General features: G+C 40.0%; 2 protein-coding genes across 4 annotated transcripts; both read left to right on the top strand.

Annotated features, from left to right (window-relative positions):
* Positions 1 to 40,718: 40,718 nt before the first annotated feature.
* On the top strand, positions 40,719 to 125,126 carry CD2AP (CD2 associated protein). 3 transcript variants are annotated; one of them, XM_067294376.1, is made up of 18 exons: positions 40,719 to 40,851; positions 64,327 to 64,487; positions 82,521 to 82,674; positions 86,636 to 86,736; positions 90,904 to 91,024; positions 93,658 to 93,845; positions 97,109 to 97,217; positions 101,148 to 101,239; positions 104,298 to 104,399; positions 106,922 to 106,958; positions 107,332 to 107,394; positions 110,428 to 110,587; positions 112,728 to 112,870; positions 118,985 to 119,100; positions 119,884 to 119,973; positions 120,600 to 120,784; positions 122,241 to 122,304; positions 123,275 to 125,126. In XM_067294376.1, exons 1-18 carry the CDS (start codon positions 40,848 to 40,850, stop codon positions 123,314 to 123,316), a joined length of 1,932 nt encoding a protein of 643 aa, XP_067150477.1. In that variant the 5' UTR covers positions 40,719 to 40,847; the 3' UTR covers positions 123,317 to 125,126. The 3 variants fall into 3 exon arrangements, with proteins under 3 accessions (XP_067150477.1, XP_013811081.1, XP_013811080.1); XM_013955627.2 differs by lacking the exon at positions 40,719 to 40,851 and adding an exon at positions 59,559 to 59,578; XM_013955626.2 differs by lacking the exon at positions 40,719 to 40,851 and adding an exon at positions 61,854 to 61,889.
* A 6,717-nt stretch (positions 125,127 to 131,843) lies between these two features.
* Positions 131,844 to 141,147, top strand: ADGRF4 (adhesion G protein-coupled receptor F4). Its single transcript, XM_067294614.1, has 7 exons — positions 131,844 to 131,921; positions 132,794 to 132,835; positions 133,687 to 133,971; positions 134,732 to 136,093; positions 136,784 to 136,825; positions 136,921 to 136,980; positions 139,945 to 141,147. The coding sequence occupies exons 1-7, from the start codon at positions 131,844 to 131,846 to the stop codon at positions 139,948 to 139,950; spliced, it is 1,875 nt and encodes a 624-aa protein (XP_067150715.1). The 3' UTR covers positions 139,951 to 141,147.
* Positions 141,148 to 144,179: the final 3,032 nt, after the last annotated feature.

The following is a 144,179-nucleotide window of genomic DNA, read 5'->3' as shown; positions in this document are numbered from 1 at the left end:
GATGAAATACTGTCCCCCACAGCCTAAGGGCTTGTGTTGCTCTCTATCACATTTCCAGTTGTGGGTAGTTACAGTTCTTCATTAAAACAACATCCTGCGCTTTGGCAGTTCTTGATAATTGGTCATAAAAAGCCTCTTCCACCTCCTCCTCCTCCTCCTCCTCTCAGGAGATAACTCGTGTCTCCTACCATGGCCTAGCTTGTAGGAGGCACATCCAGCACGCCTTCCCCTCGTCTCTTCCTCATCCTTGCAGCAAATCTTCGCATCTTGATGCACAAAGCAATATCACCATCCTTTCCTCTGTTCTTCCCGTATTACCTCTGGGAGGATGTAAGTTGTTTTGCACTTCTCCAGGTTTGTGATGCATAATGCCATAGTTGTGGCTGTGTCTTAAGAATCCACGTTCCTCTTACTTATTTCCTAGATTCTTGGGGGTTTTGCATAGACATGCTAGACTTTCACTGTGTTGCCCTTTTTCCTCTGTCAGGTTTCCCTTATCACAGCACTAGAATTTCTCATTTTTCTTCCAAAATAGCCTTTTGTTTGTATGCTTTTTTTTTTTAAACTGACCTTAAAATCTTATCCGAAGCTCTCTTTTTTTCCTGTCCCCCTACTAGACAGGCTTTACCTTCTTTCCAATATTTATTTACTGCTGTCCAGGGTTTTTTTGTCTCAGCTGTAGGATTCGGCCACCAAAATCTTCATTCCCTAACCAGAGCTCGTCATCATGCCTAGCATCTGCCTGAGGGCTTATCCCGATGACCGCGCAGGCTGACGGCTGAATGCCCCCCGCACCTTTTCTGCAATATCTCAGACTTCCTCTTGAAGGAGGCCGTGTATGTCCCAAATGGAGGGGTGAGGTTGGCAGCAGCTTTCCCCGGAGTGGATGCTGTGACTGCACATGCCATCGATGCAAACATCTGCACCAGCAGATGATACGTTCCCTGGCCTGAGGGCAGAGGACCCAGCGTGGCGGGGCAGCTCTTCTCCCCGCAGAGAGCAGCTGCATCCTGCTGCCCTGGGGGACAGTCCCTGTGCTGTGCCCTCGCCTGGCCTGGGCTTGGCCATGGCCCAGCCAGGAACAGGAGAACAGCATGCATGCCTGTTCCCTGCCCGACTGCGTTCATTAGGGTAACGGTAGCTGTATTTTCTTGGGGTGGTGACCACACACCTCCCAGCTTTGTAGATACACAGTTCATTCAGAGTTACAGCTCCTCTTCTTGAGTCCCAGGACATCAAGAGGCTCTTGAGCTCCCTGGACTGACAGCTGGAGGACAGGATGGCGCGGTGCCGCTGCATACAGTGGCCGGGAACACCCTTGTCCTTGGCCAGCATCTGCTTCTTCCTCATGAGGTGACACTGCCCTTCTCACCACTCTGCAGCTTTCCTCCAAAGGATGCACCTGCTGCAAAACCCTTTGGCTGCCATGAACTTTCCGGCCAAACCTCCTCCTGCAGCTCATCTGCTCCGTCCTGGAATGACTCCACCATGAGCCACTTCTTACCCTGTCTGGTCCATCTACCCACCCTCCTCGGGAAGGACACGGTGCCCAGATAGGACCTGGGTGCTCCAAGGGGACCCTGTGAGGGTCAGGAGCCCCAGCTGGGCTTGGCCTGAGAGCTGGGCAGAAGGACAGCTGGGACAGCATTGGCAGTTGGGGTTTTCTAGCTATTTTTCTTTTCCCTAGGATATCTGTTATAACACAGAAACGCCACCTCACCATGGGAGAACCCAACTCCCTCACTCCCCGCTTCCCCACATGCCTTGGTCTGTACCAGCACCAGGCTCTGTGCTTCAGGGATAGAATAAACCCTGAATATTTATAATAGTAATAATAATTCACCAAAAGGGTGTCTCACTTGCAGCCAAGCCTGAGGCACTGCATGACCCTCTGAGCCCTCTTTGTTCCCATTGCCATGCGTGGAGGATAGAGCCGGGCCAATCCCCATGGGCCTGGGCCTGGGCCTCACCGTCTCCTCCGGCACCAAAACCAGCAGACCAAGCAAACCAACACCTAAATCACGGAGAAGAGACCCACGGTGCAGGAGAGGGGCATTTGAAATGGAAATTGGGATTGGCTCTGCGCAGTTCCGGAAAACGCTGATTAGCTCTGAGATGCCGGTGCAAATATTGCTATCCGTAGCAAGAAAGGGATTCTAGCATCCTTTCTCTGGGCTTATTTGGCAATCCAAGAGTTTATTTACTGTACATTGCAAAATAGAGCCCTTCCCCCCTCCCCATTTGGTGTTGAACAAACAATGCTATGTCTCTCCTCCCGCTGAAGTATTAGGAAAAACTGGGTCATGCATATAATTCTGCAGCAGGAAACAAAAGGCCATTCTGCCCATGTTGGATCTCTTATTTATGGATGCTGTAGCACATTATGGTAATTCTCACTTGAATCCAGCATATAATTAATGCCTAGTAATTTGGTGGCAGCATTTTTACATGCAGATATTGGGAGAGATTCATGTCACAGTGGACAAAGGCAGTAAAATATGCTCACGCATAAAACTGCTTGCAGACTTTCCAAGGCACCAAATTCCCATCTCCACTTTGCATTCTGCCTTTTCACACACTCTCCCGTCTTTGAGGGTGTTGTTGATAACTAATTGTTTCATCGTTTTGTATTCTGCACAATTGCTTAAAAATCATGAACGTGTCTGCATACAAAACTGGATGGGCAATGATTTTAATGCAAGTATAATGTAGACATCTGTTCTGCAGTCACAGAGGGACAATTCCAGCAAGGTGGGAAATAGTGGAGATGCAGAAATATGCACACATATACTTTCATGTAGGCTGTACATGTCAGTTTTATATATACTCATGCATGAAGTAGAGATACTCTACATTGGCTTGGTGAACAGGGCGAAATTGCTAGTGAAAGCTGGTGTAAATCTACCTATTTCTGGCACATTTCAGTGTTTCTTTGTGCTCCCCTGTGTCTTTAGCCATCTATTATCTCTTGTCATGCTTAGTGACTCTTTGCAGAAGGAATGACCTTTTTTGTCCTTTTTTGTACAGCACCTGGCACAACATGGTCCTGCCCCGTGTCTGAAACAAGGTGCCACAATAATACCGGTAATAATCATGGTCAGGGAACAATTAATGCCACAGGGAGACTCTAATTTCTCATTGAGTGAGGAATAGGCTCAGGTATGCCCAGCAACAGGAGACAAAGTCTGCAGAGACTGATGAGAGATCCTGTCCGACAGCACATGGCAGGGGCTGGAATGGATATAGTCCGTTATAGTCCCTAATAGTCCTATTTTTCTTTGCCGCTCAGGAGCAGACGAGAAAATCCTCACGCACTACTAAAACACACTGCCATGCTTGAAAACAAATCAGTGGAAGATGTTCTGATTAAAAAGCACTGTAAAAATTGCTAAAGAGATGAAAAAAAAATTGGAAAAATGGCTCAAAATCACTGCCGTTATCACCCTTGGGTTATCAGGCATAACCCTGCAGGGTAAGACAAGATCACAGGGCCAAAACATTGTCTTCCAAGCATGTCCATTCTTGCACACTGCTGCATTACTCTAGCAAATCTAGGGCAACATGTGGTATAGGAAAGCAATGCTACATAGCTCCGCTGCAGCCTCCCCACACGCACACATGACTCTACATCACTGCATGTCACCTACACACTAAATATCTGCAGCACTGTTTTATTTGTTTGTTTGTTTTACACACAAACACCAACCAGCCAAGGCTGTGGGTCTGTAATTCCACATTACAGTATCTACTGGTGCTATATACAAATCTGCGTTAATCCTCAAAACAACCTTACGAAAGAAGGCCCTATATATTATTTCCTCTCACTCATATTCCAAATAAATTGTCGGACTGAAGGCACTGGTAGGACACGTGGAGCAAGGAAGAGCACCGGTATGTGAGCTGATATTACCTTCCAGTGTTGCATTCAGAGGGATTTTAACCAGCCCAAGCCCTGACACACACCTCTGTGGCATCACTGCCCCATTACCAGCTTGCTCTCTGCCCATTTTCTTCCTTGCTGGTTTTGCTCCTGCTTAGCTGTTCTGCTCTCGGATGCAAATTCAACGTACAGAGAAAATGCAAGTTGAAAAGAGAGGGGGGATGAGGCATATGCACATTTCATTTGTATGGGCCTTTCATTGTATTTCATTTGTATTTCATTTAATACAACAGTGATATTTGCATATTCCCCAAAATGCCACCTATGAAAGAAAACACATTAAGAAATAGCTTGACATGAAGAGTGAGGCGTCCTTCAACAGAGCTGACTGAGAACGTGCGAGGCAGCCAGCAGGCAAAGGTGTCCCTCTGTGCCGAACCGTCCCTGGGAACCTCTGGGCTGCAGTCAAGAGACATGCTGGCTCCGCACTGCAGATCAAAGTGGCTCCTGCTCTTAGGTTTTGTCTTATGTGAACCAGCTGTCACTTGAAAACAGAGAAGATGTCCGGAAAGTAAAAAACATTTTTGCATGGAGATGTTCCCCTGCTCTGTCATTCTCTGCTTATGCTGTGTACTATTCCTACAGCGCTTTAATGACTTGCCATTTCTAGGAACTGCAGGTAGGGCGCAAAGGAGACCATAATAATAATTATGCAGAAGGCAATTTGTTCTGGGCTACAGATGTTTCCTGGTTCTGGGAAGCTCTCTGGGCCAAGCATACCAACTAAACAGGAGCTCTGATGGGCTACTGAAGATATGGAGGCTTTAGGGCTAATAACACACACCCTTCACTGAGGAATAGCTGTTTATATCCTTAAACTGGATGACTGATGGCCTCTGTTGGGAACAAAAGATCTCTGCAACTGAAGCTTGCAAGTTTGGTATAGACAGACAGGACAACCCTCGCTCCACCCCTGTATTGTTTATGGCAGTTTGGGCACAAAACTCACGCTGTACAGATGATCAGCACAAAGCTGATGTGGCACTTGGTGCCCTCACCCTGATTTGAAGGTAAGGATGAGGGTAACACAGCATTTGTGTGTGCCCTTCCCAGGAGGAAGGGGGATGAGATGCTCCCGAAGTACATGGTTGACCTGAGTGCAGCCCTGGGGCTCTCCGGCTCCTGGGCTCAAGTCCAGCTCTGGAGCTGACCTGTTTCATAGTCTTGGGCAAATCCCTGCCGTGGGGATAATCATGCCTGACACCAATCTCCAAGGGAGTGCTGAGGCTTTATTAGCTGATGTTTAGCAAAGGCTTTGAGTAGGAAAAGTGTATTCAGCATTAAAAATGAATGAGCATCAGTAATGCCAGAAATGTCTGTGATAGACAGGGGGAGAGAGACAATATCAGAGGACAAAATGCTCAGGTAGCAAAAAGCTGGCCCAGAGAGGGCATAAGCTTTGCTGCTTTGCAGGCAGAGGGCACAGCCATAACCCTGGCCCTGGCAGAGCATCCTTCAGGGACCAGTGTGCCAACTGGCTGATTCCACCTTTTCTTGGCCCATACAGCAGTGGAAATGTCTCTTGGCATCCTTCTGGGGATTGGCAAGTGGGAGATCTGTCAGTGACACTGCCCTTCCATCACCTCCTCAGCCCAGTCCTGGAACTCATGGGGCTGGAGACACCTCCTTTCCCCCTGAGAAATGAGGGGATCCAGCAAACATCCTGTGCCTCTCTCCCCACCACTGTCCCGTTTGACATCTATGGGCTGTCCCTGCCCTTGCAGGGCTCCCATCCTTAGGCAAAGCCTCTGCTGTGCATGGGAGGATGCTGCCAGCTCTCCTACATGGAAGAGAGCAATTGGTCAGATTCAGATTGGGCTAGTGGAGATCATAGATGATGAGCCTGAAGGAGAAGGCCAGGTGACTTTTATGCCACCACCAACAGACCTGAGCTTGGCGCTGGGTCTGTAACAGCCCTGTCTACAGGTTATGTAGCCTTTGTAGTGCTGAGGTACCCAGAGTGACAGAAGCCCTTGCTGTCCTCTTTGGACAAGGCCCACAGAGGCAAAATAAAGTCAACAGTGGGGAGGCTGAACAGTAATGGAACAGACTAGAGGAACAGCTGAGGGAAACATCACAAAGAGACCCATGTTAGTGGATGGTCACAGCAGGTTGAACCTGGGCTTGGAGAGCACAGGAGCATGCATGTCCTTCTCCTGAGCATAACACTGCTTTCCCACACTCCCAGCCTCTGCAGTGTGTTCCTCTCTGGCTAAGGTCAGCACCCTCACTGTACCTGGCACTTCCTCACCATTTCCCTTAAAAACACCACTTTGAAGTGGTATGTGCAGCCTGTACTGCCCAGAAATAAGGGGGGTCTCAAGCCATGCTAAATCCCCATCCAAGGAGGCACAAGCAAGAGGACAGGCCTGCGGAGCCAGTGAGAAGGAGGGAACAGGACATGCCTGCCCCTCTCAGCGGCAGTCTGTTGAAGGCACATGCCAGCCGTGCAACTGCATCCAAGATCCAGCTCACCAAAAAGACATTAACCAGTGAACCTCATGGAAATCAGCTGGTGTTGAGCATCTGCGAAAATCACCGCAGTCATACAGGAAGTTTTAGCAAAGCAGGGTCTTCCCCCATGGGGATTAATAATGTGGCAGTTAGGCAGTCCTTCCAGTCTGAGAGCAAAAATGGGAATGAGTGAGTCCCCACTGAGGACTGAACATCAAACAACGGCACCATCTACCTTTAAATGGGAATACAAGCCTCTACTGGTCAGGTTCATCAGGCTGATGTGCTGATACAGAGACTGTAACAAGATCACCAAGTATTCAGCAGGTCACACACAGCCCTATGAAGCTTGTCCCATTCCTCCTCCGGGTTTTCATAAGGCTGAACATCTCCCTTGGTCTGCACGAGGGGATGCACCTTCCTTGGCTAGCAGGGCAGGTCAGCACAGAGATCTCGCCCATGTGGAGCCTGACACCCAGCCACAGCACTCTGGGCTTTTGTTACATTTGTAGTGACATTAGTTCAGGCTTCACCATGAAGATCTGGCTGCAGAAAGCCATGGAAAGGATGATGTTTCTTACAGCTGAGAGCCTGACTGCAGCCATGACCCTGAGGGTGAACCTGCTGGCTCACGCTGTTTCCTCGCTGCTCTTCAGGCTCAATCTCACACTGCAGGGACTCTGTTAGCAACCCAGTACAGAGCGCTCCTCCGAGGAGGTCCTCCTGTCCCCCCCAGCTAGCTCAGCTCTTGGCCATCTGGGACACAGAGGCTCTCTGTGCAATTCCAGCAGTTTTCCCAAAGGCTTAGATGGGAAATGACTTTCTGAACCTTCTCTTCCCAGCCCCCTAGCAGACCACACCTTTGATGTCTTGTCTATTACTATCATATCTCCCTGTGAAGTGGTTCTTTGAGAAGGAAGGAAGTTGCCCTTTGGTCCCAGTACCCAGGTGTAGGTACGGCTCTCATGTGCACATGCTGAAAGTACACTGTGCCTCATACTCCCAGGGAAATGAGGACATTTCCTTACTCTCTCCCTAAGGAGCACAGCTGAGCCGCTTGCAGTTGAAGTACTGCCAAGCTTTCCAGATGAGCCGCATGTCACTTCCCACGTCTCTGGAGGAGCAACTCTGACATCAGCTGTGGAAGTTAACAAGTGCTGTCAGAACGCCAGGAGTATTCACCCTTTTGGATATTATTCCAAACCAAACCCCAGCTCCGAGCCCCTTTGAATCAGTGGCCCTTCATTAGCATAGAGCAATGAGGTGGAGCAAATTATATGATACCCAAGGAAATTACAGGTACCAAGAGGACATTTGGAACAAGCCCTCTGACCCATGCTTCACATAGCAATGAGTGTCCGCTGCAGTGAGGCCTGCAGAAGATTGGTGCTGATAGGACTAAGCATGGGTGCCAGCAGGGCAAAAATGTTGTGCTGTAATCAGGATTATTTTCCATATACTCATTGTCCTCTGGTATATTAAACCTTCCTCATATAATAGAGGGCTTCATAGAATGAAGCTGGGTTGGTAGGGATTTTGGAGGTCATCTGCTCCACCCCCGTTCAAAGCAGGGACAGCATAGCATTGCTGGTTTGTCCAGTCAAGTTCTGCATATCTCCAAGGACGGAGATAGACACAGACAAGCACAGAAGTCAGCCTGTAGTCAGCTGTTCTCCATACAGATAAATTCCCATTACTTATGAATGATGGATCTTTATATTATGGCAGTACAGAGTCTACCCATTATACCACACAAAGTGGTATAATATTTGAAGGTGTAGAAAAAATTGCCTGAATTGCTCCTTAGTGATTCTTTAAGATACAGTCTGGAGAGACACTGTGCAACTTCCAGCTGGATGGAAAATACTTAGCTTTGCGTTAAGTAATACAGCTGTGCTAATAAACCAAATGGTACTGGGACCTGTTCTCTGGCTCTGCAACCAACTGGCACAGTCTGGCCACATCCATACTATTAAACACACCTGAACAGGGTGACTGCTCCCAAGTTGTTTATTTGGACTGGGATATTCCCAGACTGTACCCAGGAACTCTTTGGGAGAATGTTGTGCCAATAACTTTTCTAACAACTTTACGCTAGGGATAGTTCAGCTCCAGTGTGGGGGACATTCCTGGGCGCTGTTTAGTTTATCTTTAATTTCTGCCCAGCTTTCCCACTACCAGCACTTAGTGTAGCCTTACACAACTATAGCTTTCCCAGCCAGCCCACTCCTTATCAGAAGGGAAGGGAAGGGAAGGAAGGGAAAGGGAATGAAAACTGTTTGATATTTTTCATTCCCATACAAGGCAGAGAAATTCAGAGGATGGACAACGGCCATGGGACTTGAAAGACATGCCTTCAAGTTTCTTCTCTATGATAGACATCTTGTGTGACCTTTGGCAACTTAGAAACTGTCTCTTCTTGTTTTGCATTCTGTTTGACTATCAACTCGTTTGATTTCTTGTATGTCACAGAATTATAACATTTAACCAGCTTCTCCTGTTGAGTTCGACAGCTTGTGTTTGACTAAAGCACAAATTTCCCATCTGCTCTCCAGCCTCAGTCCTTTTTGCTGCAATGTCACGCTGCAAGCTGATACACAAATCTTTTTCTAGATACATTCCCCATCCTATAGGAACAGCCTGTGATCCTCAATCCCCAGTATATCCCATTGCACTGCGTGATATTCATCCTATGTTGCTGGAAAGGATCCCAGGCCATAGTATCATTGCTCTTTCATTGCAGTTACTGATCATCCCACCAACTTTCTGCAGTCCTCAGCTTTTACCACCAATGATATTTATTTTTGCTCTCAAACTGGTGATCATTCCCCGTTGACAACTACCTTCCAGCATCCATTTCCTGCTTACCTCAACGTATGTCCTTTGCTATCACACAGCGAGCATTCTCCCACATGATTTGTAGAAAAATGCCCTGCAAAAAATGTAAGGTCACAACCCATTGGTAGTCACCTTTATCAAGAAATTTGTCATCTTAAAGGATGACGTGAGGTTTCACGAAACCCCTGAAATCCCTTTTGACTGGCATCAATTATATTCCTATCATTCAAGGGAACTGGGCATTTATTTTGCCTGGGAGCAATATAAAAGAAGTATATGGAGAGTCCTGGACCGTGGTTTGGCGTAGGCCCTTGCTGGCTTCTACCACAGTGTTGCTGCTTGCCCTTTGCAATACTGGTACAGTGGTCCCTAAAACCGGCACAGCGGTCCCTAAAACCGGCACTGCAGTCCCTCCACGTCTCAGCAAGCAGAGACGAGCAGAGGGAAGGTAGGAGGGCTGACAGTGCTAGAGCAGACTGGGAAGCCTGATTTCCTTTATATTAGGCTGTTATTTGCAGAGTTATTTTCATCCTGAATTGGAACGAAACCTCAAACAACGTTAATGGAACTGAAATCCTGCACAGTTTTGTTTTGGAAACAGCAGTTTTTGAACAAAATCTGCCTTCCAAGACACCTGGCAGCATCTGGCTAAAAATAATGATTCTCGATGATGTCAGGGCTGCTCAGCAGAGGGGAAGCTGCCCTGACAAGCTGTTGTAGATGCCTCTGTTCAATATATAACTAACTGGAGACTGTTGCTGACTGCTTTTTTTTTTTTTTTTGGTTATTTTATAATAAAGAAAGGCAGGCTCAAGCCTCAGAATTTGCCTTCAGTTTCTGAAGGGTCCCAAATTCAGATTGTAGGTCACTGAGAGGGACAGTAGGAAAGGGAATAATTGATTTCAGGGGGGATTTAATTGGGCCCACCTCAAATATCATGAAGCCAGCAGAGCACATCGGTGTAGACAAAGGTGGGAACGAGACTGCTGAATGGACGAACAATTTTTTCTCTCAGACATGTGTTTTCCCGGTCATCCGATGAACTCATTGGCAGACAGTCTGTACTACCGTACAGTCAGGAACCTCACACACACGTTGGTGCCCTCATTGCTAAGGGTCCCTCCGAGACATGCCTTACCTGACTGTCCAACACGAGCGCAGCAGCTGCCCTGAGCACCCACCCAAAACCCAGCTCTGACTGCCTGCTCACACCCCTGCCTCAGCTCTTCCACCCAGCAGACCTTTCCCCAGTGTTGTTCTGCACATCTCGATGGGAATTTGAGACTGCCTGAGCTACCACCAGCAGTAAATGATGCTGTTTAAACAGGGACGGAGGTTTTACTGCTGAGAGGAGCGGCTCAAAAAGGCCACATGCTTCTGCGTATCAGAACTTTAAAAAATGTAGCCTTGAATAGCTACGCCAGTGGTGCTTCTCCTTGGAAATGGAGGAACTGTCATATTCCCTGCTGCCGTGTAGCAGCAGACTGTTGTGAAGGTGGTGTTTAGGGAGGGAGGCATCTCAAGGAAAGAGAAGACTCCACTGAGTTTTAAATTAGCTCTCAGGTGATAATGCAGTCAGGGTCCTGGGACAAATTACCATGTCAGGGTTTTGAGACACAGGCTATTTTCCTTCAGGGCAGCTTTGAAACACCTCTGGGGGGGCTAATCAAGACCATAAGTTTGCAATGGTGGGACCCACTGCATAGCAAGGAAAAGCAACCATGAAACATTAAAGCCTGGTCTTCAAACACACCATTCATTCAAAGATTCCCAAGAAGCTTTGCCATTTGCAAGTCATCAGGATCCCTACAGCTCTGGGCAACCCTGCAGCGGCAGGCTTGCGTGTGGCTTGGGAGGCCCTTTCAGAGCTGTGGGGTTCTTCATGAGGAAACTCCTGCACTTAAGGATGCTAGGGCTTTTTGCACATTGCTCGGTAAAACCCAGAAATCTGAGTAGCCATGAAGTCCCCTGGTGGTTGCTGACAGAGGTGACTGGCCGAAATCACATGTATGGCAGGGGTGGCTGGAGCTCCTGGGACGTATCCTGAGATCTGGGCTCCAACACACAAGCTCTGCTGAATCCAGCAGCGGTGGCTGAAGCTGCCGTTGTGCCAGCCCGCTGTGGCCATGCCTCCTGCAAAAACAGAGCAGGCAGGAGAGAATGAAAAGCACCACGTGCTCCTGCCTCTCTTGCTCTAGTTCACAGCCTCACATTTCCACCAAAATGGTCCATGAAGGCAGGACTGCAGTAAGACACTGCACTGCAGTGGGCTCAGCTGAGGCGTGGACGTGGGTTCTGCGCTGCCAGATCTGTTCGGGGAGCTGTAACCTCCACGGAGGAGGTGGGACCTGAGAAGAAAAGCAGGGCAGGAATGCTGTAGATTGATGCAGCTATTTTCTCAGCACACGGAAGCTGGAGCCCTTTACATTTCCCTTCGAAACTGTGCTACACGATGCCTGTGAAACATCCCCCGGGGGAGCTGGCTGTGCTGGATGCCATGCTGCTTTGGGCAGGTGGGAATAGGCAAGGCATGATTTATTCTGTGTGCTTGGAGGGCTGTGCCAGCTTCCCTGAGGAATCGCTTTCAGCTGGGAAAGCACTGTCTGTCTAAATGAGAACGCTCTCGCCTTGATTTGCCTGGAATTTATTAAGGGAGCCAAAACTCAGCATCGCTGAGACTGAACACTTTGATTTTCATTTTGAAACATCATCACTTTCAGTTTTATCTTATAAAGGATTTTTTTTTTTTTTTTAGTTGCCACCAGGCTGGTTGACTGCCCTGAAAAAATTATTTGGAAAATTGTTTGAGTGGGAATTGTCTGCTTGGCTAGTTCTGGGAAGCCAAGCCTGTGCTGGTTCTCTGACCCTGAGGTCTCCTGGTGTGATATGGTCACATCCATGCTATTAAATTTGTACCCCCTCAAGGAGTGGCTGCATCTGATCTGCCTGCTGGGGATGGTCCCTGTCTTGGGCTAAGTCCTGAATCCCCCCTGGAATTGCTTGGGCAGGAGCCAGGGCCGAGACCGTGCCCAGGACTGTCCTGGTGAGATGAGTGTGTGGACAGCCAAGTACTAGTGTTGGGCACAGCACTCATAGATATGTGGCTTTCATGTGTCCAAGCACACTCCCACCAAATAAGCATCTTCTCTGGCAGCGCTAGGGCAAGGATTTTTGTGTGTGCACATTCAGGTAGGAAAGTTTCTTGCTTCACTTCTCACCCACTTGCATCTTCATAAATGCAAGCACTCAGACATACGGAAAAGAAACAGAAAAGTGGAACTAGTGGGAGGAAAGAAACAGATGTTTTTAAAATCTCACCAAAATATTGATGACCATTTTGTAGCATCAGTGTAAGGTGAGGTCCCAGCTGTGGAAATGGTCTGTGCAGGCAGAACATACGTCTCTTGGGGAGTGAAGGGCTCTGAAGAGGTCTGGGGCGGGAAGGGGAATTTTTCAGCCCAGACCCGATTACATGCTGATGCTGTTAGTTCAGAGGCTGTGTAAAGGGTAAGCATCCTTCAAGTCAGTCCTACATGTTTCAACCCTCTGAGAAAAAAATGCTGAACAGACTTCAGAGACCACTGGACCTTTTTTTAATGATACCCTGAGTAGTAAGGGAGGGCACATAAAACAACGTTAAAGTGACAGATTTTTAGAGAACAAACCCATCTTTTAGACATCAGGAAAAGCTGCAAACCCTCATGTCCAGCCTGGATGTCACTGTATAGGTAATGAACAGTTTACATGGCTTATACTCCCCAGGCCCACCATCCATGACAAATTTTCCTGATATCTGCATAGTGATCTGCTGCAAAAGGCTATAGGTGGAAGGAGCGAATCTTCTCCATAGCGTCCTGATTGGTCCAAACCCGTGCCGTGCAGATTTCCATAACTGAGCTTTTTAAAGTGACTTGCATCCCTAAATGTATTATATATAAAATGTAATAGTGGGGTTTTTTTGACTGTAGCATGGTCACAAGAGAGAAATGTCAGTAAAAAGCTAGTTGCTAGATACGAAAAAAAGTCAAGCAGATTGGACCTCTAGAGGCTTCTAGCAGCAGCTGCAGAAAAGAGATGATAAAACGCTCTGTTCCGAGTTGTATTTTCTGCATTATGTGAGCTGACTGCTGCTGACTTAACCTGTTCAGTGCCTGATGGCACACAGCAGCGAACAGCTGTATCTCCCCTGCAGTCGGAGAGGCGATTGCAGCGTGTGTAAATGCATGTGAGACAGCTCGGGCTGCTGGCTGGGAAGCCAGGGCTCCAGCTCGAGCTGCCCAGCTCCACTCGCCGAGTTAATGGCATCGGGGTTTAGCTACAGACCTCTGAGGGCATTTGAGATGAGGTAGGGTTTTCTGATTTGTGCGAATCACAAGCTGGACCTCCCGAGAGGACAGGATGGCAAGGATGTCAGAAGAAAACAAGGGCTGGACGAACCCCGCTGCAGTTAGCAGGATTCGTCGCCCTCTGGTTTCCCCAAGCGGAAAGCGCTGAAACAGGCGCAAGGGCAGGCGAAGGCTTCCAGCCCTCCCGAGCCCCAGCTCCGTCCCTGGTTCAGCGCTAACCCGGGAACACCAGGCCTTGCAGAGCCATCTACTGACACAGCGATGCAGTACACTCAACTCTCATTTTTCCTAACGTGTAGCTTATTTCCAACCTTGTGCATGCAATTGAGATGTTTCTTGACATGCACCCGTGGACAGTACGGCTGGTACCTAGTCTGTCTTCTGCAGGCTACCGACCACACGAATTGCTTTACTCAGCCAGGCTGATATGTGCTCTTCTGAATAAATGTTCAGATCTTGCCGTCTTTTGATGTGGCTCTTTGGTGCAAGGTGAGGAGGGAAGAAATGAAAGTCACTGCGAAGTATTCTGGGAGACAGGCCCTTTCCTCCCCCAATTAGCAGCCCAGCATGAAAATCTTGGCATTGTAAAATAATACACAGCAGCTTCTTTTTATTTGTGTGCCAATGTGTGAGACTTGCGGCTGGATAGGATTCCCATTTTCAAAGGGCTCCACACACTTTGGGGTAGAAATGCACCTTTCTCTAAAAGTAAAAACAGATGGTGAGATTTTTAATTTCTCCTTACAATTGCAGGAGCTGCTGTTTCATGGAAAGCACCGTTTATAGTGATCTAGAGATAAATTCCTTCTATACCAAAATGCTTCACAGCATTTTTGGTAGGAAATGCCATTTTTTTCCAAAATACTTTACTTGTTTTTTTATTATAAAACAAGGCAACATCAAAATTAAGTACGTGATTTGCTCCTTAATGAAATTAATGAAAGCATTAAGATTCTCTTCCTGCAGGAACACTGGAGATTGTGAATAAGGCCAAATCTCAAGATCCACATGCCTTCCCAAAGTAGAGTTTCTGATCTCAGCCCTGTGTTGTCACCGGCTCTCCTGGTGAAGAGCTGCTTTTGCGGCGTGACACAGCCCACTCCCACAGCAGATGAGAGGGACGGATTTGATGGACAAGTGTCACCCTTGTTGGCGCTGATGTGCAGCAACACTTGTCATGTCACAGCGGAGCATCTGTGGGTTGCCCATGCCATCTCAGCTCCCCACCCTGGTCCACTCCGCGGGCTTCTGGCTGTCTTCTGATGCCAACACACTGTGCCTACCTTCATCTAAAAGCCTCTTTGCTGGCAGGGTCTGGGCTTGATTTTTCAGTCTGGTGGACCACTAGGGATTCAGCTTGTGATGCTTTGGTGGAGGCAAAATGATGTCAGAAATTAAGCTGAAAAAATAGTAACCAGGCTCAAAAAGTAAACGGTCGTGATAGCCATTCCCCAAGGAAAAAGGAGCAGCAGAAGAAAGCTTTTAAAAGGAAGGTGCCCAAGAGAGCTGGAGTTCTGTGCTATTTTTGACTTGCCCAAAGTGGTGCAGGGTGGAAGAGTGCTGCTTTCTTACTAGAACACGACGAAAGGTTGCAACGCAATCGTAGCCGCTCCTGACACAAAGGCTGTCCCCGTGGCACAGAGCAGACATCTGACCTCTTTTCCTGCACTTGCTTGGAACAAATCTGAGGTTAAGGGCAGGGGAAAAAAAAAAGAAAAAAAAAAAAAAAAGGAACCATTTAACTTGTTTAACTGGGGCAGCGCAGCTTCTTAGCATTTACCTTCGTTATCACAGGATTAGAGCATCTAAATACTTTCTAACCTAACATGCTGAGTAGACTATCTCTAGCTAGCAGTTACTCAGTTACCCTTCAGAGAAGGAGCGATGTTGTAATTAATCAAATGTGGCCTGCTTTGTAGTTTATAGAGATTGGCTTTAATCGTCGGGAATCTACACTTCCATGGACAGGTGCTGACACAGATAAAGCAAATAAGTATTTAAGTTCTGTGTTTGTACAGTGCAAATATGGGCACCTTGATAGGAATGGCCAAGTGTTATCTGTTACATAAATAATAAATGTACTAATTCTTTCCAAAAAACAACCATGTATGGAACACTGCATCCTCCAAAAAGAGCCTTAATTCTGCCCATCTTATTGAAATGCACCTTCTGTTTGCATTTTAAGAGCAAAGTGTGCAGAATGCCCTACACTGTGAGGGTTACTTAGCTGTAAGCTTTTGATTTTTTTGTTTGTTGTGGTCCCATAACAAGCTTGGGATAAAACATAAAACCTCCAGAACATTTTGGTTAAGGCAGCTGTAGCTAGGTTGGCCTGGCTAATGCAAGGGACACAGATCACAGAATCACAGAATCACAGAATGGTTGAGGTTGGAAGGGACCTCTGGAGATCATCTAGTCCGACCCCCCTGCTCACACTGTGGATAGAGGCTGTGGGACAGGCTGCGTGCAGAGCTCAAGGAGGAATCAGCTGTGGGGACACTCTGCTGCTCAGTTCACTGTATTGACAGGCCTGCAGGGAGTAGGAAAAAGACGAACGCTCCTTGTGACTTCCTCTCCTCCATGCTCAAGAGCTAGAATGAAAAATATGGGGCTTTGTGGAACTGAATCTTGTGATCTTAAACTAGGCCTTTTTTGGGATGTTTTTTGAAATTATGTTACATAATCTTGGACAGTGAGCAAACCAGGCTTTGTGGACCAGTGCTCCTGCTGGGTCTGATGGATGTGCAGAAATGGCTAAGCATCCTCATAATAAGGGCTGTGATCACAAGGAGGGAAATTTTGGCATAAGGTTAACTCAGTGCATCCAGTTTTGCTGGAAGAGTTTTCCCAATATTTATACATAGGAAAGGATATACAGAGAGAAGCAGGTCTCTCTAGAGAACCATGTTGGAAGGTGAATTATTCGTGCATTTCTTTAATAAAGCTGTTGTTTTCATAATTTACAGTACATCAGAGCAATTTCAACTCATTCCTAATAGAAATTTTTCATGAAAAACATCAGCATCTGTAAAAATGCTGTGGTTAATTATGGGTCTTGGATGTCAGTGCCAGTTAGTCTTTGTTGGATGATAGCTAAAAAGGTTTCATTTCAAAAGTGATTGCTCTTTGTGCACTTTAATCTTTGGTATGCTTTTATTAAATCATTCTGATATGGAAAATATTTTACCATTAAAAGAAAAAAAATTAATGTTTATGCTCTTTTGAGATTCACTGTCTTCCAGTTTTGCTTGACTGAATTTTACTAGAACATGTTAGAAAGACAATTTCAAAATTACATGAACTTGTAAAATTGGATTTCTAGAGGTGCAGTTGTACACACAAGCAATTATACTGAGAATATATTTGATGCAAACTTTATCATCAGCTGTCAGTATGGTCCAAATCCTTCTGCACCACCGGCACCAGTAGATGATATGAATAATAGATATTTGTTTTTCACATCATCTAATCTCTAAACCAGAGATTTTACAAGCATGTCATTCCTTACAACAGAAATATCAGATCCTACAGAACAATATAGAACAATCCATGCAGACTTTTTCCAACATATTACATGGATATTTTGTTAAAAATTTCAAATGATGAATTAATCTGGTGAAATTCTACTCTGGCATTTAGTCAAGGAAAAACACGACCAAGATTTCATACTATGTGTTTTTTGGAAATTATTTTCTCAACTTCTGCAGTTATGCAATAAACCCATGATTTCAGTCATGCTGCTGAAATAAATCTATATACACACCTGCCAGCATCGCCTGCCGAAACACAGGGAACTGAGATGAGAATAATTCAAAACTGGCTTAATCTGAATACAGATTAGCTTTTCCTCCCAGTGCACATGCAGAGTCCATTCCTCCCTTATTAGCTCTGCTCTCTTCAACACACCCTTCATTAGTTAGTCGTATAATTTCCCATGAATTAATCCTGCCCTGTACTACCTCATTAGCAGGAAGAATCATTTCCACCCCACCTTCCCCAGCTCAGTCAGATACCTCTCATGACCTGTTTCCCCCCTCCCCTAAACCCATCCAGCTCACAGACTTATCCGTCTTCAGGGTCTGAATGGAAAAAAGAGGTCTCTTCCTCCCTGTTCTTGTTCTTTTGGATCTGAGGAGCCTTGGTCCTGGGAGCCCCGGCCAGTGCTGCACCTCGTCGTGGCATGAGTGGCTGGAGCAGGCCAGCAGAGCATCCTGGAAGGGAGGAGACTGCAGGAGCTCCCTTCCGCTGCTGCTCCTAGCCGGGAGCCACAGCTCCACTGCCAGGCGGCCGTCAGAGGCTGTGCAGAGCCAGTAAGTGATTCCCACCCCCAAGAGAGACTGGGTGGCTCCTGGGTGACACAAGACTGGACAACGTCGATGTTTCCATGCTGGCACATGGTGAAATAAACTCACCCCTTGGTGAACATTTTGGTGAACATCCAGTACGGATGCTGTCGTTCCAGGAACATGGACTCTGCCATGGCTTTCCACGCTTCCAAATGTTACCTTTCCGTATCTGCCATCAGCTTTATTCTTTTCCTCCACCATCCATCCCATACAGACTATTCTTCTTGTTTGCTCACATGTCATTTTATTCTGAAAGAAATGTGCTCATTCATAAACTTTCCCTTAAGTAATAAGGAATGTGGATGAAAACTGATTTAATTTCAGAATAAGTTTGTATGCAGAGAACACCCAAGATTTGCTGAAAAGACTGTGTCCTGTGCTTCATTAATGTATTATATAGACATGCAGCACGTAGAAAAAGAGAGCACAATTGGCTTGCGTAATTTAGAAAATATTTTTTAACAGAAATGGTGATTGAATAGTTAAGCACTTGAAGAGTATCCAGATTAGAGCTCATGTTTCTGAGGGACTCAGCATTAGTCAGCTGAAGCTCAACAATACTGTAAGCTCCAATAGTTGTACATATTATATGCATATTATGCAGGAATATGTCTTCTAGCAGAAAGGATGAACAGTTCAATACCAACCTGTGAGTGTCAGTGATGACTCACACTGACAGCACCAAGTCACTGAACCTGAGCCAGAGAACTGGCAGAAGACAGAGAAATTTCTGATAAACAGATAAAAAGATAACTGAGAATTTATTGCTCCATTTGTTGTTGTTATCTGGATTGCAGATGGTGGTTGAATGAAAGATCCCCAGAGCTACAAATGGGGTTGTTATCTGAGCTGAAGGAACATTTCGAATACCTGTGCATCAGTAGGATGGTGCAAGTGGTGTGTTATGAGGGCTCAGGGAAGCATAGCAGAACTGCCCCAGCTGCCTATGCAAAGTGACCAGGCTGCCCATCACCTCTTGCAGCATTTCTCATTAATCACCATTCCCAAAAATCTGGAAAACAGAGGAGGGCAGCCCTAGGCACAAGGCCAGGGAAATGGTCCCCAACCTCCCAACGTTCATCTGCCTTGGTGAAAATACCAAATAGGAGATATGCAGTGGTTCGCAGTGTATTGCCTGCTCCCTCCCCATTATCCTTAGATTTATCTGTTTAGGTACTTTTACTTCATGTGGCTACAAGCAAAGCAGGAGGGTCTTGTAGCTAATAAGTCGGGAGCATTAGGACATGCAGCTGCCCACTCTGATGCATACCAAAGTTGGAAAATCAACAAGCAAAGGGGAAATTCTGTAGTACCGGTAGCTCTGAATCTTGCCCAGTTTGCTATGATCAGTATCCCTGAAGAGAAAATCAGTTTTTTCAAACCTGCTGAGCTCATGGCCTACCTTCTTTCTCACCTTCCCTCTCTCTCAACCCCATGGAAGTGTGTGGGCAAGTATCTGTGTGCATAAGACCAATTACTAAATCACTGAAAAATCCTTTTTCCTTGTAAATACAATTGTTAATGCCATTCTGTTAGCCATGTGACAGAAAACCAGCCACACTGCTGAGCGTCCCACCCCTCCACCCTGAGACTGCATCCAACCAGAGACATTGTTTTTGACATTCTGATCCAAACTAGGTAGCTCTAGCTAGAAAATAAAGCTCAGCTGCTCTCATTAGTGGTCCTGGAGCATGGGAGAAGAAAGACCTAGAGAACAGAGTAGGGGTAGGGGTGGTCCAAGATAGTCATTCTCCTGTGTGATGAGTTGGAGGATGGCCTGAGTAGTGGCAAGAGGTGGGAACTCATGAGGTCAACTTTTTCCATGATTAGTAACAATCAAGGCCTGTAAAGTGCTCGAATTTGAATGCTCTAGGTCATGCTTCAATTCCAAAATGCACATGGATTTATTTCCGTCAAATGAACGTCACTGTTTGAGGGTCTTGGAAGAGCTGAAGAAGGTACATCTGGCAGTTAATGTGCAAGGATGGACACTTCTAAGATATTTCATGTCAGAGCTGTGGAAAATGATTGCTGGCTAACAGTGGTTTCCATGACCAGAAAGGCAGGAATCAGTTTTTTTTGGCTCAAACCACGAGGAGGTGCTGCAGGCTCAGGAACAGAGCAGCTCACCCGCTTGCAGACACTCACCATGAGCACAGGCACCGTACTGCAAGTTATTACTCGCTACTTTTTAACAGGAGGTTTTTGTGAAACATTAAAACACTTTTAATTTCTTTATCTTTTCCCATAGCTATTTTGTACTGATGCATCCAAAAAGAAAAGGAAATATCAGCTGGTGTTCTTTAGTTCAAACAATACACTACTTGTAAAACTTTACAAGCAATTCATATCTGATTACAGTTGGGCAAAACATCTTTTTCCCTAACTTCAGATCTGCCTTTCTATTATGCGTCTCCTAAAGGAAAATATTTGTTGTGAACAATAAAAGGAAAGTCCCACTTTCCTGTGAATGGCTGCAATATCAAACCTCAACCTTTTGTATAATGGGTTCCTATTCTCTCCCTAGACTAAAGGGCAGCTGAAGTGAAACATTCCCAAGAAGAGATAGGAAAAAAAAACCCTAAAAACAATAAGAAAATTTCCCAAACAGCCAAACACTCAGCTTCTGTCTTGTGCCAAAGTGCTGTGCTTTGCTTTCCATCTGACTGTCTGCCAAGAAATGAAAAGATTATCCAAAACTAAGACATAGGATCCCTTCCCCTGAGCCAGAGCTTTCACAGAGACAGAAGAGGCCAAGCAGAAGAAAACAAAGATACAGTATAGTTTTGTAAAAAAGCAAGGAAAGAGAGATGCGTAATACAGATGAGAAAATGGCCAAGCGATGGGTGATATATTGAGTGAAAAGGGAGGGCTGTAGCAATTCCTACCACCATGTAAGGATTAATTAAGCAATGTTCTGAATAATGGGCACTGATGGCTGTTCCCTCTGTGACTCCTCAAGTCACTGTATCTCTTTGACTCAGTGTATTGTCTGTAAGACAGGAAGAAAGAAATCTACTTGTGTTGCTGAACTGTGAGAGAAAGTTAATGATTGAAGAGGGTTTTGAGGATGGGAAGTGTGCAGCATGAAAATTGGTGGTGGGTAAATACCAAGTGGCTCAGACTTTGCCCTTGGTTCGTACAAACAGTCAAGCATCTGGGCTTCTTACATTTTTGCTCATTAGTTAAAAATATTTTAGAACAGGCTCACTTTGTGTTTTGAATCATATTTACAGAAACAATTAAAAAAAAGACTTTCAAAACTCTCAATTCTGTTTTAACAGAAACATTTCAAACAGTAGAAATGAAAAATAATGGAGGAAAAACAGTATTAAGGAAATATTTTAGAACTTTCAAAAATATTTCTTTCTGGTTAGTGTGGGAAGCAGGCAAACATACAGAAAATACGGGGGGTTGGGTTTATGCAACTTTAATCAGAGCAGTGGTTTAATCATAATGTTAGGTTTGGGGTATTCAAATAGATTACAAATATGCTTTCAATGGTCAAAATGTTCCCCTGTCACATGCTTATTAACAATCTTGGAGCAAAGTACTATTTTTACCATTGGTGATTAACCTTAACTCTTGCTCCAGCCATCATGGCTATGGTGACAGGCGATTGGTCCAACCACTGGCACTGTGTTGTCTAGACTGTTAAACAATTTGCACAATCTCTAGTGGGATTTTGGGCTGTCCAGCTAAAGTTTTCCCTCTCAATCCTGGGGCATGTTTCTCCAGTTACTGCAGGCCCAAGACCTTTCCCAGCATACAATTTAGATGTAGCCACCACATTTTGGGTACAAGAGAATTGACCTGTTTGACCATGCCACCTGGCCTCTGAGCCAGATAATTGTCCCAGTCCTTTTTTATTTATTAATATGGACATGGCCAGGCAGTCTCTATAGACAGCGGCTGATGTGAAGTTGGGTCCCCTTAACCGGCTCTTCCAGACAGAACTGCCTGCAAAGGTACTCTGGCCTTTACCCCGACATGATCCCAAGGTCTTTAGGAGCCCTCCAGTGCTTGGTGAGGGGGTTCTGGGGTTTAAGTTCTGTCTGGTTTTCACAAGTGTGGGTCATAACGGGAAACTGGGAATCAGCCCTATCTCTGTTTAATTATGCAAGGTGGGCAATTATGTGACTTCCAGGGATTGAAAGGGCTTCCTAAACACCAAGAAGCAGCTCAGCTGATCTGATGTGATTCTGCACTGCTTGAGACTGTGAAGGTGAAAAGCTAAGTAGATGAGAATGATCATGAAATGGTAAAGTTCATGGTATTTAGGAAGGAGCGGAGAGATAACAACAAAATAAAAAAAAAGGGGGGGAGATGATAAACTCCAAAATTTTGGAGATAAGTTCTTAAGGCAAGCAAGTCTAAGAGAAAAAGCAATTCAGGAATATTGCTATATTTTAATGTCCTCCCCAATCAGCATCAAGGATATATGTACATAATATCCCAATCTAAAGTAAAGACAGGAAGGACAATAATACACTAAGGTGGTTTAATCACAAGGTCTTCAGCGGCCAGAAGATCATAAAAGATTCTGGCAAAATGTGGAACTGGTTGAGTTCTTACGATGAATATAAGCATTGAGGCAAAAAATGAAGCGCAGAATAAGATACAACTAGGAAACGGCATAAAGATTAAAATGAAAACATTCTTCAAAAATATGATATATGAAAGAGTTAGTCCAGTACATGATGAGAAGGGAGAGATAATAACTGGTGACTGATTTAAGGCCTTTTTGCTTCAGGATGCACTTAAGAAAAAGGAAGTTTATTTAAAATGCTTACATAGCTGGTGTAAGCAGGATAAGATGTTAGTGATTATCCTTGAGAAGGTGAGAAGGACAGATGAGGTTCGAGGGCACTCAAAAACAGCAAACACGGTGCATATTTTCAAGAAAGAAGGAAAGGAGGTGCCTAGGAATTGTGACTAATCAGTCTGACTATATTTCCTGGAAAAATATTGGAACAGATTGTATCAGCACATCGTTTGTAAGTATACAAAGATATCTAATTAATAACAGTAGATCTGTAAAGAATCAATTTGTCAAACCAATCTATGTATTACATGTGAGATGTGGAAATAATCTTTTCACTCTAGATAGCACTGCTAAGGCTAAGGATGGAATATTTGTGTTTGGTTTGGATAAAACACTTCAGAAGAGATGCAGACAATTCCACCACATCTAGAAAATTCTAGATAGTTCTGGAGAAGAGAAGACTAAGAGGGAAGAGGATAACAACCTTCATATACGGACAAAGATTTCTGTAAAGAGGAATAACACTTTTCTCCTTGTACACTGCAGAAGGGACATAAAATAATCAGCCTAAATTACAGAAATTACAGTTGCACAGGCATGTTGAAGTCCCAAGTGAGTGAACTGTTCCAGCTGGTATTCAGTGTATTAAACTCTGTCCTCTTTCTTATTGCAGATTAGTCAAAGACCTGTTCTACAATAACCGATTTGTTTACACTAAATGTTCTCCTTTGTGGGAAATTAATCTGGCAAAAATCAATATGTTATCCCTCAAACAGTGAGTCACTGAGCTTCCTCTTTAAGAGAACAAATGAAATCAGGGTCACAATAAACTACAGCTAATCCCAGCAGGTCATGAGTTCTGATTGTGAGAATTCCTTGCCAACAATCATTTAACAATTTCCTTCCTATGTACAGAAGCTCCTTCTTAACAAAAAGAGTGGTACAGAACAAGGGTAACCATCCTGCATTACTCCTGGCGAATATCTCCTTGTGAGCGCTCCAGCATCTGTGGAGAAGCTATTTTCAACAAATCTGTTTTATGAGAGTGCAGAAGATGGCAGAGTTAGGGGTAAGGTAGCAGACTGGGAATTGAAAAGTCTTGGCTTGCTTTCCACAGCAAGTTCCCAGGGCAGATCCAGAAAGCCACAAGGTAGCAACTGATGCTTTAGGAGCAGAATTCACAGTGTCCAAGCTCTCTGAACACTAAATGGGAAAGTGTCCAGTTCAACACTGGGGTTGTGACCACCAGCAGTCTGTCATAATGCGAATGAGTTTCCTGAAGGACTGTGGCCTTGCTCTTTAGCGAATGATAGCTCTATGGCGTCACATAAAAAGCCAGCAAGCGGACCGCTGAGACTCCCCAGTGGCAACTAAGGACCCCCCAACAGACAGCAGAAGTGTTATATATCTTCTTGCCTGCTGTCTTTCCAGATGCATGCACTGTTCACGGGAGCATAAGGGGCTTACCTCAACAGAGGTGGTGGAGGGAGTCATCTGTTGAGATGACCCAGTTAGTTAGAATAAGGCAAGGTGGGAGTTCAAAGCATTTTGGGATAAAGCTGAGCCTGGAATATGAAATCTTCTTTCTGGGCGAGAGGTCTCTGCAACGGGGCACTCTTACAAAAGGCAGGCATTGCCTCCGGCTGTGTCTTGAGGTGAACACAACATTGCCAGTTTATGTTACGCTGTCCTAGCAAGGCAGCTCTGTCAGGCATTGCCTAATTTCTCAATTCTAAGTAGCCCTTGGCAAAAATTAAGTGCATAGAGGTGTTATCGAGACAAGCGTCTACTGTAAAGTACATGAACAATCCTCAGATTCACTTGTAGCAGGTTGCCACTGAAAACATTAAAATCTGAGAAGCAGGCTGTGTATTTTGGATGTCTCCCTGAATCCCAGTGAGGTTGCTCTCTTTTTAAGCATCTTAATTTTAACTGAACTCGCTGTAGCATGGAGCTCTGGGTGGTTAATTTTAGACTGTGCCAGTGAGAACGTGAATGCTGTTCTGATGTGGTATTTGAGAAGTGTAGATTTGAGGCAATTTACTGCTGTGGCCTTTTGCCATGTCACAATATTATTATCCCTTGGGAGGGAAACAATGTAGATTTATGATTTGCTTGAGTTCTTTGTTTTGGTTATTTTTTTCCTGCCAGGTTATTTTTAGTGCAAAATTGTTCCAAATTATGTCGAGAACAGGAGAAGCTGAACTAAAACTGTGACCAGAAATGTTGCTGCGTATGAGCGACATTTTCTTAGACAGCAAGAGCCAATAATGTGTAGTGATGGTGTATTGCATAACCCTGAAGAAAGCTCTGGAAAGCAATGCGCTACTTGTGTCTCCAGATAGTCTCCAATGCTGGAGCCACCCTGGAGTAAAGAAGTAGCTCTGCTGGCTGTCAGTTTTAGCCGTGGCAGGATCAAATTCTTTGAAGTGAAACAGCTACTTTCAAGAAAGACCAAGTCTGTATGTAAGCACGTAAGCTAGCAGTCACTGTCCCTCCTCTTCAGCTACTCCTGAAGAATACACCATCTTCAAACCCTTGCACTGCCAACAGGCTTGTGTCCTCCCTTCGTACTTGGACCGCTTCCTATGTTGAGGAGAATGCAACAACCAAAGCTGGTCAGGAATCATCGATGTTCCCTACAGATATGTTCATCTCTTGTTAAAAGCCCATTTTCTGCTCAAAACTTTTCAAATAGACAAAGTGGGGAGCGCAAATGAGACCACCTCCTGGTTCCTGCACCATCCTCTGCTTGTGCATGACCCCAGGGGCCAGGCAGAGGACAGCCCTAATCCTGCTTCAGGTGGGCCAGGTCTTGAAAACCCCAGAAGCTCCTTAACTGCCTAAAGATTAATTGAGGGATTAAATAGTTGGGAGAGGAGATGTTTAAACCCTGGTAAGGAGCTTTTGAATCAGAAAAAAAAGCTGGTGTTTCTTTTGAAAGAGAATAGGAAAGCTTAAACTTTCCTCCCACAGAAGGGCAATCTGAGTCTTTCTTCTGCTCAGCTGTCGTACAAGCTGTCATTACATGCAAAGGAAAGTAGTATCTCTGAGACCTTTCCCTTCTGTCATATTTGAGAGTTATTGGCCAGGCTTTCCAAACTTACCAGGACATTGCTGAGAGGCAGACTAGCAGACAGACAGTATTTATACAAAACTTATTTCCCTGTGTTTTGAAACCAGATAGAAAAAAAAAATCAATATATTTTGCAACTCTAGGCCATTTGCTTTCAGAGACAGAACCATGGTGTTTCTCAGAAATTAATTAACAAAATTCACATCCTCTTTTGGATGGACTTTGGAAACAGCAGCATGGATGGATGCTCAGTTCATGTGGTTTTAATGTTGAGGTCTCAGAGGGGAAGCAGGTACCCGACAGCTCTTGAAGCCTAATTATGGAGCACAACTTTCTCTGTTGCTGTCTGCCTGCTTTAAAGAGACAGCTGTGTTTCCTTCCCTTTAATGAAACAATGCTGTAATAATAGCTTGCAAATATTTTATCTCTGGAAGCAATTATTAGTTTGTTTTAAAAGCTGAGCTAATGCTAGAGACATGTTATTCTCCAAGAAGACACCCTGTATTTGAGCTATCATGTTTCTTGTTACTATTTTAAAATCAATGTTTTACAGTTGTGAATGTAAGTTGCCTCATCTGCTACAGAAAACACCCTAATTTGTTAATGAATTAACACAAGAGGAGTTAAGCAGGAAGTTTGAAGAGTGAAATATTTATGTGGGGAAATCAGCTCGATTCCAAATTAAATTAGAAGTGTTTGATGTTGCTATAATGTTACTGACACTTACAGAAAGTCCTCAAGCCATAATGAGATGTTTTAGTGCCCCTGTCTCTTTGCTCCCCTGCCACCGAGCGCCCTGCACCTTCAGTCCTCATCCCTCTGTGCCTGCTGCCTCCTGCTCACCCTCCGTCCGGTGGCTTTCTGTCTCCTATGGGACAGTGATGGCAGCAGCCACCACCAGGCTGGGGCATGCTGGCCTCCTCTGGCCCGTTCTGATCCTTTAACTGCAAACCTTAATCAAAGAAGAGCTGTACAGATTAGGGCCAAATCTCACTTACTCTACTTCTGGCCTCAGCAGGATTTGGTCCTTGATTAATCCTCAGCCTCGGCTCTTACAACAGTGACTGCTCATTCAGTGGAGGCCAACACTGCAAAGTGCCTGCCGGCAGGAGTCTATGTCTGAGGCACAGTCAAATTTAAGGGAAATTGTTCTTTTCTGAATATGAGAAAATGCAGGAATGTCGCAAGCTGGACAAAGTAAGTTCTTTCCATTTTTTCCAGGCTGCAGTTAAAGCTATGTTTTTTTTCCCTTTCCTAGGGGAAGGAGCATCTCAAATTCCTTCTCTGGCAACTATAAGATGCAAGTAGTGTGTCACACGTCTTGCATTCATGGCTATCTGCACAAAAAGTAACACTGTACCTCTGTGAAGCAGTGGGATGCTGCCCCTATATTGTTTGAACCTTGTGAAGTGGTATCTCCTCCCTCCGCAAAAATATCACACTACTACTGTGCACTGTTAAATTTGTGGATCAGTGTGATTTTGATCCATGTGGAGTTTCTCTCTCTTGCTCTCTCTCCTCAACATCCCTCTGCAGCTGACCTGGTCTCCTAAAGGGGATGCAGGATCGGACCGTGTAGCCTGCAGGCTAGCAGAGTGCGGGAAGGGTTGGAGCCCTCTCCTCTCTGCCACCACCCTTATGTATTAACCCAATTCAATCCTCTCCTTTTCTTTTTCTCCCCCCTGCCCCTACCTTGGATCCCCACTGATCTCTTGAAACACTGATCCTCTTGTCCACTTTAGCATTTTGGTGAAATGAGAAAAGAGTGTATCAGGTAGAAAAGGGGAGTGCGGCTCCTCTGCAGTCCCCGTGCCTGCCTGGACCAGAGGGACAGGCAAATAACACGGTCCTGGTTCTGCTTTCTTCCTCCAGCGTGGGGTCTTGGGATCCTGTCACACAACCAAAGTACAAAATTGCTTCATTGCTCCAAAGAGCAAGGTAAGAACGTAATGCCAGTTCTGGCACGATCAAAGTCAAGGAGAGGTTTTCCCACTAATTTCAGTGGCAGCAGGGTCAAGTCTGTACGAATAAAATGGGAGCTACAACATCAAAGGCAGTCAAGGAAAGGGCACAGCATGAGCTTGTGGGATTGTTTACTATGTAACATGCTCTCCACATTTTTTGTACATTTTGCTTGGATCTTGTTTTCCTTTGAACTCCAGACTGTGCACACTTAGGCCTCAACCCATTCCCACTAAAATGAACGGACGTTCTCTTACTAACCACAATGCAGATTAGATCAATTCTTTAGTCTCCCTAGGTACAAAAGCCTCACATGTTTTTCTCTTGAGCACTATAATCAACCATTTTATAAATTCACCCAGGCAGATTAGCTTTTCTCAGAATGACATATTTTCTAAAACATCTAATTTTGCTGGCGAGGATCATGGGAATTCACCAGGGCGTTCTGGCTGCTTTGCTCCATCAGTAAAGGTGAGCGTAGTCCAGATCTAAATGGGAAAAGTGCACAGCCACTTCACCATGAAAATATTGAGTGAGGTGGGAGCATACACCCTTTTGACAGATACTAAAGAGAGGTTACAGTTGCATGCACTTCTCCACCTGTGCCAAATTTGCAGCACAACACAGGGTATGTGATGAATCTGGTTAAACATCTCCAGAAGACAAATCCGCTAAAGAAAACACTTTAGAAATCGGAAGAAAATACCACCAACAAAAACACCCTTGACAATGTGAAACACTCACAGTCACTATTTGCACTATTAGTTACTCCCTGCCTGTTGCTGTGTCAGTCTTCTCATATCAGAAATGTTTTCTTTCAGTATACGTATAACATATGGTAGCAGTCAGAGCTCTTCTAACTTGTAAAATAAAGGTCTCAAAAGAAATGGGAAGCTTGTGAATAGGGCCTCGTGATACTGAAACGGAGATAGACATATTATGTAATTTACAGGAAGTGCTTTTGGCAGCTTTGTTTCTATAAATATCTGTTGCGGAAAAAAACACAGGGGCACAAAAGAAGCTTTGTCAGTATAACCAAATAATATGCTGTCATAGGGGAATAATGTTACTAGACTTTGGAAGAAGATCTGCTCTCTGAGGCTGTTGTTTTATATTTTGAAGGAGGAATCTATAGGCTGCTTTGCTTGGACTGGGCTCCCACGTATGGACTACCTGAAATAGGCGGCACAAGTTACCACATGAAAACCGGGTGACTTACTAAGTATCCAATTAGGCAGCCAAAAACACAGGCAACCAAAATATATTTGTAACTGTTATAAGCTTTTCAAGGAAATGACTTGTGTGGGTTTTTAAGGCAACAAATAGTTTAAGGCAATAGCTAGGACTCCAAAAACAAATACTATCTTAAAGAGTTTTACAAAGGAGATTATCAGCATCCCATACAAACAGACAGGATCTGCAGAACAAGCCTGTGGATTAAATACCATCTCTCTTACCAACTGATCCCTTTGATTGGTTTTATAGAGTTAAATGAAGTGGTTACAAAAATAAATTGTGTTTGCAGAGGGGAGGAGGAGGAAGAGAAAAGTGCATGGGCGAAGGGAGGATGTGTTTTCAATAAAAAAAAATCCCATAAAAAAGACGTAGAGTAGAAGCAGAGGAATAGCAGATGGAGGACTGTAGAAGGGAGTGCTGTTGTACTTAGAGATAAGTAAGTGGAAGGGACAAAGGTGAGCCTCCTGTTCTAAGATGAGAAGTTGCCACACAAAAATGACATCATGGCTCTTTTTTTTTCTGTGTCTCTCCCTGCAAACACAGCCTAGGAGCAGAGAAGAATGGGATCACTACATCTCATACACCATCATTTCTAATGGAAAATACAATGCTGTTATCACAGGAAGCCATGACACTTCTCCTACTACAGCTTTCTTCATGGACCTTGTAGAGCAAAACTCCAGAGCTTCCTTCAATTACATGCATTCAAAGTCTGGCAGAGGTGTAATACAACCCTGTGCATATTTTATGTGCCTTGTAATAATATCCAGTGTTTCTTTGTGGAACAGGCATTCTCTTACCTTCCTTTGACACTTCTTTGGGATTGCAGCTGGAAGATATGTCACGGGGACTTCCCTTTGTTTCCTCGGTATGAACTAGACGCTAATGACAGATGCTGGACTGGCAGCCCTACAGAAATAGATACTCCAGGCCACCAGTCTGCACAAGTGGTGATAATTCAAGTGTCTGGCTTCTGTATGGCACCTATTACTTTGCTGCTAGACCATGTAGACTAATCAGCAGCTGTCAGTCTTGAAGCATTTCTCCTGAACCTGCATGATTACTCACCTGGGAGTCAGGAGCACAGACAAAGCTGATACAAGGTTACAGTTTTTTATGTCAGGCCTTCCTTTGTTTTAGGGAAGGAGAAAGAGCTGCACTCCTTACCTGTGGACTGCATCTCTATCTGCCTCTCTAGGTATCAGAAGACCATCTTTCCTAAAAAGGAGAGAAAGAGGGTGAAAGTGGGACCATGATAACCCAGTATGAAGAGACAACAGAGTTACCTAGCTCATTACCAAGTACTCAGACTTGGTAATGCTAAGCTTTCTCAGGTATCTCTGCACTATATTGCAGCAACTCCTGGATATTTGGATTCCATTTTCAAAGGCAAAATGATAATATTACAATCCATTTAGTACAAAGGATTACATCAGCATATAAATGTACTGTGCCTGTGCACTCTCCTCCTCAAGGAATGTTAAGAGCTTGACACTCGTTCATAAAACTCCTTAAAAATAAATCTCTATATACGTATTTGTGTATACCTATGGCACACACACACATGCACACACATACATATACATGTATATTTACAAATTTAAGAAGGAATCTAATCAGGTGCATTTCCCTGTTAGCAAAGCAAATCACATCATAATAATCTCTTACATAAAATGAGCAAGCTTCATCATAAGAACCATTATGTCTCTTCTCTCCCTATTCCTATGTGAATGTTGTTCCAGAATATCATGACTGTGCTCTGCAGTAATATTTTCTTTCTAATCTCCAGTCTAAGTGTAACCATGGTCATATTGTATCCACTGATTTTGAGCCAGTGTTGCTTTTAAACTTTAAATAGTCATTTCCTCTCCCACAGATCTGCCCACAGATGTATTTACAGAAAGCGAATCCCTCCCTTCTCAGTCGTTATTTGGTGAGACTAAACAACCTCTTTTGGACTGCTCACACTCCAAGATAGTTCGAGTAGCCCTTTTCTGTACCTGTTTCAAGTCATTTTTTCTTGAATATGGGCTTTGCACTCAGTATTCAAGATGAGATCTTTCTAGCTACATGATGGTGTTAATATATCCCTATATACTGGAAATACCTCTCCTGATAAACTGAAGAATGATATTTGTCATTTTTGTTGCTGAATCATACTACTGGGTACAATCAATTATCATTCAAAGATTTTTCTCCTCATCATCAATCATTTCAAACTAGTAAGTTCTCACCATTAGCAGAAATGCCCCAATAGCAGGACCTTGCACTTCAGACTATTGTCTTTCACACCAGGAGGCTGAAAAATAGGAAGAAGACCCTATTTGGATTAGGCCAGTATTTAATTTAATTTAATTTAATTACTTCTTTCCCACTTTGAGACTTCCTCTTTAAACAGCTGTATCTAGGTCTTGTCTCACTTCTGGGTAGATGAAGCAATCCTCAGAAGCATGAACTAAATCTAATTCTTAATCGTCTGTAATTAAGTGTTGATTTGGTTTGCAAGGAACACATTTGCACAGCAGAACTTGAAGGCAAAATCAATATCAAAATGTTGTTAGCGTGTGTATCTATATGCTCTAACGGTGGCATTCATTTTATCAAACTTCCATCATCTAAGTCTAAGCTAGACCACAACCACCGGAGACACTGGCATCTCTCCAGGGCAATGCATCACTCAGATCTTAGACACCTATTTTAGGATCTGATGAACTGTTTCCTATCGGTGCCTGCTTCTTCCTCTCCACTGATTATTGAATGAATCTGGATGATCAGACTAGCCGAAACATGCAATTAAAATCAGATAAAATAAGCTTCTCCTCAGTGAGTGCCTCAGAATTCAAAAGAATTTTCCAGTCAGTGACTGAAATGGTCGGATACATGAAGCAAGCCATGCTGCATTTTTCAGAAAACTACGTGTGGATATTAGCACTTTTCTGAGCATTGTAACAAGAATGTGTTTCATACATAGATGTTCAAATGTCCCTTTTGACCAATAGCTCTAGTATAATTAAATGTTGCAGTGTAACACAGGAGTAGGGCTAGTTGAGGCTTTGACACTTGGATTTTTGGCCCACTGAGAAAAAAATGGATCACAGAGCAGTCATCTGGGATGTCAGAGGACTGTTTAAAAGAACTGCACTCCCCAAATCAGGTCATTACTGACATGTCACGAAAGAAACATAAGCATTGCAAGATAAACAGAACATTTGAAACTTTTTTTTTTTTGGAAACCAGTGTTTTCTAGAGTGTCCATTGCACTGGAAATTAAAAAAAAAATGCTGTTATTTCAAACTGGAACAAGAGCAGGTTTTGGAATTCTGATTTCCTACAAGAGAGAGCTCTGATTAATTGGTGGAGAAAATGGCTCTCTGAGACGGGAAGCGGAACGAGACTTGGTGCCCTGGAAAAGGCTTCCTGAAACACAACGCTGTAACAATCCTTCTTCAGGAAGACATTATTGCAATCCCGGAAAGCAAACACAGGGGAATGGTATTAAAATTTCTGCATCTGACCAAGCCTATGTTACCATCTGCCCTTACATTAGACCAATTCTGTTCTGTCACATCTCACTGAAAACAATGTAGTCTCTTAGCAGATTGGTGGGTCTAAATCAAACTATTGTTTTCCCTCTTGTTTTTGACAAAAGGTCAAGAAGAGATACTGGGAGTTCCCTAGTACAGCAGGAGTTTTGGAACAATTAGAAACTGGAATCTCTAAAAAGGAAGGAATTTGATGCAAAGGGCCAAGTCATAAGGATTAATTAGGTTCAAGAAGGGACGCTGACTTTCAAGTAGCCCAGGCTGGAAATAACACAGATGCAGAAGTGAGTAAGAATAGAAAACATCATGTCTGCAAACTTCTCTCTCAGTGGGTGCTTTTGGGAAGGTGCCAGCTAAAGGATTGAGCATTTGGTAGCACGAGTGTGAATTATCCCTGCCCGTATCCACGGATAATTAACTCTGAATTCATCTGATTAGTTAGTTAAATGTTGTTTCCTTAGAAAAACAGCCAGGTTGGGGAGTATATTTGGTGGATACTGAGATAGTGTGGCTTAAGCACACTCTCCTTTTCTGTCGCACATCCACTTCCGCACCCTTTGATTGCTGGGCAAATACAAGCCCAAACAATGCCACAAACTATTCCTTGTAATTCATTCCTTTGTGGCATCTTTCTCTGACTGTACACAAGAACCCCCCAATTCTTTGCATTTTCACTGGGGAAATTAGAAATAATCTCAGTCCACAGTATCACCTGAAATGGGAACTAAAAGACATTTTACTTGTCAAGACATGAATCCAGATTTCTGTTTGTTTTTGTAACATCGTCGTCTCTGAAAGCAGAAGAGGAGCTGGTTTTCCTCCTTTAGGCTGAGATGTTGATAACTGTTAAAGAGGAAATTCAGAGTCAAAATTTTCCGCTTGTGGCAAGCAAGTGAGGCAGAAACTCATCCTCTGCTGTTTTTGTGGGAATATGCTCTGTTAAAATGAATAGTCCCCAATGCTTTAAATTCTTGGGAGGGGAGATATAAAGCAATCAGGTATTTATGAAGTGCTCAGTCTGTTATTAGGGTGAACTTACTGTCTTTCTAGAAAACCTGATGTGCGTTGTCGGCAGCAGGCATCAGTGCCCCGAGGGGGAGGATATACAAGCCTGCGGGAATGTAGATAAATGATCTAAGTCCTTACTCTGCACGACAACTAAAAAAAAACCCCAAAAAACCAAAACAGTGAAACCTTCCAATGCTCTAACAAGGGGCTCCCAGAAAGTAAGTCCTCCTTCAGAAGTCACAAGTACCTAACGCCCCCCCCCCCCATGTATCCCTTCCCATTGTAAATATTGAATATTTATTAGATCTGGTTAGAAGCTTTTGTTTGTTTGTTTGGCTGAGAATGGAGGGGGGAGATGGGTCCCCTTCTTGACCTGGTCACATTTTCCCTGCAGTAATGCCAAGTGGTCTTGTCTGTTGCCATTTACTCGACAACTTTCAGAACCCAAAATGTAGGAAGCCAATTTTTCTGAAAATTTAATAGCTTGCTGCAAATAGTTATAGAGCCTTACAAAACCATCTACTGATTACAAAGCACATCCCAGACTTCAGTTAGTATAATTGAAGGTGAGGATGCGTAATTGTCAGGGAACGTGGTATTTCAGTATAGGATTTTCTAAACACTGCATATTTGGTCAATTCTGGCAATTCTGCAGGTGTACAAACTGCCCCTCAGGAATGCTATTTATAAACTCAGTAGACTAATTGCTTCTGACAAAAGTGGCTGAACAACACTCATAAAAAGAGCGATACTGTCAAGAAAACTAATCACAATCTGACATTGTTTGATGATGAAGAAAGAAGAAGCATTGCATTATGCTTAAGGCATGAAGCAAGAGACTAGTATGTTTGCACTTCTTTGACTTGACCTCTCTGTTGAAGACTGTGATACTGATGAAAATGCCCTACTCATTGCGTTGTCTGTTTAGAAAAATCAATACGGAAAATGTAAACATACAAATAACTCCACATCCCTTTCTCCAGAAGGCTCCCATGAGTTCCCTGTAGTACATCACTGAAGAGAATATCATGTCTTTATGCCTGGAGCTTGCAGGGCTTTTCTGCATTTCTATTAAAAAAGCAAAACAAAACAAGAAAATCATACTCAAAATAGTTCCCTGAATGCAAGTAATATGTGCAGAGGTTCTACACCTGATCCATCTTTTTGGTGATAGACTAGTTTGATTTGCAGTTTTTAAAATTACAATTAAGCATAGTTTAACTGCAATTCCAAACTGCTCTGGAGACTTTACAATTCACAGCTTCAGAAGTTGTCTGCTGGGTTAGCAAGCTGACCTGACCGAGCAAAAACCTCAGATGAGCACTTGAACTAGCACAAGAGTGAGAGGGAGCAAGGCAAAGACGCAGAAGCTCAGTGCCAGGGAGTGACACCTCCCCGCTGCGGTGGCAATGAGCTGTTGGACTTGGCTGCCGTTGGCACTGCACCTTCTGCAGCACAAAGGGGCTGCAGAGGTATCAGTGACTGTTATTTGAGGACAAGAACAATTTCGATTGACACCATCGCCTTATCTGTGGCACAGAAACATACTCATATACAAATGTGCTTGTGCTGTAGTGAGGCAAATATTCGCTATGACTTACCAACAGGTTTCATAAAGTTTATTGCCTTTTGAACAAACTTCAAATCTTTAGATCACTGCAATTAGGACTGCATTGCTATTGCTGGTGGGGTAAAGCAATCATTACGTTGGTAATGCTGCACATTTTGTGTCTTCTCTGTAGAGAAAAAGTTTCTTATCCCCTCTCAGACCACATGTGAGAACTGCCATAATAACAAGCAGTTTTTCAGTTACTTTTATTTTGGTAAGCTAAAACAGCTGAAGGCCACAGCTGTTGATTTATTCATAAGCCTAAGGAAACCATTAGCCCCTTGGGCCCTGAAGATGAGATTTCTTTCTGTTAGATGGTAATATAAGGAAATCCCAAACAGTGCCTGCCAAAAGGACTTAATGCAAATGCAAAATGCCAAATGCACCTATAGGGAAGGAGGGAAGTAGCTGCTTAATAGACAAAAAATAAATATGCAAGTGAAAAGCACAGCTTACTTTTTTCTGCTTCTTTTTCTCATATGTACAGTGTGATGCACTACAGCCAAACTGTGGAGATGAAAAGTCTTCTGTTCTTAAATCAAACACAAAATCTTTGAAACTGCACACATAGTTATACCATTTAGGACTACCTGTCCATGTGTTATCGTTCTTATCAGCACCACTTTGGATGGAGTTCCTCCACAAACTCCCTGTTATTTGCAGCTTAGATTAATTAATTGTAATAGTCCAATATAAACTAATCAAAACCTCAGAAGGGATGTTAAAAAGGAATGTAACAGCTACTACCAGGTACTATCACCTACCATCAGTAACTAGTCTGCCACGTAATGGAGTAACTACAGTGGGGTAGGAAGAAAAGAAAGAGGAAGCTGGTTTTGCTTCTTTAAATAATGCACAAAAATAATCAGTTAAAAGATCATTCTATTAATGTTGCAATGTAAAGAACTAAAAAGTTAAGAAATAATAGAATTGTTACTGTGCCACCTCAATTTGCTCCCAAAATATACATTTTTGATAGTTTTTATTTAAAAAGCAACTGCTCTTTGTTCTTTTTTTTTTTTTAAAGAGTCCTGCCTCATTTTGTGCAATGAGTAGATTCACTCTCCACTGAGTATCATGTGAAGGGAAGAATATTTTGTGAGTCCTGAATGAACAAACTTTCCCACAGTTTGTACTTTTGGAAATGAAACATATCTGCTGCTTCTTAAAGCCACCAGAGGGAGTTTTCTCACCTAAATAGTTCTTTAGCTTCTGAAACATAAACCTGTCTTTTTTAATAAAGCAATGTTACCTTGTAGTAGAAACTGTTGCTGAAAATGAAAGGTCAGTTTTACAGTCAAGACTATTTAACTACTTCATGCTAGAGGCTGTATGCTTCTAGGCTAATTTTTGTGGGTATGGTTGTGCAAGGAGTTGCTGTCATGAAAAATGCAGTTGAATGTTAAAAGCATGAAAATTGACCAGGCTGGAATGTTTGGGAGCAAATTATTGGGTTAAAGGGGAATGTACAATTACTGCAATGTATGTACTACTCAAGTGTGCCTGAAACCGTAACTGACAATAGCTGACCCGATTTTTATTTGCAAAAGATCAGTTCCTTTACTTCTCTGTACTCTAGAGAGACATTTTGAAAGTTTCATATTTAGGTTTCTTTATTTGGAAGCAATGGAGTAATCTTAAGATTACCACAGTGGCAAAAAAAGTTCAAGTGAAATGCTCACTGTCAGACTACTACAGTAAGAAGAGTCTATCATTATTTCTTGTTTTCGTGAGAGAAGAAAAAGCATCTCTAGTGACAACAAATTGTATCATTCTTATTTTATGTTATGAAGCTACATACCAAGCTCTGTGCAATGATCCCTCTTGCAAAATAAAATGACAGCAATTACTGTGCACATAACAGTGAATACTTTATTGATCTGTGAACACCTCACAATCCTTCTTCTCTCAAAAGTAAGCAATAGATTGAGATATTCCACTAAATTCAATCATAAAGCATTTAAAATGCTGATCTTTCATTTTTAAAAATCTTGTTGGACAAACACCACTTTGTAAAAAAATGACCACATTTGTTTTGGGGAACCTTTTTGGATTTGAAAGCTCTCTGAAACAAATATGCATTTTTATAATACCATAGAGCCAGAATTTTGCTGTTCTATATTCTGCTTGCAGTGAAAGAAATTTTTGAGTAATGAGCAAGATCCAGTGTTCCACACAGGTCTATCAACATAACACCAAAGCTATATTTTCAAAAAGAACTGCGTAAATACCAGTCATTTCACAACAGCCATGTGAAAATAGCTAATTAAATGTTTTCAGCTTTTATAAAAGTAGAAACTGAGAAAGGAACTCATTGTAAGTGCACTGGCAGGTAATTATTGGTAAATAAGTATGCAGCACATGACATCAGCCATTGAGTAAATAGAAAAGAGAGGTGGTCATATGTCTTAAAGACTGAGCCATAATAGTTAATAGTTAATAGCCTTGCACTGACATATTTTCTTTACGTTTATTATAATCGCCAACTCAATGCCAACTCAACTATAGGCTCCCACGCTGCTTTGAGTTACACAGGAGCAGACTCGTGCATTTTTGCAAAACCCAGTGCAACGACTTCTTGTCAAGCTCAGCGAAGCATGAGGCAGACACAACCGTTCAGCTACATGTAAATCACTGCAGGACCAAAGCCACAAAGAAGGGCCAGCTTTAGACACAGGCGAAACAGAAAATAGCGCAGGGCGGCAAGATGACGGGTTCAGCAGCATTGCAGCCAGTCATCCGGGCAGAAAGAGACTTTGGGGCTCAGCAATGGCACTGCAGTGGCCCCCTGAGGAACCATCTGCCTCACTGTAGGGGTCTAGAAGCACAGGTCTGGTGGGATGCTGGTGCGCTACCATCAGAGCAGATGGGCGACACGGTTGAGGGTGGAAGAAGGCACAAGACATACATGGCTGCCGGCTGCTGCCAGCTCTTACGTCTTAGCACCTTGAGCTGCTTGGGGGAGATGGTGTCAGAGGGAGCCATACCCCCCTTGCAGTGAAATTCAGTTTTTGTGCTCAAACCGCTAAGAAGCTTTGGGCCAGCCATGGCCAGCAAAAGCCATCAAGACAATAAGACTATTTCAGAAAGCCAGCATCTTGCTTGCATATAGTATAAGAAGTGAGAACTGGTGCTTAGCCTTACAGCATGTTCTAACCTGAAGGAAGAGGGCAAAGGTAGCTTTATGCCAGCCTGGGTATTCAGGGCTGATCCAAAAGTAGAAATGATCCTTGAATAAACTGGAAAGAGCTTTTGCTCTAGTTCAGACGAGCTTCCCAAAAGAAGACTATGTGGAGCTCCTTGGGCGCTCTGTAAAGGCGTACGTTATGAATATTTTATTTCTCACTTGTCATATACTTAGCCTTGGGGAAAGGCTCAAAAAGTTAAAAATTGCTATATCGTCCTTTATCTTTTTTTTTTTTTTTAGGATGTAGCTCTTCAGAGGAAGAGAAAAAACTACAGAGAAGACAAATGAGGATAATTCATTCTCCTGAAGGTTATTTTCTAACTTTTTTTGGAGTGACTTCAAACTATAACAATGAGGTTTCATATCTGTCCCAAATCTCATCTTGCTATTAACTATTATAAATCTGAGGGGTTTTTATATTTTTATAAAGAATACACTCTCCTTTCAAGGGAGTATCACGGGACCATTTATCAAAGTTAAGCACTGTACCTACTTCAGGGAAATTCTCACAGTCACTTGCACGTTCCCAGTTCTGCTGTCGGACGAACTGGAAGTAGAGTTTGCCTCAAAACATTATGAAGGAGAAAAAACATTGTATTATGATATGGCATATGCTCATTTACACCCCATGTCTTCACATTTTATCTTTGATGCTTATTAACTGACTCATTTTGAGTTTATATTCCATGAGAAAGATGCAAATCAAAAGCTGACTCCTGGAAATACTTGACATTCTTAGTAGGCTAATTTTGTCCTGAGCTTGGCTAAAATGGCTCATTTTGAACCATTCATGAAAGGATGCCTGCAGCAGGGAAGACAGAATATTTTCATTTCAGAGAGGCCTGCTGTGTTATATTCCCTGATCTGCATCAAAACCACACTATGTTTACTTGTCCTTTTGACCTGAAAGTCACTATTTTGCTTTAAATCTGTGTAGTTCTAAGTAGCCGTTTTCACTCTTCCTGAGTTTCCCACAAAAACCTAGACAGTGGTAGCTTGATATAGCTCTGAATACTTCTTTTCCTCCTTTCTAGAAATACATCTTAGTTTAAAAAAACCCCCAAACCTATAAACTGTCCCAAACCAATGCACAAACCCACAGACATGCACACAAAAGTTAGGGAAGGAGAAATCTGCCCCAGCTGTGATCAGGTCGCCTTTCTTCAGTATAAAAGGGCTGCGTCCGCTTCCTTTCAAAGCCTCTCCTTGGGGGCCTGCGCCCTCCGTCCAGCAAGGAGATGACCTTTGCTAGCAAACCAGCTCAACCCTGTGGCCAGAATTGACCCCGAATCTCCCCAAATCTCAGACTAGTTACGTCACTGTCCCAAGCTGCTTCCCCAAAGGATCCCAGGGTTTTTGGGGGGGATATAAAGGCCAGAGAGGAAGCCCCTTGTGTGCGGGCAGTGTTAGGGAAACTGGGGCCTGCTGTGGCTCCTCAGGACACGGCTCTGCGAGGCGGCGGGGGAGACCCCCACGCAGGGAGCAAAGCTCGAGGGCGGCCCCGTCCTGTGGGGGATCGTCACCACGCGGGGCGAGGAAAGGGCCCCACCGCGTGTGGGAAGCGGCGGCGAGGCTGACCGGGCTCCGCGAAGCCAATTTGTGCGGAGGGGATGGAGGGAAGAGGGCCGCCGGCAGGCGTGGGCGAGCGGCGGCCGGCGAGAGGAGCGAAACCCGCGTGCGACACGGCGGCGGGCGGCAGGGGCACCTGCGGGCGCGGGGGCAGGGCGGCGCCATCCCCGGCCGCTCCGGGAGGAGCCGCGGCGCGGCGGCGAGGAGGGCGCCCCTCGGCGGGGCCGGGGCGGAGAGGCGCCGCTCCCGGCGGCGGCGGAGGGGACGAAGGGGAAGCGACGCGACACGGGGGGGCCGGGGCGGAGAGGAGCCGCTCCCGGCGGCGGCGGAGGGGACGAAGGGGAAGCGACGCGACACGGGGGGGCCGGGGCGGAGAGGAGCCGCTCCCGGCGGCGGCGGAGGGGACGAAGGGGAAGCGACGCGACACGGGGGGGCCGCGGCAGAGAGGAGCCGCTCCCGGCGGCGGCGGAGGGGACGAAGGGGAAGCGACGCGACACGGGGGGGCCGCGGCAGAGAGGAGCCGCTCCCGGCGGCGGCGCAGGGGACGAGGGGGAAGCGACGCGACGCGACACGGGGGGGCTGCGGCAGAGAGGCGCCGCTGCCGGCGGCTGCTGCAGCGCCCGGCGCGGGGGGGAGGGGCGGCGACGTCACCCCGCCTGGCAACGGCCGCGCGGCGGCCCGGCGCGGGGGCGGCGGTGCCCAGCTCTCGCGGGATTTGGCGCCCCCCGCGGCCGGGCGGGGCGGGGCGGCCGGTGCCGGAGCTCGCCTGAGGCGAGGCGAGGGGCGGGAGCGAGCGAGTGCGGCGGCGGCGGCGGCAGCAGCGACGGGACGGGACGGGACGGGACGGGACGGGTCTGCGGCCGCCTCCGCCCCAGGCCGCCGGCGGCACGGATGGAGCCGCCGTGCCCGGCTTGAGCGCGTCGGCGGGACCCGGAGCCGCTCCGCCGAGCCGGGGCGGGCGGGCGCAGCATGGGTGAGCGCGGCGGCGGCGGGCGCGGACGGGCGACCCCCGGTGCGGCGGGGACCCCGGTGCGGGGGGGACGGACCAGCCCTCCCCTCCTCCCCCTCCCCCCGGCCCGCCGGGCTCTGCCGCCCTTTGTCTGGGGGCAGCGGCGGCCCCGGCCCGGGGGGAGCCGTTGGCGGCGGGAGCGCGGCGGAGCGCAGCGCGGAGCCCGCGGCGGCGTCCGGCTGGCGCCGCGGCGACGGCGGAGCGGCGGGCACCGGCGAGCCCGTAAAAACAGCGGTACCTTTGGGGAGCAGCTGTTTCAAAAAACAAGCAAAAAAACCCAACCACCAAAACCCCAGCTGCTCACGCCCGCTGCTCGCCTCGGCGCAGCCCGGTTGCTCAGAGCCGTCTCGGCTCGGTGCGTTATTACCGCCGGGGGTGAGGGGGGGGGAAGCGCCGGGCGCCGCTGCGTGCGGAGCCTCGGCCGGGACCCGGGGGAGGCCGCGGCGCGCCGCTGTCGGGAGCAGCTCGGGCGGGCGGGGGCGCTGGGAAGGGGGGTGGTTCAGGTGCGCTCTGGGCGCGAAGGGCTTTCGTTGGGAACAGCGAGGCTTATTGCCGTGTGGCGACTATTGATCGAGTGCTGGCTGGAGGAAGTAAGCAACGGCTTGGAGAGGGGTAAAAGCTGATCGGATTAGCCCCTTCTGCTCCCCCCCCACACACTTTGATTTCAGCTATGCATTCACTGATTCCTCTGCGAAGACATTAGTTAAAAAACAACAAAACAAGTTCAAGTCTTTGTGGTTTTCATAACGTGCCAGTTCAGATTTGCATTTGAAAAGTCTCACTTGTAGTCAATTTAAAAATTAAGAGCATCTGCATAGGGAAGTATGCAAGAATGACTTAAATGCTGGTCTTCAGAGTCCTCTTTCTCTATGCAGAGTTCCCCCATTTCCATTGTCTATTTTATCTCTGTCTCAGTTATCTATACGTGTATTATGTTACTTTCTCGGTCGCTCTGTGTATTAGCTGCTTACAGGACTTCTGTACGGGGGTAATCAGGGGTTGTGCAAGAGTGTGTGCAGTGGGGGCTTTCTTTTTTTGTATTTAAAAAATAGTGCGTACCCTTACGCTACTGTGTGCGAACATGTTGTAGTTTAATAAGCAATATTTAAGCTTTTAAATGGAAGTGCACGTGGGTTTTGGACAGCTTCACTTCCTCAGCCCTCATGCATAAAAAGAAGGGAAGAATCACATGGTGTGCCGATCAAGTATGTAGTTACTGAAATGATACGTTCCTCCTGACTTGTATTTCTCCTGATTATAAAGATGTGATTTCATTTTTTTCCCCATATTTGACTTCACTTTAAATACATAAGATGACTGCTTATGACACTTACAATACAGTCCTAAAATACAAAGTGCATTTGTTTTTATAGATTCTGAGACAGATAGAATTATGTAACTTTTTGATGCTCTGTGTGAATTGTTCTGAATAGATAAGACTTACTATTTCTTACGCTTTTATGAACTACATTGTGGTACCTGGAAAGTAAAAGTGTGTATTTGGGTCATTGCTGTGGCCTGTGATAGCAGCTCCTGTAGTGTAAAGATTTAGCAAGCTAACTAAAAATTTTGAACTCAGGTTGTGTAATGTCGAAAAGTGAAACACTTGAGGATTTACATGTAGTAGGTTTGAATTACTGACAGGATTAGTATGCAACTAGGAATACTGTATGGGTATTTTAATAAAGGACTTAGTCCAGCATTCAGACTGGCTAAATATGATTAACATAGATCATTGTTTTACATCTGCTTTCCTTAAGTATGGCTTTGTTTTTGCCTTTTCTGATTACAGTTGTAATGAGGTGTTATTACCATTCCAGAGGTGACTCCATTGATTGTGTCGGGTGTTGTTATTGTGTCAGTTGTTACAACAATTTGTATGTGCAACTGCACAGAAGTGCTTCTGGCCAGAACGTTGGCAAACCTTTATAAATGATTGTAGAAGGGTCTGAAAGCCTTCTACGTAGGGTTTCAATGAAGATGTTGTCCTTCATCCAAATTTTCAAGTCTTATTTTCTTGTGACTGAGAAATGCACAGTAAAACACACCTGAAAATAAGAGGAAGCCTCCTGTAGACTAACTTGAGTTTGCACTACACTAACTCTTTTTTTAGTGATGGCCTCACATTTACCTTGAGAAGTCATTATTTGATTATTTTCTTACTGACGTCATGGTAGAGCTGGCTCCTGATAAGAGGTTGTTTGTCTTTTATGTCAGCTAATGAAAGAGATTTCACATATAAAAGTCAGCTTAGATGGGCCTAGTGAGGCATCTGTGTGAGAAATTCATGGATAGGTTTCTGAGATTCATGGAGAGTTAAGAAAGGGGCAATATGAATCTGGAGGAACCAGAAGGAGAAGGACAGAAATACAAAATGCTTTGGAACAGGTTCTTAAGTGTTCTTGTAATGGCTGGAGATTAATTCTGCAAGAAGACCTCTCATTCAGGCACCTTGAATGATGGGGAGAAGGTGGATGTTATCAGTGGTGACTTTATGTGGTCTGTTACTCACTAGTAATGTCCAGAGATGCCTGATGAAGCTCTGTCATTATAATTCTTTGCCTTCTGTGCTGCATTAATCATGGTCATTCAGTATGTGATTCTACAAGTAGATGGAGAAATAGATTAATTGAAAGAAAAAATATATTCAGATGTTCGGGGGGGGGGGAGAACAACCCCTTATCTGACTGAATTATCTTTTTGCTGTCTTGGGTTGGTTACCACTTAGAGGGAGATAGAGCTCCATACATTATAACATCCTCCCTGCTTATTTTTTTAGCTGGATAACAGATAATTGTCCTAGCTATAATTAAGCAATAGTTTGATTATATCACATGTATGTTATCAAGAGGATTGAGCTAAATTTGTGGTATACAACTATAATTTTGTATGGCTTGTTACATTCAGTTAGCTTCATAGCTAAGGGTGAAATACTCCACCAATAGCTGGTGTATTACCGTAGTGATACACTGAAGTCTACTGCACTTCTGCCACCATCTTATAAGCTATATGCATTTTGCCCTATTTTATTTCATTTCATATAATTTGTGCTAGCTTTGATATATGATTCCCAATATTTATTTCATTCAAACTTGCTACATTTAATCTTTAGAAAATCTTGTAATTGTGGGGTACTTTAAGAAGCTGGACATATTTCTTCATTGCTAACAGCTTCTGTAGACCAAATATATTTGTAGTAACTCACTCTGTCATGAATTCATAGAACATTAAATTTGTTTGAAGTCTTTTTCTTTCCTCACCTTCATGTTGCAACCAAAAATCCTGTAAGGTCTTGTAACCAGACTGAATACTTCTAACATGTATAATTATAGTGTTAGATTGTTTAAATATTTACTAGTAGTATTACAAGAACTAATTAAAATATGACTTCAAGATTTGTTTCCCCTAACTTTTTAAAAAAATGAATAGAAGTCTAGAGTCTTTCAGGTAATGTTTTTAGTAAGAAATGCAAGATGCAAAGTAGAGTTGAAGTTTATTTACAGTAAACTACTGAAGAATACACTGATTTAATCAAAAGTACAGATTTGCTAAATGAAGCAACTGGTTTGTATTAGGGTTCCACTGAGCCAGTGTTGACAGACTGACTGTACTTATATTGATAATGTTGAACAAAGTGCTTTTATTATTATTATTTTTTTATTCCAGGCAAAACTTTCAGGGAAGACCGCAGAAAGTGGAGCCCTGCAAGAGAAGTGTCTATGCTACTGTGAAGCCAGATTACTGTAATGGAGGATAGTCAGTGGATAGTGGGTTTGAGTCGAGACAGAGGAGGCTAAACAAGTTTATTTTGAACACATAATATCCGGAAGGGACAGAAATACAAGTTTTTGACAGTAAATGAGAGGAAGTAGTCATAAAACAAGAATGAAGGCTTGATGCTATTGTCTTAATTTGCATGTTTTAAAGTCTTCCCTGTAATGCTGTGCACCATGAGGTGTTAATCTTGTGAGATTCACAGATAGGTAAATGCTATTAATTTCAGAAGTTTCTGGAAAATAATGGTTGAGGATTTTGTGTGCTTACAGAATGTCATTATGCCTGTTCTGTTAGGATGTCATCAAATACATTGAGTAATTTTTTTTGTCATCATTACTATTCTTTGCAAGGTATGAACATCCATAAGACTTTTAAAGTTGCAAGTCTTTGATGCAATTTTGTGCACTTGCATTATTTAATAGTGTAGCTATCTCGGTTTAAAATCATTTAGGAATTCATTAAGAGTGGGGACATTTTAGCAGAGAGCTGTCATCAAATGTTGCTAGAGAATCTGTCAGTTTGGCTCTTGCCAAGGTGTACAGTATATGGAGGTACGCAGGAAAAGGATATGGAAAACAGGTCAGGCATAGAAAGTTCTTCATTGTCATTTTCTGGCAGTTATTAATTTATGGACTTTCTCAAGAGTGTTTGCATTTTGACTGTATCTTTTAATAGATAGCGATGGGCCAGCACTGGCTTTTAAAAATGGGGTCAAAGAGGAATGTGGCTTTTGGCCTCCAGCTTCCTGTGGCAGTGAGATTCTCAATTAAGAAGAATGGGGTATGTGTGTGGGGGAAATACTTCCTTTTTTTTTTTGTTATTTTTTTGTTTGAAGCCGCTGCTTGGTGGGTCTGACTTCTTTGTATTTTGAGAAATGGGGAATGGTTCCTCGGTGACCTCTTTGTGCAGTTATCTTATAGGTTTACTTTGTACTTGCTTCAGTTATTTGGTTTTCAGACTGAAAAAGTCTTTGTACTGTTGCTTTCCTCCGATGGAAGCCATTCCATGTGCCATCCTTGTCAGACTTTTTTTTTTTCTTTTTTTTTTTTTGGTGCCACTTTACTCTTTGTGGGCGGTTGTTCAGGACTCTGCTATTCAAGGCCAATTCTGCATAGGGGTGAAACAGTGTTTGCTGTGTTGGTTTGTTTTGTTTCCCTAATAATTCTTCGTGTTTCATTTCACTTAGATATGATCTTTCCTTTGAAGTCTCTTCATTTTCAGTGACCTCCTTCATTTTGTTGCCTGTCTGTGGTAGCTTTTTTTTGCGCCTTAGTGGTTTCTTTGGTGTTACAGCATACCGAGCGTGTGGTCAGGCGTGCTGTACTGTCTGGGACTTGGCGAGGCGGGTGCCCTCCCCTGCCCGGTCCTTCCCTATCTGTCTGCTTGTCACTGCTTTGCTCTTCCTGTCAGTTTTATTTCCTCAGACACGCTGTCACACGTGACTGTTTGCCCAATATCTCCCTAACCCAGTTTCATAAAAATGATTTGTTGGGAAAGCAGAGCAATAAAAGTGCCTAAGGTAACTTAGATCATCCTGACAGAAGTGGGTAAGACAATCAGGTTATTATTTTATTTTATGCTAGTGGATCTGGTGTGTAGTTATTTCCAGCAGAAAATTGATGGTTGATGATGGTAAACTTTTAGCTCAGCTCACCTGTATCTAAAAGAGGGTGTTTAACCTGGGATTACAACTTGGATATTTACAATGTTGCCTTAACTGTCTCTGTTCCAACTACAGGTGTTTAGCCCTTTTCTTCTGTTTTAACTGGCTTCCTTTATTTCTTTAATGTAGTTAGATGGCAATAATGCTCAACTTTCTTTTTTCGTGACTGTTTACCTCCACGATTTTTTTTCTTCTACTGTGAATAGTGAATTTTCTAACAATCTGAAATGTGCCCCACCATCAATGAAGGTAAAGTCGTCTTATGCTTTCCCTTATGTTCTTAAACATGCAGTGAAGAAAATAATTCAGTACAACTTTGTCACTGTGACGATATGAGCTTAACTCGGCTTCTGTATTGCCCTTGGCTGTCTTGTCACAACGATTGCCAGCAGGACTGGAGTACTAAAACTACCTGTTTTGTAGAGTGATCACCTCCAATGTTAAATAATAGTATAACAAAGATTTACTTGTGACGTTGGCCTTGCTTTGAGCAGGAGGCTGGTCTAGATGACCTCTGTAGATTCCTTTCAACCTAAATTATTCTGTGATTCTTGGCATAAATTTTACTGCATTCAAGTAATATTGTGACACTAGCACAAATGTTTACTTTCTCTAATAGCAACAAATACTTCTGGTTTGGATTTCATTTTATTGCTCTAGCCATATTCAGGATTCATTTTCTTTATATAAAGTCAATATGAGATGTTGCTTTCTCAGGGATTTTGAATGAAGAAAACTAAGCCTTGCAGATATTTTTGATCAGTATATTTGCATTTCCTGAAAGACTTGGAACCAGCTACTTAATTCAGAGTGAGGAGAAGTTGCAATATGTCTCTGCCTGTCAAATAAGTTAAATCTTTCCATTTTTTGAGTGAGGTACACTAGAGAGAGTATAATGTGAAGTCATATAGAATATTAAGTTAACTTTTCTTAAAGAAATGTGCATCGCTTATAATGCAATCAAGATATTAGGCAGGATTATTTTCAGTGGGGTAAATCTGTATCTAATATCTTGAATTATTTTAAAAAATCCTCTCATCTGATTTTTGAAAAATGATAAATACCTTTTAAATTTTCTGTTAGCTTGTGGTAAAAATGTTCGTGTGGAAAATCTTCAAAAATATAAAATGAACCATTTCCCTTTAATTTCAGCAATTCAGACAGTGCTGACTTGTGATGTTACAGGAAAGAAGGTTGCTGCTGCAGCTCTCTGGAAAATGAAGCAGGGATCTGTCTGCTCATGTGTCTTAAGGCAGAAAAGCTTGGTTTGTGAACGTGTAACCTGTATTGAGTTTGAATTTGCTATTTTGTTAAGAACTCGAATTAAATTTTATAAACCTCTTTAGTTCAACCAGATACAGTATTGTTTTAAAATATTTAGATGACTTAAGCTAGCGCTCTTCTTTTAACAGTACCTAAATCATCATGAACACAATACCCTTTTGACAGTAGTGAAGACAGATTTTAGAAATACATAAATAGTTTTAGAATTAAGCAATAGGAGATAGTCTCCTTTTGCGTCTGCTGCAACCATGTCTCGGCTACTGTGAATAATTTTTGTGGGCTGGAGTTTTTAAATTATATTCTGATTTTTATTTTAGTTTTAAACTAAGACAACATTTTTTCCAGAGTTCCTGGAAATTTGCCTGACTTACCATTTAAAGAAGACTCTAAGTCATTAATTTTTACCTCTCGGACCAGAATTACTAAATGGTCAGTCTTACTCAAACATTTTTGACAGTATATGAAGCTTGAATATTTTAAGTTCCTGGATTAGTTTTTGGCCAGGTCGGTTCTGCATAAGTTGAGGAAGCTTATGGTTGCAAAAGAGTGAATGGAAGCAGGAGAAGGGTAAGGATGCTACTTATAGCATTGCCAGTTAATGCATGTTTATAACATTTGTTGAAGTAAAGCCTGTTAGGAGTGATTATCTTACAACTTTAGCTCTTTGAGTTCAGTTGTGGGTTTATTGGGAACATTCCAGTTTACCTTAATTTCTCATATATATATATATATATGTTTTTTTTCCTAGCTGGATTGTTTCTGCATTTTTTCAAGAAAAAATGCAAAAGCAGAATAAGCAAATCTTTAACAATGGCGCAAACCATTACTGCACAATGTATTTTTGGAACTGGGAAGAGAAATCTACATCTTACTGCTTGTAGAAATGAAACCGCTAGTTGCATAAAGTTTTCACTCTCTAATAAAGGAGAATCACATCACTTTTCTTTTAAGTTGCATCTTTAGTTATGAAAGGCTTTGCTTTAATATTGGTTTGTGTGTAATCTGTCTTGTCCTGAAGTCATTCCGTGGGTGCAGTTTCACCTTGTGCTTTGTTAGAGATAATTGTAGGCTGCTGCCAAAACGGGCCAGAGCTTTGTGGTTCCTCTCCTTTGCTTGCTTTGGCTCTAGCGGTTATGAGGCCACAGTGTGAGTTGATAAGCTGGCTGATGTGGGAGAAACTTCTTGTTGGCAGGTTATTTTTTCATCCTGTCAGCAAGCTGAATGGCGTTACTCTGTGGTTACACAGTCTCCTGTACAAGAGAGGGGATGGGAATGTATTTCAGGAGCCAGGGGAGGGAGAGAATTTGTCCTTTTTCATGTTAGCCTGTAGTTACTTTGCACTTGATCCAAGCTGAAACTTCTTTAGTTTCTCCTGAGTGTCTATTTTAATTGCTCTCTATAGTGTCTGTGATCCAGCAAAATGGTTATATCACGTTTCTTGTTCCTGATCTTTAAAATACTTTCCGTTCTCCTTGTCCCCTCCCCCCATTCATTTTAGCCAGGCAAGTGGCTTTTTTTTAAACTGAGTCTGTAACTTAACGTTCCTCTTTATTGACTTAATAATGGCTTAAAGGGAAATTAGTTCATAAACAGTTAGATCTTGCTCTTCAGTTACTTCTCATGTTTTTGTGGTTTTTGGTTTGTTTTTCTCAGCAATGTATATGTTTGGAGATTGTGTTAACTAGCTTGAACACAGTATGTACTTTCTGTACTTTACCTTCCAATTTCCTGCAGTTGGCTGAAACTTAATGTTCCTGTCACTTGAATGCCTTTTTTTTCTTATTTAGTACTGTTATAAAACAATAAATATAAACAATTTTTTTTTTCCCCACTCATTTACCCATCACCTGTAATTTGAATGTTTCTGTTGGTGAAGTTAATTATGAGAACAGATTGCCAGGGCAAGCGCTAGATTCATCATTTCTGATATGGTCAAGCCCTTGGATGATGCCCTTATCAAAATGTTCTTTAACGTTTTGGCAGATTTAGCGCTCATGTGTCTATGGGATGTCCTGGTTCAAGAAACTAGCCAGAGTTAAGTCTTGCTCAAAGAGAACCAGCTGGCTGATTTGGCAGCAGACTAAACTGACACACCCTGTAACAAGCATAATTGCCAGACCAGCGTGAGGGAAGAGGCAGTTCGTGGGAGGGAGTAGGGAGAGGACAAGTGTGCAGGGTCATTCATTTCTGTGGCATCCTGAAATTGTTGGATTAGGGGTAACAAACTCTATTTTCTGTAAATAACCAAAGCAAACATTCCTGAAAAGCAGACCAGTGTATCCAGTTCAGTAAGCGCTTAAGTGAAGAACAGAGATTTTCTTGTAAAACTTCACAAATTTAGCTAGACTTACAAGCTGCCTGGGAGTGTCTGCGGAGTTTCAGATTGTCATCTGAAGAGTGGGCCATGGGCGATTTGAAAGCTCAGTGGCCTGTACGGCACTACTTCTTTTGTTCATGTGAATTACCGCTGTTTTGAAGCCAGGTAACATGAAGTGCCATTCTGAAGTTGGGGCACTAGAAATGCTTAAGGGAGTAATTCATAGGACGAAAGTGAATATATTAATCCCATGCTACTGTGGTTATGTTGGATAAGAAAACAACAGATCTTTCTGAAGAGTGTTTACAAACACCAGAATATAGTCTTTTCATTAAGGATAAATTGTTATAAACTATGCTATTTTGCTTTTGGAAATCAAATCAGTCCTTCATATGTCTGAGCCAAATTATGCATGGTACTGAAAGTATAGCACGTTCTTCAGCACAGGAAAAGAGAATGAGTCTAGAAAGGGGAAGACAATCGTAGATTTTGAGAAGCTTAAGTATAATAGGATCTGCTTTTACTGAATGCCATTATTTGTGTAAGAATGCGATGCAGGGAAACCAGGAGACTGGAAACCACCTCAGATGAAATCTTCTGCAGCTTGTACTGGAGGAGTACTTGAAGGTGTTTCTTGCAGCTGGATATATTACAGAGCTGTATGTGAATTGAACCAGCAGTTGTTTTCAAGTAGAAGCCTAACTGAGCTTACATAAAATTCGGTTTTCTTTGATTTTAGAGGGAGAGCTATAAAATGTATGGATTATTTCATATATATTTATTCTGCCCTCTGAGAACAGTTAAAATGGCAGTTAGGCATGTCTTTGCAGTTGGGCTTAGGGAGAGATCACTAGTGCCTGTTGGTGTCGATGAGAACAAAACTTGTCCTTGGTGGTTACTTTTGACAGGAAGCCTCAGACTTGATGAATACTAGCTGAAATAAAGCTGTTATAAAACATGACAGGTGCTTTCAGTAGGGTAAGGTGTAGTCTGCCGTCTGCATGCAGCAAGGAAACCATACTAATTTCATATTGAGACAGAGTTCTTGGGTTTTGCTGTATGCGGCTTTATCCCATTTTTGCAGTTCTAAGTAGTGATTGAAGTAGTAAAACCTGTTCTGTATTTTTTTAAAAGACCCTGACACTACATTGGTGATCCTCTCTTTATTTTTTGTGTGATTAGGTCATCAGGCTTTTGCCTGGTAGTTATGAAAGTGCATGGAGACAGTCAAAAGATTTCTTTGGTTTTTGGAATCCTAACTACCTCTTCAAGTGAATGTGCTGAGAATGGTAGAGGTGATGGTTAGCTTTCTATGAACTTGTGTTCAGTTGCTCTGTCTCCTGACTGCCATGACCAATATCCCTTGCCCCAGACAGTTTTTTTGTAACATCCTGTAATGTCTCTGCTCCCTCCTCAAATTCTTCAAATACCTGCAGTTCTGTGTTCCTATCAATTAGCTATGCAAGACACAGCACATGCTGTAGCTGTTTCCAAGCTGCATATTTGATGATTAGCCAGCCAGCAGCGTAGAAGAGCAGCAGTGTTAGGGTTGTACTGAAATCTTTTCCTCAGTGGGGACTGTAATTTGGATGTTTCTGTGCTGACTCTGCAAAAAATTGTGTGACTCGTATTTTTGAGACATGTACTCTTCCGACGTGTTTCAACCAAGTGGATGTGTAGGGAAGGAGTTATGGGGAATAGAGGGGGGACAGGCTGATAGGCAGGCTCACATAAGCTTTGTTTCATTCAAGTGCACAAGTTCATGCTTAGGTACCCAGAAAAGAGACCTGACCTGTCCAAAATTCTGAGTACCTAGCACGGAAGTGGACATGATAAGAGCAAAAATGAAACTCGGGTGTTCTGCAGAACATCTCTTGGATACCTACCAAGATCTTATATTTGCTCTCTGATTTTGTTTTTATATCTTTGTTACATTCTGGGCTTACCGTTTCTTTCCTAATGAAAGGTAAGGAGGAGGATCTGGGGGACTGCAGGCAGCCTCACCTCAGTTCCTGGCAAAACTGTGGAGCAGGTCTTGGGAGAGCTGTTTCAAAGCATATGAAGGAAAGAAGGTGATTGGGGGCAGTCAGCATGGATTTACGAAGGGCAAAACATGCTTAAAAAATCTGGTTGCCTTCTGCGATAAAATTACTGGTTCTGTGGACAAGGAGGGAATGGTGGATGTCTTTTACATGGGCAAAACTTTTGAGTGCTTTTTTTAAATTTATTTTTAATTTTTTTTTTTTTTAAGCAATTTGGTAGCCAAACTGAGAAGTTATAGGCCAAATGGTAGACTACAAGGTGGTTGAAAAACTGGGTTGGAAGTGTAATGGTTGACAATTTGAGGCCCAGCTGGCAGCCAATTGCAAGTTATTCTTGGGTCGATATGGGGGCTGTTTAACATCCACAGCAGCCCCGATGGTGGGACAGAGTGCGCCCTCTGTATACTCCAGACTGAGGGGCTGAAATTGTGCTGGACGAATGGGCCAACAGTAACCTCCTGGGTTTTCAAGAAGACGAATGCATACTCCAGCCGCTAAGAGGGAACGGCCTCATGTATTGGCGCGGACTGGGGACTGCCTGGTTTGATAGCAGCTCTGTAGAAATGAACCTGGGAGTCCTAGCGGGAAGTACAAGTCAGCAGCCAGCCCTTGCATCAGTAAAAGCTCGCTGGGTACCAGGCTGCGTTAGCAGGAGAGTAGCTAGCAGGACAAGGGGAGGGATTGTTCCCTTCTGCTTGGCACTCGCAAGGCTGTAGCGAAAATAATAAAAATCTAAAATATTGTGTCCAGTTTTGTTCCTCTTTCCCCTCAAGTGCAAGAGAGAGGCCAACAAACTGGTGAGGGTCAAGCATGGTTAGGAGGCTAGTGCACAAGGGTGTACAAGAAGTTTGCTTAGCCAGTATGAGAGAAGGCTGTGGGGGTAAGGGAGCTTTAAAAGCAGATTGCTGCTGCCTAAAGGGGAGTTACAGAGAAGGGTGGTGGGCCATACGCTTCTTGGATGTGCAGTGAAAAGGCAAGAGGCAATGGTTGCAGTTGCATCCCATTGGAATTTCCGTTGTTGTAAAGAAAAGAAAAAATCGCTCGGCGTTAAGTGCTGGAACAGGTGCCCGGAGACAGTTGTGTAATCTTCATTCTTTGGAGACTTGCAGAATTTGGCTGGAAAAAGCCCTGAGTGACCTGATTTAACTTTGGAGTTAGCCTTGCTTTTAGCAGTTTGGAGTAAGTGACCTGCAAAGCTCCTTGCAAACCTGTTTTTTCTGTGATTCTAAGTATTGCAAATCATGCTGATTTAAATTGTGATCTTATAATCTTATGCTGAAGTTCATATAAGATAATAATTTTAATTCCTCTAGATTCAAGTTACAAATAGATGTTTAAAGGACTCCATCTCCTAACTTTTAGAACATGGTAATTGAGCTAATGAAGCAATTGTATCTCATTTAAAACTATCTGGCTGAGGTTGTAGGGTGCCCTTGAGCATTCACAAGTTTTATTGGCTTTTATTAAAAAAAAAAATCTGTTGCATAAGGATTTCTCTATGGTTTTCAATCGACAGTTTGTTTCTTATGGACAAAAATTTCCACACTAAAATATAAATTGACTTCATTAATGCTGTAATTAGTACGGGACATCCTGACTGAACATGAAGTCAGATAGAAACACTTGCCTCTGTTTTAATGCTAAGCATATTTTGTGGTTTTTGAAAGAACCCAATCTGGGACCATTCAGAGGATTGCATCATTTCTGTTTTTGAAGATGAAGGGAACACTTTGTGCATGCTCCGTACGATGCTTTTAAGTTTTCATAAATTTATTTCAAAGCCAGATTTTTGCCATGTTTGCAGAAATACTAGTTGTCATTCTGAATTAGATATGTGCCAAATTGTAGGCCATCTATCAAAGCTTATTTGCAATTTTTATAGCGTGAAAGGAGTTTTCTTTTGGTATTAAACCAAAAGGCTTTCAGAGGCTTTCTCGTTTTTGTAACCTGTGAATTCATAACCTGGAGCTATGATCATGCTGTCCTTTTTGGCTAGATGAGAGTCCTCAAAACCATCTGCAGGAGGAGCTGAGGCTTTTGTACTGCTTTGTAACACAGGGTCCTGGTATTGAAAGAAGGAATCTTTTATATAATTCAGATACAAAGATATTATATATATATATATATTTTGTAACTTGTAAAAGTACTTTTAGCTAAGATGAGCAAGAGAGTCTTCTGCTTCAAATGTAGTTTTGTGAGATAATTAATTAGTGGGGGATTTCAAGAAAAAATGTTAATGAGGGATTTCAGGAAAAAATGCTAATGAACCTTTAAATATAGCGTTGACACTGATGCTTTTGTTGCTTATTTAGTGCTTTGGACTCTAAATGAGTTACGATCATTTCGTTCTTTAGAGCTTTTTGGCATGGTTTCGCTTTAGCAGACTAGTTTGTTGGTGTTTCGTGACTCACCTTGAATGTTTTGCCAAATAGATGTTATAAAATTAACTTCAGGGCAGGAACAGAGGAAGAGACAAAAGTCTATATATGGAACAGTATCTGAGTCATGGCTTAAGGAAACGTGGCTTTTTTTTTTTTTTTTTTTAATCGCTCCCCTGCGCCTTCTCAAGTCCCTCCGCCCGCAATATCGAGTCAGTGGCAGTGTTCACCTTGGCTTGTGCAGCCCGCGCTGCCCTTCCTGCAGGCGGCACCTCTCGCTGCCCGGCTGCTCCCTTGCAGCGAGCTCTGCTCAGAGGTGCAATGAAAGAAACTGCAAGAAGCATAAAATGTCACTTTCTGCTTAACTTGATTTCCTAGATGAAGCATTTTGACCTCTTCTGTCCTTATAAGGTAGTCTGAAATACCTGTAGTTACTACCGATTTTAGTCTAATGCTTCCTCTTTAGCGTCTTATCTTGCTACGTTCCTGCAATTGGGGAGAGGGTGGGAATCTAGTAGTTCTTGCTAATAGAGGTGAGGGGGCGAAAGAAAATCCACAGTTTTAGGGTGAGTTTACTAATTTTGTGACTGAGTTTAAGACATAAGTGTTTCTAATAATATTGGACAAGACTTACTTGGAGGCATCATCTAGTGTCAGTTTTATGTGCAGTGAGGAATGTATGTCTAAAATACCGTTCCCCCCCCCCCCCCCCACTGGCTGGTAATGATGACTTATCCGTTAGCGTATTCTGCAGGGTACATTTGTTTAATTCTGCGGGCATGTTTGGGAATGGCTTGCTTTTGGGAGATGAAAACTAACATACTTTTTATTTTTAAATATTTTCTTTCAGTTCATACAGAAAGTTAAACACAAGAATGCATGTTAGAAAATTAGGGAGAACTGGAGTAGGAAAATGAGGCATGTATTCTTTGTAATGTTTCAAGGAAGATTGCTAGAGAGGACTTCTGCTATGCTGTTTTTATTTAATTTTCTTCACAAAGTTTTTTTTGTTAACTGTACTGAAGCCAGCTTGAGAAACATTTTTGAGAGAGTTACTTTTAGGATAAAATGAGTTTCTCATTACTTAAAGTAGTTGGACTGGGAGGAAAGGCATACATTTTGTTACAGATTTCGGTTGTTCCTTTTCTTAATTACTTCAGCCATTCTTACTGGTTTGTAAAATTAGACATAATCTTTCATTAAAAATGTGCATTGAGGCACTTCTTGAATAAGTCAATGGTACTTTCTTCAAACTGAAAATGCCAGGAAAATCCAGGGTGGCTTCCAGACAGATTAGTTCTGTGGCTGAAACCAGGGGGCCTGTTTTTTGTCTCTATCTCATGAGTAGACTGCTATTTTTTGTTTTTAATTCTCTTTTTGGGCAAGCCATTGCTGAAGCAGAATTGCTGGTGTAAGCAGAAAATGCTTGGGCTAGAAAGGAGTGACATGGCATAAAGCTAGTTACAGACACAGTAAGGAAGTATGGTAGATACTCAAAATAGAGAGAGAGACAAAAAAAAGGCAAAGCAAAAAAAAAAAAAAGCGGAACTTTGCTCAAATTGCCATATCATTGAGTGAACAGAGCTGGCCAGGAATCGTACTGTCTGAGAGTTAGCAAATGGGATGTCAGTGGCTTAGCAATAGGAAGTTATTTTGGGGAGAAGGGTTCAGTGGTTAAAATTAACTTGCATTTAATTTGGCCGCCTACTGCAGAATTGCATGTGAAATATAAATGTAAAATTAGAAGTGTGAGAAACTTAATGAGGGCTCTGGCACATCATTTGGATCACCTATCAGTCACAGTATGTCTCTGAAAGAGAACATACTGATGCCAGTTAGTGATACGTTTTATTTGTATGACAGCTAAAATTTTGGTAAACTCTCATTAAAAGACTATTCTGTGCTTATCATTGCAAGGTATAAGACCTGGTGGGACCCCGTACTTTAGGGGGGAAAAACAAACAACCCCCCACCCCCCAAAAACAGAACTACCTTTTAGCTCCATCTTTCCACACTCGCAATAGTAACTTTTGTTTTTGCCTTGATGCTCAAAATATTTAATCAAAATGGCCCAAATGTGATATCGGATTTTGTGAGTCTTACAGAATATGTTTGCGAGTTTCTTTCTGGTGTGGGTTTGAATTTCATTCATTTCCATTCTAAAAACTATCGATAGAACAGTATAAAATACCCTTACTGTAAGCACTGAAGGGTACTTACTAAGTTGATAACTAATTTTGTAAACCATCACATGTTCAACGTCTTTTTTGTGATGGCGTGTAATGTAAAGAATTTACTGAATCCTTGGAGAATACTTTCTTGATAAGCCTCACTACGGTCTGTGGTTGAAAGGACTTTTTTTTTTGTTTTAATTGTTTTTATAAAAATGACTTTTTTGGATGATACAGGAAGCTATGGATGGGGTTGGAAGACTTGGTTGGCCAGACACCTGCAGTTTGGGATGTCACCTCAGGTGCAAGGCTTTGGGTGAAATCTTGAGAAGCAAGAACGAACTGAATGTTTTGCTTTAGTTTGTATGATTGTACAGACCTCATGTTACGTCTTCGCATACCCACGCTGGCCCTCTTACAGCAAACTTACTCTTTCCAGTTCAGTAGTGACCCTGCTATTTCCAAGAGATGGTGGCTTGTCTTTGCACAGTAGCCCCTGGTATTGGGAGGCTTACTGGTTCAGGCACAACGCCGCGTGAATGCGAGCTCAGGCTGGGACTGTGCTCTGGCTGCTGAGCTCTTATGCCAGAAAACTGGGAAGTGCGGGGAGGTCTCGTGGGGTTGTTTAAAGTTTGATCCGACTATGCAGCGTGGCATCAGCACACCGTTTTCATCTAAAGCCGCGCCTAAGCTAATAAGCCTTCTGACGCCAGGAGTGTTTCAGAGTAAGAAGGCTATTGCTGTGTATGGGGCAAATCCAACTCGGATCCAACCTTGAGTCTCTTGTCAGATGTCGGCAGGGTTTTCACTGTGCTTCTGGAGTTTGTGTTGCCGCAGCTGAGCTAGTTTTATGTAGAGGCAGCTTGGGTCCGACAGTGCATTGGAGGTGCCTCTGTCGTTTAAAAGCAATATTTGTTTGCTCAGCACCTGAGCTAATAAATTCTACAGATTTAGGTTCTGTATCTTTGAATAATCTACAACCAGGATAATAAGCTTACAGCTAATTGGGAGTTAATTGTGTATGCTTAAAAGAAAATATAGCCAGAATGGCATGAAAATCTTTCAATTTAATAGATATTTCTTTTTTTAATTAAAAACCTATAAATTAATGAAAAAAAATCCTGATAGCTGGGGGCAATTTTTGAATAAGACTTTAAGTCAGTATTTGAATATATTAGACCAGCATTATTTTAACTCAAAAGTGCTTCCTTTGCCTCATCCCTTCCTTGTGACAGAAGTTGCTTGTTAGGGGTATAGATGATCAAAGCTTAAGGAACAGGAAGTAATATTCCTGCTTCAGTATAGTGCTCTTTATGAGGACCGAAGGTGGCATGACTGGTGTAGCTCACTTGGGAGTAGGCACACGTAGGACTGGCTCTGTTCTGTGTCGCTGGCATTTCAGGGGCGGTACGCCAGTGTTTGACTTCCTTTTGAGCTATTCTGAAGGCAGAACGTCTTACTCATGACACTTAAAGGATTTAAGTAGTCCTCAGGAGAACAACTGAGCCCCAGCCTGAGAACTGCAGTGTTGCAGTTGTTCTGTGAGTCTTCCCCGTGGAGTATGAATGAGATGGCTCTGCCCAGCTCTGCTCAACTGCAATGTTTGTTTTTCCATAGAGCATGACCTAAACCTACTGTCTTACTGAAGGACATGGTGAACTGTATTGTGAAACGTGTAGGCTATATGGTCTCTGCTAGTTAAGTATACTCCTTCGTTGTTCAGTTCCTTAATACTTGGAAGCGGATGCCTTAAATAAAAGGCTACTGGATTCCTGTCAACTCGCCTTATTTAAATATTATTTTAGCGTGTGGTTTCATGGCAGCTTTTGGCTATGTGCAAAGCACTGAGTACAGAAGGGCAAAAAGGATAGATCTGTAGAGAGAGATGGCTGGTGTTGGAGACATGTTTTGGGTGTTTTTATTTCATCCTAGTCTTAGCCTGGTCCTGTGAACTTAATGCACTCTAATCGTTACTGGGCATTAAGGGTGCTGCTGGGATACATATCTCTGATTTAACTTCATTGAAATCCAGCTTAATTTCTGTGAGTGCTCCACATTGTGAACCAAGGCATAGTAAATGCGGATAATTTGGAGAGTCACTTAGAAGTGCACTCCTGATCTCGACTGTAGCAATGATGTAGATGTTGACCTAGGTCGGTTTCAATGTGATCCTTCTCCTCTAACCCCGCAGTGAACCATTTTAGGCAGATAAACGTGTGGAAAGTTGGCACTAACAATTTTTCTCTTGGCCTGTTTTCCTGATCTGGCTTACCAGGAGTTCAGAGAAGTACTAATTTCAGTGTAAAGTCAGGGGGAAGGTACCATGTCACTGGGCATGGAGGAGTTCATGGCATCCCTGGCTTAAAATGCCATGGAGCTACAGCTTTACAGGTTTCCTTCTTCGCACTAATGATGCGGCTATCTTAGACACCATCAGAAGGAAGGTAGGTGGAAATACTGTACGGGTCCATCTGCTCAAGATGCATTCTGTCTAGGCTTGTTCTCAGGATGATGCTTATTGGAGTCTGAAAGGAAGGGAAGTGCCTACCTTTTTGCATAAGTCTAGTGGTCAGAGTGGTTTCCCAAAAAGGGGGACATGTGGGGCACTTACCTGCTCAGTGTGAAGAAAACTGTACTCACGTCTGGACCACAAGAAACTGCTTTAACCACTGAGTTACCATTTAAGCTCTGGTAATGACTGGTGTAAGTGAGCTTTCTCCTTCAGTCCAACAACTGTTTTTGACTTAGTTGTAAAGAGTTGAGTGATCATTAAAATAATAGGATTGCGTTTATGGCTGCTATAAAACTAAAATACCTTTGTAACTCTATGTGTGTGTATCCGTACGTGATGCCTAGAATGTTGGTTTAGTTTGAGAGATTAAACTTGTTCCTGAAGAGGGTTATATAAGTGAAAATAACAGCACTGTAAAGTTTGTTTCAGGCACCTAGCGACTGCCCATTATGACAAATTTGAAAAGTAAAATCTCTGTTTTTGTCTTAACTGCAGTTCTGGTGAAACACTTCTGGAGGCCACACAACTTCTCAGGCTTCATATTCCAGTAAATGACTTTTCAGGCATGTTTTTGGTCAGTTCAGATGAAGAAACATTCGTGGAGTATGGCATGCAGTTCCTTGTGGGTTGATGCTAGACCCAGTCCCTCCAGGTCTGCTAAATGTTTCAGCAAGGCTTCCTGAATAATTCAAGAGTTTTATGCAAGGATTTCAGTCATCCCACCAATGATTTTTCTTTTTAGGGCCATTAAATGAGTTTTACAAGGGATTTACTGCTGCTACAGAAAGGTAACAGGTTCTGACAGTGTTGTAGTATCTTGAACAAAGTCCCAGAAATGTGAAATTGTTCTCTTTGCTGGACAACAGTGTCTGACACTTGGTAATTTCTACTGAAGACCCAGGCATGCTATAATTTCAATATATTTTCTGGTCTATTCCTTGATTTCCTTCCCTGCCCCCCCGGGTAGGGGTCCTAGAGAGCCATGGCTGTCTATACTAGCCAACTTTAGAGAGAATCTTGAGGAGCTGAAGACTTGCTTTGTTTAAAATCAGTGAAAGACAGGCCTTGTGCAGTAGGGATTATCGACAGGCCTGCCTTCTGCATTGGCACCGAGATACGGTTGGCAGAAGAGCTGATTGTGTAACTCTCGGAGCTGGAGCGTTCACCTATGCCTGCAGTAACCGAACTCCCTTGTGCAGGCTACGTTGCTGTATTGGCTAATAACACTGGCCGTTTTATCAAGGAGTCCGTGGTGGTATATAGGACATTTTTCACTTCTGCCGTTGGAAACAATGTAATTAATCCTGCAGCGGTTGACAATGCTGGCTGGCTTTGAGGAGTTTGGTCTGTTTTATTAATCAGGTTTTCCTCTTACTTGAAACCAAAGGTTGGACAGAACACTGCCATAAAGCCTTCTATAACCACCTTTCCCCAGAAGATGTCCAGTTAGTATTTTTTAACTAATATTATTGATTTAACCAATCCCCTTCCTCCTTTTCACCCCCCCCCCCAAAAAAAAGGTGAAAAACCTCAAAAATCAACCTCTAGAAAGTTCTCTAATTCCATTGAATGCTCTGCCTAAAAACTGTCATGGTTGGATGATGGAAAGCTACCACCTGAGGTAAAGATTTGACTGGATTTGGTCACAGAATCACTGAGGTTGGAGGCCCCTCTGGAGGTCATCTAGGCCAACCCCCTGCCCAGAGTAGGGTCGACTCAGGTTACTCGGGGCCACATCCAGTTGGATTGTGAATATCTCCAAGGATGGAGAATCAACAGCCTCTCCAGGCAACCTCATCTAGTGTTCAGTCACCCTCACAGCGAAAGATTTTTCTCCTGTGTTTAACTGGAATTGCCTGCATTTCAATTTGTGCCCGTTGCCTTTTGTCCTTTCACTGGGCACCACTGAGAAAAGTCTGGATCCGTTGTTTTCATTATTGCTTCCCCCCCCCCCCAACCCTTTACAAAATCAGGTATTTATACACATGGATAAGATCCCCCTGAACCTTCTCTTTTCCAGTCTGAACGATCCCAGCTCTCTCATCCTTTCCTTATATGCCAAATGCTCCAGTCTCTTAATCACCTTTGTGGCCCTTTGCTGGCCTCACTCCAGTGTGTCCATGCCTTTCTTGTACCGGGAAGCCAAAAGCTGGACACTCCAGATGGGTCTTACCGGTGCTGAGTAGAGGTGAAGGGTCACGCACGTGGAGGAGCAGCAGGAGATAATAGTCTGAGGGGTGGACAAGCCTCGACAGTTTCTCCACAATGTCCCAAATCTGAACCAGCAAGCAACAAACCTCCCTGGACAAGAAATCTGGTCACAGATGGAGACCAGACTTGGATTCTTACCAAAACAGTGTTGCTGTTTACCTATTAGAGGTCTGGGATAAAGAAATACTTTGTACACAGAGCGGGAAGAGGTCTGTAATGGCCTGTACTACCTGTGAATACTCATTCCACAGTCTCAGCCAGCCTAGGAGAATGTTGTCTTCCTTCCAGATGAGCTTTGGTACTACTGGATGTGCAGGAAAAACACAGTTCATCTCTCAGTGTTTATGCTCAAACTTGAGCAGACTTTTTTTTAAGTGTAAGACTCAGTCACTATGGACTTTTAAGCTACAAAGCATTATTCTGAGTTGGATTTGAAATTGAGATAGCTGTGAAAAGGGCAGAGGGGAAGTAGGATAGGTGTTTTTGGTAGTTTGTGTTGCTGAGATGTTCAACAGCTTTCAGAATCTTAATTCATCCAGTTACTAGATGTTTTAGTAGCTGAACAGTTTCCTGCCCATTGCACTGCCATCTGAATTACCTGATCAGTTTATCTAATGGCTCCTTGCTGATGTTGAAAAGCAAAAGTGGTAAGTGTTCCTCATGAGGGGTATGTAGCTTGCTGTTTCTATGCCTTTTCTAGAAAAATACATGGGATGAAACTATCCTGACATTTCCCATGGACCCCCCACACACACATACACACACTTCTCGGGGAAAAGGACAGTTTAGGTGTTTTGTGTAGTTTTTCATAAAAATGAGGATGGGCATCGCTGAGGAATGCAAGAGAAACTTTGGCATCTAAATTTCAAAAATAAAAAATTGGTATTCATTTGCTGCTTTGTGCTGGTGGAACATGGAGACTTCCTGCAGTTGTTGGCATGGCCGAGTCTGTGCTTTACAGTCTGGGAAGTTGACCAAAATGAATGTTTTGTGTATTTCGAGCACAAATATAGAAATACTCCCGCGAGGAAATAAAGAGGCTTTCAAAATAGCTAGTTCATGTTGACATAGTGTGGTTATGTTTACCTACTTCAGACTCTCCTGTGGAAAAAGGATCAGGTGTTTGGCAGTTTGGATCATCGTCAGCAATGCTATATGGAGTTACAATGACTCCCCCTGTATTCTGGTCAGTTTTCCACATATAGGACAGTTTTACACAGTTAAAACCTGTATATGGAAATCTAGTATCTGCTAATATCTTTAAAAATCCAGTTTATCTGGAGAGATTTTATATTGCTACTTCTTACCTTTTTACTTATCTGTAGGTTTCCAAAGCAGTTCAGTTGAATTGGTTGGAAGATGACATTTTCATTTTCAGACTGTCGTTGGTAAATGGCTATTGCTTTTATGATTTGTGTCTGCCAGGCTTTCCTATCTGTTCAGCACTATTTCATGTCAGCCACTGAGAAAAAAGCAATTCAGTGCAGCAGCAAGACATGTTTACTGTGCTTGCTCCAGGCAGTAGTGGAAAAATATGATGCTTCGAAGCAAGTTTAGAGAATATATTTGGCAAAAATAAATGTATACACTATAAAAATGTGTACAATAGGAGTTCCAAAGTTTGTATCGTGAACAGGTAACTATGGTGATGACTTCTGTTCGTAATGAAGAAGAGTTAAATATTCTATCTCTAAAAACAAAACAAAAAAAATTAGTTAAAGGGAGAAAAAGGCAAAAAAAAAAAAAAAAAAGCTAAGTTTTCATGTTTATATTTGACTGTCTCCTCTGTTAATGGGTGTATTCAGAAAATAGCTTGCCAGAACAGATCATTCTAGCTGCTGCTGTATTCGTGGCACCATCATGTAGTTCTGTTTTTTAGCAAGGATTTTCAGACTTCGTGTGTTGGCAGCAAAAGGATAAATGTTATGTTGGAAAATGCATTCAGCAGCGCTTTTGGTAAAACTGTCTGTAGCTAAAAACTATAAATTTTAACGAATTTGTAAGTTCAGTACCAGGAAAAATACTTTCTTGTATTTGATTTCTTATTTGTGAGTTAATCGATGGATGTTATTATGCACTGATAGAACGGGGAGGAATCTGGGAAGAAACCTCTTCAGCTGTTCAGGATATCCATCTTTTAACTCTGTTACGCTCTCCTCTTCGTGCACGTATGCTGTGATCTGCGGAAGAGTTGGAGGCTTCAGTGACAACTTCCCTAGGTTTTGTATTGCCTGGTTGTCCTGACTGGATTTGAGTGGAAGGGAAGGTTATTTGTTTACTGCAGGTTTGTGGAAATTCCTGGCATAAACAGAATTTCTTGATGAGCAAATGAGTCTTTATTGCCAAACAAGCCTTAAGTAAGCAACTCTCATGGATCTCTCATGGATGTTGTGCAACAGGTGCACAAATATGTAAATATATTGCCATGCTTCGCTGAGTAAACATAATTATGTCCAAATTAAATCTTGCTTGCATAGTTTTCTTCATACAAAACCAGATGAATCTGGAGGAGGGTGCCTTCTGAATGTGTGTGCAAATTAAGGAGTTTGATACTGTCAATCAGACGCTTGTTCAGGCTGTAATAAATTTCTTGGATCAAAGTTACAAGAGTATTTTGTACTTAACTGCTTCTCTTTTGCAAACATAATAGCAGATGCAAATCTGAGAATTAATAAGGCGTTGTATGTACGTACCATACATGTAGAATTTGAACCTTACTCTCTGATACCCCAAATATGCATTTAATGACAAATGCTTCTCATGTAGGCGGTGGTTCATAGTGAGTAAAGTCTTGGGCTGGGAGTTAACACTCCTTTTCCACTGCCCCCCCTCCCAACCCCAAACCTTGCCAACAAAAAAAATCCTGGGTAATTTTGCTAGCATTATTCTAATAGATGAGTTTGTCCAAGTCCCTTTCCACTGGTTTTTCCCTCTTGAGAACTGTACAATTCACAAATAAGTACTGTTATAAGAGAAATGTAGCATTTGTTCTTAGGTCTGCCTTTTTGTATTTGCGTGGCTTTGAAGTTGTATATTATCACATGTCTGAATTACATTCACTGTGTTTTTTTCTTTCTTCTTCAGTGGACTATATCGTGGAGTATGACTATGATGCAGTGCATGACGATGAGTTAACGATTCGAGTTGGGGAAATCATCAGGAATGTGAAAAAATTAGAAGAAGAAGGATGGTTAGAAGGGGAGCTAAATGGCAAAAGGGGCATGTTCCCTGACAATTTTGTGAAGGTGAGTTCTGCATTGACTTTTTTTTACTGGAATCATACAGTAGTCTATTATTGAAATGGTTAGAATTACATATAAGTTGTATTTGTAACAAGATGAGTTTTTTTTGTTGTTGTTGCATTTTAACCGGAAGACCTTTTAATTGACTTATTTTCTTTAGTATGTGTTTGAAAGGGTTTTTTTCTTAAGTTGTGCTGTTTATATTCACTTAAGCATTTCTTTTGGTCTGTATCGTGTCTCCTTGATAGCGCTTCAGTGTGCTAGCAGTTGTCTGTAGCCATGGTGACCTGCTTTAGTGAGATAAACTGATTTAAAAAAAAAAAAAAAATCTACACCTATAAAAGACATCAGGTCAAGGGAGAGCTGGGAAAGTGGGGTCATGGATCAGTCAGCTCAGCTATAATGAAAAACTGCATCCTCAAGCTGTGGTTATGTGGTCACTTCAATCTGGGTTAAAGCTGTTCTCCTGGAAGGTGCAATCCTGCTCTTGCTTTCCTTGACCGCTCAGTGCTGGCGCTGCCTCCTGTGTGGCCTTGCAAAAGCCCAGGTCAGGGAATGGGTCCAGCTGAAAGCTAACTATGAAGTCAGGTTGTTTTTCAGCTAGTTTGATTTCCTGAACAGGCTAACCCTGCGTCAGGAAGAAACGTCTGAAAAGGAAAGGGTGTGTAAGTAGTCCTCTGGGCTGCAGCATAGTGTGTGCTTCGGATTAAAGTCATCTTCTCTTTGAATATGACCTCTTTTCTGGGATCTAGATTTGGCTCATTGCTGTGTGACTAATGACGACTGTCTACCACTGTGAAATTGCTTCTAAGCCTTTTATTTAAGCTTTTATATTTATTGTATGTACTTGGAGGGGGAGGTAAGTGCCTAATTTTAAAGTTCCTGTTTGCAGCTTCCACATTTTTCCTGTTTTCTGTGTAATTTTATAAATCTAGTATTGAACATGTAGCTATTTCTAGGTAGGAGGATTAGTTACAATAAAGAAGTCTGCAAAGTATCTAGGTATGCTCTTCCGTGAAGAACTTAAGAAATTTGGCATCTGCTTGAGCTGCCAGATATTCCTAAACTATGCAAGTGATGTTGTGATATTACACTTCTTTTATATGCCTTATAATCTTTTTGAATACCTTTCCAGGATTCCATAGTTTAATTTCCCTAAAGCACGATTAAAGAGAATTTAGATATGATTCCTGTCTCTTTGAAGTAAAACTATTTCTTTACAAAACAGAATTCTGTTTCATTTTACTGTGATGTTTTGATATTTTTGAAAACCAAATGGAAACTCGTCCAGTATGCTACAAATTTTTTTTTATACTTGCTTACATTAAATTTGACAATTTTTCTGCTCAACTTGTTGAAAAAAGCAAAAAAAATGCCTGCTTTTGATTTACTGCTGAGAGAATCAAATTTGTCTTTTAAAACAGTTCTATTGGAAATAATCCAGTTGTTTCGCAGTGAGGGTCTTTTACAAAGGAGGAATTTATAAGAATGCCTTTCACTTGTCTAGTATTTTTAACTTGTTTGCACTTTGTAGTTTAGCTCAAAATCTGCTTTAGGTTTAGAGCCCTTTATAAATAGTAACTTAATTTTACCATAAGTGGTGTTTTTATGCTGCTATTGTATTGATGGTATACTTGATTGAATGCAAGAAAGTATCAGACATAGCTCTTCTTGTGTCGCCAGGCCATCTTTATACTGAACAGCAAAGAAGGATCAGGGTTGGCTTGCTTTTGTGTTACAAACTAAATTTGTTGGATGTTTTCTTGTCCTTCTGCTGTTGCAGGGTGGCTTTCGCAGTCTTTGAGTTAAATTGTTTCTATGCTGAAAAATCTTTGTATCTCAGCTCCAGGTAGTTTTAACTCTACAACTTTTTGATATTTGTAAGGAAGATCAGATTTTCTGAATTACAAGAGACTTGAGTTTTCTAGAAAGCTTAGGAATTTGGAGAAGTGAAAAGGAAGTTTTGTAGTAGAAGAAAATCTCTTTGCTTTATTGTTTGGTGGGCAACTATGCAGGCTAACTTGCCTTCCTGGTACAGACCTTTAGTGCTCAATTGTGAGGTTGACTTGGTGAATTTTTTATTTAAGACTGCATGCGTAGGTTGAATAATCTGTCTTGCAGTGATTAGACTATGGAAAAACCTTAACTGTTGCGGAAATGAAAGTCCAGATATTCTTTGTGACCCTTTTGATTATGTGACCAAACCGCTACAAATGTCAAGCCCACAAAACTAAACTTTAGTCATCCAGCTGACAGCTTGGCCTTGTGCAATGCTATGTTAACACACTTAAGGGGTCAGTGAACTGCAGTAAGAAGATGGAAATAAACTGAAGCAAAATTGTACTTTGGTATCGTGAACAAGGAAGGTCCTTTTGAGAAATGGATTTACTCCTTAGCTGCCTCACCTAATAGTTGTTGAAGCTCTAAATGAGCTGCTTGCTTATGTGTCCTCTGGACCTCTCATGGAAAGCTAGTTGCGGTCTTAGGGAGACTTCTGCTCTGAGTAGTAAAGCTCCTGCAAGGGGATGTAGGGTTGAGAGTAACAGCAAAACAGTGAGTTGGGGGTGTCTGTGGCTCCGAGAAGAATGCTGAAGAGGGACAAATATTACTGACTCTTTGTGGCTCGCACAGAAGGGGAAGGAGACTTGAGGTCTGGGTGATGCAGTGAGTAGGAAACAACTGTAAAGAAACGAAGCTAGGAGGATTGGGGAAACCTGGGATGAGCTTGGTCCAGGTGCCAAAATATCCTGCTGTCGCTCAAGGGGAAGGCAACGTGGGATGGATCTCCCAGGTTAGATCAGTGAAGAACCTGACTGGAGACAGCAAATAGCGGGGACAGAGGAAGAGTAGCACCAGGTTTACACATTGTAATGTGAGATTCTGGGACTCTAATTTTTATGTCTTTCTGCCCAGTTCTCCGTATTCTCCTTTTCTGTATGTTACTTCATGCATCACATGGAGATCTGGCCTGAACCTGTTACACAGATAACTTTTTTTCTGTGATATACGCACTAGCCTATGAAGAATTTAATTGAGGCCAGTATATAAGCTGTCCATTCAGAATTTGGGTGGTAAAGTTCAATCTCTGCTGATCTGAAATGCGTTAATATTTGTTGAAAGAGTGCATGTTTTCCACTGAATTTGTCTGGCCTTTTGCTTTATAAAATATTTAAGAGTACAATTATAAGACAGATTAAACTGGGCAAAGATGGACGCGTTTTCTTTGTTTTCAAATGTTAGATGTGTTTAGAGAAGTATCAAATAATTCTTTAAAAGAAGTCCTTGGTTTCCATCAAACAACTGCAAAAGCATTTGGGGGGGGCAGTAATTCCAGACTATTTGGTGATTGTTAGTTTTGTTAGTTTGTCTCTTATTAATCGTGTCCGATTGCAGGAAAAGATCCTGTTGCCTGGTGGCAGCTGCAAACTGTCCTTGGCTGCCAGGCAACTTACGGCTGCTTCTTGCCTGTTTGAAGGACAACCAAAATGTCAATAGGAGGATTATGGCTGCATGCCTTTTTGATGTGTTGGATGCCCCAGATTCTGACTGTATCATCACAGCTACAGCAGACCACAGTGCTGTTTTGTTCCCGCATTCTGGGCTTTGGTAGTACATAGGATTTACTGGCATTTTTATGCCATTCCACATTCTTTAACTTTGGATCAGACAAATGCAGCTTTTCTGTTTTAAGTCTGAGTGCCATCAACTTCTTTTCGAATTAGACTTATAGGAAATAGCTTTTGGATGATGTCTTAATTTTTCTGAATTGTAAATATTGTGCAAAAAAAAAAAAGTTTTATGAAGGCTATGTAGTGGTAGTAGCTGGTTCTTTGCTTTGTCAGGAAGCCGAAATTTTTTTCAGAGATGTATTAAGGTTATTTTGTTGCACGAACAAGTAGGTGAGCTAAATACTACCTTAATTTGAAGTGCTCATTTACAGAAGGGAATGTATGGAAGCTCCTGGAGGATGCTGATGTGATACTGCTGCTTGGTACCTTGTAACATGTGCTGTTAGCAGGACTTCTTTCAATTTCTCTTTGGCTTCTACCCGAATCTTTTGCGCTGTTGAGGTTAATATCCTGAAGAAGGAGAGGAGGTAGGTGGTGCCTGGCTACTGGTGCCAGCTGGGATTGGGCATTTGCTGCAGGCCTACCACTTTGACAGGTTGAAGAATGGCCTGAGAGAGAGTATGCCAAAAGACACAGCTCTTGGTGCTGAATTGCTTCCGTCTTATTATGTGTTAATAAGAAAGGGAACAGATAGACCCAGCTAAGGAAAGCGAGACTTCCTATAACGCCAGGGCACTGGGATAATAACGGCATGACAGTGTCATGGGGTCGGGAAGCGGAAGGTATTTTAAAGGATGGGAGGGGAGGGATGTTCAAAGCTGTCCTGAAATGAGAGCTCAAATGTGGTGGAGAAGCTTGTAGTGACTTCATAGTTGTTAAAAAAAAAAAAAAATAATAAATAAATAAATAAATAAAATAGTTGAAAAAGATGGATACAATTATAATGCCCCCTTTTGAAGCTAATTTACTTGAATTCACATTTCAGTAATAGTCATTTGTTTATTTATTTATTTTCCTGTAGTGTGAAGTTGGATTTTAGAGTATTTTGGGAACTTTTGTTGTTTTTCCTGCTTGACTTATAACAAAATGCAACTTTTGCATTCTTTGTTTTCTGCTCCTGGTTTTTACATGTCTTGTTAATACAGACTGCATTCTTCTCTTGGTGTTATATAGTTCCTCTGCAGGTGAAAGCTTTCCAATTTTATCAATGAGTTTGGATTAAAATTCTCATTTGGACTCTGTGTGTATACGCGTTCTGGTGGATGGTGTAATATTTGAATTGGAAGTCTTGCTCCTGACATTATTTCATCACTCTTTCTTCTTCCTATGTGGGCAATAGAAGATAGGCAACTTCATGAATTCCTGAAAGGACACTCTTAACATCGGAAGCGTAGCAGACTTCTATTGTTTTCTTTGACAGTGGCTTTTCCTTTTTAAAATTCATCACTGTGTGAAATGTAGAAAGACATTAATTTCCAATACGGGTTAAAGCAGTGCAGTAATGCAGTTGAATGGAAAGTGCAGATTTTTTTTGAGAGAGCAAGTTGGTTTTTGTAGTGGGGTGAGTGTGGTTGTTTTTTTAAATAGCTTTGTTTGCTATCCAGCTAACTCTTGTGTTAGTTCGTAAGCTTGAAGTGACGATTTGGTGTCGATTCTTCTGCTTGTTTTTAAAGACTTTTTGTCTGTTTGTAGCTGATAAGGTATTTCAGATTTTAAAGTTGTAAATTTTACTTCCACCACTGCTGTCTTAGCTTTGTATTTAGCTGCATCACGAGTCTGTTTTTTCACAGTAGTGAAACTTTGGATTGTAAACTCAAGGCAGTAACTTGAGTGAGGGAGGAGCCACAGATTAATAGTTTTCATCGGATAAGGTAGAACAGTTTCCGGATAGGCTTAGGTGGCTTTCTGGTGTACAGACTGGCATACTTCTGCTAGTATGTTTTGGATATGCACCGTTTCTCTTTAGTCACTCGCTCGGTGGAGGAAGTATCTGCGACAGATCTGGTTCAGAGAAAACTCTGCCAGCACAGGTGTGCTCAGCTGCTCCTGCTGGCTTAGTACAGAGCCTGGATCCTTTGCAGGTTAATATGTGAACTTTGCTCGCTACGACATTTTTCTTCCTCCCCCTAAATAAAAAAAACATAACGCTGGGTGTGTTCGGGCAAATATGTCCTTGGAAGAGGTAAGTTTATTTTCTGTATGTTTTTAAAATCAAATATTGCAAACTGAGTTTCAGGGCAATAAGCATGGATTTAATAATTTCAGGCTGCAATACAATTTTTAGATTTTATTTAATATACTTTGTAAATTCTTGGCCTCAGTTGTTCATATAACAAAGTTATTTGTTTTCGATTTAGATTGGCTACTCTTCTGCAATTTATTGAAGCACCTGAGAATTTTAGTCAACTGCGGTGCTTGCCTGAAGAACTTGTTTAAAAAGGGATGATTGTTTTTAGGGCTAAATTTCATGTACAACTTCCTGGTCTTTGTGTTCTCTGTCTAGTTAAAACCAAAACCAAACCCCCCTCCTCCTGCAGAAAGCCCCCCAGAACCAAACTTTTTCGCTGAAAAAGTTACAGTATTAACGCAACTAACCTACTTTCTTAGTGCCTCTTAGCTTTGTTCTTGCTGCTGTTGGGCTGTCAGTACAGAGCATGCTGTTAACCGATGAGAGAAGTGTTGGCTGACAACTCTTTCAAATGTAGTGTCTTCTGTAATTCCCTTTTAAAAACAGAAAATTGGCCTCACTCGGAACTTTAAACAGGAAGTATGGAATCGAGGGATTATGGACTAGATAATGTCGACCTTTACTGGATTGCTTTATAAGAACTCTAATCTAGTTGCACTTTAATATAATAAAACATTAATTAAAAAACAGTTTAACAGTATAAGTTTTTGCACTTAATGTATAAAAAATAAGCCACTCTCTCTGTTTATAAGGAAGCAGAGCAGTATACCGTAAAGGGACTTTTCCATTTTTAGGGAAGAACAATTTTGCTGATATGATTGTCCCCTATGTTATTACTGGCAGAGCTAACTGTTGCCACAGTGGAAGGGGTGTGATTCAGTCTATATTATACAGTCCTGTCTTGCACAGAAACAAAAAATAAGTAAAGAACATGCAAACAAGCAAGCCAGTCTGTCTAAAATCTCAGTTTGGGATTTGACAAGGGGATTAAAAGGGTTTTTCTGTGTTTCTGCACCTAACTTAACCTCTGATGCCAAGATGTGCATCTAGTTTGAAGAGAATGAGATACCTGCACTGTAATAGAATAAAATACATATTTATTTCCTGAATTTTTGGATTTGCTGTTCTGCTGGGTCTTACACTAGGCTGTATGTTTTATTTCCTGTTCCGTCACTATACTGTCTGAACTCTTGGAATGCAAGTAATGCTTGAAGAAAATTAGATATACAGGGATTTATTGATCTTATTGGTCAACTGAGACTTTGGTTTATATGGCGGCTTCTGTTGTTTTGTTGCTGAGTTGAGGAAACTGGTCTGGAAATGGGTTGCACAAGGACGTGAAACTCAGGAGCTTTGAGGTTTTGTTAGCTTCCCATTAAAAGAGGTAGTCAGCTCTTCAAAGCAACGTTCAAAGCAATTGAAGGTGGCACTTTCGTTTTTCAAAAACAAAGATAATAAGGAAGGTTGAAAGCCGGATCAAGTAACGTTGGTTTTAGTGCTGATTATATTAGAGAAAATATGGGTATAAGCTGGCTATTTTTGTCCTGGCAAGGAGTAAGATTATGAGTTTGTGCTGATTCTTTTAGTCCTATTGCTTGTCTCTGATACCATGGTGCCATCATTTGTGCTGGTTTTCTTCTGGCTTTTGGAGAAAATAGTCCCACCGGAGAGTGCACTCTTCACGGGTGAGCCTGGGTAGTAGCACTGCTCTTTGCTCTGGAGGAGGGCCCACGTGTGGCTGCGTAAGCTCCTTTCACATTAATCCCATCGATTGGTGTATATAGGGAACTCGTGGGAGCAGTGATGAGGAATCCGGTGTTTATGGGATGAGACACGGTTCTCGACTATCCGTCTATTTTGGCCTGTCTGAATAAACAGTGAAACAGGTTTCACCTAACCTGAGCATCAGGCTAAATGACCTGGGTGAGGCTTCTGTATGATGGGAATCTTTTAAGAAACAGCTGAAGATATTGGCCCCTTCAGCGGACGGAAGAATTCACATAAGGCAGCAAGAGTTTTCGTTAGGATTCGGAGCTCGCTGTGAATTATCCCTGCTGCTGTGACTTTTTAAGCAGATCACTGGATTAACTACTTGGGTTTATACCAGTCAGGCCTTGACCCTGCAAATCCCCCCTGTAAACTAACCTATCTAATGTGAAGAGTGAAAAAACAGTGCTGAGGGTTTTTTGAATTTACAGTGGGGCTTTGTCTACGCCCTAGAGCTACCGTTGCTGACACGGTCGTGCCGGCACAGCTGTTCGTAGGCACCTTGGTGAAAGCAGTGCGTCTCCCGGGGTAGTTGTGTTGGGTTACGAACGGAATAAGCTAAGCAGATACAGTCTCGTAGTACCATAACTGTGTCCACACTGGAATTTTGTTGTCTAGCTGGTGTTAATTATTGGTGTCACATGTATGAAGAACTTCATATTCCAAGGCAGTATAGCTATGTGAATTATGAAGAACTTGCATAAGAAAGATGTCTGGGTATATGAATTGCTTTTGCTTATCTTGGTGGACTATTAGATCTGAAACGTTACAGATGCTTTTGTCAAACGTTAACTGTTTAAGTGCAGAACATGTGGCGAAATGATGGTGCTTTCCAATTCTAAGCAGGCACCTGCGCTTTCAAAATGTTTAAAATAGCACCTGTAAAGGAGGCTGTAGTTTGCATTTGAAAAAGTGGTGTTTCATTTTAAGAATAAAAATCTACAACATCTTGAATTCTTCTGTGGCTGAATGTGAACATTGAATGAAGAAAACACTAGCACTTGTTTTATTTTTAGTATTTTAAAATGCTGTGTTACAAAGAGCATGATTAGTTCGTGGAAGTGCTCCTAAATTTTGCATCAGGAGACAGTATTGAGAAGAAGGGAACTTGAGGTATTGTTCCTAAGGAAGACCGGATAAAATGTGATGACTCATTTATGTGAATACTGCTTAGTATGCTAATTATTCTCTCTCATTTGAGTAATCAACTTTTCTTGATTGTACGTGCTCCTCTTGCTTTTCTAGATGTCGTGTCTGCTTGTGACTTTGTTCTGTTGTCACTCTGCATACTCTTGGATATCTGTAGTGCTGCTCAGCTCGGATGTAATGTTTTGTGCGCAAGCTAGTATGAAAAGGTAAAAAATTATATGTAAACTGTTATTTTTTTTTAAACCACATGAAACCATCTGCTCTTTTGTCTTTCCTCATCTATTTTTTAAACCTGGTTGTGCATAATTTTATGACTTGGTTTTACAGCCCTGTAGGAAGGTAGCCATTCGCTACTGTAGGCACATAAGCCAGGAGTACGTTGCATCAGATGGCATTTGCAACCATCCTTAAGTAAACTCCACAAAATGCGGACAACGTCACAGTCAGAAATAATTGACTAGACATTTGCAGAAAACATGTTTAAGTTTAGACCTTTTCTATGTACAGAAGTCTAAAGTAGTCCCATAAATATGTACTCTGTAATTAGCTTATGTAATAATACCAAAGAGGTCTGTTACTCCAATTAATATATGTAATGTTTGTTATATCCTGGGAATCTCAAGTTCTCTGTATGTGAACCCCAGAATCATGTTTTTAGTACTTTTTTACCTGTATAGTAAATCAGCACATGTTTACACCCAACACTGCTAATATTAAATTTGTTCTGTTACTTTTTCCTATAAAGCTGAATGGAGGGGATGGATTTCTTACAGTTTAATTTATGATAGTCCTGGGAAGGATTAGAAAATTTAGGTCAGGGTAATAATACTTGCAAATTTGAAACTCAAAAATTTGCATGAGGGTAGTTCTTATAGCCTGTGGTCTTGCAACCGTTGGATCACTTGTGAGTTTTTTGAAAGCGTCATTGTTTTGCAGGGGAAGCTACCTGATATGTACTGTAACTTTTTCAGTGTTAAATTTATTTTTAATGTGTCTTGCTTCCTTGAACATTGAGTTCAGTATTTGGAACTGTTATCAAAATTGAATGTGCTAAATGATTTCTAGGTCTGAAAAGCTTTTCGGATATTTTCCGCTTCCTAAAAATCTTACTTTGGTGTGGATATGTATGTGTGTGTTAGCTTTGGACTTGCTGTACTATGCTGTCAAACCAGTGATGACGATGGGTGGATGCTCTTTGTCATCTCTTATGAAACATGAGCAGAAAGCAAGACTCATTTTTCATTAAAAATGTTAGTTATTGTGTGAAGTTTTGATGAAATTAATTTTCAAAACTAGTTTTTTTAAACAATGATAAGAGGTGGGATTTTAAAACTTGCACTTTTGTGATTACATTCTTAGTCCTGATCCAGCAAGATGCATAAAATGCATGATCTTTGTATCTTAGGCAAGAGCTGCAAAGGGACTTGCAGGGACTTTTTTTTGGCCTCCGCTTTGGGAGGAAGTGGCCCTGAGTTAAGTACTGAAGGTGGGACAGGGAATGGAGAAAGCTGGATGCCTTCGAAGAGGGATGCACAGCTAGAAGAAAGTTATATTCTGCTATCAGAATACACGGAGCAACGATGATAGTGAGAATGAGCAAGGGATGATGTCCTCAGTTAAACATCAGAGTGGACCTGTAGTGGTTAATTGGTCTGGACCAGCATACAGACACTTAACTGGGAGAAGGGAAGGAAATGTGTCTTTCCCTGTCTTCCTTTGCAGTATTGCTTGATTTAAATACTGAATTCTGCAGAAGCTGAATCAGTGTCTTGCCCTCTGCCGCATGCCTGGTTTCATTGATCTAAGGCGCTATTTTACGACTAGCTGTTTGCAGGACTTTAATAACTAGCCTATAAAACAATTGCAAGAAATGAAAATCAAATTTTTGTATGTCTGAGCAAGCAGAATGGAAAAGAAATGCAATTAACATTTTAAGATGTTTTTATTTGGCTGCAAATAAATGTGGCAGCCCTATAAAATATCACTTGGATGTTATTTTTAAAAATACTTCAAGATTTATTTATTTTTTAATTAAGTGGGGGGGGCAGCACTGACCTAAAAATTTGTGCCTCCTCTAATTAATCCTGTTAATTTTGAGATTATTTACTGTCGGTTGCACTAGTGATTAGACTGCAGTGTTTTTCTGGATCTGGGCTTGAGTCTTTGATAGAAGCAAATGGAAAAAGTTTTTTAATGTTTGCAAAAATTTAAGATGCTTAGATGTTACAAGTTTCTAATATTTGTAAAGCTCAAGAGGCTTAGTAAGAGCTCAGATCAGGATCTGTTTTGGCCCTTGTTTTGCATGAGCTTTATAGGTATCCAGAGTAACATATGTAGCGAACTCTGAAATTCCAAGTCCGCTTCTACCTTCCCACCGTAGAGATGAACTTTCCTTGTCCAGACCTAAATCGGGGCAAAACATTAACCCGCGTGACGTTAAACTCCTAAACAGCCCACGAAGTAATTTGTTTTGCTGAACAAAAGTGAGGGCTGTAGTCAACTCTGCATGCTGCTTCAGGGGACTCTAACTAGTTCCATCTTTGAAGTGATTTATTTCTGTTTTGAAGAATAACTTTTAATCCTTTGAGGTGTTGATGGGCTCCTTGTGACGTCTGCCATCTGAGCTGTGTTGTCAGGAGATGGGAATTACTGCAAACGCGAATGTGCTCCGTGGAAAGAGTTCAGCTAGCATTTTATCTAATTTTGTTGATAAATTGTCTTGTTCCATGGCTTTAATTCATGGCAAATATGATAAATGAACAGGATAAATGTGGATAGTTGCAGATTATTCATTTTTCTCTACTTGCCCTTATTAAATATTTCTGTTTTTGTGTTCTGTGGATGCCTGCATTCAGTATGTGACAACTTATTTTCTATTCAAGGAGGGAATGAAATTGCTATTCGAAGGGGCACTGACAGGCAAAATTAAAGGACTTAGTGACTTAGATTTGAATAGGCAGAAGCTGTTCAAGCTGTCTCATGCCTTCTTCTACTAAGAACCTAAACAAATACACATTTTAAATTATTTCAGAGTTAAAGGGTGCTTGAATAATTAGATATAGGAAGATTTTTGTATTCCAGGAACCATAATTTTTAGTTGTACCTGAAAAGAGTTTTTGCTGGCAACATTATATCTGTATGCAACAATATATTTCATATATATATAATATATGTGTGTGTGTGTGTGTGTGTATTATATATATATACACACACACACATATAAATAAAATGCATGCACTTTTGTTTGTTTTTTTGGTGAAAAGTGTTTTGCAGGCTCTAAGGTGGAGAGAGAAGCTTATATAAACAAAACTCTATTGCTTGTAGATTTATTGCAAGCTTCCAACTCTTCCTTTTCCTCTAAAATTGAGTGGCAGGTTTAATTCTGACTTCCTTTTTTTCTGCCCAGTAAAGTATGAATCACAAACTTAATTCATGAATGGACAATGCCATTACTGCTGTTCTGGTGGGGAAGAAAAGAGCTGAGAAAATCATGTGTTCAGACTCAGATGTTTGCCTTTATGTATTTCTCATCTCAGCCTCCTTGGATATTGAGACCATTGGAGATCTCATTTTGAAATATGATCAGCCAATAACACAAATGTATGTAGAATAGGTAGTTTTTGTACAAGTTGACATTTATTACAGTTATACAATGGAAATGACGTAAAAAGTCTAAAGATGGTTGGTTTTGGTATAATGACATAGGAGAATTAAAATCTTTTATGTTCGAAGATTCTAGCTAAGGATTTAGGTTAATTCGATAACTAACTTCTCTCTGCCTTGTAATGCAGGAGTAGACTTCGTACTTACGAGCATCTATCCCGTTCTTGTTCCTTCAGACAATCTGATCTGGTTCCTCTATCACCAGATTGTCCAATTGATTTTTAACGTTCTGTGCTTCTGCTGCAGGAGGTAAGGAGGATCCTCCTCTTCCCATTTTAGCTAACAGTGGGAAGGCGGCTGGCTCGCTTACAGAGTAGGTCAGGACTGTCTGCTTGTTTATTTAATGAGCATCGTGAGGTTATAGATGAACATAGACATGTTAGATCTTGTGCATGTTAAAGCAGCAAGGAATAAATTCTTGTTTTACATTTTGATGTACCCAGATGATCTTGAGGTTTTGTTTTGTTTTGTTTTTTCCTGAGGAATTGTTAGACTGGGACAGGTCCTCTCGGGTGTCACTGCTGATCTCTTTTCCTCTATTGTGTGAGAATTATACACATTTTTAAAATAACACCCTGGTAGTGATTTCATATTTTGTGAAAGTGTTGTGAAATATGCATTTAATGGCGATTATATAAAAGTTGTAAACCTTAATGACCAGAGCTATAGTTTGCAACAGAAAGTGTGGGTGGTTACTTATGATTTGAGTGTTTCATGCCAAGATAACAATGTGTAGTGAACTTGTACTGCCAAATCATAAATTCATAAAATCTGTGTTGCTGGAAAAGCTGACAAGCCTTTTATTGTGGTGGCCTGGCATAATAGAAATATTAAAATTTCCAGCTGCAGCTAATGTCAGATTTCTGTTTTGTTTTTGCTGGCTGGCAAATAGTGGTGGCCTCATCTCATAACAAGCTGACCAGTCCAGTATCCTGGAAACTTTTTATTGGTATTGTCATAACACAAGCTCCGAGTCTGTAAGTCTAGATGGACAGATCTAACTTAAACCGCAAACCCAAAACCTTACTTGTTCCAAAGTGAATGAACAGGAATTTTGGAATTTCAGGTTAGATATAATGATAACTGAGACTTTTTATCTGTAGTTTGGATGCAGACGTTAGACTTTTGTGCAGTGTTTTCCAACAACTTAAACTCAAGCCAGCTGTTTTGGCAGAGACTTAAGTATTGCAGACTTGATAGGGACCTTTGACATTTGAATAAATTATTAGAGTCAGTTTCCAGAGATCTGAACTGTGATATGTCTTGGTTAGCAATGATTTCCCTTTGTAAAATCTTTGCACGTTCGAAAGGTCAGAGAGTCATAGCAATGATGTTCAAGATGAAATACCTGGAAATGGTGGTTGGGAAGTATCCTAGAGGATCCTGAAGCGTGCTTTTGCAAATGAATCTAGAGCAGTTTCCTGCCATCAGAGGACTGATATGAAATACAGGTTTGTGGAATAGTGGGCCAAACGCAGGCCTGGAAATGAGGGATTCCTACATTTGTTTTACCTTGGCTTTAATGTAGTTTTTAATGCCCTGGGGAAGGATAATTAATGCTGCAGTTCCTCTTTAACAAAAAGATAGTGCTAGCTTTACGTGGAAGTTCCAAAGGCAGTAGGTTAAATATTGAGAAAAGTTTTTGGCTTATCCATACGCTGTTTATTAACTCATTCTTTTGTAGTATTCTTGCCAAAACTAGATTTATCACCTGCCACTGTCCTTGGTTGCAAACCAGTTTTACTTGATGTTATGATTACAATATGTATTCTAATGCATTAAGTAAAATATTACTATCCGTTGTCTTTGATTCGAGCATGGTTGACATAAATCACTCTTTCACAGATGTCTATTCGTTGCAAATCTTTTCATATTGGTTTGCAGCTCTGCACCTGTCTTTATCCCATAATCATCCTGGTCTTTCCCTTGCTGCCTCTTTCCTTTAATATATCTTGGTTTAGTTTCTCTGGGAAGTCCATGTCTATCTGCATATTGAAGTGTTCAATTGTCATATCTTAACCGGGGTCTTATAATACCAGTCTCTGCCAGTGTCTGATCATTCATTCTGGTTTCTGCTAATGGAATTCTTCATCAATAAATCCTTAATCTTTGAATGTATCCTCAAGATTTTCCTCATGTATCTGCTCACAGAATTCTTTTATATCTCTTTTAAAATCTAATTCCCCTGTATTTTCTGTTGTTGTATTTGCCATTGGTAGTCTTTTTATGTTTGTATTTGAATATTTCCTTCCTGTGACTGCTTCAATTACCGACTGAACCCAGGTATTAAAAGGTTCAAGCATTCCTCCTTTCCGTTTTGGGTCTTGATCTTTTGTTGCCACTGCTTTTGTCTCAAATTGTTTCCTATTGTTTATAACCTACCAATTACTTTGGGTGTAGTATTACTATTGGACTTTAAAGTATGTTGTCTGTTGACCTCAAATTACTGATAAAGGTGTGGCTTATCTTAAAGCCTCTTCTAGCACTTGGAAGCAGTCTTTTATTTAAAGTAGGTCATATTTTTGGCCAGGCTGCATGTGTATGTCTTCCCCATCTCCCTTTTGCTTTCTTCATGCTGCTTATGAAGCATGTTTCAAAGTTATTACAGCACCCGCTTCTGAGGTTGCGTGTGAAGTACAGCATTAGTGCAGACCTGGAGAAAGGAGTCTGTAACAGGCTCCTTCATAGGAGAGCCTTATGATTGAAAAATCAGTTAAATGGAGAAACTTTTAATTTTTGGAGCAGCTGGAAGTTTTGGAGGTTATTTAAGTTCCATAGTGTAAGATTTTTATCTTAAAAATCCATAGACAGATCTACTCTAGGCTAGTTCTCAAGTGACACTATGTTTTTTCAGCAGAGCAGAATGACCTTGTTAGTAAGGCAGCTAGATAGGGGACTTTTTTGGGTGGTAAGCTTTTTAACTACAGCCAACTTTAAATAGCTTATCAGACTTTCAAGCAGCTGCCCCCCCCCCCCCAAAAAAAAAAAAAAAGATTGATAGCCCAAGAATGACAAAATCTTTATTTGTAATGCCCATTTGAAAGGGAAATAGTCATAGTACTTTGCTTTTCTGGAGCTTTTTTTGACTTGGAAGGTGAGGTTTCTGTAGAACAGGCTGATCAAGAGAAGAGGGCTCAATGAATCGGGGAGAAAAACATTAGGAACTGCTTGCTTGTTTTTTGAAAGGATCCTTTATGTAATGTAAATGAGTGGGAGGAATAACTCGTTCTGTGGGCCCTGCTTATTCTGCTCTTCTCTGTCCTCTTGGGAAACAGGAAGGTGCCTTAGATTGCTTGACTTGGTTGGTATGTTTTGAAAGCTTCAGTAGCTTTCTGGGCCTGTTGAGTTTTCCAGCGGAACAGTTTCAGTCAGTAGCCTGGGTTTTCATGTTCTAAAAAGCATCAGATAAATCCTGGCAAATACGTTTCTAATATTTTTAGCATTTCAGAGATGCACATGGTTTTCTTGTCTGAGAGCTCATATTTAAGCATTCAGTGGATATCAGTTAGTATATATGTTGTACAATCTCTGTTTCTGAATAGTATTAAATATTCCGTTGAAGTAGCTGAAATGACTAGTGGCGTCGCTGACCAGTGGCTATTGGTGATGGATGCAAGAATTGTTCTGAAGTGGGTCACAGAAAGGTGCAAAGTAATTATTTATGTAACAGACTTTCACAATGGATATCTACTTTCCTCAAGATTTTATCCAGCTGTGGTGGCTGTTTCTATCAGAGTAGCTAGTGGGAATGCTACGGAGCTTTGAGGGGGTTGGTAACATACAGATAAATGAGATCCAGGGGACATAATACACTCAGATTCTCAGAAAGTCTTTGACAGAGTTTTACATCAACTTATTGAAGAAGTGAACTTCAAGAAATGAGATTAAAGCAAAAACCCTTTTATGGACTGAAAGGTGGTGTTCAAGATTAAGAAGCAAAGGACTTCTCAGGATAGAGAAGAGTCTGCGGTGGGATCCTTCAGGAATGGGCCCTGGTGCCAGTTTTATTCAGCAGCATCTTCAGTGAGCTGGAGAAGGGATTTAACCATGGAATCTGCACTTTTGTGAATGTCATTAAACTCTTTCCAGTAGTTTGGATGATGATGGCAAGGAACTGAGTGATCAAAAAGGTGGCAGATGAGCTTGCAGGTAGATAAATGCTGGTTAATGTATGGAAGGAAAGGTAATCTATAACATACCTACATGCAACTGCCAGTTCCAAGCTGAGCATCAGCTCATGAATATTTTGGTTTTGTCATTTTTCAGTTCTTTAAAATCATCAGTTCCACTGGCAATGACAGCCCCCAAAGCCAGCAGGATGCTGGGCCTCATCAGGAAGGCTATTAGGAACAAGACAGCTAAATGATTAAGGGGATGGAGCAGCTGCCTTGCGAGATCAGGACTAACAAGGCTGGAGCTCTTCAGCTGAGAGAATGAGGCCGAGGGGGGATATAAGCAAGGTTTACACAACCATGAAGGAAGTGCTAAATTGGATGCAGAATAGCAGCTCCCCAAATTCCGTAATACCAAAACCAAGCAGGAGGGACTTGGACTAGTTGAGGCATCAGTTTAAAACAGAGAGAGAGAAACTTCTTTACACAGTAGGGAGTGAATATCTGGAATTTATTGCCAAAGGCAGCTATGGAGGCAGGTGGGATCAGGGGTTTAAAAAGGGATTAGACAAATTTACTGGCAGATGTTAAAGGGAATGGGCGGGATGTACTTTCCTAATGAAACCTTTATGGGTGCTCGGGGAATATGAGAGGAAAAGACAGCAGAAAGCACTTAGGATTGCATGCTTGCTCTCTCTAAATAGCATCTCATACTGCCACTGTTGGGAGCAGTATTCTGACTGGATGGACCAGTGGTCTAGCTCGATGGGTAATTTCTTATGTTAAGTGACTTCCTCCTCCCCCCCCCCAATTTCAGAGTATTCATTCTCAGGTAGAGTCTCATTTAATGAGCTAATACAGTAGAATAACTGCTGAATATATGGCCTCTTTTGTCAAGAACTGATGCTTTCTTATTTATAGGCTTCTGTGTCTTCATTAGCACATTCCTTCTAAATTAAGGTATTAACATTGTAACCGGTAGGGAAACAGCAGAAATATTATGGTTTCTGTTATTTTCTTCCTGCACCCTCCCCCCTACTCCCACTTGTTTTATGTATCTTGTTGTCTTTTCCAGTCATATCTTCCAGCAGTAGTACCATTACATCTTGCCTGTAAACATCACTTGAGCTTTCTGAGGCAGAGATGATCTGTTGTTAAAGATTTATGTACTAGAATATTGATTTTTATTTAGTACCCTACACCATGGATCTGTAATTGAGGTTGTATTCTTACAATTTTTAAAATGTTTTTTATATAAGCCATGACTTCAAAGTTGTGTTAATTGTGACTTTTCTGGGCTCAAAGCTACTTAGGATTGGAGTAGATGACTAAAACACTGCCTCTGTTTAAGTTTTCTTGGCACATTAGCTTGCCTGTTTCCTAACAAATTGTGTGGAAGGTTCATATTTATAAAGGCCTTTAGTATATTTAGATGCAGGATGCCGTGTTTGTTGAGTATTACATGTCATTATACACCAAATGGTAAGTGCAACTGAAATCTGGTAGGCTATAGAGTGGCTCATTAAAAACACTGTGACATTTTGGGTAATTTAAATGGCCTCTCAGTCTTTTAAATCTCTTGTTTCAGGAAGTTAAGAAGGATGTAGAACCCAAGGATGACGTTCTACCAGTCAGGAGGGAGAAATCTGGCAATGTAGCAAGTCTTGTGCAGCGTATGAGCACCTATGGGCTTCCAGCAGGAGGATTTCAGCCTCATCCCCCATCTAAAAGCTTCAAGAAGAGTATGTAGTCTTTCCAATTCCTTCAATTGCATAAGCTGCTGAAGTGTAATTTTTTTTAAATAAAACATTAATTGCTTAATGCCTAACTTAGTTTTAAGTCTGTACAGAAAGCTAGAGACATAAGAGATATTTTACATTCTAAGCCAAATTCTGCCCCAAATGCATGCAAAGCTTGTATGTAGTTCTTAATGACAGCAACAGTAAGGAGCAGAATTTTAGACCCCTTCTAGATTCCAGAGCATATTACCTTGATTTTTTTTTATTATTATTTTTTTTGATCAGCACAGAGCAACAGTCCCTTTCAGTTGTTTTCTATGACTTCACCTGGGCTGTGTTTGTATTGTGAAGTACCTGAATGAGAACCGAAGGCCTCTTCATGATAATTAAAAAACTTTCTGGGGTTGTTTCTTCTGACTAGAAAAGTCTTGCTAGAAGTACAGGGCTTTGTGATGAGGAAGTACTGTTACTGTCTAGTTTAGATTTCTCTTGTTTAGGAAGTTTGCTTGTAGTGTGAAACAAGGCGAAGTTGGAGGAGCAGATTTGGTGATGCCTAAGAAAAGGTGGTGGAAGTCTTCCTTTGAATGTAAATTTAACCCCAGGATAGTCAGTAGTGGAGACTTCTGTGTCTCCATATCTGTAGTTCCTAGGTTGTGATGCCGGTGTTTAAGTCAAGCTGGCTAAAACACAGAGCAGAAAACTTAGTACTTGCTTTATCTGGAAAACTGACTTGTGATCTGTATTTAGATGTCTCAGTCTCAAAAGAGAGATTCCTCTAAATTAGTCTGGCTTCATCTCTATTACAATGAATTGCAGGCGTTTATGATTAAAGCTTGTTGTTTTTTAAAACTTCGTAACTAACTGTTTTTGGTATGTTTACACTCTGAGTTATTGCTCATAAAAGGAGAAGGGCCCCTAGCTGTCTTTTAAAGCCCTAAAATGGGACCACCAGATTTATAAGTTTGTCAAAGCCCTCTTCTGGGCTGCTAATGACCTTATCTTCAAAATAACTTTTTTGTGAATGTGTTCTGTATATGTTTATTGGTGATGGCATGTATGTGCCAGTTAGATGCTTGCATCAACAGGCTTTTGAAAATCTAATCTTAAAGATTAATGCTTTTGCTAGTGTAGTGCAACCAGGTTCCAAAAGGGAGTCATTTTGATCTGATACCAGTTCAGCATATCCTCATACGCCTTCTGGTCTCCCTAACCTTTGAACAATCGTGTCTTTCAACAATTTTCTCTTCCTTGTGTTGATTTCTAGGTGGCCCTGGCCAGGGTAGGAGATACAATTTGATCTCAAACACTGCAGCTCTGTGGCCATCCTCATTCTCCTGGAAGAAAATAGAATTCAAGCACCTTCCTTAAAGCAATACATGTTTTTAAAAACAAAATGGAAAAAAAAAACCCACAGAGCAGTTTAATTGGCATAACCATGATCTTGCATTTCCATTTTACTAGCTGTTCCCTCTTTCCTGGAAGACTATTTAAAGAGCTTCTGCAGATCCTTTTTGTTCTTAGCCTCTTTGCCTGGGCAATCGCTTACTCCCCTCAAAAGGTTTTTAATGCTTTAGTCATCTTTCGGTTTCTGGTTCTAACTTGGCAAAATGAGGTTTACAGTGTTAAAAACAAAGTTAAGCATCTTTAAGAATAACAGCAAGTTTCCCGTGTGTGGTGTCTTAGGTTTTATCTACCTAGGAGGTCCCATGTGTTGTTTCCACATGCAGTTCTCATTGAATTCAGGCATTTTATATCAGGTGAATAAGCTGCTTGCAATATTCCTATGAGTTAGACTGCTGCATTTATTCAGGAAAATCAAAATATAGAAGGTGCACTAACTTGTGATAATGAAGGGCTTAATTTGGTTTACCCTGCACAAAGCAAACAAAACCTGATGAGAGACAAGTTGTTCTGGAAACAGATGAATTGCTCTGGGGCTGCCAGTCTAACGGTTCCACTCGACTATATGAAGCAGAAGGATTGGTTTTTGACCTGATCAGTTAATTTCCTATGTTAATCTAAGGACTTTCCAAAACTGGAAAACTCTACTTCCTAAAATGGATATAACTGAAAAAGACTTCAGTGAGAGCTACTTCTAGATATGACATGCATCTGTTTTTTCTTTTCTCTTTTTTTCCCCCCCCCATTCCCTAAAAAAATAACATTACAATACATCTAATTTCAGCCTTCGTTTTGTATCCCAAATGGCCAAGTGACAGTTTAATTTGTCTTTTTTTCTGATTATCAATTTGTCTGCCCTCTCTGAGGTAGGGAAGCATGTGCAGCCACCTTGAATTTTTGCTTGCTTACTCTAGCTTAGACAAGTAAAAGCGATACGGAGCAGGTGTAAAGACAACCCTAAGCCTGCCATTCAAAGGAGGAGCCCTGAAAGGGCAATAGGAGGTAGTAAAGGCCAGTGGACCATTTATTTCAACTGTTAAACTAATAATCCTTCTTGACTGATAATGAATTTCAGTAGAGTAACTGGGAGGGCGTGTTATGTGGGGAAATGACATGTCAATAGAGATAACCCATAGACCTTTATAATATTTTTGCTTTATTTGATTACTGCTTTTTTTGTCCTCAGAGCAGAGGTGATATATTAGCAGGTAGGAAAACGCTTCTTAGTTAGGTGAGCCCTGTCTCAGCAATTTTAGATGCTGAATATTACTCAGATATCTGACTTGTTCCGTACTGAGAACATTGGGTGTAGCAGTCTCTAAACTTCTGATTTTGGACTTCCAACAGTACTGTAATTAGACAAGGAACAAATTCAGAGGCAGTATCTGTGTTTGTCGTGTTTTCACCCAGCTAATCTTAATTGCTCAAGTTTGAGAATGGATGGAGTGCAAAGTGTAAGAGGGAGTACAGAAATTATACAGCTGCCGTAGCGTTACCACTTAAAGAAGCAAATGTGATCTATATCAAGCTTTTGGTTCATTTTTTCACTGAAACTTGGTGGCAGGTTGTTTTGGGGGAGGGATAAGGAGTAGCTATGGAGTGTGCATGGAGCTCAAGATGATGGTTGCCTTCAAAAGTTTGCTGGCTGTTCTGTTCTGAAAAAGGCCTGGAAGGGATGGTCTTAGTTTGAAGAAGAAAAGCCAAAAAACGTTCAGAGTTCAGGAGTAACATCACTCCAGTATGATACGTGTAGGGTAGCTGCGTAATCTGAGGTTCACGCACATGCGGCTGCTGAGGCTGTTGCTGTTAGAAGCCGGTTGAATGTTTCCCCCATCAGTGTGTCATCATGTCTTTAATGTCTGCACAGTTTTAATGATTTGTGGCAAACAGTCTGTTGATTTGCTATTTATTTTAATTTTGCCTCTGTGGAAACACTGCTAATTGAAGTATAGATTTAATTTCCAGGCTCCATACTGGCACTGGGAAAAGGGATTTTTTTGCATTCTTGGATGAAATAAATTTGGATTTTGAAATCTGAGCAAAGCAAATGTTAACATTACCCCAGACCTGTAGTTAGCAAGATCTTTGTTACAGGGCAGAAAGGCTTTTGGTGTTGGGCAGAATAAAACGTTTGTTATTTTTTGGGGGATGCTTAAACATTGGAGTCTCAAGTTTGCAGACTCTTTCGAGCAAGTGCTAACGCTGTAACGGGCTGCTGTTGCGATTTTGCGGGTTTCAGTCAGGAAATAGCTTGAAAATCATTGGACTGGGGGCTTATCTGACTTGCTTATGTCACCGTGTTTTTTATAGCATGTTGGTAATCGGCAGCGGAGTGTTTACTCATTTGTAATTGGTGGTGTGGGAAACAGGTTTTTTTCAAGCTGCATCTGTGGTATAGCTACCTAGTTTGAGTAACACAAGCAAACTGGAAAAACAGACACAAGACCTACTTTTTCTGATGATTTCCAGGTGTTCCAGTCCAAATTTGATCTTCTGGAGAGTCAAGTATAGAAAAATTAGTTCTTTTTACGTGTTCTTATTTTTGTGATTTCCCTTCTCTCAGGGTCCAAGAAGCGCCAGTGCAAAGTGCAGTTTGAATACATCCCGCAGAACGAGGACGAGCTGGAACTCAAACTGGGGGACGTTATTGACATCAATGAAGAGGTAAGCTGTTTTACAGGACTGATCATCTGTTCATTTGGCCAAAAGTGAAATTGTTTTTTGGCAGAATACTTGAGTTATAACAATGCTGGAGAAATAGCGTAGGAAGTTTGAAGGCTAAAATTAATAGTTTAGAAGTTCTTTCTCTCAGGATCTAATCCTAAATCAATGCATACTAGACACGTGTAAAGGAAGTATTTGATCTTTGCAGTAATAAATTATGATCCATTACATTGATTTTTCTAAAGACTCTTACAGTTCTTTGGCCCTGTCTGTGATTCTTGCTTCTAGGGCACTTAAGTTAAAACTATTTGACCAATTACCTATAACTTTACATACCCTAACTTGCTTTAGATGAAAAATGTTATTTGACCTGATTTTCCAGTTCTGCGCTTTCCGGCGAAGTCTTTCATCATTGAAACTTTGTACTGATCAAGATAGTAACAGTAGTCAGTGCAATAAACAGTACAATGTACTTAAACCCACTTGCTCAAAAATACGGAACATAACAGATTTATCTGATGTATCGGAGAAGACCAAGTAGCCAAACAGAACAGAAGGATCACAGCAATTCTAAACAGTTAGGCTGTTTTTAGTCTGTTTTCTTAAGGAAACATGGATTTGGGGATCATGCTGTGTATGTTCTCTCTTTTTTTGTTTTGTTCAGTTCCTGTCCTTCCTACTTTGATATACCCCACCTGGCTGATTTCAACAAAAAGCAAATGTTTCGAAGATGACATACTTCTGCAGAGTTTCATGGAAAAAAAAAAAAGGAAAACCTTCATATAGCAGTCTTTCCCTCAGAAGGGGTGCTGGGAACACATCTGTTTCTTTAAAAACAAAATAAAAAAAAAAATCACATACAGGAAATCCACTTAGCTTAATGATTTGAAAATACAAACTTGTAGTAGCCTGCCTGTGCTAGTTATGCTGCTACTAGAGCTACGTGCTTGTTTTTACTGTATTCTGCTTATATTCTTCCAGTGTATATGCTCTACATTTGGACAGTGTCAGTGCCTTTACTCTACTCCAGCAGGTTTTTTTAGGGACTGAATTAGACTGAATTGCTGTGACGAGTTGCTGTATAACTATGGCAGCTGTTTTGAGGATGACTGTTAATCAAATGTTAATAGGTGGAAAAATGCTGTAGCGAACTATTAGCACAGAGCTGTTTGCAAGCTGTGGCGCAACAGTTTATGATGTGGTAGGATATATCTTTCTACGAAGGTGTAGGATAGATCTGTCAGATATAGAATAGATTTGCTACACAAAGCTGTACTGATGGGCAAGAAATGTGAAGAATTTTAGAAAATACCATTGGTTGTAGAATATGCTGAGATAGCTTGTCTCAGATAACATCTTCAATAATGTGAAGCAATCCTTGCTTTCCTTTAGATATAAAAGGTGCTATATATATATGCAGGTAACTTTGTTACTTTTAGTGGTATTTAGCCACTTTTTTGCAGAGGAAAAAATAACAAAGTAAAACTAACTCCAGCAAGGGGATCGTTTCTACCTGTTACCCCTGAAAATATTTCAGTATTTAACACTTATAATTGTTTTTATAAATTGAGTAGTTATTAATGTGCACTAATGCTCATAAAATCAGAGCTGGAGGCAGATGGGTTCAGAAATTAAATGGCTAATATTGAAGAGAAAGCAGGCTACAAGGAGCAGAAGTAGCTGTTAGGGAAGAAGGCTGTTGTACTACATGGCGGCTGAATCTGTAGGGTTTTTTTATTTTACATAACATGTAGGTTATGAATGCAAAATACATACTTAAAGTGCACATGACAACTGTGTAATTTCCATAAACCTTTTGTTTCTGCTTCATACCTTTCCTTTCCCCCCACTCCTGCCAGATGCAGAAATAAGTAGTAGACTTATTTTGGTTTATACTATATGCGTAATATTTGCACACTCTTATCAAGCATAATCTACTTTTAAAACCCGTTGTAAGCTATTTTCATATGACTTCATTACTTTTTTTTTTAAATCAGATTGGAGGAAACTGATTATTTTAATCATTTTTTCCCCTTTGCTTGGAAGTCTTGAGTTTCTATCCTTTTATAGAAATAAGCTGATGAAATTCACACGCGTACACACAAAAAAAGTACTGCTATGAATGTACCAGAACTGTAACTCCCTCTTGTGGAAACTTTATTATGTAGTAAGATTTTGAAATGAAAGGTAGAGTTCTGAAATCATCTCACTTAAATGTTATAATCCAGAAATCCGTAGATGCTTCATAATCTCTACTAAAGTGATTTGAGCCTTCTTGCCCGTTTTTTAATGTTGGTTAAAGGTGCCTCCTTTGGTAGTATAGTTTGTACATAGTGGTTGGGGTTTGGGTTTTTTTGTTGTTGTTATTTAGTTGTTTTAAGACAGCATGGTGACGAGGCAGAAACATGTATGCTCGAGAAACTTCGTTTCTGTTTCCGATGGTCTCAGTTGCCGCTTGCCTTGCTGGTCTGCACAGGGCTTTGACAGCCTCAGTTCATAGCAGAAGAGTGAAGAGAAAGTGACTCAAGCCCCATATTGGAAGCATTAAAAGTCCCTTTCTTTTGGCTCTTTGGTATTATTTATGAGTCAAGGCATTTTAATTTTTAGTTTTGTGTAATGTAGCGTGTAAAGCAAGAGGAGCCAAAGCCCAGTCAGCACTTGTCAGTGGTCTGGACTTCAAATTCTGTTTGGAGGACCAAATTCTCAATTTGAACCATCTAGAGAAAAAGCTGGATTTGAGGACCAAGGTGTCTTTAAAACACGAGATGTTCTTTTTGTTCCATGCCTCTCTTTGTGGCTGCCAGGTTTTGCATGTGTTTCACTTGCCTGAAGATAGGCTAACATTTAAAAATTACGTCTGTGTCAGGCAAAGTGGCCTAGAACACAAGGCTAAAAAAAGATTATGTGAACAGCTGCTGTTGTTGTCTTCTTTTGTTGCTTTTCTTTCTCATCTAAAAGTATTTTCCAGCCCCCAAAACAGAGCAACTAAAATAAAATATTTTGAAGACTTATGTTTAATTCTTAGTTTTTAGTGGTGCTCATTAGGCAAGTAGCCTCAATTTATTTAGAGACATCTTAAACTGTTCGTAAATAAATGGAAGAGGCCAATCCTTACAGAATCTGCTGGCAATTATCCCTTATGCTTGCCCAGCATCTGTTAATTCTGCTTTGGACTGCAGGATTTTCATAAGCGTTCTTCCATTAAATTTTGGAGCGATGCAGTGAACTTGCACACCAGGAATCTGGGCACAAAACAGAGCATCGCAGAGTCATTATGTTCTTGAATTCCTAAACAGGCGTCTAGTGTGAAAACAAGTTGTTTTGTGAATGGCAAAGCTAACAGAATTTGGCATCTAGTGGGCTTGTACACGAAGAACTTCTGCGCGCCACCAGAAAATCTTCGCGTCTCTTAGCTACCGTTGCTGGCAGGCCAACTGAGTAGGGGAAGGATTCGTATCTTCTGGCTGGTCTGGAGCTATGCATATGCTCTTTGGCCAACTGTCTCCTGCCAGAAAGAAAGGATAACAGCTTAGTTCTCTGTTGCTCTGTAATGTCATTAAGGACTTTTCTCTATTCTGTCCAACAAAATTTGTTGAAGTTATGTCATTGAAACTGATATCTGTTGATCAAAATTGCTCGAAGCTGGCCAATGAATACCAGGGCAGTGGAAATGGGGATGGTGCAAACTGGACAATACAGGAGAAGAGGCAGATGGGCAGGAAGGCTGTATAAAAATCTCCTTGGGAATCCAGGCTACAAGGAAAATATTTTGTAAGCAGTTTAATACGTTCTTCCCCTGTCAAATGAATAATGCTTGCTGTTCTGTGTGCTTTTGAGAGAGCTGACAAACATTTTGCCGCTCTTCTGGATTAATTCATGTAGGACTGGTGTCATGTTTCAGGATCATTGCTGTAGTGATAGAAGTGACAGGCAATGATTTCCTTCTTCTTTTGGCCTAGTGGTTCTACATCTTTGGTAGGTTTCTTTTAAAGAGAAATCATAGTCCTTTGAACTTTCCTAGAGTTATTGTTAAAGCTTTATAAGTGACATACGGATGGAATATGTTTTTCTAAAATTACTTAGTCTGCTATAGTTGAATGTTGAAACAGCAGTTGTATTTAGGTTTGCTTTTGCTTTACTGATAATCTGCAAAATCTTTCTATACAGGTAGAAGAAGGTTGGTGGAGTGGAACACTAAATGGCAAGTCGGGATTGTTTCCTTCAAACTTTGTGAAAGAATTGGAATTGATTGATGATGGAGAAACGCAGGACACTCTGGATGACACAGGTGGTAATCTGATGTGTTATAAATCCTTAGCAAAGTCATTTTACATCTCGGTTGTAACTTGGAACATTATGGTTTTACTGGAACAAAGGTAGTAAAGAACTCAAGCTGCCTGAGAGCCTGCTTGAGTATTTCTTTTTTTTTTTTTCCTAGAAAATATTGCTAGTGAGGATTGAAGTTGCATAATGTTCTCCTAATAATTTTCTCCCAATACATTTCTAATAAAATTGCAGTTAAGGTCTTGATCTTACAAATGCATATTCTGCATTTTTTTTTTTTACCAGAAATTTTATCATATTTGGAGTTGAGCTTTTTTAGTATTGGGCTATAAAATTATATTTTCATTCAACAGTTTTTTTTCAGCGTCTCATTATCCTACACAGAAGTTTGACATTGAAAACTTAAGCTTCTAACCACGTCAGTTGAAATTTAAAACTTAAATCAAAGCAATTTGAAGAGCCTCAGCTTAAAATGAATCCTGGGAAGAAGACCCTGGTTTCTTACTGTATTTAATTCTAAGAATAAAGTGTTTTTGGTGCACTGGCTAACTAAAATATAAAAATGGACAATGGATCAGACATATACTGCTTAGGTTTTTTTGTTGTTGTTTTTTGTTGTTGTTTTAAAGACAGTATTTAAATTTAGCCATTCCTTTATGGCTGTGACTGTATAGCTAAGATAGAAGCAGAAGCAGACTGTCTGTAGTTGAACAGTAGTTGTATGTTGAGTGGGTGCCAAGCAGGTGCGTGCTGGAAAGGAAATGGCTCGGTCTGTTACCTTGAAACTGTACTTTAGAGGCACTCGGTCTTTGAAGACCTGTTTGAAGTCTGGGAACTCGTGACGTGATACTGCTGAAATGAGAGCATTCTTTATCCATGGTGTCTTACAGCCATCTTTAAGCATTAATTCACTTTATAATGTTAAAAGGAAAAAGTGGGGGGATTTTGGTAGCAATGTGCACTCTCATTTTCAAGATGTTCTGTGTTACTTGTTTCTAGCAAGGATGTGCTCACAGATGGGAAAGAAAAATCTGGCTTGGGTTTTTATTTTATTTTATTTTTTCTTTTTTTAAATTCTGGAAACAGTTGAAATAATGCTGACCATGAATTGTTTGATTTGAGCAGTCCCAAATAGTTCAATAGCTATCTTCTTGGAGTTCAAGATCACTAAGTTTAATGGTATCTGGTAAGATAAACTTACAAATGTACGTGTCAGTCTTAATTCCTGAATACAGAGATCAGTGAGACTTGACAGTAATTCAAAGTGATTGTAATTTCTGTCAGTAACTAACACGATGCGACTTCCACCTTCTCACACCCCCGAAGGGTTTTATTTAATGCTCAGTACTTTACAGTCAGGATCTCAAGTGTATGCTACGTCTCTCCTCATTCCTGAGAAACAATAAGTGCCACAGTCACTGAGCTGTGTGCTTTCAGAGATGCAACTTGGAATTTTCTCATAAATGAAATTTCTACTTATCTTTTAGATATCTAAGAGGGAAGTGACTAACTGAAGAATAACATGGTTGAGAAAGGATGAGAAATTGAAGCTAAGAGGCTGTGCAGTATCACAGTATTATCAAAATTCCTTAAATTTATAGCTGAAGGAAGAGGTCTGCTTAAATCTTTGTTGCAATTGCCAGGAGTTTGTACGCTAGAAAGAACTTAGTTGAATGGCTAAAAGCTTATATGGAGACTGTTTTGACTTTGACTTGCAAAGCTTTCTAGTTTCAGATGACTTTCTTGTGGAACTCTGCACGTACAAGTAGTTTGCTTATAAATACTAGTTTGTAGGTTTATAAGAGATTTGACTATTAGAAAAATTAAACAAGTATTGTCTTAGCAGCTTCTAACACCTAAATTCGGTTCTTCTCTGAACTTCATTTTTTGGGGAAGAAAAAATATTGCCCCTTAAACTTGAAAGATGATGACAAGAATCCCAAATGCTTGTATTATCTAACTAACAGTGATTAAAATCAAATGATTATATGTGATTTGAATGTTTAACTCATTAAAAATATGTCCTGAAGTGTTATCAGATTTAGAAGTTACTTAAATCACAATTAGTAAGAAACTTTTTCAGGTATTTTTGGTAGTTCATTCTGAGGAATAGAAAGGTTTCACTTTAGTGCCTTGAGAGACACCACTTTCTGCTGCTGAAACCAAATTTTCTCTTTGCTGTTGAAACATGGTAGGACTCATTATGGGCCTTATTAGTAATTGTTTTCAGCAGCTATAGCTGTGCAGTAATGGACAAGCTTTTATATGCGATGTTGAACAACACACCTTCAAAAGAATGCATAAGCAAAGTTTCATTAAAATTAATGAAAAATTTAACATTGATAATAACAGGTTGTGCAGCCTGGATGGTATTTGAAATGTCAAGAAAACACAGTGATTTAATTCTACTTGCCAGAATATTCAGTGCAGTAATAATGTCGGATATTAAGCAAAAGACCATTTGAAACACTATTAATCCTACAACTGGAACAAAATATGGGGGATGAGAACTACAATAATGTTCTTAGGAAACTTGGCAAGAGTAGTGCACACAACTGGGTGGCTTTTTCCCTAAGAGAAAAGAAATAATTTCAGATATTAAAACTCTTTTTTTTTTCTCCTTCTTCTTCATTTCAGAGTCTGTTTTCAGTGGTCCTACCTCACCTGTGGCCTCTCCAGGAAATGGAAATGAACCTGGATCTGGACCAATAGCACAGCCAAAGAAAATCCGAGGTGTTGGTTTTGGAGATATCTTTAAAGAAGGCTCAGTGAAACTTAAGACAAGATTATCCAGTAATGAATCAGAAGATAAAAAGCCAGATAAGGTTTGTAGTGGTTCATGTTATTTGGGGATTTCCTTAATAATTAAAGAAGTGTGGAATCTCAAGACATCGTATCTTGCAGATATTAAATACATTGGTCATTTTAAAATGTGTCAATATTATTCAATAATCATACCTTAATCATTTCATGGGGTAACCAGAAAGTCAAGAGCAGTCTCTTGCTCTTAAAAGGAAAAAAACAAAACCCAAACTTCTGTCATAGTAACTTATATTTAATGTTGATTCTAAAAGGTGTATTCAAATGTCTTGATGTTTAAAAAAATTAGGAGAAAACAAAGTTGGTATGAAAGTTATCATTTCAAAGCCATGTGGGTTAAGAAACAGTAAGTTCTCTAAAACATCTACAGTATTACGACCAGGTTAAGACTAGCAATAAGTGAATGCAGTAGGTTTTGGTGCTTATCTTTATTTGGAAAAGCAGAAGAATTTCCTTAGGCTGTTTTGGGGATTCTTAACATCACAATAAAGAGGGAATGAAGGGGGACTTGGTCAGGGTATTTATCACTTCTTTTCATGATGTCCAAAAGTACAGAGATGTGTGGTGTGGTTGTGGTTTGTTGTTTTGGGTGGGTTTTTTTTTGGTTGGTTGTTTTATTTTTTTTTCTTTTTTTTCTTTCTTCTGATCTGGGGCAAGACATCTAAATCTTTCTATACCAATTGTATTTGACCTCTAAAATGGATTTTTTTTTTTCTCTGCGTTTTGGTGAGTGAGATTGCAGTACTAGCTGTCATGCATAATGGCCAATGTCTTCTGAAGAATGAATGGGAATGGGGCACTTTTGTTCTCAACCTCTAAAATAAAGCTTAGGAGAGAGCAGATAGTGTGATGATAATGTAATTGCTTTGAGGGTTTTTTTTTTTTTTGATCTGAATTTGAGAGAGCTTTTATCCCTCAGAAGCAAAAATAGCAATGCTCGTGTCTTTATCTTGAATTTATGCGTAGTTTATACCAAGAGGTTATGTACAGGTCTTAGCTTTTTGATAAATTAAAGCCAACTGAAATAATTCAGCATTTCAGTTTTTACTTAGATGAACAATTCAAGAAAGCTTTTAAAGTCTTTGTCCAATTTGGCTGCTTTTGGCTGTGGGTTGTGTTCATTGAAACTATTTGTCAGGGGGAAAAAAGTCCTGCCTCCCAAATTTTGGTTTCCTATGCTTTGCTGACATACTCATGCAGACACGGTATTTTTGTCTGCTCTCTGAGTTAGATCAGAGATGTTGCCTGGTTGAAAATTAACAGTGTCTTTCTGCGTTACTTCTGTCAGTTCAGTTGACTGATCTGGTCTCCTCTGCCTCCAGAGAAATGGTTGTGGTGGTGCGGTGCGAGAGGTGAAGTGAGGGCAGGGGGAAGGAGGCGTCCGGCAGCGGGTGGGGATGGAGACTTCTAACTCTTCTCTCTCCGTAGCAGTGCTGAGAGAAGTGCTCATCACACCACAGACAGGCTATGCATCTTGTTTCCGACTCGGTCAAAACTTCAGATGATTCAGAATACCAAAATTATGAGTGTGTCGTCCTCTGTTTACCTTTTGGGGAATGTAAACTCCTAATAAAGGCACGTTCCTTTTCTTCTGTTCTCTCCAGGCCTTTCCCTCAAAGTAGGAGTTTGGGGGAGCCGTTGCATCTTTGTGCAAGTGCTGTCGCAGCAGGGATTCAGGAGCTAGCTTTCGCTTTGTTTTCTTGTCGTAAGATTGAGCGTTCAAAAGTTTCAGGGTTTTCTACTTCCTAACTTGTAACTTGGGAGTGTAATTATCCTTTCTAAGATATGTTGAAATAATATGAAGTCTGCTCAGCCATTATAAACTGCGTTACTCACCACGTATAAGCGCTAAAATATGTTGGTGCTCTGTTTTGTTAGCTGGCTTGTCTGGTAAGTTGTTGCAGGCTGTTTCTCAACAAGGCAGGAAATGAAGTGAGAATGCAGTTTTGCAGGGCTTAAAAACAATGAAATAAACAGTTGAGTTTTGCATTTAACGTTCCACTTATCTTTGCATGTTGCCAAAATCATCCCACAGGCAGATGGAGACAATGTGAAAGAACAGGGAGTTAATTCTTGTTAAGGTTTTGCTGAAAATTGATGGATTCTTAATACTTGTGCTTGACTTGCTTTGTAGTTAGATGGAGGGATGATGGAAGGACGTTCTCCATCTTCGAGGCAGTAAGGAAAAACGTTGCCTTCAGGAAATTCTGGAGCAGAGAGGGCTTTCTTCTCTGAGGACTGGGAGACTAGTCAATACAGGCAGGAGGAGCACTTACGTATTTCAAGCACTCAAGAGTGTATGTGCTGTTGCAAGCTTCGGTAAGACAGGTTTTAGATAATTCCAGCATCCTGACAGGGTTCAGGTTTTTTATATTCTCTCTACCTAAACTTCCTCTTGCGCTTGTAATTGCATCTCGTTTTGAAGGGGGGATGTAGAAAACTATTTCTGTGTGCCGTTAAATTTATTTAATCTCACAGGTGGGTTATTTTAGTGCTTCCTTTATATAGCACTCTGGAGAGAGTTAAATTGCATATGTACTCTGAGAACGTCCCAAATGACAAGCTTCCTCTATGGTATGTCATAGGTATCAAACGCCAGCCCACAGACAAGATGTGTTTTTAAGGAGAGTAAATCTAGTTTCTCTGGCAGTAGGTCTATGAAGTTTAATTGTAAATAAAAATGAGCGGAGGCAATGGGATTTTTCACATCAGTAGCACTGTTAGGGTGGCTCAGGTAAGCACCGATTATCAGATCGTGTTTGGTGTTTGTAGCTCATGTGATTGTGAAGAAAAAGATGTACCTGAAGCTGTCTGAATCATCCTGACAACTCAGTAAATCTGAAATGAAAATTGGAACAACTGTTTTTGTTAGATGTTAACTCTGAAGCATGGTACCTGTTGAGATGTCTTCATGGTCTTTTTGGTACAGAAGAAATCTCTGGTGAATGTTTTTATCTGTTTTTGTTGTGTTCTGTAACAATTGCGAGGAGTGCAAAGAATTTGGAGTAGCTGCTTTAAAATGCTCTTACAGTTCTGTGAGTAGTTAATACGATTGCAAGACTGTATATATCTGACAGTATCCTGAGATTTGCTTCCAGTTTGGAAGCTGCCTAAGTCAAATACTTAATAGGAACATCTCAGTTAGTGCATTGCTTGGTGGTAGTGATTCATGTCTCAACTAATGAAAACCTGAGTGTGTCCTGTAGCCTAATCAAAAATAAAACTTAAAAGGAATTTTTATTAATGCAGTTCTCTTTCATTTGTGTAGTCACCATCTAGTCATCCACCTGCAACCAAACTAATGCATTTTCCTAGTATCACAAAAGTGGAGAACTCATCAGAAGCAACAAAATTGGAAACTGAAAGTAAACCAAAAGGTAAGGTTAGTCAGAATTTGTATCTATTACTTGCTAGTCCTCTAAAGAGGAATATAGAGTCGTCAAAGCAGATATTTTTTTTTCCCTATTTAAAATCTTAAACTTTTCTCTATACTGACTACTTGTGTAATATTCTTTACCTTTAAGGAGTTCTGCAAATGCAGAGTAATCTGAAGGAGTTTTTGCTTGCATTTTTGTGGAAGCTGAATCAAAAAGATTTTTGTGAGGATGTTTTCCAGAAGAAAGTAAGACTAGGGTATCAGTTTTTATTGCAGCAGCTACTTTACATTAATTTGCTATGTTGACATACTTAAACTGACTTTCATTCTATCTAGCTTGTAGCGTTTAGCTGAGATGCTGAAAATCTGTTGCTGTGGAATAGTCCACTAATTCAGTTTCTGTCTCCAGGCTATAAAATTGTCTTTCTGTTCTCAAGATTTACTGTGGAGTTGCTAGTGTGCATGCTGTATTATTTGTATCCTCGTTGTATTTCATTGAAGTTTGTTCTCCAGGTAATCCAGTTCTATTGCCATCCTGTGAAAAATGAAAGTTGCCTCTAAAACATTAAGACTTCATTTTACTGCTAAATTGCATGGTTTTAACTGAAGAGATATTCCTTTTTATAAACTTTAATTAAGCCAGCTCAAAACTTCTTGTGGGAATGCCAACCCCGTATCAAAATGAACTTCTGTTATCCAATCTACAGACAGCTCAGCTTAGTTCCAAAACAGATGTGTTTTCGATGTCTGTATTGTAGTTTCAAATGTATTTTTATCTTATGTCTAAATTCCTTATTTTGGTGTAAGTGGGTTATTTCACTTAGAATGAATAATTTGCAGAATTCAGAAAACTAAATCAATTCACTTTTTGCCTGTATTTAGAAGTTGCATAATCTAGCAGAACAGGACACTAAGTGGCAGGTTTGTTGGTAAAAGCCCTAGCTTGTCTGTAGCTATAAAGGTATAAGGCATCCATGCCATTTTAGCTGTCTTGTCTTGTTGAGCTGGATAGCTATAAATAGCATGACCGTGTTTATAAATACCCAATGACTCTCTAGGAGTGCTTGATGTAATGGGCTAATGGCAAAGTTTAAGTATTAATTACTATTACGAGGCAAAGAATAAATCAAATTACGTATGATATATTCAACTGATGGAAACTATTGCTTCCTTTTAACTTCTAAATCTTTACTAAACTATAAAACTGGGATGGTTTGGGGATCTTGCTTTTGAACCATTCCGGCGCTATTGCTGTAAATGCTTTTCTGCAGAGCCAACATGACTGCGCAGTACTGCGCATCATGAAATTTGACTTGGCTAAAACTTCTAAATAAAAATTAATCCAAGTCTGGCTAAAAAGTCTGAACTAATCTAGCAAAGTCGGAGGATCCAAATTGAAGAATATTCTGCGCTTAGCTGTTTTCATAATTTCAGATGCTAAAAGCATGGAAATTGGACTAATCCATTTGCCGTGCTGTGCTGAGTTGTTTGATTCAACCTCTGCTCCCCAAAGAAACAAAATGATCTGAAAGAAACATAAACACTTTAGCGAAAGATGGAATAGGAGAACAGAATAATGCCTATATACAGCATTAAAGAGCATCTTATACCCTTCAAAAGAAAACTTTATTTTCTTTCTTAGTATTTTTATTTTAATATAGACTTTATTCTTATAGCCTGTGTATGTCATCCTCAGTTTTGAGAGAGAATTTAAAACAATCTGTGTTCAGTATGTTAACAAACAGATCTCTAAACTGTTTAGACTAGTGTGACTTATTTTGGTGTGCCTCTCCTATTTCTGGGAAGCCTGTGAATTTTTTTTAAACAAAATATTTTTATATACTTGTACCCTTGTACCAGAGACCAAAACCCTTTGATCCCTCCCCCCCCCCTCCAGTTTATATCAGAATGCATCATTTGTGATTCCTGCCAGTGTGCTATTAGTCCTGAGTCTTTGGAAAAGATATAGTTTTTAAGTACAATATAATTCAAAATAGCTGCTAATGTTCAGATTTAATATTATTTTTTAAATACAGTGTTCTATTTAAGTGCTAGAAAATGAAACTGGGCTCTTTCATCATCTCAACTAGTTTGCGAGCCTGATATTCAATAAATAAGGTGGCGAAATGGCAAATTGTAAATAGTCTCAGCTTAGCCGGGTGAATTTCTCGGGAGGAGCTGACTGCCAGGTTTTGCAGCCTGGCGCCTGTAGATGACTGGACAGTCTGCAGAGTTCCAGCGCCCTGGCGAATCGCAGCCTTCCCAGCATCTGCGCCAGAGTGAAAGGTTCCCTTTCTGGCGTGGTTTTCTGTGGGTTGTGGGGCTTTTAGTGTGTGTGCGGGGGCCGGAGGGTGGTGCCTGGAGGAGGAGATAAATGAGGGATTTGTCTGGTTCAGCTAGACTGACCAAATCTCCCATGCCTTAAGGAAACACGTATATTTTTACAAAATCAGGGCGTATATAAATGTGTTAGATTTGAAACCAGGCTAATGAATAAAATCCCTGAATTTGATAAATATCTGCAGTGTAGCTGCTGATTTATTTTATTTTTTTTAGAGTTGATGTGATATTTGGAGCTCGGTTTAAGTATTCCTCTCTTTGACATTCCTCAGCTTATAGTTCTGTAATTCTTCACAGACTCCAGCAGATTTAGTCTATGATTAAGCGTTTGTGATCACTAGATAAGACAGTAAAATGATATCTTTTTCTCGTACCTGACATTACTGATGTATGTATATCTGAAGCTTGGCATGCTGTTGGATTTTAACACAGCGGTTGGCAATGACCAGACTTTTATTTAAAAATCAAAATTGTGCATTTGTTTAATCAAGGTACCAGTCTTTGATTTAAATGCAACTCACTATGTTTGATTTATTTTCTTACCATCCAGCAAAAGTCAGTTATTAGCAAGTTGACTTGCAGGCAGTGGCAGGGATGATGCTAGATATTGTGTTACCCTTTAACCGGGAGTTCATGCAGCTGCTGGCTTGTGTGTGTTACCAGTGTTGAAGACCTGATACGTTATTTAGGCACATTAGGTTCCTCTGCTTCGCTTCCTCTTCCTTAATCTCAGTTCTGGAAATCCAGCGTTTTTATCTGTTGAATTTTAAATGTGCTGGGTTTAAAAAAGGTGCTGAACATGCTTTGCAATTAAGACTTCCATACTAGTGAATCTTAGCATTTATCACCCAGTTTTCCTTTGCTGTGCTAGAATAAAAAAACAAGTCTTCCTGCTTTTTCAATTGAAATTGTTTTTACAATTTTAAATTGATTAGTTATTGAGCTGTACCAAATAGAAAGGAATTATTCTTTCTGCTTTTGCAGAAGAGACTATGACTGTCAAAATTAATTATTCAAATGAGCTCTGGTTTCAGGTGGTTCGCCAAGGAATTGCATTCCTTCAATTACTTGATTTGACTTCAGAGTTTCAGCAAATGTACTTCTTGGGTATTTGAAATTTCTGTAATGGAAGTGTTGATGAAGGATGTCACCATTAAATATTTACATGTATTTAAATAGAACTGTAAACTTGAAACTTAGATCAACTCTGAGATTATAAAAAAATCTGATATAAATTCTCAATATAAAACAAAGTTTGAAACCATTTTTGTGTAAAGCAGCTCATAAAATGGAATCTATAGTGCAACTGGGAGGTTTAGACAGGCCTTTCTAGTTTTAACTGACTAGACTCTCTTCTCTCTGAAGTCAGAGCACCGTCCACTGACTCCACAAAGACTTACCTCCCTCTCTCTAAATACTACTGTATTCTTATTTTTATTGTGATGTGAATTACACAGTGAACACTTGTAAAACAGTCTCAGATGGTTGGTCTAGAAGAGAAGTATGTTAACTTCTGAGCTCTCCTGTGGACAGCAAGAGTGAGCTGTTCTATGTACTTGAATAACCATGTTATTGTGCTGCTTTGTTTCAGCCAAGGAATATTGCAGGACAATATTTGCCTATGACGGCTCAAATGATGAACTCAGTTTTAAAGAAGGAGAGATTATTCAAATAATCAGTAAGGTAAGATATGCAATCTGCTTTAATAATTTATAGCTTTTGCAGGTTTTGTGTAAGGAGGTGAAGCATAAATGTTAGAGCAGGAGACTCTTTGGGGTTGGATATTCACAAAGACTAATTTTTTGACTCCTGTGAGGTCCCCTTTTTGCTTCTATAGTCAGTGGAGATACAGGTGCCCTTAAAGACACTTCCAGAGTGGGAAAGTAACTTAGATTCCTCAAAAGTCAGAACAGTGTGTGCCCTGTACCAAATGTAAAAGTAGCTTTCTTTTCTATGAGAAAACTGGAAAACCTTTGGAAATAGTTCTTCTCACTTTCAGCTTTATTGGGCTTTTTCTTTGGTAATATAACAGTTCTGACCTAAAGGTAATGGTTAGGAAGTGTTATGGTGTCAAAAATGAGAAATGAAGATTTGTGCCTACTGTTTTTCAATCTAGTCATTTTGAAGAAAAAATGAATAAACGTTTTCAGTAAGAGTGAATCCAGCTTTCAGAAACACTTGCTGTTTCAGAATAATGATACAGTAGTTAATGATACAGCCTTGCTGCTTACCAAAGGATAACTGAGTGTTCATATTTGTGTTGACTACTTGTTGGAAGGTCCTGTTGTTACAAAGACAGTTTTTAACAACAAATGAGCCTACCCATATTTAATTTTCCTGCTATGCTCTGCAGTCTCTTGTTAGTTACAGTCCACTTTCAGGCAAGTTTTAATTTTTTTAATATACCAGCAAGAACTGAGAGTTTTGTTTTGTTTTTTCTTCTTTCGAATTCAGCTTTCACGCGGTTGCTTGTACTAGAGGAAAGAGAAGTAACATTTAATGTTTCTTCATGAGGATTAAGGGAAAAATGCTACATTTCTTAAATGAAACAAAATTGATACTGTCAGTATTATTTACTTTCATTATAGTGGAAATCAGTAGTTTATGGAAGGCACTTTGTTGTTAAAAAAAAAAAAAAAAAGACAGTCCAAGCCCCAGGAAATTATCTTCACTATCTCTTGCCTGTCTGTCTCTCCTGTGTTAACTGATTCACCCAAAGCGTATACTGGTCCATACTGGAGCAAGGCAGAGTTATCCAGGGCAGAGCTCTCCCTTCTGCACCATATTCTGAAGTATATTAATGCAGTTATCAGGTGACGAATTCAGCCCAGGGTTTTGCTCTTGCTAGCACTTCTTGTTTCATGTCATAATTTTTAGGCACAGATATGACCTGGAGTAAGTAACTTTTCCAACTTTAAGTCTTCTTCTTTTTTCCACTTTACAAGTGAGGGGGCATAGTTGTAAAGTAGCTGTCTTTTAGCATACCTGCTTCTGAGCCACTGACAGATCTTCCATATATTTCTGATTTGCTCAAAGCAAAAAATTTTTTGCAATTGCCTTTAAAAAAGGTGCCTGTGGCTTAATGCTTGGAACTAGATAACTAATGTTTGAATAAAGTCTTTGTTTTTTCACCATAATGTATGAAGATTAGAAGTTCCTGGAGTATGACTGATGTGTTTGAAAACACCCCTCCCCACCACCACTTTTCAGATAACAGTTGTTAAGTTGGTAAGAGGCTGAGGTTAGCATGTTTAGTAACTTTTTTTTCTGGGGGTGAGGTAGAGGGGGTTGATTGCCCTACAAATACAGAAAATATTCTTTTTTTTTTTTATTATTATTATGGGTTTTGAGGAGTTCTCTTCTAGCATGTATGCTTTGTATAAAACCTGTCCCTGTTGGCCCCCTCTGGAATAGTTTGGTGGCTTAAAAATACAGCATTGAGTATTACTGCTCTGCCAGTCTGTTAGCTAAACTGGGCTTAGGGTGGAAAAAGACATCAAGTTTCTTGTCACTCTTTCCAGAAAAGCACACAATTTTTCTGAACACAATTCAGAGATAAAAATATAGGCTTGTATAAAGAAGTTTGTTTATGATTTGTTTTTCCTTTGCTCGCAAATGACTTTTCTTAAGCCATTGTTACTGGGGTGTAGGGAAAGTGTAGATCTTCTCATTTCTTTTCTGTTTCTTCTGCATGTGATTATTTTCCATGGAGCTGTCTCTGGCATTCTAGCATGCCTTAGCCCTGCCTAAATTAAGTTTAGCAATAGACACCGTACCCAGTTTATGACTCTGCAGTGTTCAGAAGTCAGACTCTGCAATACTTAATTGAAAGCCTGGTAGAAAGAGAAACTTAAACTTGAGCACATTTTTACTTTCAGCACTAATAACCTATGTAGGTCTCTTTCCTGCTGCTTCCTCCCTTAGTTTAATGTGTGGTGTGATTATTTTTTTTCTTTTCTTTTTAAATTTCATTTTATTTTATTATTCTCTTTTCCTGTACCTGTTCAGTGTTTCTTGAACTGAATGGTTATTGGCTTTGGTAGCTAAACTCTGGAAAGAACTAGTTGGTGCTGTTAGCAGCAGCACATTATCAGTAGTGATCCATTCACACTTGTATAAAGGAGCAACATCTATAGTATTTTGTAGCTAAAGCAGGGAGGAAAGCTTTTGTGCTGCTAAAATATTTGAGTAACTTGGTACTTCCATGCAGATAGTTGTCTTATGGAAAAGACTGAGCAAATTAAGGCTTCTGTCCAGTAAGTTCATATAATAGAAATCTATGCCGTTGAATTAATTTGCCATTTTTTCTTGCATCTTAACTTGCTTATTTTTTCCTCAGTATGGTATATCCTGTTGTTTCTTTGCCTTTTTCAATCCAGTGAATCTAATCAATCACATTAGATTGTGCGTTATTCAGTAAATATGAGTGTAATTGGAATAAGATGCCACTCAAGGAAGCTGAGGATACTGAATATGGTGCCTTGGGTCTTAGCTGTTTTTACTTACTTACTTTTTACTTTGCTTACCTACTTACTTAGCTTCCCCTCATAGATCTTGAGCTATGTATGCGATGTAATATACCTCCATATTCTGCTTTATGAGAGGGAAAAAAAGACCAAGCCTGGTGTGACTTGTAGCTGTTTCCCCTCTCTTTGACTTAAGTAGCTAAACCGTTCCTCTAACTGTGTCCATTCTGTAAAAGGAGTAAAGATTGAATGAACTATACTATTATTTGTTTTAGGATGGAGAGCCAGGCTGGTGGAAAGGAGAACTTAATGGTAAAGAAGGAGTCTTCCCAGATAACTTTGCTGTTCAAATCCAAGAGTCTGATAAAGACTTCCCTGTAAGTTCTTATGTGTGCCTTTTTTTAACTGCTAAAAAGTATTAACAGAAATGGAAGGAATAAAAGCAGTTGCAATACATTATGCTACTTATAATTTTAATATGATTCTGGCAGTGTTTAACTTTATCTTCAATTACTTGTATCAAAGAAAATTTAAAGCTTAACATTTGTGTAAAACTTCTTTAATATTAAACTGAAATGTACCTTTTCAGATTAACTGCTATTAATGAGGGTGATTAGGTCTTACAGAAAAGAATACAGTTCTGGTCCCACATTACAAAGAAATTGTGATATGTCTAACTGATTAATGAGTTAAACCCATACTGTTTTGAAAGGAGATGTACATTAGGTCTCTCCCATCCTTGATCCTGTAATTAACTATCATTGCAAAATGCTGAATGACTCCTGGGGAATGAACTGGAATTCTTCCGTGTTAAAACTTGCCGGGAGGTTTCAGTGTGTGTGGAGGTTAATCCTTGCCTGGTATCTAGAAGTCCCCCCTGCCCCCAACCACCATTTGTTGTGCTAATCTAGATATCCATGTTTTTGTGGTACTCCTTGGTCTTGTAATTTCAGTTCCTCGTCCACTTTTTCTTGTTGTAGCACATCCTTTTGCTGAGATTAGCATGATATTTTGATGCTGACAAATTTGTGTGGCAAAGATGGTCATGTTAATTCACAGGCGTACATTATCCCAAGGTGGGATGGATTCAGCTCTAGAACAAGACATCTAAATATTGATGTCTGTGTATAGGGAGCTGAACTGAGTTTCTGAACATACTTGTTCAGTGCCATTTGGTCAAGGATTTGAGGCGTTCACAGAGGGTTGGTAGGTATGATGTCATGGGTAACCTGATAAACTTTAATTTACGGAAGTTACTAACTTAGCATTTAACCTCAGTTACTTAACACACACAAAAAGTCTAGTTAGTCCAAGTCAGCAGTCTCTCTTCAAATTGATTCTCAACTTTGCCAGGACTGTGTAAATGCCGTAACACATGGCTGACCAAGCGCCCTGCCCTGGTCTTAACACGGAGAGTTGAGGGGAGGGTGGCTGCTGCTACGATCTTGCCCTACAGAATTGCTGCCTCAAGAGAGAGAAATTATTCTGTGACCAAGAGCAATGTCTTTGTGGACAGACTTTGCTTTGATCCACGCTGCTGCCATGTGCAGCGTATCCCAGTGCAGGGACTCATCTTGCACTGAGCAACGTTGAAGTGCGAGGCATTGGGTGGCTGGTCATGGTAGCCCACTCTTTGATATAAACTTAGTAAAAACAAACCGGCATCATCCAACGGCAGGCTCACGTTGAACTCTCCATCTAATTGTTTTGATATAGGCAGCAGCACTGCATCAAAACAGCAGAATGTGTTTGTTGCTTAAAAATTTGGGTGGTATACTTGTTTTTTCCAGAAAAGACAGAAAATATTGTGGTGTTAGTTAAGTACATTGGCTTGTGTTTACTCTGGGGCTAGGGAAAGAAATTTTAACAAGAGTTTTCCTGCTTGCTTAATTGCACTTTATTGGTCAGAGTAAAATCTTGCTGCATTAAGAAAACCTTATTCAATAGTTGTAGTGGCACAACAGTAAAATCCACATCCATAGCAACTGTTTCCAAAGTACCCATTACCAGGAATTTTTAGGGGTGGTGTATTGGACTGGCCCCATGAAACTTCCAACAGCATTTACAGAATGAGTTTAGTAGACTACTTCGATCTTTTTATTGGTGACTCTTGTCCTTCCTAGTACAGCCAAACAGATACCTCTTCTAGCGTGTTTTCATAACAGGATCCAGGGCCTGGGGTGGGTTGCAGTGTCTGCCTGGAGAATATTCCAGTCCTCCTTCCACAGAGGAGAGAAAGTCAAACCGTTGATGACTGCCTGCCTGTTAAAATAGGGCTAATTCCAATGTACGAGCTGTGGCATGATAATTTGAAATTTCTTAATGACTAAAGCCGTTTGTGCATCTTTCTCCACTTAAACATAAGCTGATAAGGAAGCTCAGAACAGAACATTTTTCATGCAATTGCCCTGTTGGTTGCAAACACTGCTATTTTTTGTCTTATAACATTGTAATTTGGAACTTCATGAATAGAAATAGTTCTTCTAATCTTCAATATAGAACCTTCTCTTCAGCAAAGGTTCAAATTTGATCTGATTCCTCCTTTAAACTTAGAGTGTACTGATCGATATTAAGTTTTATATGTTGGAACAATCTTTTGGACTGGAAAAGACAATTCTTAATTTTTAGTTTTTCGTACCTCTGCTGCTTATGCACATTGCATAAGCACTGATCCGAGATTTGAAGAAACTTGTTCCTTGTTCCTGGATTTGCAACTGGCTGTCTGGGAGATATCAGATGAATTATTTCAAATCTTTTTGTTTCCTGTCTGTAAATTGATTGCCTCCTTTGAAAAATACTTTGTAATCAACCAGTAAACAAGCTAGACATTGCAAAATGTAAAACAAAAAGCAAGCAAGTCTGTCTTCTATAGAGAATATAATTTTTATTTTTCTTTCAGAAGCCAAAGAAACCTCCACCTCCAGTTAAAAGTCCAGGTATGTAAGATATGCACACAAATAAGTGTCTGAGGAAACAGTAGATTTCAGAAATGATGCATGACTTTTTTCTTTAAAGGTGGTGTATTTCCTAGTAATGTAGCTACGCTTAATCACTGTTTGAGGTTACTTTTTATGCTTTAGGTATTTTTACTGCTGTTATATATTTTTTCCAAATTATGATGGAAACTACTTTGTAATCCTTTAAATACAGGCCTGCAGTTTCCTGGCCTTAAATGAGTGTTTATAAATGGTATTACGCTCCTTAGAAGGGAGAAAGTATAAACACAAATTGGTGTATGTCATTTTTAGGTAGTGACTAAGATAATTAAAGCTGTTTAAGAAATGTCTATGGTTTGTTTTTTATATTCAGCTCCAAAGCCTGAATTGCCAATTGGAGAGAAGAAATTCCTTTCTTTGAGGCCTGAAGAAAAAGGTGAGACCAGTTTTATTTATAGTGAGTTTCCAACTGTGTTCTTTTAAATGAGTTACCATTTCTAGCTGGATTGCTCTACACAGTATATACCTGTTTGGAAGACATCATACAGATTCATTTAATACCGTCTAATAAAGTTGTCACTTCTGTGAAGTTATGGAAGCATGTTAAGAGTGATTGGAGGGAGAAGTACACTTATGAAATGTATGTATTTTTTTATTATTGTATTACACCGTGAAAAAAGGTTATTGCAACACATAATAACGTAATTGCTATTTAAGTCTATGATAGAGACTGCAATTTTGAATAACAATAATAAGCTATGGAAAATGAAAATGTCTGCCACTGCTTCTGAATGTTTCAGCAAGAATCAGTCTCTGACTGAAATTACTTTTGAAAGAAATATCTGGAACACTTAACACCCCTTAGACAGATGTTATGGTCAACAGTGCTTAGAAATGAAGGTTTCTTGTCCTGTTAATTCTTACTATCTTCCAAATTTCCAGTTTCACAAAATTTGTAGATATTTGCTAAGTTATTCTCAAATTTAAAGAAAACTTTCTTAAGAAAGCAACAGGGGAAAAAAAATACTATTATGACCCAAACATAAAATGCTAAAATGCTTCTTTTAGTATTTGAGAACTTGGCAGTTTAATCTGTTAAATTAGTTCCATTGTGTTAAGGTCAGAAGCTTAAATAAATTTGCTGGATGAGTCTTAAAAGAAGAAATTTTAATGTTATTGCGGCTTAATCGTATCACATACAGATACTTTGTTATGTGAGTAGCGAATTGTGAGGGCTGAACACTGCTAAGAAGCATTTGGAAAGTAGGCCTGCTCCATGTGTTTCTTGGCTTCTTTGAACAGTTTTTATAACCTACAATTTAAACCAAGCACATTCTCAGGTGTTTTATATGAAGAATATTTGTTAAAATGATCTATCTTTCTGCCGCTTCTTAACGAGTAAATTATTTCTATCTTTTGGAGCAATATCTTCATATTTGAATGGAGATCAGTAGTATGATGCTAGAAATCTTGATCACTTGGATGTTTAAAATCCTGAGATAAGTTTAAATTTAATTTTAGTTTGGTTCTCTTTCTACTATGATATTACCTTTCCGTAGCTGAGTTCAACTGTTCATGGAGAAACATACAATAAATAGAGTAGCACCATCCAAAATGCTTAGAAATTTGAAAGCTGCTGAAAAATTAAATAAGATAAAGAACCATGCTTTTCCATGGTACAAAAAATAGCAAAGGAAAACTATGTCCTGTGTTCTGCTTCAAGGTCAGGTTGCATAATTGTACATGGTCCTTTCTGGCCTTAAAAATTATTTAGTTAACAGTAGTGTTTTACTAGAAATAAACTCCCATTTATCAGTGCAGTTTGATACTTCTTTTGAAAAGTAACTGTTAATGATCAGTATCATTAAATATGAAATTGTATTTTAATTAGTCTTACTAAAATTATTAACTGAGCAGCTCTAATTGCAAGCTGTCAAACAGTGTAATCTTTTTTGCATATTTAGAGGCTAAATAGTCTGCCTTTTATCATGGGGGAAAAGGGCTGGCAGGATTTGTAAAAGCTGTGCTTTCGTAACCATTCCTGTGTTTATAGTGAAAGGGCACTTAGTATCATGTAGCTCTTTAGTAATTTTGTTTGATGTAAATGTTTCAGGTTAGCATTTTTATTTCCCTTACAAAACTGCTCGTTTTTAACCAACCCTTATCTCTTTCATTGTATGGTAAAATACAAAAAAAGGCACACTGCTTTGTAAAGCAGAATTGTCTGATTTGTGTATTCATGATTAATCTTGAGCTTTGGAATTAACTTTTTCCATTTTACTGCGGCCCAATTTTATATTCAGATTTTGAGCAGAAAGCTCAAGGGAAAACTGTCAGTTTATAATAATTCAGGAATACCATTTAATGACATTTTTTTGCCCGTTATGTGAACTCGGAAGCTATTCTTTGTTGTTCTTAAAATGCAAGAATAATGTTTCATTTTGAGATTTTGCTGAATAGCATTTAGGTAATTGATCTTCAGTAATACTAGCTACCCTTGGCCATTTAAAATGTTGTATATAAAATCAATAGACGTAGGCAAAGCTTGTCTCATTAACAAGGTGTTTTATACAGAATCCAAAGGTGCTTTTTGTCAATCAGCACCACCAAGTGGCAAAGTTATGTATTGCCACACTACTTCAGTACTTTTTTTTTTTTTTTAACTCAATGCTGAGAAAGGCTGAAAGGGGATGTGAGCAAGTTTAATTTCTGTGTTTGTATCTCCAAACATTCAGAAATCATAAAGAGGGAGGATAATCCTATCCTGAAAAAGGAAAAGTGGAAAGTACACTCGGGATAACCCACAGCCTGCGATTAGGGAACGTGGGTTGAAGATTATTCCATTAGCGCTTGTGATGTGGCCTGAATTTTTGAGTACTGTGTACCATTTTATTTTTGCCAGCTCATCTTGAGAATATTCAAGTAGCTTATACAATTACTGGACAGTAAGAGTTTAACTTTTTTGTTTTATTATCTATACTTAATTTATACCCTTGAATTTGTGGGAAGATAGTCTTTATCTCGAATAACATGAATCTAATACACGTAAGTCTTTTCCCAGAGATCTGTTCTGCTGTTTGCTTTGTGTCTGAAAGAAGCCTAGCTTAAAAAAAATAAGACAACATGTGATGAATTCATTAAAAAAGGCAAAGCAGTAGTAGTACAGAGTTTTTTGTTTGTTAGCTGTCATTTGCAGTGTGATAATGTGAATCCAGAATTTCTTACTCCTGTTTGATATCAAAAGGAATTTTTCTTCATTCATATATATATATATATGTATGTTTAAGTTCAGATTAGCACTTTGTGTATTTTGAAAAAATGTCACTTAAGACATTTGCTTATATATTTTTCACTTTTATCTGATCTTCAAAAAGTATTTCTGACAGCATTTGCTTTCTAATTGACTAGCATTGTAAGTGCCATAGGCAACATGTCTTTTCTAAAATGTTTTGGTGATGTGTTTTGTCAGATGAAAAAGGAGCTTTGGACCAGAAGCCTTCTAAGCCAGTTGCTCCTCAAGTACCGCCCAAGAAGCCTATTCCTCCAAGCAAGGCTAATAACTTACTGAGAGCAGGGCTTCTGCACCCAAAACGACCAGAGAAACCTGCTTTGCCATCATCTGTATCTAAGTCAGTATGTCTTTAATCATGTGTAGTAAATATATTTTATTTGGTTTGCTGTTCTATCTTCTTTCTTGGCTGAGATAAAATTGGTCAAGGTTCAGATCCGTTTGCTCTGTGAGGATTTTTGAACCAGTATCTTTCAGTTCCTAAGTCACCTAACTGTAAGCTCTAAAGTGGGTTTGTTTTGTATCTCCTACTGATGCTTGTATTTATGTATTTAAATATTCTTTGGAGAGGGGAGGTGGGGCATTGAAGGCCAAATTTTTCATCTTGCAGCTGACTGTGGCCGCTGTGCTCTAGCGTTGAGTCACAATGTTTCAGCACTTTATGCAGCATAAACTACATGAAAAGGGAAAGTTGACAGAATGCCTGTGCTTAGAGATACTCAGTGTAGTTAATGGTTTTCTTTTTTTGGGGAAAAAAACACTTAGTATATACTGAGAATGACTATGGTTCTCTTGCCTGTCTTGAATATTTGTAGTTGAATATCTAGCCAAATAGGGATGGTAATAGCAACTATTAGTTCTTTTTTTATTTTCTTTCTTTTTTAAAAAATATTTTTTTCAAACTCATGAGGAATAGAACATTTACAGTGTTTCACCAAGGAAAAACTAATTTTTGAATTAATAGAAATTCTCCCCTGCCAGGCTTTTTGCCTCCATCCCAGGTTCAAGTATTTGTCATAGCCTTAGTCATGAACGCAGATATACTGCTCGCAAGTAACTGTGTCCCTTTGGGGTGTTTGGTTGACTTGAAAGAACTGTCAGAAAGTGAGCTCATGATGAAGCTGGCCTTGTACAGTACCAGTACTACCTCAAAGAACCTGCATCTTAAATAGTGGGGAGGATAGGGAATGGCCGCAAACATTCTTTGAGGTTCTTTTTTTCTTTTTCGTTCTTTCTTTTTTCCTTTTTTTCTCCATCCCTCCAAAAGGAAGAATAAACTAAAGGGAGAAAGCAGCGCAGAGGAGGACAGTGGGGAGATGGAGTGGAGAGAATGCAAAGGTTTAGGGTTGAATCCAACAGGCAGCCTACAAAGGACAATGTAGGCAGAGCTACCTCTAATGCACACCCTGCCCAGCCCTGGGACAATTCGGTGCTTGATGAAGAACATCCTAGGCTACTTGTCATTTTACCTCTGTTTTGATTTTTATTTTATTTTATTTTTTTCAGTATGTAATCTCACTATATCACTTGATGCTTTGTAGCTTCCAAACTAGAGGATTTTCAGTCTTTAACCCCAGCAGTCATCCCCATCCCCACCCCTTGCAAATTTTGGGCAATAGTTACAGATACAAGAGGGTACATGGGCAGTTAGAGAGGCATGTAGTAAATTGTGGTCCTTCAATAATTGAAAACTTTAAATTTTATGGATATTTAGATATGTATAGAAGTTTAACATTGCTCCAAGGAGATAAAGTTATTTTTTTTTTCCATCTACAGTTAAATTTACAAGTAAATAATTTGGGAGACAGCGAGTTAATGAAAGGGATACATTGCAGCTGTCAGCTCTTCCATTTATATGCTTTATTTTTATGCTGTGGCATAAATGATGGCATGAACTGTAAAGGAAAAGGTCATCTGTTCATTTTTTTGGTTCTTGGATGATATGACCCAGCATGAAAGAATAAAGAGCAGGAGTAACAAAGACTGAGAGCTGTATGTAGAATAAGAGCTTATACGTATTAGACACTTACTTGCATGCTCAGAAGAAAATAACTTGTTCTAGGTAGTTTTTTCTTTACAAGAAGATTTTGATGTCAAGGAGTATGAGTATTTGTATCTGAATATTTCAAGAGATATTACTGAAGGTGCTATTCATATTCAGCTGTCTTGTTTTCTGTTTCACTGAAGTGTAATCTTTTAGATTTAAGTGCCAAAATATGCCTGGTTGTCAAAGCATTAAGAGCTTTGGATGAAATTTCAAGGGCATTTTATGCATCTGAGCACTCCACAAGAGTTGAAACAGAAGAACTGGCTTTTATAGGACTAGAATTGCTTCTAAAAGACTTAATTTTAAGTAAGGCTTTAAAAAAACATAAAATCTGCTGAAATTTCCCCTTTTGCTTTTAATTCTTAGTATAATTCAGTTGTAAACTGTCTCATGTCCTGACTAGATATGTTTTGTGTTGCTTGTCTTACTACAGGTCTAATGGAGAAGTTGTTTCTCTTCGACCGAAATCTGATATTGAGCCAGTAGCAAAACCAAAGTTAGACTCTGAACAATTACCACTTAGACCAAAATCAGTAGAGGTAGATTCACTTGTGGTAAAGAGCTCTAAAGAATCAGGTAAGAGAAGAATTAAAAATTTCTTCTGGGTCTTTCTGTTTGGATTGCAGTATTTTACAGGGTTAGAATAAGCTCTCCAAGTAATTTACTCAAAATGCCACAGAGTGTAATTATGTTAGTTCAATAGAAAGTGTATTTTTTAGAACTGCTGTAGGTAGTTCCTGCTAAGAGCCGGAAAACAGTGTACAGATGTCAGTAGGCTATTTGGAGATAATTGATGAACTCTGTGGTGGAAACAGATGGGAGGAGCAGAAGAACATTTAATGGTTTGTTCTACCAATTTGAAAGCGTGTTTTTTACTTTCATCTTGTGTTTTTATGAAAATGTTTTCTTACTGACTGGTACTGTTTGTTCTTCTGCTCTTGCATTTCAGATACTCTTTGCATTTCTAGCTAACTTCCATATTTTTAGTAATGCCATTAAGTATAGCATTCTGCAATTAAGTTCATAGCTGCTATAGGTTATGACTTTATCATACTTTAAAATTTGGCCAATGTGGTGTATTGGACCTTTAAATTTCATGCTTATGGGAGGAAGAAGCTGGCTTTGCTTAAGGTACCGTGAGCCAAATCTGACATCTCTTTAAATCTAAATCTGTGCAGTGAAAACCTTATTATTGGTTAAAGCAACCACATTTATGGTCAGGCTCTCAGAGCTATTATATAGATACGTTTTGCCCTTTACTGACAGTGCAGCTGACTTCAATCCTCTACATGCATTTTATGCAGAGTTTGCCTGCTGTGGGTATTTTTTAAATCTCTAAAATATTTTTATTGTGTGACTAAACACTGCAGATAAAGATTTAGTGCATTGTACCTGCACTGTTTGGTTTGTATATCTCAAATACAACCCTTCGTCTCAAAAAAGGTTGTTTGAGAATAATACATTTTGAAATTGTAGTATAACTTGATTTTTTTTTTTTAATTTTTAACTTTTAATTTTTTTTAGGCCAGTTACAAAGAGATGATATCCAGGATGTAGAATGGTTTTTACTAAACTGTAATCAAGTTGGTCTGTGAAACAAAAATAATACATTAAAAAGCTGAAGCAATTTATGAATGGGAAGGGGGACTTCTGATTTTGCTGTTAAGACACATGGCACTTTAAAATGTGCTTCTATGCTAAAACGTTTTGTTTGGGGAAAGTTTAGCTCAAATACATTTTTAATAAAGTGCTTTCTTTCAAAACAGCAAAAAGTTGGATTCTGTGTACATAAGCATCCTGGAAAGATTATAAATATTGTCAGTATTAATGCTGAATGTTCTTGAAGCATTTATAAATTCTCTTTTTTATTATTCATTGAAACTTAGGCATGTGCTTTGGTATGCCTTTTTCTTTTAAAGATGTTTTGAATTGGCAGTTTAGTAATTGCCTCTATTATCTAAATGTGTAGCTTGAGTGATTGTACAGAAGAAACACTTTCAGGCCAAAGTAAGCAGAGAGATGAAAGACTGATGCACAACATAGCATTAAAAATGTAAGCTTTGTCTTATTACTTAAATGTTCAGTTCTAGGGTTGTGCTAGATGTGTTTGTATAGCATAGTATCATATATCACCAGGAAAAAACTCGTGAAAACAGGTGGAATATGTCTTTTTCTTCAGATGCAGTTATTTTACATCTTTAATAATCAGAGTGGCAATGTGCTAGCTATGATATTAGATATTCATATTTAAAAGCCTTTTTTTTTTCCTGATGTAACATATTCATTCCTGTTCACTGACATGTGATTCTACAGGTTCGCAGAGAAACTCAATCTTTTAATACGCAGGTTGGGGGAAAATAAAAAACCAAAACACTCAGTAGCTGACAGAGTACTGTCGGTGATTGCAACCTTATAGTCTATCCAGATTGTATTTTTAATAATTTGTCAAGTTTAGATCAGAACAGTTTAATCGCCTATCTGGAATAAAATAGAGTGATTATCTAAGGCTTTACCTTGAGAATATCAGCCTAACTTGCAGCACTTGCTGAGGACGGAGGATAGAAACAGTCAAAGTGCAGAGATACCTCTCTGAGTTTGAAGGCCCCAGTCCTGCAGTGGCCTCCCTGCAGCCTGGTATTCTGGCAAGGAATTACTTGCTGATCAGCAGAAAAAAATTGCTAAAGTTTATCTGATGTAACTGTAATTCTCTACAGTATGAAAGACCTATAAATATAATCTTAAAGCTTGAAAGTGTGTGTTAGAGGTTCAGCCACTTCAATTTGCTTTAAGGAGCAGCTGTAAATATTCTGTACCTGTTGAAAACGAAACAAAACTATCCCAGTCATCAGCTAAGGACAAATACGTGAAAACATTCAGAATCATTGATCATGTTGAAATACCTCTTGTTGAAGCTTTATTTGAAAAACTGCAATAAATGTTTGTTTGATTAGAATTAAAGTACTATAAAAGACCTAAAGCTGTAATACTAGTATGCTGAACATGTAAAGCAATTCTGTTTCTTCTACAAATGTTTCTTTTTCCTGCTTTGTAAAATAATTTTTTTGTTCAGAATCTTTTTCTAGACATTCCTCTCCTTGACTTTTCTTTCCAGATTTTGTTTCCTATCCTGTTTGCCATGTTTCCCTTCTTACGTGTCAGGAAATTACCCTACCCTTCTCCATTTTGGTAAGATAACAATCTATAAGGAAATCCAAATGCTTTATGCCATACACATAGCCTCTTCTTAACATCATAAACGTAATTTTCAGTTGCAGTTATCAATACTAAAATTTTTGGGTTTCAGTTTAAAATGCTTTTTTGTTTGTTTGAATGCCTGTTTTCCTTAGCTGTTAAACAAGAATTTATTTTAAATAACTGTTCAATTAGGAACTTGTAGAAGTCACACAAAAAAAAAAACTTTCTTACAACCTAGGTATTGATAAGCCATGCACAGTTTTTGTGTTCAATATTAATAGCGCTTCTGGTGTCTTTAGGCTGAATGGCTTTACTTTATCTTTCTGTACACACAAATGACATAACTACAGAGTCTGTTTGCACTGAATTCTATTTTATTCTATATGGCTAGTTAGGATTAGGAGTGGTGAAAAATAGTATTTGTAAAAGTTGCATCAGGTCATGCTTAATTGAAGCAAGCAATCTTATTTTTGCTTGACTTCAAATTTAAATATTCCTAAACTTATATCTGTCCCCTAACTTTTACGGGATGTAATCTCAGCAAGATGAGAAAGGATCTGGTAGGAGAAAGGACTGCCTTTATTTATTTATTTATTTAAACTCTGGAGATTAATATGAGGTCTTGCCTTCCAAAATAATAGCAACATTTCACTTCTCTCCTGAATTTTTAAGCCCCAGCAGCATATGAAGCATTGGAGCCATAATTTCTTCAGTGAGCCCTTCAGCTTTACTTCTTTTTGTTAAGGTTGTTTTTAGACAAAATGGTATGAATACACTGAAGTGTGCACAAGTTTACTAATGAAACCTCTTAGCTAACTATATCTTTTAAAGCTCCTGGCAGTTGTAATGTATGAATCTAGGCTAAGGTTGCAGAAAAGCTGTTTCTCACAGTCTGTCCATAGTAAGTGTTTAAGGTTAGCTTATCTTTCTCTTTCTAGAGAGAAAGATTCTCTCTCTCAGCCTTGATCTCTTTTTGGACTTGGATAATCTGCAGATGTGCGAGATTGCTTTTCTGGCACTGTGATGGGATTTCCATTGGTTACTCGCAGGCTGTCTGTAAGAGTTAACTGATGTATTATTTTGTTGATTGAAATGGATGTAAATTGTGAAATTGCAATGGTTTTCATCAGGGACCTGCTGTCCCTACTGATTTCAGTGGGGCCAAGATTTCTGCTAATATAGGTAAGAAAGCTGTAAAAAAAAACCCCAAACCCCCAAACACCCTATGATTAATGTCGTCTTCTCTACCAAGGCAACAAGAGGGAAAGAAAAAAAGGGAAGTGCAAATAGAGTCGGAATTCCCTCTGTCTGCAATGTGCTGGCAATATTTTGCGCTAAGCAATTTATTCAGGTGTGGCAGTTCTTATGTGTAAGAGCTTCCAAGAGGAAAAAAGAGTGGCTTTAATATCATCTACCATCTATATTTTTAATCATAGACAGCTACAGTCCTGAATCATATTCATGTCCTCAAGCCTTGTGAAATGTTGATTTGTTTGTTTGTTTGTTTTCCTGTATACAGACATTGTTCTTAATATGTCCATGACTGATGTTCATGGAGACAGGGCTGGCATTACAATAGTAATAGTGACTCAATTTCTGATTCTTATTTAAATTTACTGCTAAATAGATTGTCATTCCTGCAGAATGACAAAAGGAGGATTGTTTAAAAGATGGAAAAATACATAAAAATTTTTCCTGCTTTCTTGTTAGCTTTTTTTAATAATAAATAACTAACGTAAGTCCTGATTTACTTTTTGGCATGGATTAATGGTCTGAGACTAGAAGATCAAATGAAGAACATGAAAATATCCCCCCCTTTATTACTGTTGTATAACTTCCAACAAGTTAAATACTTTATTGGCACAGACTACAATAGAAATACTTTCATAGTCATCTCTTCTCCCTCATCCTTTCTTCCATCAGCCCCTTGCCATACATCACTCTTCTGTTTCTTCCTACTTTTGTTTTTCTTCCCTGCTTTTTTTAATTGCAAATATGATTACATGTTTATAAAAGACTGTCCTTACATACTCTAATAAAATTGAAAAGTAGCAAAGCTGATAAGTAACTGATGGTGTTATAAATACTCGTAGTTCAACAAAACAGATAATGAAGTAGACAGGTCCAGGGATGTCTGAAAGGTGTCAATATTTTAAGGACTTAAAGGATAGTAATACAGAGTAGTAAAGACACTAAAATCGGTCAAAACATTCAGTGGAAAACTTAGTTCCTACAGGTATAAAATAGCTTTGACAATGCATGAATAAAACTTGTATTTAGTGGATGAGCTTCAAGTGATTCAAACACTGCATTGGTACAAATGGTCTGGCCAGTGTTTTCATAGGTTTTTGTTTCTTATCTGACCTCTTGCTATAGATTTAAGAATAATAAGGAAATACGGAAAGAAGTATCAAGCCTTCTGTTTGATAAATCATAATGCTTACATAAAAAACAGAGGTTACAAAACCAAAGAAAATATGCTTGGATGTTACTTTTGGTGTCCATATTAAATGCCATGTGACACTTTAATTAAATATATAGAATCTCTGGAATAAGTCAGACTAATTTCAGTGTTGTAAATTCATATCTAATATTCTGTAGTCTTATGTCAATACATAAATAAAAAACAACTCATTGTGCATCTGTCGGGTAGGTAAGTATTAACTTATTTTTGTGGAAAAGTTCCCATAAAGAGGTTAGGAAACCCAGTTGTTAAGCAGGTGAACTACTTGTGTTATGTTTTTGGTTAGATACAAATGTTTTATTCTACCTATTAAAAGATTCCCCCACACACCCCTCCCAAGGTTGCTTCTTCCTGTAGGATGTAATGAATTCCTACTGGAGGAATTTCCTCCTATAAGGAGGATCTAGGTTGCTGAATAAAGCAAGATTTCATCCAGGAGAGATTTTACGTAGAGTTAAGAGCATAAAGAAACTATTCAAAAAAATAGATCAGTAGATCTTAATAAAGTATGAGAATGAAGTTCTGAAACGTTTTATTACAGACTGTATGGAGGCTGTTTTAAAAAAACAATACTGCACAGAAATATTTGCAGTTAATAACTTGTTAACTTACCTTGCATGAATCTGTGGACATACAATTTATCATGTTCCTTATATTTTTGTATTCATAAGTAGTTGAAAATGGCATGTCTCAAAATTGTTTTTAATTGTCCTGGAAAGCAGTCACAGAAATTTTTCTCCAAATATTTGTCAGGTCTCTTTTATGCTGCCATCTTACTACAGTACTTCTCTGAGAGCATGAATTTAAATGCTCATTGAATCAACTCTTAGTCTTTTCAGAGGGAAAATGTGGTTTTCCAGATATGCTGAAGTCATCTAGTTGTTTCAGCGCATGCAGCATGAACTGTATGAAAATCCTTGAAACAATAAGAATGCAGATAAATTCTTTTTTTTTCCTTAAGGAAAAAAATGATAAGTAACACATCAGAAACTTCTGATCTTGATGGTGGTTCATTTTTGATCTTTTTCTAGATCTGTTAAGCTTTGATGACTTAATAGCTACCTCAGAAAATCTCTCACACCCTACTGCAAGCAGACCCAAGATGTGTGGCAGGAGGCTGCCTACACGTTTCGGTGGCAGTCATTCTGTGAGTATATTGGCTGTATTTTTCCAGAGGTAACCTAAGAACCACCTTCCCTGGAAAGAGGGTTGCACTGAGAAACGGTCTTCTGAACCGTTTACCTGAGAGTGAAATGCAAGATGCTGAAGAGGTTCATTTCCTATAGATCTTGTCTGTAGGAATTTTCATTCACAAATCAGAGGAGTGTATGTAAGAGAATGAAGACAATTGTACTACAGCGGAAGGAGTCCACTTTCTCTTCTGTGAGGTTTTGCTGTGAATCCTCAGCTCTTCCAGAAGCGCTGATGATGAAATGCCTTGCAAGCATACCAATACATAGTCTTTACCCCTAACAGAGTTGTCACTTAATGTTGATGTTAAGTTGGATGCATGATCTCGCGTGCTAAGACATGAGATCATCAGACCATGAAAACAAGGTTTCAGTCCTTGAAATTGAATAAATATCTTCTTAACGTTTTATAGTTTAATCACGCCAGTTACCATCTACTATTATTGCTTATTAATGTATGTGTGTTATGAAAGTACCTACAGGCTTCCAACAGCATCAAGGACTCATTCTGTTAAATAATGCAGAAATGCTTACAAATGCTGTCCAAAATTCCTTTGTGTGATTTAAATTCTGTTGAATGAACATTGCAGGAGAATTAAGATTTTGAGTGGAAGGGAAAGAAAGTCACAGTAGTCTAGGAATTTAAGGGTTTTTTTCATCATGCCTTAGAAACGTGCAACAGTTCTTGTTTTTTCTCTCATGAAAATGTTTTTGTTTTGTGTGAATGTTTTATTTACCAGCCAAGTCAAAATGCGAGTCCAGAAAAAATTTTGAAGGTGCAGAAAGAAGAAGAAGAAAGTGCCAAACCAAAGCCATTCGAAACAAAAAAGGTATGATACCAGAGAAGCTAGAGATGTACCAGGCAGCTAGTTATTCTGTTTCTCTTGCTTGTATTTACAGTATGGATTGATGCAACCATCTAAATGCAAATGATTGTATTTAAATGCAAGTGAGCCATGTCAGTTAATATAAAGCTTCTGATGAGAATTCTGATATTGAGTGGCATGAAACTGTTACCATTTCCACATAAGCTTCGTGTCTGCCTAGCCTTCAGTCTTCCTACATGTAGAACAAATGAGCAGATCAGAAGAGTGTGCAAAAGATTGCTTGTAGTGAACTAAGGGGCTCCATTAAATCATGGCTTTTTAAAATGTAGAGAACTGCAATGCAAGTAGGGGTTTTTTGTTTGTTTGTTGTGTATAGTATTTCCATGAGGTTCCTGCATAGGGCATAACTATTTTATATACTACAGTAGTCCATTTGAACTAGATAGTCCTTTTTTACCATTCCTATATTTTAATTTGGGTGGAAAATTAAGGAAAATTTTGTGCATGTAACTAAATGCTAATAGCTAACGTGTATATGCAAGATGATCCACATTCCAGTACAACTTGTACACTCTAAGTGTTCAGTTTGTAAAGATTTCACTTAGCTTTCTACTGATTTATTTTTTCAGCCATCTGTATTCACTCCGCCACTTCCATCTTCATCTCAGAGACAAAACTCTGTTATACTCAGCTTTTCTCCTGGAGAAACTAAACTTAAAGGAGAAACAGATGATGGAAAAACTTCTGTGGAAGAGCTCAGGACTCAGATTAATGAATTGATGAGTTTAGTAGAGGCACTGAAAAAAGAACATGGGTAAATATTTTCCTTCTCAATCTGCAAATGAATATATATTAACATTTTCTAAATAAGCTTAATTCCAAAATTCTTTTTAAAGATAAAGCTATTCTATATTAATATATTTTTATTAATTCAGTGCTGCTTTCTGTAGAAGTTGATCCAAGTAGGTGTCCTAAATGTGTACTGATTTGATGCCGAAGTATTTTTTGAATTTGTACACAATTTTTTCCTTCCTACCTTGTACTCCTTCATTCGTTACTGCTTGCTGGAAATATTGCTTAAACACTTTTACTTTTCCTTACAGTAAAAGTAATATCACTTTTATGATATTTAGCATAAGTTCATGTGCTACCTTTGCTTGCGTAATAACTGTGCATAAATAAATGTAGCATCAACATCACTGGTAGTAAGCAACAGATTACTGTGCTGTTTAAATTGATGATCATGGTGTCCCCATCGTCTGTGCATGTGTGCGTAGAGGTGTGTTTAGAGGAGGACGTGGAAGAAAGAAATCTAATTGGTGTTTGAACAAGTGCCACAAAGACCAATACTCAGGAAACTCTATTTTTAGTTTTACAGCACAGACATTCATTTTGGTACATAAGTACATACGTATAAATGTTTGTATGTATATGCAAGCATATAAACGATGCCTTGTGCTAACCAAATCAGGCTTTAGAATGACCTCCAGAGAGGTTATAAAGCATCTTCGTCAGCTGGTCTCTAAAGCAAACTACTAACCAAGGAGTCCCACAGATTAATGCATTAGTTTATCAGCTACATGATGATAACTCTTTGCACTCTCTTATCTGGACCCAGTTATGGAATACAGCACGTTCTAGGAACTTTTTGCCCAAAATGTTCCATTTGGGAATGCCGTATTTTGAAACCATTACCATAATGGCTGCTTGTGGCCTGATTTCAGGTCTGTCCAAAAAGGGTTAAATTTGAATATAGCTTTCAGCCCAGCAATGTGTTTCTTGTACACCTTCAATTTGTCAAAGTAAGATTCTTATAATTCAAAATGCAAGTCTGTGATATAAAAGAGAAACTGTTTTATGGATTTTTTTTTTAAAGCATTCTTTACAGAATAATTAGATGAATTATCTAAAGTTTGGATCCAGATTTGAACATGCAGAAAATTCCAGGTCATTTCAGTTCAACCTCCTTTCTTAAAGTAAAATAGCTGTAAAAATGCTTTTTAATTAGCCTGCTTAATATCGCAATCAAAAGTTAAAGATAACTGCATGGTGATCAGTGAGAGGTGTTCAGATTTGGTGAAAGCCTCCAGTCAAAATCATTTGAGAAACAGTTCATGTAACTATAAATAAAGGCTTATTTATAAGGTGTAGCTTCAAACCTTTGCTATGTGAATTCCTCTCGTAAAATTTGAACAGGGCTTCCAGGGTTCAATAACATGAAAACTTTTATCTAATTTATGTTGTATTTCTGCTCTCTTAACAATTGTTAGGAAAGAACTGGAAAAACTAAAGAAGGATTTGGAAGAAGAGAAGGTGATGCGAAGTAATCTGGAGGTAATACTAGTTTATATATATATATATATATAAATATATATATACATATACATATATACATATACACACACACACACACGATTTTATATAATACATATAATGTAAAATTGTGTATGTAAAAAATCTATATAAAATGCATGTACAGTGTTCTAGAATTCGATACCTTTGTTTATTTGGAAAATAGTTATTAACAATATATATGGGTGTTGGAGTGAGAGTTCAGTCTAATGGCACTAGATTCTGTTCTGTGCTAGAAATATACCACAACTGAATATGCTCCAAGAGAATAGATAAAATTTGTCCTTCAACTTTTACAAAAGCAAAATATTAGTTTATATACAGGTGGTCCAAAAAAATCAGGGAATTTATCAACTTTTTTTCTTAATTTTGGATGAACTATTTAAGTATTAAGAGGATAGTTCAAACTAATTCAAAGAGGGTGCAGTGTTTTTAGTGATGTATGTGCAAAGAGTAGAATGTATCTGAAGAGCAAGTCTCCTTACGAATGAACCCCATGCCCCTCAGATTCTTCTTTTAGTGTATCTCTATAGCAAACAATGAAGTTATGTTAAGTATGCACTGAGAATGAAGAAAAAATAAATTTCATGTGTCTTACAAATCCATTTGAAGAGATCAAATTAAGCATGGCACAATATTTTGCATGAAGCCTACTTTAGGAAGCTAGTCTGAGATGATACATCATTGTGCAGAACACGTTAAGTAAGCTGAAAAACAGCTTTGTTAAGTCGTTACCTTATTCAGAATGAGTTTATCCAGTAAGATGTATCAGAAATATAGGTGAATTTTTGATTATTTTAAACCCTTGGTTTAAATATAATATACTATAACAATACAGTAGTATGAACTGTAAATATTGAGTTTTTGAAGTTTATAATTTTGGTGAAAGCTTTGAAGACTTTAGGTTATTGCTACCTAAATACCAACCTTTTTCTTAATATCTGTTTTTCAGCTTGAAATAGAAAAATTGAAGAAAGCAGTGATGTCTACATGAGACAGCGATGGACTCCATGTCATTAACTTGCCAGGAATTCAAAGCTGAACACAAGTAGAACTGATTTTCTTATTTCATAATAATGGAAGCTGGTGTTCTACAGTCTTAAAATATATAGTAAAAAGGAATATAGTCTTTTATTCAGAGAGATAAAACAATGGTGTAATTTTTTTGCCAATATAAAAGAGGCCTTATTTCTTACTGTGCTGGAATTGCAGACCTTTATTTTTTGGTTTGCTTGAAAATACTACTGAGTATGTATAAAAAGCAGAGGGAATTCTTAATAGATTTTTATTGAATACCTGTAGCTTAATTTTTAAAGAGATCTATACTATAAATAGCGTGATCTGTCTTTACAAGTAATCTGTAACATAGTCTACTGGGAGGAATGGAATAGCCGTATAGTAATTCAGTCACTACTTTTCCCCTACGTGCAAAAGGGAATATATGATATTTGTATATTTTTTTAATTTTGGCAGTCCTATCCAGGGTGTTATGCTGTTGTGCCTGTCTGCAGTGAGAATATTAATAATATGCTGTTTATAAGTTGAGTAATGAGATAGGAATTCATTAATGCAATGAAGCAGATGAAACACCTATGCATCGTAATAAGAACGAATGATCTAGTCAGAATAGTTTAACAGAACACTTTGTCACTTGCACTATTGGATTAAAAAGGGATTTGGGACTGAATCATGAAGTTACAACGGAATTAACTTTTAAAATCACAAAATGCAAGAAATATAGAAACAAGGCTAGAATCCATTCTTAACTCAACCTGTTGTGCCTAGAATATTACAGTACACAAAGGGAAAAGTAAACTTTAACTCTCAATTTCTGTGCTTCTGTGTATCTAAAATGAATTAATCAGTCTTTTTAGTGGTTAAATTTACATCTTGATCTGTTTTTACACGAGTCAGTTTTTGTTAATAATATGGCTCCAAATAAATCCTTTGTGACTCTGATACTCTGAAGGTCTCAATATGTATATATTTATGCCATAAACTTTCTCTGTATGTTGTGTACCTCTAAATTTAATAACATCTTTCTGTTTTAATGATTGATTAGAACAGTTGCTTGGATGGCATTGTGTTGGTATCCAAGACTGTCTTTCATATATTCTTTACGGAAAGCAGTTGAAGTCTTGTGGATTGCCATTATCTTTAACCCCTGAGATCAACACAGTGCACAAGAATAATACACAGATAACATACAAAGTGATGGGAGAAGAAATTCCTTTTATCGCTGTGTTTAACTGATAAAGAATTACAGAACATACAGCTTTAGAAAGCCAGTCAAATGCATTGCTTCAGTTAGCAACAACCTTGCCTCCTTTTGGTCTAGCAAAACTTAAATGGCAAAAGAGTGCCACACAGGTTGACAAGTCCATTGGTGAGAGAAATAATTGTTTCTATTCATGGGAATAGCCATAAATATAGTAATTATTTAGTATGTCACTTAAGCAAGTGACATGAAAGTGTTATTCTTCAGAGTATGCTTTTTCTACAACTGATACATCATAAAAAGCAAACATCAAAAAGTCAATTGGAAGATGCCCGTCAGTGGCTGATTTACATTTTTAATAAAAATTGAATAATATACTGTGCAGGTATTAAGTTATGTTTGCTAGTCACATCATAAGCTGATTCTGTATGAATGCTTTTAACTTCTAATTGCATAGATGCATCACAATTGAAGACTTCAGTCAAATCTTTATATTGAGGAATAATGTGTGGCAGTAGTACTTCTGCCAGACACTAAACTTTTATTTAGAATTCTTACCTCTAAGTCAGATAATGAAAAGCAAGAATTGAGCCTAATGGAATAGAAAATTTTGTTATACAAGCCATCCACTGTGATCAGAGCATAAAACAAATCTTGTAACAGTTGACTCTACAGAAATTGTGTGTCTGCATTTATGCTTGTAGCAGACAAGCAGAAGAAGACAATCAGTTGAAACCACAAATGAAAGGTGTTAATTATTTAATGGCCTTTGTTCGCTATAGCAATAAATGACCCAAGTGCAATGACTTGATTTAATAAAATCCTCTTTTAAAAGTCGCTGCTATGAATATTTTTAGCCATAAGGAAGTTGCCCTGATACATGTCTGTCTTGTCTTCAGCTAGTGTTATGGACTGGAGTGGAGGGAAAGAGAGTAATGGTTTTGAAGACATTCCACAGTACAAGTTCCTAAAAGCAGTATGCTTCACTGACTTGTTTACCGGTGCTGTAAAATGATGCATGCTACCCAAACCCAGCAAATAAAATAAGTTTAAAACCTGTTAAAATGTCTGCTCACTTATGTTCAGGAGTATTTTTTTTTTAATGTCATTAAATTCTTTGCAGCAGAAGTTTGAAAAAGAAGCAGTGTGTATTATTCATATAGCCCTCCTTGAGGCTTTCAGATTTGAATTTACTCACTGGAATACTGTGGTTTCTGACTGTCAGGAGAACTAATCAAACAGTTGAAAAGCCTCGGGTTTTTCTTTACGTCTAGCAAGTGTGACTGGGAGTCTTAACTTCTCAGTAACTCCTGTTCCTTTCCTTTTTCATTTTTGTTAGTCTGAACTGAACTGACTTTTCTGTGCATCTTCAGAACTTCTTTGGATACCTGTTGCCACTCGGAAACGTGGATGAATACTGGTTTGTTTACGTACACAGAATTTGTGCCTAGGATCTGTCTCGTCTGGGGCTACAAACTGAACAGATCTTTTGAGCCTAAATGTTTTGGGGCTTGACAAACCAGCTTTCTAAAGATGAAATTTTTCCTCAGGGGGAATTTTCTAAACAGTTCAAATGACAGCATGTTTGAATCACTTAAATATATAGTAAAGGATAATCTGTGTCTGAGGAGCGTGGAGTCTAAAGACTAATGTATGTTTAAAAGGTGTAGAATGGATGAGGAAAAAGGCAAACAAGGGCAGGACAATGGACAGGCATTTTCAAACTACAAGCTTTTTTATTCAGTTTTCAGAACATTCTTTAAAAAGCTTTTGTTTGAATACTAATTACAGTTTTGGAAAAATGTACAGGTGTGTTTATACTTTCTTTTATTTAAACGATCAACACTAAGATAACATTTTTCATTAATGTTGCTTTAGGGGAATGAAATTTCTGATGATGTGTTGCAGGGTTTGACTTTGAGTTGTTTAGCAAAGTATTTGTTGAACTTTTAAACACCTTGTATTCATTAAAGTCATATTTTAACGGAAGTCTCTTAACTCTTTCAAAGGGAAATGGTAAAATCTGTTTTTCACAGCTACCTTACTTTTGACTGTTATTAAAGTTCTCTAAGAAGTTACTGACTGATGGCTGTTTGCTTTCTCAGAGCCCTGTCAAAGCAGCTGCTTGTACATCTTGGGGCAATTGGATTTCACAAGTGCTGAAAAGACAAAACCGCTCCCTTTTGGGTGCTTAGGCATATAACTCCCATCTTTAAAAATGCAAACAGCCTTGAGAAACTTGTGAAGCATGAGACTGATGCTGCTGCGTTCATGGGAGCTGACAACTTGTTTGTGAGAAATCATGGTTTGAGTAGCCTACTAAGCCCCAGAGAATTCAGGTTTATACTCCTTCCTTTCTAGGAGAAGCATGTGTGTGTCTGTTTGAGTGTATGCCAGCCTTTGCGTCCTTCAAGGAACATTGCTTAGGTTGAGAGGGTGCTTGAGGATTGAGTGGTATTCACTCTTGGCATCATAGCAAAGGTTCTGAATATGTGTGGAGGCACACCTCCAGGTGCCTTAAAAAAAGTCTTTGGAAGCGGATGTCCCTACCTTGACGTGGTCTGGTCTTTGGCCTTTACTTCTGACTTAAAGGAGTGCTAAGGTGCCACCTTTTTATTCATCTCTACCTGGTATTGTATCAAGGGCAAGTCATTTACCCTCCCCAGCCCTGTTCTCTTATCTGCATCTAATAGTGCTTGACTTAATTCCTACTTGATACCAATGTCAGGTGCAAGGCTGGTTATATCAAAAATGAACAGTAAATAATACCTAATTTTAGGCCAAAACTGGAGACCTACCTTGTGGCTGAGGACTGACTTAAGATATGGTAGCACAAAAAACATCAGTCCAAGAAACCTTGTAAGCTCATGACAAACACATTGTAGGATTGTGGAAAAAAATTAGCGTGACCGGAATTCTTCTAATATGGTCCTGTGAGTGGAAAGGACAGTAGGAATTGCTTTTTTGATATGATAAACTACTTGCTGCAAATTACTGATTATCGGAAATCCTCAGAAAATTAAGAATGGTTGTGAGCCAATATCAAGAGAGACAACATTGAATGTGGCACATGGTTCAACCTGCAAGCTCTAGCCCCCTTTCTGTGGATGTAGCCCATAAGGAAAAGATTGTAATTTGCTAGCTGAGCTGTTTAGGTGCATAGAGGACAAGATACCATCAGTAGTGTCATTTTTGATTTATGTAGGTGAATGCATTAACCTGACCAAACATTGATCACAATTCTTTTTTTTCTCCAAAGTCTAGATGATCTCTTAAATACAGAAGAGCAGAAATACCTTTTCTCCTAGTGGAGGAGGTACAAACCACATAGGAGTCCACATAAATGAATCATGCCTGGCAAAGGTGGCAGTCTGGCAGTCTTGTAGGTGTGTTTGCAACTTGTTTTGTCAATTTACTATGCAATACCTTTATCGTCACCTGAAGATTCCTCAGTGCTAATCCAGTCAGACAAGAAAAAAGCAGGCTGATGCCCAAGGTGTTTCCTTCTGGGAAAACTCTAAATAAATCAGCACAACCAATACTGGATGAGACCATGAGAGTGAGACCGGAGAAAGATGGCAGCAGATGAACGGTTAGACACTCATCTGTGGTATCTTGGGGATCTCTGACTGTGTTAATATTGCTTATGGTAGAACCCAGGCTTCTAGAAACGGTGAGTACCATAACAAAACTGCATTTTTCAGAACTGTTTGAAAAAGATCAGCATGGGAATTGAAGGAAACTGTGAAATTGGTTTGTTTGCAATCTAAAATAAATCTAATTGGACTATATTTATTTTGCATTTATTTCCTTATTTTTATATTCCCTTCTACATCTATGGAAATAATTAGACATGTTAATTATCCTCTGATCTTTTTGCTTGTAGTTTTGTAATTGGTCTCTAATCACAGTGTCATCTCTTCTAAGAAAATCCAAACTCCCTGTAGCTAATATTATTCTAAAGATCACTTTCTCCTCACAAAACTTGCTTTATTTAAATTCACATGTTCCAAATGTGAGCCATTTAGAAATATAACTAATACCACTCAAGCTTCTGTATAATTAAGAGCTTTAACTTCTATCCTGAAATGACCATACTAGTGTGGAGAACTCTTAAGGCTCCTGCTACAAAATTTTAACTTACTATGTAGCAGATCACAAACCGTTGTAATTTTATCACTTAAATTGTTTACTGTTAAACTGTCTGGGTTTTAAGTTAACCATACAGCCATTCAAGTCATAAAAGTAATGAACTAGTTTCTGTAACAAAGGATTTAATAATAACGATAATGAAGTTAAATACACCCTTGCAAGTCTGCAAGTTTTCAGGGAAACATTTATTTGTATAAAGTAGTGGAATATGACAAACCCGATGTGAAGTTTTTTGTTTTGCACAGCACGCACTTGTAATTTCCATGCAAGATACCTTTTCCCATAAATTTCACTCTATTTGGTCTTCCAGGGTAGTCGTGAGGGGAAAATTGTAACACCAGGTGATGGAGAGACCTTGGCTCTGCCAATCTGAGGGTGTAATTTCCACAGGTGTTGCTCCTTGGGCTGAGTCCTCCAGTTGCTGTGATTACTCTGGGTCACTCTGCCTTGCAGTACATCCTTTCAGAAGTTGAGAGCCAAGAAAATGTGCTTGAGGATTGAGGGGAGGAGGGATGATTTTTAGGATTCAATTGCACTTCAATTTTAAACCAACAGAAGTCAGCAGAATAAGGACTTTGAATTTAAAGCTATGTTACAGTAACCAGTTTATAAATTACTTTTTAAATAAATGATCAGTTCACCTTTTACTGTTTTAAGAAGAGGTTCTTTCCTCTCCCCTAACCATTATCCCACCCAGCTACCCATTCCCCTTCCTCCTCTTGAGACCTTTGCCTCCCTGGGATGCCATAGCTAAATTAAATTAGTTGGTGAAGGAGGATCAGCAGCTGGTGACAACCTCCTGAGCTGGGTAGGAGATACCAGGGGGAATGGAAGTATTCTCCGAGTGGCAAGTCCCTTCCACATGAAAGGTTTTTGGCAGCTCGGCTGCTTGCATGCCTCTGCCCTGATGGGGCAGAAACCTCTGGAAGAGAGCAGAGTAGGAATAACATTTTTACTGCTTTTTAAAAAGGAGGCAAAAATAATAACCTAGTACTTCTGCCACTGCCCTTCAAATATAATTCCCAGCAAAGATGGATGAATGGAGGTGCAAGCTGTCCTTCATCCAGAGGACAATTTCCCCAAAGGATGTGTCAATTTGCTATAATTTCCAATTGTGGCACCTTGAATTAAGAACTCAGCTGCTCCTTACAGACCTTTCTCAAACAAACATGCAGTGCCTGAGGTTGGACCAGGAGATCACTGTGTCTGATACCCTGTTTTCTCACTGTGTGTTTCTGTTAATGGCATCAGATGGTTTATCTGCTCCATCTGAAGTACCATAATTTGGGGGGAAGGGGAAGAGGGGCAGGGAGAGAGAGAGGAATAGGTGTGTATACGTTCACATGGGCTCATGTCAATATATGTGTGTTCTTTCCTTAAAGTGACTGAGTTGCTGCTGCATTGCTTGTTTTGCCTTAAGTGTGTATTGCTGCCTAGTGGTTATTTCAGTGTGTTCTTACAGTGGTGAGACTCTGGGTAGTTTCATGATGAGTCAAGCAATGCAACTAAACCAGATTAATGTTTCACTGGTAGATGGGTCATTATCTAAATAGGTCTTATGTACCTGGACCTATCCCAGATTTTTACCTTGCTTAAAGATAACAGCCCTGGGTGGAGTTACATCAGTGATTAAATATAAAATGAATATGTATTACTAATGATGAAACACAATGAACTCAAGGATTCCCAGGTGTGAAATAGAATTAGGGCTGAGAATAAGCGATAAATATTTAAATATTTAAAATTTAAATCAGAAGAGAAGTCAGTACAGTTCTTACCTGAAATCTGTAGGTATTTCCTGGCTACATCTTGTACTCTTCTAGTTCTCTTATCATTATCAATTTTATTTCCTTAGAAGAGCTGATGGTCACTAGCTTTAAAATCAGGAAGCCTTTTTACTAAAATTAGCAGCTGTGTGTCTTGCCCTTTGATGCCATCAGAGGGTTAGAATTTGGAATATCCTGAATACAAGAATACCTCTGTGTTCCATCAATGCAGGACTCCTATTTGAACATCCTCTGTGCTAATCGATACTTACCTTGAAGAAATGTGAGTGGCTCCTATTAAAACCCTGATATGAGTAGCCTTGTTGTGTGTGTACCTCCCGAAATCCAGCTGTTATCCTCCTTTGTTATCTTGCATTTGTCTCCTGCTTTAGTATTTTAGCTCACACATCTTATGTATTTTATTTTTTTAGATCATGGCTTAATCTGCTAAAACATCCCGTGATTAAAGGTCAGTGTCTCCTCTCTGTCAAATCTGCAGCAGCTGTCGCTTTTGCCCTTGTAGCTGACTGTGGACATGTATGGCATCTGCTAATAATCAGATTTTATGCAACACATTACTTTTCCTCGTTTCCTTTCCTGGATTATCTCCCCCCCCCAAGCTTGTATGCCTGTAACAAGCTGCGTCTCAGGGTAATAAGCTTTTACCAAGAACCGTAAGAAATGCTGGGGGAGGCAGAGGCCTGAATTCTCCTGCAGGGCAAATGACGCGCGACTTCGGTCTGATCCTGGTTTCGTGGATGTAATCACGGGGATGGGAAAGGCTGGGCGTTCCCGCAGGTCAGCAGGCGGCAGCGCGGCTGCCTGCAACCTCCGCATGATTTGGGTTGCGCTGGATCAAAGCTGGCCGCGGCGAGCGGAAAGGGCCTTCCTTCGGCAGCGTCCAGGTGGCACCTGCTGGCGGCCGTGTCCGCACGCGATCGTTTTAATTTGATATCCGAGCCTCGAGGGCCCGAGCTTTCCGGCTATCCCGCGCGGCAGTTCGCATCGGTGACTGCCTGAGGGGAGCCACGGAGTTGGACGCTGCGCAGAAAAGGCCCCGTTAAATCACTTCCAAAGGGGCCCACGGGCTGAAGTGTTTTAATAAGCTCTTCACGTCACAGTTTACAGTAAACTGTTAGTGTGGCAGCTTCCAGTGTTGACCAAACTTATTTAAGGAAAGGCTCACAACTCATTTGTATTTGTCAGTAAGAAACTAATACGTGTTAAATGTCTGAAAACCACCCTGTGAGCCCGGTAAGGACAGTCTTTGGGACGGGTTTAGCTGCTGTCTTACTAGCGACTGGATTCTGGTCAAAAGTGCCAACAGAGGTGTCATCTTGTTTAACGCGTCTGTCTTCCAGGAGGAAAGCAGTAGGTGCGCGGCAATGGCTCGGAGGCTAGTCCAGTGCCTGGTCCTTTGGGCTGTGCGGTCCCTCCTGGCCGAGTCGCGCGGCGCTGCCGGGGTGAGTCAGCAAACGAAGCCGGGACGCCGAACCCTGCAAACCACAAAGCACCGGCGGGTGCTCTGCTGTCTGGCACAGAAGTCTGCAACGCTTAATCTGGTGGGAGAAGAGAAAGCACTGACTCACCCTGGTTTATTCAGAATTGTCTCTCTCACTAAGGGCTAGGTGTTGCAATGGCTTGGACAGTCCTGCTGGTAAAAGTGGGCTTTCAGGGTGGAAAAACCCTGCTTGCAGGGAGAGGATTGGGCAGATCAAGAAGTCTGGGAGGACAGCAGGGACTGAGGAGAAAATACTTCCAAGCACACCAACCGACCTAACTCTTGGAGTGTTAGAAATTCAGCCTACACTACCAAGCAATAACAATGTGGCTTCAAAGGCATCATATAACTAAGCTTTATTGCAGACTAACATGGTTTGACTGGCAAGAGTCAATCCTCAGCCTGCCTGGTGGTGGATGATAAATCATTTGATCAAGCAGTGAAAGCCAGGTCCGATCAGCCACCCTAGAAGGAATCTGGCTGTCCTATATACCCTCCCAGCAACTGGCCCTGCCTGCAGTAGCACGGTACCCCCAGCCCAGTGAGTTGTTTTCCAGTCAAAAGAGGAGCAAAGCAACTGTTGATATTCTATACCACTGTAGTTTTATCTTCTGGCAAAAGACACAAACAAATCCTTATGCATCAACATAAGAATACTTGAGAGCTTAAGCCTAATACAGGCTTTTTGACTTTGCTGCTATGGTGGCATGTGCTATTCAGTCCACTAGTTCCCCTTGAAATTGCTTTCCTAGTTTGTGCCAAGAAGTCCTCTTTTTTTCTTTTTCTTCATTTTTAACATTCAGTGTACGCATTCTACTTTTCCTTATTTTTCAGGTTCTCAGTAAAGAATCAAAGACTGGTAATCAACAAGGTACAGTGAGTAGTTCAGTGTCTTATTTTTTTTGAAGTGTTATCTGTGGTTGATACTCACCCCTATGGACCATGGTATTCTGTCATATACCTTAGAACAATACCTGCTTGATTTATTTTCCAGATGGGTGTGTAAGCCTCATTCCCTGCAAAGATAACAGAGATGTTTGTGTTCAGCCTTGTTCTCCTTCCTTCCATGGGGAGACGAGCTTTGTCTGCAAAGACAAAAAGTGGCAAATGTTCACAGATGCTTGTGCGAATCTGGATATTCAGTCACTTTTTCAGGTGATGTAACTGCTATGCATCTACTTCAGCAATGGTCATAACTTCTTGCAAAGGCCCTTTCACCCACATATCCTTTAAATCTTGAGCAAAGGGAAAAAGATGGGATCCTAGGATACTTGTCACCGTGGTAACATGCTTTGACTTCATCTTAAATGAAGTGATGGTAAATGAGTTGGTACCTGGGAGATTCCTGTGTGGAAACAATTCAGAAATGAAGTTGCCTTATTCACTTTGGCTAAAGTCCTTTGCGTTTGTAAGCCAAGATGATGATATACTTGGGTGAACCTGAGAAACCAGCAAGACAAATGTGTGTAATAATTAGATGATTTGTGGTAAATTCCCTGTAAAATAAAGAACTTTTTTGAGGTCATTTCAAGGATAACACATTAGTTCTTGTTACACCTTCCTTCATGTGTGTTGTGCAGGCAAGGCATTCTTTGTAGTTGATAAATAGCTCTTGATCTTGGGTTTCAGGCCTTCCAGCACATTCATTGCACACCCCAGCGTTGTAGCGGTAGCCCCATAATCTCATTCTGTTTGTTAATTCTCTCAATTTATTTTCCTCCCTCCAGAGAATCTCTGAACATGGACCCTTTCTGAACCCTGAAGAACACGTTAGTTTTGCTGGAGGACACCTCCCTTTTGTGGGGAAAGGAAGCCCAATGAAGCCTGGAGATGGAGCAAAATATTCTGGTGCTGATGACCATGGGAATGAGAACTGCCAAGCTGATTTTTCATGCATTATTCCAGATATCTTGTCTTCACCAGCTATTCCAGGAAATATTGCTGATATAGTGGACTTGCTAAAGCAGATCTCCCGGGAGTTATCAGGGAAAGTCAGTAGGGGAAAAATGCAGGTATTTCCTTTTATGGGCTTCAAGAGGATGTTTCCAAGCTTGACAGAGCATCCATACAGTGTTTCTTTCTTATAGACATTATCCAATGAAGTGCTGACTGCAAGTTACAGAGAGATGACCTGGAAATAGTTTCCAAAGAGGGCCATTTTTTGTAGTCAGAAAATCTGACCTACTCATGTATGGTGGAAATCCTCAGCTTCAGCTAGAGTTGGAATTTGCTTTCTTTAAAAATAAAAGGTTGCACCAGCTGCTGTAAACATGGGAGACCAGTACAGGGAAGAATTTATTTTTAAAGTATAACATTGTAGAGAAGGCAGCCTTGGAGATGTTGAAGTAGTACCACACCTATGTTGTCATGTGTTGTGTGATGAAAACAGAAATCCCTCCCTGGTGAGCTCAGAAAGCAGAGAGGTGGGGGAAGAAATGTAGGGAGGGGGAAATGAGCAGAGTTGCCAAATGGGTCAGACTATGAAATAGAATTTAAGTGTCCTGACTTTTGCTTTATACTATTTATACTAAGCGTCTTTTGAGCATGATGTGAAGAGGGAAGGAAAATTCTGGCAGTGACTCACCTCAATGAGATGTTTGGGTGTGGCTGGCATAGGTCATGGGAACCTGTGCTTACTGTAAAGGGAACACACCCCTTTGAAAAAAAATGCTCTTTAAATTAAATGAGCCTTTCTGGAGACTCTGCCACTGAATTAGTACAACTTGTTTCATTTAACATTGAAAATGACTTATTTTTTCTTGTCTGTTTCAGAGTTACAGCAGAATAGCAAACCATGTTCTCAATAGCTCCATCGTTTCCAGCTGGGCCTTTGTAAGGGATAGGAATGCTAGTTCAGTATTACTGGACTCGGTGAACTTATTTGCTGGAAAACTTCTTCTAACAAATGGGTCAGAAAGTGTACAGGAACAATTTATTTCTACAAAAGGCTACAGCATACATAAAAATACTGCAGGGAAAAGCTTTGATTTTTCTATGGAGTTCAACTCAGACAATATCACTGGTCATGTGTTCATTCCAGAAGAAGAACTTCTGAAGCTATCTAAAACTTCCAAAGCCATCAGCATCGCATTTCCAACTCTTGGGGCCATTATAGAAACCAGCCATTTGGACCCTGTTTTTGTGAATGGAATGGTTTTATCAGTGGCTCTGCCAGAAGAACTTCAGCATATTTTGCTTACCTTTGAAAAGATCAATAAACTGGAAAGTGTCAAAGCTCAGTGTGTTGGGTGGCACTCTGCTGAAAGGAGATGGGATGACAGAGCGTGCCAGATTAAGTCAGATGACGTCAGCAGTGTTGTTTGCTTCTGCAAGTATCACCACCAGACGTTCAAATCCTTCTCCATTCTTATGTCACCCGCCAAGTTACGAAGTGCAGTGCTGGATTACATTACGTGTGTGGGGTTAGGCCTCTCAATTTTCAGCTTGGCTCTGTGCCTTACCATTGAGATTGTTGTCTGGCATCACGTTACAAAAACTGAAATAACTTACATGCGCCATTTTTGTTTAGTGAACATAGCTACATCGCTTCTCATTGCTGACATTCTGTTCATTTTAGCAGCTATTGTGCATGATACAGCCCGAAACTACCAGCTGTGTGTAGCTGCCACTTTTTTTCTTCACTTTTTCTATCTTGCCTTGTTTTTTTGGATGTTTAGCCTGGGCCTCCTTATTCTCTATGGATTGTTATTAGTTTTTTTTAAGATAACAAGATCTGTGTTCATAGCTACAGCATTCTCTATTGGATATGGATGTCCTTTAGTCATATCTGTCCTCACTGTTGCTGTTACTGAACCAAGGAATGGGTATTTAAGGGCTGAAGCCTGCTGGCTCAATTGGTATGAGACCAAAGCCCTGTTGGCCTTCCTTGTACCTGCTCTGAGTATTGTTGCTGTGAATCTGATGGTGGTGTTGGTGGTTGTGGTGAAGACAGGAAGGTCCTCTGTCGGAGAAGGTTGCAGGTCACGAGATTTGAGCAACATGATCCGAATCAGCAAAAACGTTGCCCTCCTGACGCCTGTTTTAGGCCTCACCTGGGGGTTTGGATTAGCGACGACTGTTGATAAAAGCTCTCTCGCGTTCCATGTTACATTTGCACTACTTAATGCCTTCCAGGTAAACATATATAATAGTGCGTGCTGTACCTTTGCTGAGCTTGGGAAAAGGTAGCCCATCTAAGAGGGGTTGGCAACATGCAGCATGCATGAAAAACTGGCTCTAAGCTTTCCTTTCAGCTTAACTATTTTACATGGTAGGCGCACCAGACATCCTGCATTGACACAGTAGATGCAGATGGGTAGTGAAAACGAACCAGTAGGTGTAAAATCAAAGGAAGAATTAGAATGTTTGGTTATACTGAAAACAAAATACCATGGTTAATGTCCATTAACTGCAAAAATATACAGAAGATTCTCACTTACCATTGAAGATAATTTCATTTAACTCTTTAATGTAAAAGTCAATGTTACCTGACATACCACTGTATGTCCAGATTTTCTTAGATCTTCTTGGCTAATACTGCTATTAAGTGGGTTGAAAAAATTCTGGTATGTAACCCATCAGTCCTGTTCGTAATGAGATTAAACATGGATTATATATTCATTCTTGACGTTCCAGGAGAGTCTATGTGACCTGGGGTGTATAAGCTCATTTTGAACATTGCAATTACCTAAGTCATAGGTGATGAGATTTATTACATTGACAAAAATATTATTTCATCTCTCCATAGGGAAACAACAATCTAGAAGCATTTAAGAAATATCATGTGTTTATGCTGTTTTTGTTAATTCTTTTGCAATTTTCTAGGGTTTCTTCATCCTGTTGTTTGGGACACTTCTGGATAGAAAGGTACTCGGGTCACTTCAACACCTATCCTTGATTATTTGATGATTTTATACACTTTGAGAGACTGTTCCATTTAATCTTTTTTTTTTAATCTACAGACAAGAGAAGCCTTAAGGATGAACTGCCTTTCATCAAAGAGGAAGTGTGGTCTAGCAAAGGTAACTTTTTTTTTCATCCCCTCTTAGCAGCTTACTTCTGAATTTTATGCCATCTTATGCACGTGCTCATTTGTAAATAGAGGAAATGGAGCAATCCACTTATCTTACATGGTTTAATATTTATCTAAGACAAGTGCTTGCAGATAAACATACAGGTATCCTGGAGGTATGTTGCAGGTATTAAGCTACTAAATACTAGAAGTGGCAGTCTGTAGGTTTTAATGGTCACCACCACATAACCTACTGATGTTGTTACAAAGTATAAAATAGCACCTTATTCTTATCTTTTTATCCATAGATATCAAAGCTGTTTAGAAAAAGAATGTATATTATTTTTCTCATCTATAAAATAGAGATACTTTAAAGTTACTGAGTAATGAACAGAATAAGAAGTGCAACACAAATGATCTATTTGTCGTCTTCACAAAAATATGACTCTGTGTGGCCCCAGGGCTGCTCTGGATTGCCAGAGGGTGATTCTGTCTCCAGCTCAATGTCTGTTCATGATGGAAACCACTCAGAGCCCAGCCAATACCAAATGGTGCAGACCAAAGCTGTGTACTCATGATAGCCTGAATTTCTTAAATTTTAAATATCAGGGCAATTCATAAAAATAAAATGTTTAAACCTGGAGGAAACAACTATGTTTCAAGAGCTCCCTACAAAATGTTGAAGGAATTGATGTGATGACATCATTGAGTTAGTATTTCCTACCTCTGCTGGAAAAACTTTGGCTGCTGTTAGGTTTCTTCTGTTACCAAGGCTTAATAACTTTGCACTGTATTTATACAAGGAAATGCCCTCTAGCTATCTCAAAACAATTAGCTGTGGTGCTCCAACTCTCCACAAAAAGAAACTGTCAGTTCAGTCTGGACTTTAAAAAACAAAGTTCTTTCCCTGCTTTTCTCCAGTCTATTCATTAATCAATCTTGTTTCTATCCTGACGGCTGCAGAGTTTCTTCTAGTAAGAGCATGTCCAAATGTACTTGGCTTACGAGGAGAAAAAAAACGGAGGGAATAAGGGAACTGTATCTCCTTTCTGCTATTAGCATTTCCTGGTGGGCTTAGGGTCAACTGGTGCACAAGTGGCTGCGTTTCTGACAGAGCTTTCGTTAGAAAGGGTTTCTCGGACCAAGCGCGGATTTTCTCATCTCATCTGGGCTAACCCATCTCATCTGTACTAACCGATTCCTTGACTAGTTCTTCACCTGGGAGCAAAGTGCATGGGAGACCTCTGTCCACGTGACTTAATCATGAAGCAAATTTAAAGCTTGCTTTCACACATCTTTATTGAGGAGTTATCTGAGGATCCAATTTTAAGTTTTTAAGTGACTGCCTGAAACGTATGTGCATACGCATATGCATATGCAGTTTATCTTGCTTGTCAGAGAGGAGTAATATCTTTTCCATAAAATCTGTTCTTATTTAGTATGTGTTTTCTTTTCTTTATGCCCTGTGTCTAGAATTTAACCATTCTTCTTGCTTTTACAGTTATTTCTATTTGTAATGTCTATCCTCTCAGCAATCATTTTGTCAAAATATAGCTGTAGAGTTAGCATGTTCCTTTCAATAACAAAGCTCTTGTTTCCTTTTTTGCATATTGACCTTATTTCTGAAGACCAAGAGTGTGAAGGCTGAAAATCTGAATTTTTTTTTCCCCTTAACTTTAAGTCCGTCTATCCAGCCCTCTAGTCAATTAGAGTGTTGTACCATTCCTGTCTGGTGTTAATAAAATCAGGAATATTTTATGGAAAATAGTTCTCTACAACTTGAAACAACATAAATACAAGTTCTGCTTCATGTTATAATATGTTTTTTTTGGGGGGGGGGGTTGGCTGCATAGCAACCCGTTCTCTTCCCTCAAATACTTTTGGTAGGTAAGAGTTTCCAAACTGAGACACTAAAAGAAAGCTTTATTAGAGAAACAAACCCATCTAGATAGGTACATCTTAAGATGTGTGAGGAATTATGCATATTTTGGAACAGATCTTTGCTTTAAAAGATGCAGTAAAAAAAAAAAAGTAAACCCAGTGTTTATGTAGTATTTTATAAAAACTTTCTTAGCCTTACTTTCCTTTCTCTCAGAGATAAGTATGCTTTCTCAAAAATACAAATTGAGGTATAGATGATTTTACGCTCAGTCTTGGTACTGGGGAAGTGAGGAACTCTGTGCAGGTGAACATGAATATTTTCTTTCCTGTGACTCAGGCACCAAGCACTATTTAATGGAGAACAAGTATTATGGATAATGTTACTTATTAAGATAAATCAAGGTGTCTTTCTAATATCCACACAGAGTATGAAGTCTTGTTCTACAACTTTTCTGCTTTCTCGGTTGGAAAGTTTCAATTCTGCTTGAATCACCGCCAGTATAATATTCTGGAAACAAAAGATGGATATATCGATAGTCCTGTGACTCAACAACATTAGCTAAAAGTATTAAGTGATCTCGCTGAGCAAAACTAGATACAAAAGCCATGAATGCATGTGGCTAAGAATTTGGGATGATGCTGTTGCTCAACTTGGAGGAACAGATCACATGTAAATGTTCATCATTGCATAACAGGGGGAGAAAAATGTTTGTCATCCACTTGTGATCTTGGGTGTAAATATGGAGCATAACTCATCAGAGCTGGAAAAGTTTGCCACACCTGAAACACATGGCATGGTTATTAAAAAAGATTTTGTGTCTGAGAGCTTCATAATGGGACACTGATATGCCTGCATATCTGGACTTGTAATGGCAAATACTTAAAAAGTATTTAGAAGGAATATGCAGAATCTCGCTTCAGGTCCTTTAATTTCTTCAGACTCATAAGAGCCTTTCTTATAGTTCAGACTTTAAGATGACCATCTACTGTGAGGTTTCTTGCAGGATTTTCTGAGGCACCTCTTGTCTGAAATGGGACCTCCATCTATATGGATGAGATATTTAATCTGACCTGAAATTTTCTTTTCTCCTAGTCCTAGTTGCAGACAGCAGTCTTCAATGGATCTGACCAATGAGAGGAAAAGGAGAAATACTCTTGTACAGAAATCCTGTTTTGAGATGAGCCTTACTGGCTGACCAGCTTGGAGCGTGGACACCTTTGTCTTGGAGCGTGACCACAGGAAGCCTCATGAAAACCAGAGGAGAAATAGCCTTGAACATGCTGTCAGGAATAGGAGACAATTGGTGTTGCTGCAGCCCTTAGAGGAAACACAGTGATACATACGGGTTGTTTCTCGGCTTTGTGGAAACTGCTGTGAGGGGAATTTGTCCTCGTTTGCCATTCCAATGTTTCAAGTTGTTTCTGTTCTTTCATATCGGTGCAGTAAGGAGCACTGTACAGCACGCTGGGCTGTTCTGAAATTATTTCATTTTAGGTGTGAAGTACAAATAATGAATATTATCCAGCTACTAGTTGGCTATCCTTCATCACAAGAAATTCTGTTAAGTGGCACTGTATTCATCAAGTTCTTATCTGTACTGCCAGATAGATGGAGAACATAACGCTATTCCTGCAGAACAGCTCTTCTCTCCACCTCAATACTTGTGTGTCACAGGAGCTGTACAGAAAACATTTTTCCTGTCCTTCAACAAGAAGATGAAGACCTTGGATAAACAAGAAAGAACATGCCTTAACTCCTCAATAAAGATGTGGGAAAGCACACTTTAAATTTGCTTTACGGTTGAATCACATGGATGGAGGTCTCCCACATCGCAGGCAAAGTACTAATCAAGGAATTGGTTAGTACAGATGAGATGGATCTTTAGAAAAATCTGAGGTCTGAAAAACCTTTTCTAATAAAGCAGAAATGCTATTGTGTCTTGTTGTGACAAATCAGTGCTTTCAAATGGGAAGTAAAGCTGAAATTTCCTCATTGTTTCTAGGATGTGTTCCTTATCCTCTTGAGATTGGAGAATTGCTTAATTATCAGAGTTTTCCCCTGGAACATGCATGTGAGGTAGAAGTGTGCTATTCAAGAGATGGATGGGGAATGGAAGTGTGGGATAGGCTTGACTGACTGGTTCAAAGCTGATAGTTGAGCCAAGAGTATGTCAAGTCTAAGTCCAACGCCTTTTCTTACAAACAGACTCTTCCTAATCCATTCACCCTTACTGCTTGTATTACTTATTCCTCTGATCTGTGGAATATTAAAATATTTCAACATTTCAACCTTCAACGTTAGTCATTTTCTGGAAATTTCATGGTTCATTGTTGTTGCCAACAACTTAGAAACTGGATTTTTTCATTTGAAGTGAAGAATTATAGAAAGCAATAGGTTTCATTATTAAAGGCTACTTTAAATATCTTCCAGTTTAATACTACTTTAAATATCTTCCATTGTGTTAAACTTTGTAATATTTTGATTTGCTTTTGCTATTTTTTTCTCTCTTAGATACATGCTGATACAATAATATAACTAAATCATAGATATGTTAAGCAAATTAAGTATATCCCTTAATCGTACCAAGGTAAATGAGTATAGAATGAACCTCCTTTCTGGAGTTAAAAAGTAGATAAGCACCCTTTAAAATAAGCTGGTGTTTCTCAAGTCAGACATCTCTATTCCTGCTCTCTGGCATCTGCAGAAGTAATTCTTCACTTACATTTCAGTCTGAAAGATAGATGATTCAATCAAAATAATATTGGTTTATGTGTTATGTGTTCAACACCCCTTTACTGAAAAGGGAGAAAAATACACTGGAAGACAAACTGTGGGATGCTGGGAATGTGATAGTTAATAAGAAAAAACATGAAGCCCAGTGTCCCAGAGGGAGAGAAGCTGTGAGAAGATGATCTGGAGAGCAGAGAGCTCTGGTCTGCATGTTGAGACAACAGTTTGTGTCCCCAGGACTCTGTTGCTTCCTCACGTTTTTCTCTCCTATCCTTTTTCTGCCTGGAGTTTAGTCTTATTATAAGAGACTATCTGTGCTCCTTTCGTACAGAATATTTGTGTGCTGGAGAACTTTGGAGATTATATGAGCCTCTGTAGTGCTGTAATATAAATTTAAAAAGACCATTACCCCAGAGTCTGCTTCTTAGTGTCAAGTGGCATCATCTGTGCTTTGCCCTATTTCTCTTCTTGAAGCAATTACGGAGCTTTCTTTTTTTCTTTTTTTCTTTCTTTTTCATTAAGTTACATTTATCTTGGATTTGTCTCTGTTAAACATTTTTTCAGTATGTCTTCCAAGTCCCTGCATGGCCTTTTTCAATGAAGTATCAGAGCGCTATATACCTGACATGTCTGAGAGTTTTATTTCATTGTGGTAGAATTGTACTCCTGATTGATTAATGAATCAGCTACTGTGTTTTAAAAAGTTGTTCAAAAACTTACACAAGAGTTATCTGGGAATCAGGACTGTATAATTAGCTAATGTATACCTCATTCAGAAACTCTAATTGTCCCTTACACTTCAGTAGATAAATGGACAATTTTTACCGGAGGCAGTGGGATTTTCATTATATTCTAATTTATGGATGGTCCGACCTATGTGTAATGTCAGGTGAATATTTTTGCTTGTATCCTTTGCAGTCATTAACAATTGTACAGGTGGTCACCTCTGAAAGAAGAGGATCCCATTTTGCAGTTCGCAACATGCAGCGAACAACTTGTTTGCACCAGGAGTTGCTGCAACGTGTTTAAGACCACCACTGTTTTTCCCCACCCCTTTTTTCAGAACTGTGTATAACTCAGCTCGAATTTTTTGGTTGTTTATTTTACTGATAACAGTGAAATTTCATTAATGAAATGTTGGGGTTTTTGGTAGTACCTGAAAATTTCAGAGAATTTGCGTGAAGCTAGCACCTCTCCCTTCTCTCGTGTGTGGGCACACATTACATGCACATTAGATTACAGTCTATTATAACTGCATTTACAGACAGTCTTAGGTGAGGCTTCCTATGTCATACACACCCCCTCAAAAACCCCAGGAAATGCAACATGGATCTTACCCATGCAACAGTTCCGTAAAAGGAATTTGATCCACAGGTTGCTGAGACGAGCACTGAAGCCATTTATTAAAGGATGTTTGAAGTGAGGTGCTTTTTTTTCAGAAGCTACCACACAGCACAGAGTTTTATCCTCTGTTTGATGAGAATTTAGCTATTTAAAAATAACTGGAGTTTTACAGAGAACCAGGAAATGTTATAGGGTGTGGATGAGCACTGAGGCTTTATTTTTAATACTCTGAAATTAAGCTGGCCAAGAGTGTTTTAGGAATAAATGTTTTTGAGAGAGGTGAAAGCTGTAGCTGTCTTCTAAGGGTTGTGAACTGGTAATTCTTCAAATGTCATGGGCTGATGGCCCAGTTCTAATTGCAACTAGAAGCAAAATACTGTTTTCACTAGAGTTGAAACTCTGCCAAATTCCCAAGTCATCATAATGTTGCAACAGCTTAATAATGTCAATGTGAATGTTAGCTAGACCCCTTGATCTGCCGGAGCTTGCTTTGGAGCTGTTCCACCCTGCCTCCCATGTGTGTTCAGACTTGCATAGATTTACAGTGTTGGTTACACGGCCAAGTGTAGAGAGGTGTTGGAGCTGCACGGTCAGGCAGGTGAAACTGAATTCTCTCACGTCAAGCTTGAAGCCAAAATCAGTTCTTGGGCAGAATGTTGATTTACCTTCTCTTCTCTCTCTTTTTCTCTTTAGCATGAGGGTCTTCTCCACAGTAAGTAAATCAATACAGGGAAAGATGCAAAAGCAGCAGAGTTTTGGCAAGCTATTAGTAAGACTGCTGGGGTGCCCCATAAAACCTGTTCATAGCAGATGGTTGTCTACACCGTGAGGCTCAGTCCCGCTAGCTCCAGCCATGCTCTGTGCCAGCCATTTGCTGCCAGCAGGCCCTGCATCTGGGTCCTTCACCAAGGCACTGCCTGGCTCTGGCACTGGCTTGTAGGTCTGCCTCTCTGTTGAGAAGCGATGTGATGCCTTTTGATTAGAGGGTGGAAAAACTCATGACTTCATCACAGAGAAATCCTGGCTGCTGCCTGGAAAAGTATCTAGTTATACAGTCATGTTCTGAAGTGATTTAACTAAGCGGACACTGTGGAAATGTCACTTAGCAAGGAAGCATTTGGGTGCTGTCTTGTGCTTTGTCTGTTTAGGTATTAACAGTAAGCTTTACTAGAGATGCAAGGTTTGCAGAATGCTATCCCTCACTGAGTTGAACCAGGTTTCAGGGCATAGGAGCAAAGCACACTTTTGGGCAT

Source organism: Apteryx mantelli, chromosome 3 (genome assembly GCF_036417845.1).
Source record: "Apteryx mantelli isolate bAptMan1 chromosome 3, bAptMan1.hap1, whole genome shotgun sequence".
In the NCBI taxonomy this organism is placed as follows: Eukaryota; Metazoa; Chordata; class Aves; order Apterygiformes; family Apterygidae; genus Apteryx; species Apteryx mantelli.
The sequence above is the reverse complement of the archived record's forward strand: the minus strand, read 5'-3'. Positions and strand labels throughout refer to the sequence as shown.

Excerpts from the sequence above, each read along its gene's own strand:
- CD2AP (XM_013955626.2), top strand. Across the intron at positions 104,400-106,921 it reads AGTCTGATAAAGACTTCCCT|AAGCCAAAGAAACCTCCACC; the intron begins GTAAGTTCTTAT and ends TTTTTCTTTCAG. Across the intron at positions 112,871-118,984 it reads AAAGAGCTCTAAAGAATCAG|ATCTGTTAAGCTTTGATGAC; the intron begins GTAAGAGAAGAA and ends ATCTTTTTCTAG.
- ADGRF4 (XM_067294614.1), top strand. The coding sequence starts at position 131,844 with ATGGCTCGGAGGCTAGTCCAGTGCCTGGTCCTTTGGGCTGTGCGGTCC. Across the intron at positions 131,922-132,793 it reads AGTCGCGCGGCGCTGCCGGG|GTTCTCAGTAAAGAATCAAA; the intron begins GTGAGTCAGCAA and ends CTTATTTTTCAG. Across the intron at positions 132,836-133,686 it reads CTGGTAATCAACAAGGTACA|AGAATCTCTGAACATGGACC; the intron begins GTGAGTAGTTCA and ends TCCTCCCTCCAG.